Genomic DNA, 143,745 nt, shown 5'->3' with positions numbered 1-143,745 from the left:
AACAAAAAAATATTCCAATATGAAATATGGCAGGTTGGTAAACAAAGGGATAGAACAAATCGCTATCGTCAATGCCATTCCACAAGAGGCCGGTGTAAAGAAATTGAAGTATTCCTTCTTTTCCATCAAGATATTCTTATAACCTGCCAGGCTTCAAATCAAAAGCTATCCCAGTAGCCAATCACAAACTGTATTCTCATAACAGGTCTGCGTGAAGGATACGGATTTACCTGCCAGTTTGTTCAATACTTTTAATCTTTTAATGCTTTCCGTTTCTCAACAAACTGATAGTTTTCGTTGTAGCCAGGACAACAAGAACTTATAGATAGGTTAAATGGTGTTCTTTTGAGTAAATGAAAAATTCCATGTTTATCTCAAATTTTATCAAGAAATGATTGAAATGGTTATATAAAAAATAGGCCTACTAAACAGTTTTGTTTAGTATCACATACTTATCTTTGCAAATATACGAAATATTCAAACACTGGACCACATGAGGACTTGTTTTTGAACTAATGGAGAAATGATTCTTACAGAGCTGTTTTTAAATAGAAAATTCAATATTTTACTACAAATGTTCACAAATAATTTCAGAGTGTGTGCTGTGTGTGTTTATTTATTTATTTATTTTTTATTATTTTTGTTTGTTTGTTTTTGTTTTTGTTTTGTTTTGTTTTTTTTGTTTTGTTTTGTTTTTTGTTTTTTATATTTACTCTCTAGTATTTACATCTTGATACCTCAAAAGTCAAGGTCAGCCTTTCATTTCGGTCTTCTAAAATTTGAAAGTTTTTAACATGTTTACTAGAGACTGCTGCGTACAGCACTATTTGCTAGTTTTATTAAACATAGCTATTGATTATTGTATTGGATAGAATTTGAATTGATCTGATATTAAAAGCTTTGAATTTTTCGCACTAGCAAAAGGAAGCCATACAAAAATGATTTTTTTCTTAAAAATCATGATTGATCTTTGATAGAGACGTGACCACAATCGATGTGTACGACATCGCTATTTCGATAGAGCTTGATATACACTTCTCATCGATATTTAATTTAGCCATATTATATTCGGGTGTATTATATTCTCAAAAATCAATAGCCTGCTATTCTACTATTTTTACTCAACGAACTGGATTTGATATAGGTGCTAAACCACAGATTCAATAATTTGCAGCACGATATGCTACTGTATGCCTTTTTCGTATGTGTTGGTTTTTGTATACAATTTAATTTTGAATCAAAATCCTCCTTTGTATTTGGCTATAAAGCTGCTGAGTAGAAGTTACGCCTCGAATAACAAGTGTACACGTACTACGATTTACATAACTATACGGTATATTATTGGTGTCTCTGTAAACCGATTAAAAATCAAATGTTCAGTCACCATTCCTTTTCGCCCCGTGCAGGTCCGTGTGTTAAAAGAAGGGGCCTGCAGCAGCACTGAGCTTGTCGTAGAAGGCAACTAAATAGTGCTCAGAACCCTGGGATGTGTGCCCCAGGTGGTTGAATGGGGTACCCCTGGCGTGTTACATGCTGGGGTTGTCAGGCTATAATACGGAAAACCTGACCGCAAACCAAAGTGGTGCACCGTGTTGGAAAAGATGCCACGTTCCTCGCACGTTAAAGAATCCTACTGCGGTATTCTCCCAGAGTAGGAACCATAGGGCTTCGCCACAGGAGGCTAAATTGCCCGACCCTTCCCACCTCTCCCTATTTCCAGTGGCAATCAAAATTTGTCGACCCCATTGTCCTTGTGTCCCATCCCTTTTTCATTTCATCCTCATTTCATGTTCATTTTATCATCAATTTCATGTCTATCGTCTGAATATAGCTGAAATATTGCTGCTCGGACGTTAAACTCTACCAAACAAAAACCATTCCTTTTCTCTGGGATTGGAGGAATTCATTTTAGACAAAAACAAAAGCAAAAACAAAAAACAAAAACAAAAACAAAAACAAAAACAAACAAAAAACAAAGCCAAAAACAAAAATGAAAATAAAAGTCAAAAAAAAAAAAACATACACCAACGAAACAAAACCAGCAAACAAAATTTTTTCCAAATAAAACAAAACATATGAATTTAAAATCACCTACATGAATCAAAATTATTCATTCCTAAATGTAAGTTTTTTGTACATTGGCTTCATCTAGAAAAGATAAAATGTCGATAAAGTATTTTTCTGAAAAAAATTTATATGAAATGGTGAGTAATGAAATTAAGTGTACTTTACACTATTTTCATTGAAAATGTCACTTTATGGCAAGAAAGCTTATAATGTTATATTTGTTTTATATTTTTATTTTATTTTATTTTTTTTATTTTATATTAAAAAAAGACGTTCAAAATTACTTCGAAACCCCAGGTTTACAGCAATCTTTAATAGTTATGGGTGTGGGATAATATACATGCAAAAGAGTAATTAAGGGAACCAAGGTTTAAGCGGTAATCAAAAGAATGTAATCCAGGGATAAAGTCAAGATATGGAAAACAGACATACACAACAAAAAACATAAAGTAACTAAAATCATACAAACAAAGTAACAAAAGCATATAAGCAACTCGAACTCCACTAAAAACTGGGAATAAAAAACAGCCTTTATTAAGGTTCATCTATGTCGAAATAAAGTTCGCTGACCTAGACAAAATAAAAAAAACATAAATTAACAAAAGGTATCAGCGGCCTAAATAGTACGTGTGCTGAGATAACCTCCCGTGCACCACCCCCTCCCCCGCCTCATCAACCAAAATATGAGAGTATTTAAGAGTATTTTGACGCCAAAAAATTCATTGAAGGATTTTTGTATTTTACGACTACTTTTCTATACCTCATTTAGGAAAAAAAAACATTTTTCGAGTATATTGATTCTACTGAATTTTTTTTTGCAATAACGGGTGATATCGAAGAAAACTCTAAAATTCTGAAATATCACATTTTTTCGATTTTTTAGTAATTGTCACCCTAAAAGGAAAAACTAAGCGCCTGAATTGATCAGATATGTATTGTACATCTTTATCTCAATCATGAATGATTAAAATATGAGTTCTACATTGTTGGTATGATGTGAATGAGAATTCTGCTTGATACTGTGACCAGTTTTCTAGGGGTAAGGGTAATATTTTTACCATTTCTTTTATTTCTTTCTTGAAAACTAGTTTTTCGTGGTTTATGTATGTCCAAAATATAATTATCTATCGAATGGTGCCAAATTTGATACGTTTCAGTTGAGGAATAACTTGAAGAGTAGAATTTATCTGACTTTTTCGGAAAATTCCAAAATCCGATGTTTTGCAATTTTGGATAAATTCTGACTACGAAAATCGGCAAAATTCATCAAAAGAACCCCAGAAGTATAAATTGTGATAAAACTAAACAGAAAATACCAAATAAGCCATTTTTTACCGAAGCAAAAATACTCTAGGGGTTTTGACATTGAAAAAATATGCCAATTTAAGCAATTTTTCGGCCGGGTAGGGGTACATTTTATTCATTTAACCCCTAAACTCTAAGTGTTACCGCTACTGTTTTGGTACCATTGGGCTATATGATAATGCCTAAATATGTTGAGTTGTTTACACATGCTTTCCCAGGAAGGCTTAGACAGTCAAACAATTTGGTCACAAAGATCTTGGCTTTTTGACCCAGTGAGGTATAGGCTTATACTGAAAAAAGAATCCAAGAATATTCTTTGGCGACAATTGATTCGGTAATGGGAGGTATCAACTTAACCAATAATCACCATGAAGTTGATGAGTGGTGCGGGTGTGCACGATGGACCCTCCCAGCCCATGGACTGTAATGATAATTCTTATTATTACTCTTTTTATTCATTGTTTGTAAAAAATGTATGGATTGTTGCCTTTAACCAGTCATTAACAGACAACAAATATTTAGCTTTTTGTTGCACAAAGCCTAACATGCTGTGGTTTTGATGGTGTGTTTCTACAAGACATCGAAATGTCTCAACAACTTAAGGAGGTAGACCTAGGGTAAGGGACACAACTCTAACAAATCATTGTAACGTTTGTAATAAGCATTTTACATCAATCTCATGTAAGCATCAAATTAACTTGGACTCATTTCATTCTGTTTCAAATGAAAGCTTGATAAACTTTGTTGAAATTGAATATTATACAAACATATAGCTGACGTCAAGAGTTATTTCCCTTACTATAGGTCTACCCCCTTAAGTATCCATATATAGAAATTTGTTTAAAATGAACGGTCAATTCAATTATTGCCTCGGTCGTTCATTTCTAGAATATTTTGTTTTGACTTATGAGAAGTTAAAATTCAAATCAACTTGCTTTGGTTCCATGTTATTGGGTCTTTTAACTATAATCATACAAAGACTAATATTCCTGATGATGTTATCCGTAATATTGTTTCTTGTATAACTACATATTTATCTGATTATAGAATTGGGAAAATAGCAATGAAGAAATTTTAATTTTAACTATCTAATACTTAATGTAATTACAGGTCTGCGCATGTGGTAGTACGAACCCACGTGCAATACTGTTAAACAAGCATTAGGGCAAATGTCAAAAAATATATTCAAAGAAACGACTAACAAAATTTACATATGTCAAAATCACTTGAATGTACAAAAAGGTTTGCAATTCATAAACGACTAAAAGTATATTTTTAAAGGCTTACTTGTTGTGTAGTCCTTAAGACTGGTTAGTCATTAGATAGCATGTCTTGTTTATATACCAGTGGCAGAAGCAAAGGCTATAATATTGTGTAAATATGTAGACCCATTGACTTTTGAATTCAAGGATATAGACTTTTTCACGTAACCTCTCTAATAGAAAATTGCGAACCCAATCGTTTCTTGTAGGCACAATTGTGTTGTCGAAGAGATTCATCAGATTGAGTCGAATGCATTTTGTACCAGACATATTACCATATTTCATTTTTTTTTCTATTCGGTAATGCAGATCATAATGTGCATATTAATTATTATTCTCTATATCTACTGAATTCTTGGTTATTTATGGGTTTTTCATCTTTTATTAAATACGAACTAGAATGTTGATGTTCATTTTGATGGTTTTTGTTATCATTGGAATATCTGTGTACGCGCATGCGTCTCTCAAGTCTACCTAAGGTCTCCTACTGAGTCACACATAAAACCGCCCTCTGACATTTACAGGATTTATGCATGTTTCGAAAGGTCATTTTATGAAATAACGTGTAAAATATTTAACTATGATAAACTACAGAGTTTTACAATTGGTTACCTTGCATTTAGATGTCGTGCTGGACAATACTTTGATTTTTGTTTTTGATTGAAAAGTTAGGCGCCGAACAGAGGAGGCATAGATTTAATGTCGGAAAAACAATTTTTGTTTCGTATATTCATATTTCAATTACAACCGAACCATTTTTTTTAATCTGAAATCTGCTATGTTAAGTCAAGGTGAAAATATAGATTAGTTTTATTTAATATTTAATGTATGAGTAAAAATAATGTTTTTTTTTCCAGATTTTGGAACGTTCATTTATTTTTATTTTATTTTTTTTGACAGATTCCATTTGAGCACCCTAACACTCGTTACAAAAATGGTTTGGTGCCTTAGAAAGTTTCTGTTTTTATCGACCAATTTATTTAACTTAACATCTAATATTAAACTATACAGATATAGAATTACGAAACAAAACTGGATACTTTATATTTAGGTACACTACAATATACCTGTTGTGTAAATTTTACAAAACTTAATATGATCATTTAATCAAAACATTTGTGCGATGCAATATTAGACAAAATAACGACATTTTTACTATTTTAATGAATTTTAATGAAAACAATGTGAGAGAGAAAGAGAAAGAACATTTTTTTTTAATTGAGGAAAACCACACTTTAATAAAATTTATTGTAAGTGTAAAAAAAAAGTACCATACCTGATAAATTAATATTAAAAGGATACTCAGTGCAATGTCAATGCAAGGAGAAATAGAGATTCATTATATACAATAAAGGCATCTTATTACATTATACGATATCATTTTATTGAACATTTAAAAGAGATATTGAGGCCGAGGTCGATATTTTGTTCAGTGTTCAATAAAACATGTTATTGCATGCAGTGAACTGTGATAATTGTTTTATTTACATTCCTCTGTAGAAATTTCAAGAAATTCCCTCTAATTAACTTACTCTGCATCTTGATTTTTAAAACAAATATATTCATTTATTGGTATACACTTGAGGTAGTCGTGAAAAGCACGTATAATCAGTGTTTTGTATACGTTTATTTTTTTTTTTTTTTTTTATGTCTTCTGAAAAGTAAACAAATTTATTCATATATCATCTGAAACATTGATGTTTTTCAAATTCACACGAATTGCACTACTTTTTAACCGCAAATCTAAAGATGTTTTTTCATCTTAAAGTAAATTATAAGTACAAATTGATAAAACAAAACAAAATATATAATAGCATATATTCAGTAATCCAAAGTCTTCACAAGGCTGATGATGTTGACATCTCAGAAATTAGATCAAGAGTTTGAAGACCTAAAGACTTATGTTTGTAAATTTGTATGCATATTATTGTATATTTGAATGTTTTAATTAAGTCACAAAACATTAATATCGAAGGCTTGCTTTTTGACATTTGTGATGTGGCAAGTTTTGGCAGTGGACAGATAAGCACCCAAAAAGTATACCTGCAAAAAATGTGTTTAACACAGTGGAACAAACACCACAAATATGTTAGCGGCAAGTATGTCCATTTGGCAGTTTGATTTTCATTATTATTCATTTTACTGCATATTTGTGTTGTGGTAATTAGGCATTCTATTTTAGTGTGAAATAAGTATTCTGTTTATGTAAACAATGGGTCTATATTTCCAATCTTGTTCATTTTTTTCATAGAAAATAATTTTATTTTAAAGTGTTATTTCGATTAAATTATTTTTTTATGACTTATATTTGAAATATTGTGAAATTTGCAATATAAATATAACGAGAATGGTAATGGTGAACTTTTTGGTATATAAATCTTTAAAAAAAAATGGCTTCCTGTAATCAACATAGACAGAAATAATGTTGTTATTGTAAACAGGAATACTTGATGTTATTAAGAATGGATTGTTTGATACACTTGAATAAGTCAGTGTATGGTTTCACAAAGTAGAAACATGAGATTAACAATAAAAGTAATACTCGTAAATGTATAATTGTTTTGATATCAAATTAAGTAAAACATGTACTCGCTAACTTTTTTTTTTTTTAAATATTTCTAAACTATTTTTCATATGTCGGTCAGTTTTTGCTTTGAATGCCTGTGATTTCTTTCACTTAATTTAGTCGAATTATATTCGTTGATTGATGTGTTTGTATTATTTCAATTATGTAAATTTAAAATAAATTTTCCCTGGTATATAACATTGATGAACAACTTTTAAACAACCTATTTGTCCCAAACGTATATCTGATTTCAGTAACCTATTTAGCTTTTCGTTTCAGAGAAAACTTATGTTTTGATCTGTAAAATATGTATGGTAAATACAACATCATTAATTTTAATACTTTTCTTGAAATGTGAAAAAAAGATCACAAAATATTTTCAGATCATTTGAAGCGGGATCATGAAATATTGATATAAAGCATGATTGATAGGACTCTTTTCCAATTGATAAGAGCCGCTACTTACTAATACCTTTTGACATATTTGTAAGGTAAAGAATAAATCAATTGTCAGATTTGAAATAAAAAGAATATTAATATCACAATACATTGCACGTTTATAGACATAAACATATATTAATAATGTATATTATATTATATTTGTCAATCGGCAATATATTTACTTGAAGCAGTGCAAATAGTTGAGTATGTTAAATATACATTTATTTTGATTCGAACTCGTACTGCTGTGATATATATATGGCAACATAACTCGCATAGTCCAGCGCCCTATATTTCTCGGCCAGCTAGAGTACATAAGTAAAGCTATCGCTAGCCAGCTGATTTCAAATCCTATGTTAAATCTAGGGTTGTAACATACTCCTCAACTATTCCTTTATTCTTGTGAAGCTGACTTAAATTCAAAGGAAGGAATATAGTTTATCCAGATCCTTTGATCTCAGGTTGATGACGTATTATCGTAAAACAATCCTACTACTTTTATGAATCGCATCTACCCCCAACGAACTTGAGATTAAGGATACTTCATGAACTGTGAAGTCAGCCTTATAGCTTGACATATACTTAGAGATCGATGGTAAAGGGAATCTACTGACCAAACTACACGATAAACGCTATGACTTTCATTTCCGTATTGTCGACTTTCCGTAAATCTATGCCAACATTCCCTCAGCATCTGCGTATTGATTTTTCATATCACAACCGAAAGGCTATGGCAGTGTTTCCGTAACTACGCAGACTTGTTGTACCGTGTTAGACTTATTATTATTAAGCTTCCGGAACAGCATTATGTCGTTAAAAGATTGACATCCTAACTACAAAAGTTGTATGGCCGTCATCACCTTTAGAAACTTAATATATGGATTAGAATGCAATTATGTGGTTTAATATATGTCGGAGAAACGCAAGAACGATTAAATAAAACAATGTGCGGTCATCGTTCGGGAATTAACACCACCAAATTCCCGACAGTTTATCAACACTTTAATCAAAAAGATCATCCAATCCTCTCCATGAAAGTTTGTATTATAGAAAAAAAATTACCATCCTACGAACAGTCCCGTTCTAAGTAAAAACTATCGTAGGGAAAGAGAAGAGTACTGGATACGCAGACCAGGTACTGCAATACCTTACGGATGCGATGGCAACATCAAAAGTATAGGAAACCTTTCAAGCGAACATAACAATAGCATGAATGGGATGAATTCATTTGACAAAAAATCCAAGACAGGAAAGGAGTCATGGCCATCGCCACTATACATCACCTAAGTTACATGATGTCTCCATATATGGTCTCCTTCCTTTCATACAAAAACCTCTTGGACTTCATCACATTAGAACCAAACTTTATTCTATACCTCTCACTCTACTACACTCCCTTTACAAAACAAGTCTTGACACTCCTGTTTCTGACCCCACCTCATCATTATACAGATTTGTTGCCATCATTTTGGATATTGGTTTCCACAGACTCTTTAAACCAGTTTGTGTGAAAAGTCAAGATGATGAAAAACGATCATTTCTTCCACTACCCTTTGTCAACAAAGGTATAGATGCAATTAATTTGGCTAACATTCTCCATCACAAAAACGTTTACCAACAAAATTCCCCCATATTTCAAAGACAAATCCATATCAATTATTTCATATTCCTATATTTCACCCATTGCATCCAAACTTTTCAATTATAAAAGGCTATTGCAGGACCTCGCGATTGAGGACTTCAAGGCTAAACCACCTGACTGTTCTTGCAAACCTCTCCATTCAAATATGGTCCTTCTGGTCACGTTGTTACGGAAGATTTAACCATTATCGAAAACGAATCTCTACGTAATATCCTTTCTAAAGGTCCCAAGTACCGTGGACCACGCTCTATAAATTGGAATTATAACTTTAAAGTTCTTATGGATGCCGTCGAGGACTATGCAAGAAAATGGATAAAACGAGAACAAGAAGACATTGATTCTATGTCAGAGTGGTTAAAGGCCGTCAGGTCTTTAATTTTGAAACGAATGAAAGTTTTAAGTAGGTCAATGAGTACCATGGCTACATCAGTTTTCAAAGACCCCGATGCAGCAAAACATTGTCTACTATACATGACAAATATGTTGTCGTACCTGCAGATAAAGCCCAAAACAACATTGTTTTTGTCTGGAAAACATTTTATATCCAATATTTATTGTCAGAGGTAGACGTAGACAATAATACCAGTGATAAGACCTATACTGCTACCACTGTCTCCAAAGAGGAGATTGTGGAAAACCATAAATCTGTGCTATCCTCTTTTGGTCTTTCTACCAAGGACGATGATTGTGATTTACTGTCTATGTACTGGATTCCTAAACTTCACAAGAATCCATACAAACAACGTTTCATAGCTAGATCTGCAAAGTGTACCACCAAACCTCTTTCAAAACTTTCAACTTCTAAACTCACAACTGACAATGAGGGTCTGCAGTCCTACCACAACACTTGTTACTCCCGTACTTGTATTACTTCAATGTGGATCCTAAACAATTCAAAAGATCTTTTGGACACAATCAGTTCAAGACTATTATCTGAATATAATAGCATTTAAAACCTATGATTTTTCAACACTGTGTACTTCTATACCCATACTCAGTTAAAATCCCGACTTAAAAACATTATACATCGTTGTTTTCCCCAAAAAAGATGGTACACCTAGATACAAATATATAGTTCTTGGTAGAAATTCCTCATACTTTGTAAGAAATAATTCCAAATCATTTTCCAAATATACAGAGGAAGATGTTTACAAAATGCTGGAATTTTTAATCGACAACATATTTGTTCAGTGTGGTGGCGTGTTTTTCAACAAACGGTCGACATTCCAATGGGAACAAATTGTGCTACGTTACTTGCTGACCTATTTCTTCACTCTTATGAGGCTGACTTTATAGCTGATTTGATCAGAAAGAAAGAATATCGTTTGGCTAGATCCTTCAATCTCAGTTTCCGCTATATAGATGACGTATTATCTTTAAACAATCCTAATTTCCGGGATTTGATACATCGCATCTACCCAAAAGAACCTGAGATAAAGAATACTACAGACACTGTGAAGTCAGCCTCATATCTTGACCTACACTTAGAAATCGATGGTAAAGGAAAACTATTGACTCAACTTTACGACAAACGTGATGACTTTTCATTCAGAATTGTCAACTTTCCTTTCATCTGTGGCAACATCTCTTCAGCTCCTGTGCATGAAGTGTTCATATCACAACTCATACGTTATGCCAGAGCTTGTCGAAACTACGCAGACTTTTTGTATCGCGCTAGAACTCTATCAAATAGGCTTCTGGAACAGGGTTATGTTGCTACAAGATTGAAATCATCATGAACTTGTGGATCGTTATGATTTATCCATCAGCGCCATGAAAACTGATTTATTCAACGGGTCATAGATTACCTTTCTTGTTTGTCTACCCCGGACTTGACTTTTTATGAGCAACTCGGCGGGTGTTTCTAGAAAAGTAGAGGACGCTTACCCTACCGGTGCACCTGGTCCATGCTCCCAGTTTTTAGTGGAGTCCGAGTTGCTCATTTACTTTTGTTACCTTGTATGTATGATTTTAGTTACTTTATGTTCTTTGTTGTGAGTTTCTGTTTTCCATGTCTGGTCTTTGTCCCTGGATTACATTCTTTTGATTACCGCTATAACCTTGGTTCCCTTGATTACTCATTAACTCCTCGATCATTACGGTGTATCCATCTGCACCATGAGAACCGATTGTTCAACGTGTCTTAGTTTTCTTTTCCTCTTTTGTCTACATAGACTTGTTTTTTATTAGCAGCTCGGTGAGAGCTTTTAGAAAAGCAAAGGATACTTACCCTACCGGTTCACCTGGTCCATGTGCCAAGTATTTCGTTGATTCCGAGTTGTTCATTTTACTTTTGTTGCTTTATGCGTATTTCATTGGTTATTGTATGCTCTTTGTTGTGTGTGTCTGTTTTCTATGTCTGGTCTTTGTCCGTAGATTACATTTTTTTTATTTCCGCTAGAATGTTTGTTACCTTGATTATTCTTAGTAAACCAAGTGTTTTATTTGGAAAAGGAAAGGTCTAGACAAAATTTAAAATGAAGTACACAAAATTAGCGAATGCTAAATGCCTTCTCGATATATTGCGAGTAAATTTACTGTAAATAGGTGATTTTTCATTCCGTAAAATTTAAAAAAAAAACAAGTACTATATTAAAAAAAAATCTCTTTTTTACTTCTAAGTATCTACATTCCTTTCAAGAAAATAACACATGACACACATGTAAAGTTACAAATTTTCGATACATTTGTTTTTCGAAGGCCACTAATTTATCAGTATCTGGCCAATCGGGAAACATAATTGCGACCAGGTGACTTGCGTTTCCATAGAGGAGAGTCCTTAAGGTCAAAGGGTAAAAAGAGAAACTATGCCGACTGCGTTGGAAAAATGGTAGGATAAATTTGAATATAAATATCATATAAAACAAACCCTCCTCAATGTATTGTTACAAGTAAAAAAACACTCAAAAAACTTGCTATTGTGTACGTACCTATGACATTTATGACTACATCAATCTGAAATAAATTAGTAAGATTGATGGTTATTGATAAATAAAGTGGCTGATGCATTGACAAAAGTACAGCAATGCTAATGAATGGAATAATTTGTCATTGGACAGAATATATGCAATTATGCAATGCTTTATTGTGCCAAGTGGAACCAAAAAAACGTTTTGTACGGTTTTATGATTAATTTCTACGATTTAGAATATATGCAATACACCAGCTTTATTGTGCCAAGTCGAAGCAAAGCAAGATCGTTTTAAAATCCCTTGTACGGTTTAAACGTTCATTTGTACGATTTTATAATTCATTTCTACGATTTATAGTTCATTCGTTCGATTATACAATTCTTTTGTGCGATTGAATCATTCGTATGTACGATTTTAATCTTTGTTTGTATGGGTTTAAATTTGTTTTAAAATCATCACCTAAGCCATTAAGAAATATATTAACCCAAATGAAAGTGTTTTCTACTCTTTATATTTGTTACAAAAATGTTGACAGATTAATATTTTAATCGCTGTTATTGCGACTCCCAGTTTGCCCCAAGTCCTTGTGTATGTATGTTATTTAATTCATTCGTCTATTCGTTAAGTCTATTTTTTTGTAATTTATATGTTTTGGCATTTTTTTCTTCACCTTCGGACATTAAGAGAACGTATTCGAACTGCTATCAAAAGACACAATAATCGTGAACATCAGGATTCGAACATTTATCAAAACAAACATAATCAAGAGAACAAGAAATGTAACTGTTATCAAAATATGATTTCATTTGTTGTAACAAGTTATCTGATTGGTTGCTTATCTTAGAGCAAAAAAATTTGTCGATTGTCGCATAATAAAAAAAATCAATTATGTTTTGATTCCGAATCAATTCTTAAAATTTGGTCTGTCATACATTGAAAATTAAATTATTAGGAATGTTTTAATTTTTGAACAGGTGATATTTAATAACTCGGCTTCGAGGTTTATCGATTTAAACTGCCCAAAACCATGTTATTTGTATTCTAATGCAATAATTAAGTAACAAGGTTTTATATTGACTCGACTAAGGCGTAATATATCAGTATATCTGTCATAGCCGATGCAGATATTGCGCATATAAATAATAGGGTCTAAATTATTCGCACAATAATTAAATGTGTTGACATACTAATTATTAACAAATATTGTGACGATTTTGAAGAGTATTTATCGTTATTAAATGAATTGTTAACTTCCAAATTTGAACCCTTGCGATTGATTGTTTTCTTGTTGTGAAAGTTGTATCATTTTACATTAATATTTAAATTGGATAATGTCAATGAAGCATCTAAAAGACACAGTTACTTACACGTACTTAATTGCTAATTTCACGTAGAGTTGTGAAGCAGATTCAAGAGTTAAACAGTATCAAAAATGAAATGAAATGTCTTACTAGTTTAAATACGAGTCATATTATGTATGACACAATTAATGTATGTAAACAGTACATGCAATAGGTGAATGACAAATTATCTTTCAGGTAGATATCCATAGATTAAAGTTATCGGTGTCTGAGTTCTGTATAAAAAAAATGGTTGATATGTGAATAAGTTTTTTCTCATTTCTTGACCAGGTACAGAGTTCAATAAGACCAAAATATTGCTGTCCTGCGAATAACCAGTAAAAATAATATCGACCTAATACTTTTTCGAATTATTAAAAGGACAAAATTATCTATATATACTGATTTGACAATATTTTTTTTCTAAGAGTAATCAAGGGAACCAAGGTTATAGCGGTAATGAAAAGAATGTAATCCAGGGACAAAGACACGACACGGAAAACACACACACACAACGAAGAACATAAAGTAACTAAAATCATACATACAAAGTAACACAAGTAATTGAGCAACTCGGACTCTGTAATGATGGAGATACTGAATTATTATTTTTTTTTTATGAAATTCAATAACTAAGAAATTTATAAATTTATTTTAATTGCACCTTAAGAAGGACCTTTCAAGACAAAAACTTTAAACTATGCCAAAGTTGATCAAATTTTTCTACACATTTATTTTTAAAATCAATCTCTCTAAATCATACATAAACGTCAGTTTCTTTTTAAAACCTGATAAAACTATTTGTGATCAGATTCAAAATATTTTGTACAAAATGTAATTTTGATCCATAGTAAAACATTGTTCTGTGAGTCAGCTTTGCAAATGTGATTTCGGGTTTTCGGTATGAAATTGCATGGCGTTAGTAAAAGAGATGCTGACACCGTTTTCTAGAAATTAAACATCACTTTCCTTTATAAAATTCTGTACATTTTCACATTCCCATGCAAAAATGTTAAATTGTTTCATTTTCATTTTTTTACACAAAAAGGGTTGGTGAACTTATTAATCTTATATGAAAAATTGTTTGTAGCCAAATTCTGTGATTAATTCAGTATATTGTAACCACTGAAACTTAGAATTCTATCGACCTTTTTTTTCCAATTAATATGGCTGTTTACATCTAATATAATTTCTCACTTGACATTTCGAGTAGGAATATAATTATTTTCAACAAAGACCGAATACATATCATGTACCCTTAATGACTTTCTATTACCGTCTATATAATAAGCGGTAAAAATGATAACGTGAAGTTAAAATCCTGAAATAACAGCTGTTTTATTTTATTATTTTACATAACATGAATATAATATTATCGTACTCCATAACATATATATTATATGTATCACACAATTGTATCATAATTTAAAAAAAAAAAACAAAACAAAAAAAAAAAAAAAAAAAAAAAAAAAAACATCATTATCAAAAAGAATACCACTCTTAAGCCATTCCTTAAGAATACTGATGTTTGATTAATTTGAAAGTAACTATTCTTCCACAACAGACTGACTTGAAGAGTTCCCAGCTTTCTATGTTTTCATTTTTTGATCGAAAAGAGCCAACGATATAACACCAAAACTTATTCGTACATTTATCTCTTATCTTTCTAATATAATCATCGTCATAGCAGTTAAAAGTAGTCGTGTCAACATTTGACAAAAATATTTTTTTTCCATGCATTGTTTTATACAAGCCTCTAACCATAGTACATTTTATAGATAACATGAATGCATTAAAACTGATCATTTTACGGCATCTTTCTCCACAATTCTTTTGTATTACATCTTCTTTTTTTAACTTTTTGGATGAATCCAAAATATATGTATAAAACATACCATTTATTTTCTTAACAAATTCATTACTGGGATTTGGTAATGACATTATAAGACGATTAAGAATTGGAAGTAACAAGTTTGTTTTAAACAGTTCTTCTACCTATCATAGTAAGGTTACGTCTAGACCACTGCCCAATAACACCCTTAATCTTTTGAATGCTTTCATTGTAGTTACTTTTAACCATTTTGTCTAAATTAACATCAAAATTTATAGCCAATAGTTTAAATGTTGTGGCACCCAATGAAAGATTTTGCTCAGAACATGGAATGTTGGTACTGTATTTTTGACTACCAATCTAGATAACTTGTGTATTAGAGTAGTTAAATGTTAGGTGAAATAAGTTACCAAACCTCTATATTTCTCATAGATTCCCCAAGTGACTCATTTGATCCATCCAAAGGAAGTGTTGTGTCGCCAGCAAATTGTTTGACAAAAATCTAATGATTACAACCAAAGCAATTCTTCATATCAATGAATAAGAATGATTTGATTTTTTATTTCATTTCAGTTAAAATGCGTCATAGCAATAAATAGGGGTGAATAGATTTTCTAAGTCATTTCATTTGATAAATCATAAAATGAGACGCACTGTGTTTCATTCAAGACAAACTTAATCAATTTAACATTGTTTATTTTTCACGAAGTTAAAAGCATATGTTAAAACTATGGAACCAATAAAACAAACATCAAAGAAAAAAACTGTCTTTCACCTAAAAATGCAATGACCTTGTTTAAGTCCTTCAATCAATCCTATTTCTTGTTTCCCTTTCTCTGTCAAAACAAAACTTTATCTAAGTTAAGTTTATTGAACCGACCAGTTTGTTCTGTTATATATAATATAATATAATATAATATAATATCTGTCAGATCACACGCTTGCTTACAAGTATCTAATCATATTAAGAACTTTTGAAATCATAGCAATAAAGAGGAGTGAATTAATTTCTAAGTCATTTCATTTGATAATTCATAAAATGAGAAGTACTGAAGATGTTAACGATCATCATTAAGCAAAAACTTAAGTACATCTCCGTCTACGAATCAGGCACAATGTGTACAAGATGTGGCACATGGAGAAAAAAGCGCAGATACTTTTTTTGCATTATCCTAGTAGTTACGTTACATTCTATTGATTTTCGCTAGAATATTCGTTCCCTTGATTATTCTCTCTTATACCTCTTAAAAGCATTTATGTATTCTAAAACAGTTTACGATGACTTAAGCATTATTAATTTACAGCTTGCCTTACCTTGAATATTTTAGATTTCCCCTTCCAGTCGTGTGATGGGTTAAACCAATCATATCATGGTATTATCATTTTCGATCAAAAGAGTACAAATTTAAACAAGACGTTTATTGGAATGTTTCAGCTAATATAATTCTTACTTTTCCACGTCCTCCCCATCAACCCACCTTAATAGTTTATAGACTGTTGAAATGTTATTTATCCTCATTCATACCTACATGTATTGGATGTAAATCATTTAAAAATATTGTGTTATGTTCTGCGAAAAAACAGCTATACATGAACTTTATGATGTATGTTGCCTTTGTCAACGCCTTTGCTTTTCACAGTTATTTTTTTAATACACAAAAATTCTTATTCATGCAAACATAGTTCAAATCATCTTATGACTGAGACGGAGGTTTTCCACCTTTATTTCATTGTAACCTACAGAAATATCCGTCATTGTGTTTGTAAAGTTGGCTTTTTTTTCGAAAATTGATCAAATTTAGATCAAATTCAGTAGAAATACTTAAAAGTGTTTTTATGGCATTTTGACGGTTTACTAATATTCGCTTTTTTTTGCGTATGATTAAAAAGCTCGAAAACAGTATCAGCAGAATTGATTTTTTACACTTTATAACACGAACAGTTTTAAACCGCGAAAGTTAATAACTGCGAGTATATTTACTTTAAAGAATCCAAGAAAATTACATGTATTTCGTTTAAAGTACGTTAAATGTATTAAAATAAATCAAACATATATCTTTAAACATCTGAATAAAATGAACGGTACGTAGATGTTCTTATTTTCAAAGATAAAACTTTTACAGAAAAATCAGCCATATTTTGCAATATTATTTACAATATATGCAAATATATATTTACAATATTTACAAAATATATTTTGCAATATATGCAATATTTTAATCATAGGAAATAAGGGATTAGAGAGGAGACAACTTGACCCTGCTGAACTTGTTGGTTATTTAGTTGCAAAGTAGCTTATAATTAACGAGAAACCTTACCGGAAATATATTCTTAAAATTTTAGAATCCTTTTTTTTTCAATTGTCAATTATTAAAATCTATAACCACAAAAAAAGATAGACAAACATTTTGTTTTACGTTTTTTGGTGAAGAATCGATCAATAAATTATTTATACGCATATCTTAATCCAATCCAAAAATATACATAACATGAACTGTCTATTAAAAAAAGTTTAGCCTATCAAAAAAGTAGACAGAACGTCTTGAATCAGGTAACTCAAGTAATTGGCATTTTAGCATTCATTGATTCATTTTCATTTTTCAGTTGACTACTAGATGAAGAGTATGAATATTTTAAACTTCAAAAAAAGAAAAGTAATGTTCTCACATTTGTTGATCTTAAAATATAATAATTACCGTTTTTCTTCTGTTAAAGCAACTCCTCGCTGCTAATATTTCTTTTCAAAACTATTCCATCTTTTCCGAATAGGATTAGCTAATAGTTGTATTGGTAGCTATACAAATCTGCCTGCTTTAGCGTATTTACTACTGTAAACATGTTGACTTTACTTTAGAAATGGTCTGTGTAAACTTTAACATTGTTTTCCAAAAAGATCAAAGTAATTCATGATATAGATATATTATGTACCTTTATCAACATTTATTGATATGATAGCATGATGGATGCTAATTGGAATGGATTTGATTTTGAAGGTCTGTCATTACACTTGTGTTCATGACCTTTCTAAAGTAATTGAGCATCTTTAAAGTACAATAGTAAGAATCATAGTTCAATGATAGAATACTTTGATAAAGAGATATAAACGTTATTTATTGTAAGATGGAACACGGTGATTGAAAGTAGAACACATGCGGAAAATTGATTACTACGATCTCATATACATCATTGTTTTTAAATTACTAGTCCAAACGCTTATGGCATTGACTTGAAAAAACTCAGTTAAGTATAAAAGCTAGAGTCTTCTCATTCCAGTCGCACTTGCCGTCTACACCAAAACGTAAGTAAAATCTCATTACTTTGAATAAGTTCTTCCACAAAATCAGATAAAAAAGTAAAAAGGAAGAAAAAGTTTGAAAAAAGTATTGCCATGTTTTCTTCTAAGTTTTGAAAATAAAACAAAACATTCCCTTAATGTTCATTTTGAGAATATTGCATTTTGTTTGAGATTTAAGGTTTCTAAACAAATTAATGATCTCATTTTGAATATTCTATTTAACTGACGTTGAATCAGAATTTGGTGAATGCCTTCTGTTCATGTTCAGAGAGGCGGAACATTAGCTTGTTATTGGTGAAATTTCTTGTTTTGGTCATACTGCAAAATTTGATCTTTGTAAATTATACTTGTATTCTGTCCCTTTCGTTTTAGTTTGAAATATGTCCATATACTGTTAAAAGTTAAACATAGCATTTTAAGTGATCATTAGCCAATTTTTGGTGATGAACTCTTATATAAACCTCGGAACTGTGGATTTGATAAAAAAAAAAAAAGAAATAAACATATATATTGCTATATATATGTATATATACATATCAAAGGATTTTTCAAATTGTTATATTTGTTTATTTATTTATTTTTTTTAATAGTCCATATACTGTTAAAAGTTTAACATAGCATTTTAAATGATCATGTATTATTGGTGATGAACTCTTATATAAAACTCAGAACTGTGGATTTGATTAAAAAGAAATAAACACACACACACACACACACATATATATATATATATATATATATATATATATATATATATATATATATATATATATATTTATATATATATATCATAGGATTTTTCAAATTGTTATTTTTTTTTTTGGGGGGGGAATGCAAATGAGTGTAGATTTTTGTAGCATTACAGATTTTTTTTATTATGAGTTTTCTTTATTACTTTATAACTTTAAAAGAAATGTGAATAAAGGCTTATATAAATCAATCTTTAAATAGATTAAAATATGTGAATATGTGGTTAATGTATAATTGTCACAGCAATGATAATGACGAATACGTAAAAAATCTTTTAGTTAAAGGCACCATGCATATCCTAAGCAGCTGTGTTGTTCTGTTACTGGTTTCATCCAGCATGGCTACCTACAAAGGAGCGTCAAGTTTTGGAGGAGGCGGTGGCGGTAGTGGCGGCCGTGTCTTACTTTTGGGTGGCGGCAGCGGTGTTGGTGGCGGTGGCGGTGGGGGCTACGGAGGTATCTATTATCATTTTCTTTTGTTTTTTTCTTTAAGTGATGAGCAGGATTTTCACTGCGTTTGTCAGAAGGGTCTAGACGCTCTAGATCACTCGGCCAACTAGGATATATACAAATATAGCTTCCGTTTACCAAGTAATACTTCTTCGTAAGTGAATATAGAGCGCAAACATAAGTACATAATGTAAATATATATACATAAATGTAGTCTTATTTTTGGCTTATTTAATGTTAAAAGGATATGGGTACACTGGATACGGATATGGAGGTAGCTCTGGAGGCGGTGGCAGTAGCAGCGGTGGATCTGGAGGAGTCATAATTGTTGGAGGCGGAAGCGGTGGTGGTGGAGGTGGATTTGGCGGTAGGTTACATTTGTTATAATCCTTTCTCAGCTTATCAATAATATACTTTTTTCGTGGAATTTATTTTCTCTGCATAAAGGTAAAACAAAAGTATTGCATTTACAAGAAAATATCATCATGCATTTTAAAAGCGTCATTTGCGGGTCCGGTTTGAGAGAACATCTTCGTGATATGTGATAAAGGAGGAAGTACTCGCAACATTGGCAATGATCCTAGCGCAATCGGAGGCATCGTGGTTTGCATTATCCACTCTAAATTTCTGCGCAATAAGCTTTGCATTACAATTAGTACCTATTTGATCTAATTCAAAAACGAACTATTATCTAAGGCCCATTCAATCTCTTAAAATTCTCAAAAACCAAAATTTCTGCTATACATTAAAATTGTTTACCAACCATGATAATTAATTTTTGAGTAAATATACAAAGTTGATATATGTTTTAAACAACTAGTGTATAACATTTTGATTTTAGTAGCAGTCTTTCTAAAAATCAGGCAGGAGGTGATTCATGCATTTCAGAAACCTACCAAATTCAGTTTTATTTCTTGTTCAGAAACAGTTACTGATCACATAACCAGTCTTAGTTTTTCATTTGGTTGTTGCGTTTTTGAAAAAAAACAAAAAATTAAATAGATTTTACATGAAATTGGTACTTTGCAAGAGTTATCGTTCTTGATTTGGCTCCATTTGCTTGATTTTAGCAGGAGGTGAATGTATGATATTCTCAAAGGTGCAAATCTTGAAACTGAAATGATTATGTAAAAATATAGCAAATGTACACAGAAAAAAAATCGGTGAGTTTTTCTACATCCCAAATCACTTTCCCATTGGCAGTGTCTGAATGTTATATACATTTGTACTTTATTTTTGTTCTGACAGGAAAAGGATACGGACCTGTTTCATACGGAGGAGGAAGCAGTGGTGGATCCGGAGGTGTAATTCTCGTTGGAGGCGGAAGCAGTGGTGGCGGTGGTGGAGGTAAGTTGCACTTCCCTTGATTACTCTAAAATTGTTTTCATATCATTTGTTTTTTTCAACAGCATTCCATATCACACGATTTATTTTGCGTCATAAAGGTTTTTTGTTAAATTTGTTATTGAAGAATCGTATAGCAATTTTTCAACATAGGTACGGAGTTGTTTGCCAACTTAAACTGCAGGAATGTACACACTCGACCAAACTTATTTTTTATTAAGGTGGTGGATACGGTTATGGACCAGCTTACAGCGCCGCTGTCGCAGCACCAATGGTAGTCAGTGCACCAGTTGTATCTTCTGGTGCAGTAATTAGTGGTGGCGGTGGATATGGTTATTCATCTGGCTACGGATATGGTGGAAGCAGCGGAGGCGGAAGTCAAGTAATCTACGTCGGTGGTGCTGGCTTAGGCGGAGTTGGTGGCGGAGCAAGCTCGTCTGGATATGGCTACGGTACTGGTAGGAATGTTTTTGTTTTATCAAGTATTTCTTCTCATTTGATTTCATAACTAAATGTTTCGATCGAATGTAACGATTTTTTGTCTTGATTGTAATGTTTTAAAATATCGTGAATTAAGTCCAAAACAATGTAGCAAAAATAATTATTACTGCAAACCGAAACACTTTTGTTTTTGTTTTTTTTTCTTTGTTTTGTTTTGTTTTGTTTTTTGTTTTGTTTTTGTTTTAAGTTTTTGTTTTAAGTTTTTGTTTGTTTCTTTGTTCAACATATTTATTGTAGACTGTTCACTTTATAGAGTTAAATAGACGTTATCCTACAAAACCATCACATGTTAGTGCAAAAAAACGTCTCAGGCATTAACCTTTTGTATGCAAAATATAAACCTGAACGTTAGTTTGTTATTTATTTGAGTGTTCATTGAATAATTACATGTTAAAGTTTATGTTATTGTTTCAGGAGCCAAGTACTAAACTTGCACCTGACCAAACTATTGGAAATATATTAATCCATAAGACGTCCCACATCAATCAGACAGCCCGAAGATGTTCAGTATTGCTTTGTAAACGCTTAATAAAGTAGCATTATTAAAATTGAATACTTATTTTTATTCACCTTTAAACCGACATGTCCAGTCTTTTAATTGTGAGCAATATCAGTAATGTAAAGTGAATTATTGCATCGAAAACCTCAGAATGAAATACTCAAAACTCTGATCAAAGAATACTCAGTGCTCTATGTGTGTATATCACTACTCAAATAATGCACCAAAAGTGTAGGAAAAAGTCCATTACGCAAGATAATTTATACAAAAATATAAACAACAGACAAATAAAAACAAAATAAAACGACGACAACTAAGAAACATATTTCAAATATTAATATACAGAAATGATATTTACTGATAGATATTCTCGAAAAGTATTCGCATCAAGAAAGAATACAAATAGAAGAGAGATTTGGAATAGAAAACCAGTAAAAATATTTTGTGACGGATACAAATTTGGATAACCAAACCAAACACACTAAACATCACAAAAACTAGAAATTTCATAGAATCAGTTAGTTTTCCCGTGCATTTTCGATTTTGTTCCCCTATGTTCTTATACACTAAAACAGTCGTATTGCAAAATTTCGTTAATTTTGAATCTCTAACCGAGTCCGGGTGTTAAAAGAATAGGCCTGCAGCAGCGCTAAGCTTGTCGTAAAAGGCGACTAAATAGTGCTCAGAACCCTAGGCGGGGGCTAGGGCGCTCTGCCCACAGAGCAACTGGGATGTGTGCCCCAGGTGGTGGAATGGGGTACACCTGGCGTGTGACATGCTGGGGTTGTCAGGCTATAATACGGAAAATCTGACCGCAAACCATAGTGGTGCACCGTGTTGGGAAAGATGCCACGTTCCTCGCACGTTAAAAAACCCTACTGTGGTATTCTCCCGGAGTAGGAACCATAGGGCTCCGCCAAAGAAGGCTAAATTGCCCGACCGTACCCACCCCTCCCTATTTCCAGTGGCAATCAAAATTTTCGACCCAATTGTCCTTGTGTCCCATCCCTTTTTCATTTCATCATTTCATATTCATTTTATCATCAATTTCATGTCCATCGTCTGAATATAGCTGAAATATTGCTGCTCGGACGTTAAACCCCAACAAACAAACAAACAAACAAACAAACCATTCTAATATGCATTTCATCGATCTGACAAAAAGGCATACTTCATTTGACAAAATCCATAGTACATACTTCGAAGAAGAACAATACATGTTCACGACAAAATCTGTATCGCATGCCGTACCACCACGATCAATATCCACCCCTAGGGGCCTGATATTGGTATCCCGTGCTCAATACGGCATGCCTTTTGGATTTAGCAATGTATTATTCTCTATGTATAAATGTATAAATTTGTATATCAACACATTTTTATATAAGATGCATTATATTTTACTTTATATTTAACGCCTGTCGATTCCAGCATGTAGAGAATACGCTGATTAGCCGATGTCTTCCTCGCACATGTAGATTTGAATATCGCGCTCCGTGTATTGAATAAAGGGAGTATACTCCTTTAGGGCTTGCTACTGGTATTTGATTCTGAGAGGTCTGAGGGTTTTGTTTTTTAAATGCTGTACGGCTAGCTTATTTATTTTCATTATACTGTATAGAAGAATCCGGAGGCAAAAGATATTTAATTTTTAAAATTGTTTGAATAGTGGAAGTCTGAATATATTTATTTTCAAATTTTCCAGGCCAAGATATCTTTTTTCAAAAACTGCCATCCCTCAGAACGAATTGGCAGCCTCCTTAGCTAAGTAATTGGAAGAATATCGACCTACAGTGCCAGGGTCCCTAGGATGCATCATGCTCTACTGTTACACACATACCACCCTCCGTATATTGCCACATGACCCCAGTTGCTATCTTCAAATGCATTTTATTTTCCAGTCCATTTAACATTATCTGTATTTGAAAAAAAAAGACTTTACTTTTAATTTAAAAAAGATACAGTCCATATTACATTTTATCAACCTATTCACAGCCTGATTTGTGACGGAAACAAGCAAAATAAAATTAAAATCGGAAAGTATAATACAGATACAGATGATATACATGTATATCGAAAAATGGAGTTTATAAATTCGCTGGATATAAGTTTAACATAGTATATTCACCTGGACACAAGATTATACGACAGTCGGGACACTGCATTAATGAAACGTATCGATGCATAGACTTTTTAAAAATTACTTAATGATTTATTAATTTCGACCATTTCTGACATTCTTTTTTCCAGAACCATTCTAAACACTAAATATATTATTGAATTATTTCTGCGATACAGATTTTTAATTTTGTAGTTTGATTAGAAAAAAAATGACGTCACTTAAAAGATTCTAAACAATCATGTTACGCCTTTCGTCGGCGAAATCCGGGAGTCAATGTCTTTTTGCTGTATTCAACATGTTTTTTTTAAATTTCTTTCACAAAAATTCAAATCGTTTCCCTTAAGTTTCTTTGTAGTTTTCTATGTTTATGCCTATAACTATTTCGTTAATTTTCTTTTGGATTCCTTTTTCCTAATTCACGTATTTCGTTTTCTTTTCGTTTGTCAGTTTAGCAGTTCTTGGATTTACTTCGCAAGTAAACCACGCCCACCCCTTTTCTGTCAATTAAAAGCGGCGAGAGAGTAATCAAGAGAACCAAGACGAAAGAGGAAAGGAAAACTATGACACATTGAACAAATCAGTTTTCATGGCGCAGATGGATACACCGTTACGATCTACGAGTTCATGATGACGGCCATAAAACGTTTGTATTGATGACTTCAATTTTGCAGCAACATAGCACTGCTCCGGAAGCAGGGTTATGTTGCTACGAAATCGCTATAACCTTGGTTCCCTTGATTACTCTTTCACTTAAAGTGAACGTTGTGCACTGCACTGATCTTTACCTTTAAAATAATACCTAGTTTATGTAGTTTATGTTGTCATGAGACCGTTGAATCTAGGCCTATAAACATCCGGTGAAAATTTTATTCCGAGATTTTTACAGTGGGTATTCAAATGGCTTTTGAAAGCATTCAGTTTGGGATTCAACCACTTTGTTTGTAGGTGTTTCCACACATCCACAATTCTTTGAGATAAGTTGTATTTCCTAATATTTAGGGAACAGATTGTCTTGAAAATGTTGTTTTTCTGGCCTCTTATATTCGTTCTTTTAATGGGGAAGATTTTTCATGTTTGATATGGACGATGTTGTTCATAATCTTGTAAGTTTCCACCATATCTGCTTTTAATCTCCTGTATTGAAGTGAGGGAAGTCCTAGGTATCTTCGGCGATCTGAGTAGCTTAAATGCCTATGTTCTTGACCACTTTTGTGGCTCGTCTTTGGAAATTTTCTATTTGAATTGCTTTTTTTTATAGATTATTGACCAAATGCATTTTCCATATTCCAGGTGTGTTAAGAACATATCTTTATCCATATAACTGGATCTGCATTTCGTTTTATTATCCCAAACCGTTGATTTGCCGTCTTTATTTGCATGTTGATGTGTCGCTGAAACTATAGCAATCTTCAAGTCTTTTTCTTCGGTTGCTTGTTGATTGGTAGCGTCTTCCATTTTGTACTGGTAATTTGTATGCTGACCAAGTGAAAATGTTTACATTTTGATTTATTGAATTTCAAGAGCCACTTGTCAGACCAATTTACCAAGTTGTCAACATCGTTTTAAAGGCTGAGTCGGTCTTCCTCGTTGTTGACTGCAGCATAGACCTTAGTATAATCAGCAAAAAGTTTCGCTTTATTTTGTATCATGTCAGGTAGGTCATTCTTGTAACTGCGTATTGGTTCTAAAATACTGCCTTTGGGGATTCCACTGCTAACTGGGGTCTTTTCAGAGCCTGCATCATTTATATCTACTTTTGGCAGCGTAATCGTAAGGAAGTTTTTATTTCTTCAATGAAGGTTTCCTCAAATACCATAGCTATGTAGTTTATTAAATAATCTTTGATCTGGCCTTCTGAAAATCCAGGTATATATCATCTATTGAATTTTCGTTGTCTAGTTGCTCATTCCAATCATCTAGTACTTCGATAAGTTGTGTTACAAAAGATTTATCCTTTCTAAAACCATGTTGATGTATTGTAATCTGTTTTTTTTCTTTTCTGTGTGGTCCAAAAGACAGTCCCTTATGGATTTTTCCATACTTTTGCAGATTATACTAGTTGATGTTAGACTAATTGGTCGATAGTTCTCTACTGAGTTTTTGGGACCTTTTTCATGCAGAGGTGTTGCGTTTGCATTTTTTCGACATACCGCTATTTTCTGCTTTTCCATACATTTTGTGAATATCTTTGTTAATTGTATTGAAATTTCTTTTGCTGTTTCTTGTAACAGTTTCGGATACATTTGGTTAGATCCTGGATATTTTGTGACTTTCAAGTTTTGTTCGTTCTTGGATTTCATTCTGTTTGAAATGTACTGTAGATACAGTTTTGTATGTTTTCAAATCAAGGTGAGGTGGATTGTCTCGGATCATTTTCTATAACAACTACTCTCTGAAAAAAAAAACTATTCATTTTTTCAGCTTTTATCTTTTCATCTGAGTAAAGTCTTCCGTCTTTGTCTACTATACTAGGTATATTGTAACGGTTTAGACGCCTTTCAGTCCGAGTGGCTTATTTGTATTGATTAAAAAAAAAGGCCAAACCGAAACATTCATTTGCATGAATCCCTTTGATTTGGTATTTGGTTGATTTAACACAAAGTCAGGATAGGTTCACAACTTTATAGGAATAAATAATCTTCTTTTCAATACAACAATAACATTACAAAATCAGTAGCCTATTCCTCTAAAACCCAATTTGGTCCTAGTATCCTATCAGTACCTGATGTTGGTTTTGAAAATAATTTAAGCCTACAGAAGGTTTTATACAACTCATAGAAGATTATCTGGTGAGTATTCATCTACTAGGAGTTTATTTGGAACTTTGAATCAAATTCTGCCTACGGTATATAATTTCAACCAAGTTGACGGCTAACATGGAAAACCCCAAAGGAGGATGACTCATCCAAGCATATGGCTAATTTGCATATGTGAGTAGGTATCATACCGTGCCTATCTCAGATTTTCTCTGGTGGTTATCACTCATAGTGATACTAAGTCAAGATTGGTATGGTTCTGTTTTTGGCTTCGGAAGTGACTGCTCAAGCAGCTATTGAGATTCAGAATCTGCTTGAAGCCGAAAGTAGGCCTCTTTTTATATGCTGATGACATCACCACTGACCAATCAGAATACTTCTTACAAACACGTGCAATGTCCCGGTAAAATGTAAACAGGAATGGCGATCGCAAGTTGTGTTGTCTCCAGAAAGGAAAATGCAATATTTGCTGATAAAAATAATACAAATCATACATATAATGATCTCAACATCTAGTAATGATACTTTCCTAAGGAACCATAATCATAAATAGCGTCAACTAACCGTATCATTTCAACAGGACGTAAAATTAAGCGTTATAACTTGTAAATCTCAATGTAAACAGACCGAAATAGATCGATACATATTACTAATCAAGTCAAAATTAAGGTAATATCACTTTCCATGACTAATATGACAATCGTAATCGAAATAAATGCATGAGGGAGTTACCAATTTGTAACAACATTTTCCTTGGTTTTAGTTTTGGGTTGAATGTCCTCCCTCCTGTTGATTGCAATTGACCATTCATTTTCGTACTTGACTTTTCTCACTAAGTAGTTAGCTTCTCTCTTTGCCATTCCAAATTGCACTTTAATTTGTAGATTTCTGCTATATTTAATGTTTTTTTTCATACTTTCCTGTTCTTCCTTAGGGCAGTTCATCATTTTGTCAAGGTATGTCATACTTTCTCGGTACAGCTCTGCTCACTAGTATATTTTTCATAAGCTACTGATAACTGTTCCAAAGATCATTGATATCATCTTGGGCCAACTTAGAATCGCAATCTACATTTCCAAGTTCTTGGTCGATGTTTGTATAATATTCAGAATGCTGTTTGTCCTTGCTTCCAAAGTTAAAATTAAAATTTAAATAGTTCATGATCAATGTTCCTTTAAGTAGCTTTGTGATTGATACTGTCTATCATGCCCCCTCGTTTGTAAGAATGATATCTAATAGGCTTGGTTGATCATCTCCCCTAAATATTGTCTCTTGTTTGTGTTAGGAATATTTCAATTATCATTTTCAGAAATCTAGTTGATATATGGTTTGCTCTTACACTGGTATAATTATTTTCTCAACATATTTCGGGGAAATTGAAGTCTCCTATGAATAGTCATCATAGTTGATTTTGCCAATCTTTGTGGTGGATAGAATTCCTTGTAGTTCTTTCATACAGATTTGATCTATTACACTTGGACTTCTATAAACACATGATATTAACAGTCTGTTTCTGTTTTAAAAGTTTATTCCCAGTTGAACATACTCTACATTTGAAAGTTGAGTGGTCTCCGCTTTATAAGTGTCTATGTCCTCTCTTTCATGTATCAAGCATCCTCTTTTTTGTAGCAATGCCCTTTGGTGAGACAAAAACTTTGTAACCTTCCATTTTCTATTCAAAATCGAAAATATCACTCTTATTATCTGAAATTTAGGTATATCGCGGTGAGAGCAATGATATCGTATCTAAAAATATAATGTTAAGCTAATCAACTCATCTTTCTTGTTTATAAAACTTTATGCATTTAAGTATAAAACTTTGACTTGCTCAGTTTTTAAAGTGTGGGTTAAAATATTAAAAGTATTTACCTATGCATTTCCATTGTTGTGGCCGGTGTAAACATGAAGACTACCAACTATAGTCTCCTCTCCAATGATAGATCTGTTACATATAATTGATCATCCATTGCATCAACTTAGGCCTGCACCAGCGCTAAGCTTGTCGTATAAGGCGATTAAATAGTGCTCAGAACCCTATCCAGCGCTAGAGCGCTCTGTCCACAGATCAACTGAGTCGTGTGCCCCAGATGGTGGAATGGGGTACCCCTGGCGTGTTACATGCTAGGGTTGTCAGGCTATAATATGGAAAACCTGACCGCAAACCATAGTGGTGCACCGTGTTGGGAAAGATGTCACGCTCCTCGCACGTTAAATAATCCTTCTGTGGTTTTCTCCCGGAGTAGGATCCACAGGGCTCCGCCACAGGAATAAATTGCCCGACCCTACCCACCTCTCCCTATTTCCAGTGATAATCAAAATTTGTCGACCCCTTTATCCTTGTGTTCCATCCCATTTTTCATTTCATCATCATTTCATGTTCATTTTATCATCCATTTCATGTTCATCGCTGAAAATAGCTGAAATATTGCTTTAAACCCCAACAATCAGTCAATCAATCAATCAATGTATTCAATTGAGGTGATATCCTACTTAGACGCTAAACGTTTATGTTACAGATGTTACATGTCCACCTTAAATTTCCAGTTGTATCTTTAACTAGTGAAAAAGCCATTGAATGTGGTACTTTGCTACACTTTAAACAATAATTCAGTTCACAAAGTCTACAGTTGATTACGTGTTTTTCTTTAGTAAGTAGCACTTCACACTTAGGACATGCATTGCTAACCATTATGTGTCTCTTGTTATTTCTGATTGGACTTGAACTGAACAGATTTGCTGCCATTTTTGTGGTGGTCGTTTTTGTTTGTTTCATTCATAATACTTTTAGTTCAATCGGCAAACCTCGGGTGACTCCGCTACTCTACCTCAAACTCTCGGATGTGATACGGGATTTGATTTGTGTCTCCATTTATTCGCCGGAAGTTGACCGTGTCACCTATGACCATTAGAAATATGGCTCGCTTGACCTAGCCATAGGGTGTACGATACGCTCTATCAATAAGACGTAGTTATCCGTAAAAAATGGAAATAAAAAAGTTAAGTTAATTATCATAGAAAATGACCTGTTTTTATTGATAAGCACACATTTTCCAATTTAAAATCCATATTATGGGCATATCCATCTTTAAATTAACATTAAATACCTCTACATAGAAGATTTCCGAAAGTAGTTCCAATGGCAGCTGACGTAATAGAGACGAGATATGAGGAGGGTACGGACTCGGCCGAAGTTGCGACGAGTGACTTTTAGTTTACACACAGTAATATACCGAATGATTTTACTTGCAATGCTATGTGTAATTTGCCACACAGCGATATGCCGTATGTAAACAACAACACATTTTAGTTTTCTAACTTTCACAGTTCACACAGTGATATACTGTATGGTAAATATGCATTTGAATTACCTCTATACACACATTGAATTACTGTATGATAATTTGTTTTCAGTTTCAATCAGTAGTATACCGTATAAAAATTAAAATTTTGATCGGTCAGCATTTTTTGATTTCTCCCAGTATTCAACATGGCAAGATATACAAAATGCTCTGAAATTAAGTTTTTTTTCTATTCTAATTCTGTGACGAAATAATATCGTTGGCAAATTTTGGCGTGTCGACCTGGTTTAGCAGTCGAAGATGGTCATTGAAAAAGTCTTCGACACTGTGTAGTCTACTGTCCTGTGCAGTGATACTGGATTTGGTGTTGTAGAAAAGTTTAACCTTTCTACTACCTGTTTTGCTCAATGTTTTAAGAAGCTCTACCATTTTTATTGTTATTGTCAACGGATTCCTTGGTTTTGTATTTTAAACTGTGAAGGTGTGTATCTGAACTCTACTAACTAGTATTGGATATTGATAACTGTACTAATTACATTTTTGATCTCCTCTCGACCCAGTTTTGTGTGTGGTGCCACGTACAGTTTTAACCTTTGTTTTGTTATTATATTTACTGATACAGTAGTATGGGCACTCTAGGAATAATACTTAGCATTTGCATTAGCCCTCATAATAAAGAGGTCCCTGTATTTCATGAGGACTGCATTGGCGTTTGGATAAGGGGATTTTCTTAACTCCAAATACTTCCCTTTCTTGGAATTTACACGTCCCCAGGAACACTGTCACCGAAGGATTTTTTTTCCGACAGCTGTAGCACTTTTTAGTGCTATTATGCGAAAATGTCATATAGTCCTGCGAATATTTTTTTAGACACAGGCCCTTACTGTCATTGACAACAATGACATCGTTTCTAAAGTCGCCGATGGAAGCGTCACTAATTTTGTGATATAACTTAATTTGAGTCACTGATATGTTTTACGATTTAAATATTTTGCTCTATTTTTCAACACGGGTACAAATTCCTCGATAGTTCAATCAAAAATACACAACAAAAATCCAATAAAACAGTTAATACATATCAATTAATGATTCATTTTTGTCCAATTTAAAACAATTTACAAAGACAAACTATTTTACAAACGGATAGCAATGGATTTTTGAAAAACAAATCTCGGCACTTCAAATGTTTCAATCCTTCATAACCGAAAGTAAAGTGTGTTCTTTTTTTTTTATCTTTTTATCATTCTAATCTAATACCATTGATTGACTGATTGTTGGGGTTTAACGCCCGAGCAGCAATAAATCTAATACGATAGTGAAGCTATTACCTTATTGTGCTTGCTCTTTGGGTTTTTTGTTCTTTGGATAACAAGTAAGGGCAAGTAACTCCTACCCTTTCTAATTTTTCCTTTTAACTTAAATGATCAATACATTATTATATTGAAATATGCTGTGTCAGCATCAATTTAATTTTAATTGCGTCATATTTTTGACCTTCAATAAAACAAACATTAACCATCAGGATTTGAAACCTTCCGGTAATTTTGTCACAAATAAAATTGTCACTGCATCATCGTTGTATGTTATTCCAAACCATGTATCGTCAAGGATTATATTTGCTGAATCTGATAAGCGGTTTATCGATAGTTCTCGGTATACCGTTGTCGGATTTCTATCCGTACGGGCAGGGGAATGGAGACAGGAAAGTTCCAACTAATGATGATGGAAGTTCGCCTAAAGTTGAGATCAGCACTTCGTTCCCTTATTTCAACCAGCTGTTTCATTCTTTATATGTAAGTTTAACTCAAATACAGAGGCAATCAAAAAAGTGGTTTTAATATTTCTAACTTTTTGATAGAATTTTTAATATGGAAGGAACGAACACCTGGTAAATACCGAGTTACATTTCATTCTAAATCATATAAGTGCATATATTTATTATAATCAATCTTCGCTGAAATGTAAAGTGGCAGGTAACTTTTGGTGTCCATGTCCCTTTAGGTAAAGATACAGTCAAACATAACGAATGAAATGAACGAAATGAGTAATTATAGTTTGATGAAAATATAGTCACTTCTTTTTTTTATTTTTTAAACATTTTATTTTACTTGTAGGTGAATACTAACGGTGACATTTCCTTCAGTTCATCCCTCAGTACATACACTCCACATCCATTTCCACTGAGCGGCAACAGTAAAATAGTAGCCCCATACTGGTGTGACATAGATACTCGGAGGGGAGGAGTCGTCTGGTACTATGAAACGAATAACCAAATGATTTTACGCAATGCTTCGCAAAATATTCGAGAAATTTTCCCAGATCAATCGAACTTCGACGCAGCTTGGGTTTTTGTTGCAACATGGGACAATGTTGCTTTTTACGGCGCTAACGCCATTGGCAAAACAAAGGTATCGTTGACTATGTTAATTGTAATACTGCCATTGAAAATGTCAATATACTATACATATAGCTATCGATCTTTACCATAAATTGATCTTTCAGTAAACTTAAAGAGTATAAGAATATATGCATATTTTCATTCATACAATTTTTTTAATATACCTGTGTGTACTCTTTTACCGATGTTCATGTTTATTGCAAGAATCATTTCTAATCTACTAAAGTCTGAGCATAATATATACCAATCTGGTACATTCACTTTTAAATAATGTTGTGTAGAATACCTGGAGGTTCTTGATTCTCGTATTAAAAAAGGCCAACATCTATTGATCCCTATTAAAGTGTTTTGTAAAGTAACAAAAATGGCTACTGAAACTGTGTATTGAATCTTTAAACTCTTAAATAATCGCTTTTGTGAAAAATCTTGTACATGGTATACTAAGCAAATTGTTTCAAGTATCACTCGTTATCTAAACAAGAAGGACTAAAATAGTTGCAAATTAGACATCCATATCTAATAAATGAATTTCCCAGTTATGACATTTTTAAACATAACATTGAATAAAAACCGTTGTCAGAACGTAATTCATCATAGAGTATCTCAATGTCACTTTCGTTACACAGAGAGCCAGTAACAGCTTATTCGTAGTTCGTAGTTTACAGCATTATTTTACCTCCTGTTCATTGTCTAAATATCCAATTGATACACGACCACATTCGCATCAATTTGAAATGCTGTATTCTATGATATAATTGTATCAAAAGATTATTAATGACGTATTTAAGTTTGTGTTTATGAATGACGTTATAAATGAAAATAAATTGAAAAGCAATTTTTATCTTTTTAAGATAAGAAATATCATTATAAGATCTGTGATAGGACGGGTTATTTATGACATTTTTGACAATTTAGATTTTGCTGTGTTTTATGTCATTTACTTAATTATTACAATTTTTTTATCACAAATCGGTACTATAACAAAATATTTTTACAGAATAAAAACTTTAATCCTCGAATCCAACACATACAATCTGTAGTCATAGACTTGTTTGCACCTATCTGCACTTTTTTCTTTCAAAAATAAATGTGTAACTGCTAACATAAAAAATACTTGAAGCATTTTTTTAAGATTAAATAAGCATTTATATACTTCTTGGACGGTTAAATATCTTGCTGTGTCTCATAAAGGTGCGATGTAATTCGAACATTTCTTAGGTTGATCTTCCGTAATATTTGTCGATATGGCAAGCCGTTATTGGCAGACGATCGATATGATTCTTGCCATTATAGATGCCAAATGTTGTAAAGGAATCATAGAGGAAGTGGTTTAATAACTTGTCGAATTTGATTATAGCAAGATATCTTCTCGGTTTATGTAATTTTAACATCATAATAAACTAGATGTGGTTCTTTTGTTATGATGTTCAAATTAGATAATTTAGGTTATTCAATTTTCTCCCGTTATGAATCATATGAGGAAGCAGACAATTGTTCAATAAATTATATATGATAGAAATTTATATCATATTTTGCAATTTTATGCACATTCTAAATATTAAATTCTAAACCCGTTATTACATGTGTGCAAAGGTTGTTTTCGTTATCGCATATGAGCTGTTTTTCCAAAATGTATATTACTTCTTCAGTCCTTGCTTGGAAAGTGTTTGGTATCCACAGAAACACATTCAGGTCATAATGACGAATAACATACACGACTTTTTTGGATCATGTGTAGTTTTACCTGATATCATATAAATAGACAAAAAATGCATTGATCTTAGTGTAAAAAAGTTAAATAAAATAACTGAAGATTGAAGGTTTAAAACATAACCTTGGATAAAATTAAATTCAATACGTAGTTAATAAAAAAAAGATGTCCATGTCACTATCTTTAAACAGGAAACTAGTAACTGCTTGCTTATTTGATCTTCAATCTAATCGCAATAGCTAGGGAAAAAAAGAGAAAATTTAACAAGAATAAAGCAGAATTTGTTATTTGTTTGAAATTTAACCAACACTGTTTTATTTTAATTGACATGCATTTAACAGCTGATCCTGACGTTTCAGGCCAGTGATATATCACGACCAGGTGTAAAATTTAGGTCACATAAAAGCAGTGCAAACAAACTGCAAAAATATTCAGTCATCGGTCCGTATATTCGCGAGAAAATTTGTAGTTTAAAAGAATTTTCAGACACATATTCGATATTGGTAATACATATATATTCTTTCATTAGCCCTTTGTTAAATTATGCCATCTTTTACTGGAATTGCCACGTGTTCTGTATCAACTCGTTGGTGCAATAAGAAAATCTTGCGCAGTTAAAAATAAAAATTGTCTTGTATCTTTAGTTAGAAAAATAATAAAATTAACATTAATTGCAAAAAGCAGGTCATCATACTCAAATTTCTGATTTCAGAGAAACACATTCCAGTGTTTGTTAATAACTAATGGCAGACACTCGTTTGCTATTTTCCTTTACAACAGGATTGAATGGACTACGGGAACAGCAAGCAACGGTAATGCCAATACCGGCCTTGGTGGTACACCTGCGCAGGTAAACATATTAAGGGTGCTTAACTAAACGATGTTAAAAAAATATTTCCTTCCGTTTCACTTTATATGCAACCATTGAACAAAACACAAACTCATGACGAGTTTGAACAGTCTAAACACTAAACAAGACTTAGTAAACTCATGAAAGCTTGTGTCAGTCCGATTAGAACAATCTAATCTAATACTATACCAACCATGAACTGAGCAAGATCACAAATTTAGTCTGATGCAAAATTGTAACAGTACAAACAGTCTTCTGCATAGTATTATTTAGTGATTTAAGGCAATCGTGGGCTCACATAAGACAAATAACAGTACTACAGTACTTGAACCGATCCGTGCAATAAAAATTGCGATCACGTGACCACAGAGCGGTCAATGTATTTTACGGGATTTTTGGTTTTCTTTGTCAATTTTACATATTTGCATGTTATATATTTAAACATCAATTTATACTTCAATTTTTCATTTCTATTATTTACTGCGATCAGATCGGTCACCTATCATCGGTCATCGATGCGTCAGCGCTCAATCAGTCAACGGTCATCGATCCGTCAAATCGTTGTGTGGATCGTTTCAAGGACTGTAGTAGTAGGTACTTTGTGCAGTAAGTTTTAATATAAGTCATGTCACAAGATCACTATTTTGTAGTTTTATTCAAAAATACTTTATAATTTAAAAAAAAATTAGTACAATAAATATTCCTCAAGGTTGGTTTTGACGCTGGCGATGGACACAACTTTCTAGCTATAAACGAATCAAGGACTGACAGAGTTATCAACGTCACAAAACTGAGTAATGTGGACATTCCTGGAAAATTCGTCTTCAGACTAGATACTGAGATAGTCACCGGAAGTGAGTGTACACAAGAAACTGGAGGTTAGTCTTTTTATGATTTATTTGCAAGCCTAACTCTTAATTATTAAAAACTAAAACTTGCTTTAAATGATGTATAATTCATGTCCAAAACGCCATTTTTCCTTGACCATTCCCTGTTTTTTTCAAATTTTCAAGATTGTACTTTGACGTTTTTCTACTCAGGTATTTTGTTTTAAATAGAACACAAAACTTAACTTAAAAATCGCTGGATCTATTATTGCTAGCCATATTGTTCACTTTCCACAATACATGCATTTTAACTTGATTATAATGCTTTATAATAGGAGCCCTGACTATATTTCCTCGCTTCATTACAATGTTCGGAGGGACTGAACTTTCCATTGGCGGTCCTTGCATAGAGAAAGGAGACAAAATTGAAATTGAATTCCAGCACGTATCCGTACGACGTCCTTGTAGTCGGGTTTCAAAGACGATTGCAAAATGCATTGCACCGATGGCCAACATAACTGGTGATGTTAAGGTCACATTGTATATACAGAGAGCAAGTCACGATGTTCCAGCTTCTCCGAACGGTATCCAAAGTATCAAATATACTGGACTTTCCAGTTTTGGTATGTTCTCCTATACAAACTGTAACAGGAGTTATCTTTTTCATTACTGTTTAATGTGTTGTATTAGTCATTTTTTTTCTTTTTTCTTTTTTTTTCTTGTGTGTGTGTGTGTGTGTCCAATTAAAAAAAAACGAATTTCAATCACGTTGGAATGGTTATACGAAAAAAAGTATCATCCATTTACAAGTATTTAAGAGAAAATCAATTGTCGAATAAATTTATTTATTGATTTTTTTGTTTTTTTTGTTTTGTTTCTTTATTATTTAGCTTACTTTGTATCACTACCAACTTTCATATTCATAATTTAAAAACACTTACATTACCGTTGCAATGCTCGTTGAGTGTACTGATACTGACTGTATATTTCATGACAATCTAATTAAAATTTGACCTATGAAATATTCCATTCAGTATCTGTATGTATGATCTAATAACTCTTTTTTTACATTCAATTCAGAAGACATGTTCAGAATGCATATAGGTTTTTCCTTTTGAATCAGTAATCAAGGGAACCAAGGTTATAGCGGTAATCAAAAGAATATAATCCAGGGACAATGACCAGACATGGAAAACAGACATACACAACAAAGAACATAAAGTAACTGAAATCATACATACAAAGTAACAAAAGTTAATGAGCAACTCGGACTCCACTAAAAACTGGGAGCATGGACAAGGTGCACCGGTAGGGTAAGCGTCCTCTATAATGCTTTCAAAATTCTGAACGATGAAATTAGATTGGCTATCAGAAAGGTTATCTGAACAGAAAGTACAATCGAGCTTTGTTAGATTCTAAATGCAATGACTGAATGGAACAATTGGCATGTTTGATTTTAGTTACATTGGTTTGGTAATTAAGGGTAGTAAAGTAAGTCAATCTGAATTTTCAGTGAATCCTGTAGATACTAAAAAATCCAGTATCCATCAAATACAACCAGAAACATGGGCATTAGGACGAACAGTTACGATTGGATGGAATATATTACCATTCGAGGCTGATTTGATATCTATAGAACAGTTTTCTGTGGGAGTATGTTTTTATGTTTTTCTTATCTATTATCATGTTTGATTTGAAGTTTACGTTAAAATAAATCAAATTATAATTTCAAATCTGATTGTAAAATATAGTACAAAATATTGTTTTTTTGTTTCTTCTAATGATTCATATTCATTTATACTTTATATGACAAGCAAAATATCGGTAAATATATACTATCAATGTTCACCTATAAACAAAATGATTTTTCGTATTATTTCAAGGACAAATTATTCGCGCATGGTTGTTTGACATATCCCCGTTCCACATTTGTTTCATTATCTACTATTAATTCGGTGTTTATACCAGAAATGCAGAATTTCATTTTATTTGCATTTTTCCGTGAAGGTAAATTTATTTTGCATGTGGGAGATTCGGCTTTATACTGTTTTTATATGAACAGACACCTTTTGGTGGTCTGTAACATACCTCTTAACATGGCTTAACATGACATAACACGTGACTTTCGCCTTTGTCCTTATTCTAAAATTGATATACGTGTGTGTTTGTGTGTTTATGTGTGTGTGTATGTGTGAGGGGGGTCTTTTTTATTACTTTGTTCACATTGATGTGACCTTAACCTGTAAATGCCTAGTTATTTTTATTAGTATACATTGTTTACTGATATGTACTTACACGTCCCTCTATGGTTTCTTACAGAACTTGAATGGAACTGAAGTTAAACTTATATCCGATGGTTATATTACAAGAAACTTAAGTTTGAACGATCAAACATATACATTCCTGCTCCAAACACCTCGTTCGGCCGTGGCATTCAGGATTCATAGAGAACCCAGCTCAACAGATTACATAGATAAGTAAGACATTAGGTTAATATACATGTACAAACAAATAAAGCAAATAAAAAACTAGAAACATAACTAGTTATGCACATATGACATATACGGACATGAATTAAAAAAAAACCAACTGACTACAACATTATCAAGTCGGTAAAGGTGTTGAATGTAGTGTTGATTGATTGATTGATTAATTGTGGTTCTGTTTTCTATGGTAATAAGAAGCAAAAGTGTTTGATAATGAAGTATTAAAATGAACAGTTGCATTTCGTCACACTGTCAAGAATGTGCCTTGTCTCTTGGACACAAAGTGAAAGCAACACTTTCTTACCTTATTTTGAGAAATGCTGTTTAAAAATGGTGATGATGGTACAAACACTTGTTTATACAGCTTACTATCTTTTCGTATAGAATTATACATATCATAACGATAAATGTACTTGAATTTTCCTTCATGTACATCGACAGTGTTTGTATAGTTGAATTGAATTAGGCCCTCCAAGCAATGACATACTAGAATATGCAATTTAACTTATAAGACTTTTTTAATATCCAGTGTCCTCCTTGTTCCTAGCGTATGGTCGGATATATATATTCCTAGACCATTGAATAGCGCAGTTGCTGTGGATACTTGCATTCATTGGGCAGGACGGGACGATCAATTACGTTTATCTATCAGCCGAGACAATATCGAGGTTTGTCCGTGTAATATAAATCAGGCACAACTAGACATAGCAAGGTTCGTCGCCGACCCTTTGTGCCAGAAAGGTAACAACGGAAGAAGTAAATGTACTTTCAGTCCAGATGCCGAACAATGTTTCAGAATGGTGTTTCCGGGGTAAGTTACGTATAGGTATATACATTTGTAATATTTATAATGGCTTAAATTTTGTCAAAATTTCTAAACAAATGGCCCATGCCATTTTCCTGGGTTATTTACTAACAAGGGTCAGACTTGTTAAAATGAGATTACTCTAGATCTGCAAGCAGGGAATAAAAAAAGCTAACCGAATTATCTTTTCCACATCTTCTCAAGGCTCACAAATGCCACACTACGGCCCAAATAGAAATTATTGTTTCAATTGATTAATATTATAATATCATCTTACAGAAGGAACGGCAACGATAACCAGTGTTGCTATGACAACAATGGAAACCTTATCGAAACAAATGGCTATGTATTTGGAGGATTTGGTCACAGATATCATTATAAGGGCGGTCCGAACGGAAATGTCCCACATCTTTCTAACGTGCATGGCGACATAGTCCCATTTATGTACTGTTGTCAATTTCTAAATCAGGACCTCAGCGGTTTCAAACTTTGTGAAGAATTTCTGACTAGACGTCCGGCATCGCGATGTAAAGGATATAAACCTCCATGGATAGGTTAGTACATGTACTATAACCATGTTGGGTATAGGAAACCAGGTAAGCTTTACGTGTTTTTTTTATTACGCAGTAGCAGGATGCAAGAAATATATTAACCTTCTAGATCAAGGGAAACTAGTAGCCTACGACAATAATCGAGATAATTAAACTTACAAACCACGTATAACAATGAATTACAATGTATTATAAGGAGTAATCAAGGGAACCAAGGTTATAGCGGCAATCAAAAGAATGCAATTCAGGGACAAAGACCAGAAATGGAAAACAGACATACACAACAAAGAACATAAAGTAACTAAAATCATACATACAAAGTAACAAAAGTAAATCAGCAACTCGGACTCCACTAAAAAATGGGAGCATGGACCAGGTACACCGGTAGGTATAAATCATGTCATCAAACTCTCTAACTGTTAACATTTGATAAAAAAATTCAGTACATGCACATCATGTTCAGTACAGTTACATGTACCACATGCAATTTACTTATATTACAATCAACAAAATAACATGTTCTATAATTTCACTAAAGTTCGGATCATGAGCTTTTACATTATCCATTATAGCTTCTATCATTGGTGATCCTCATATGGTAACACTTGATGGATTACATTACACGTTCAATGGTGTCGGAGAATTTGTATTAGTGACAGATCAAATACATGAACTCAGTATTCAAGCAAGGATGGAACAATTCAAAGACGAACAGGGTTTGTACTTTTGAAAGGATTGCACTTCCATTTATTACATAGAACAATGTAGAAACAAATACTTTAGTCATTATGTTAAGCTGTTAACACTATAGCACCATTTTATTAAATATATTTCCAGTATTTCCAAAACATAGTTTTGCATTCAAGGTTCTTTTGGACTAGTCTCCCCATGGTTGAATGGTTAATGAAACCACTTATCCGTTTTTTTCTTTGAAGATCTAACAACACTTTATTAGAGGTCACACATGAGGTAAAAACGTAAATTTCGGGCTTATTCGGACATTTGTTCCCAATCAAATCGATTGACCATAATTAATGTGAAGACATATTTTAGTATATGTTGATCTAAGAAAACTTATTTTAAAGGAAAAAAAAACACCGACATTGCTTGAATTAGACTATATCATATATTTGTATTAAAGAGTAATTTAGGGAACCAAGGTTATAGCCGTAATCAAAGAGTAATCAAGGAAACCAAGGTTATAGCGGTGATCAAAAGAATGTAATCCAGGGACAAACACCAGACATGTAAAACAGACATACACAACAAAGAACATAAAGTAACTAAAATCATACATACAAAGTAACAAAAGTAAATGAGCAACTCGGACTCCACTGTTACGGTAGGGTAAGCGTCCTCTGCTTGTCTAGAAACACCCGCCGAGTTGCTCATAAAAAGTCTAGTCCGGGGTAGACAAACGAGGAAAGGTGAACTATGACCCGTTGAATAAATAAGTTTTCGTGGTCCCAATGGATACATCATAACGATCCACGAGTTCATGATGACGACCATAAAACTTCTGTAGTGATGACTTCAATCTTTTCGCAACATAACCCTGTTCCAGAAGCCTATTTGTTAGGGTTCTAGCGCGATACAAAAAGTCTGCGTTGTTTCGGCAAGCTAAGAATGTAATCCAGGGACAAAGACCTGATATGGAAAACAGACATACACACCGAAGACCATAAAGTAACTTAAATCATACATACAGAGTAAGAAAAGCAAATGTGCAACTCGGACTCCACTTAAAACTGAGAGCTTGGATTAAGGTAACCGGTAGGAAAATATACTTTCCTTGTATATACGGTACAAGTGAATGGTTAAGCCTTTATCGTTTTCCCTACATTATTCCCCTACACCAATATCGCAAATCCTATATCTCATCTCTACTCGGAACACACTTGAAGTATAGTTTAAATATTTGATATAATAAACATCACATGTCTACAATTGTATAAGGCCGGATGCTCTTTGTCTTATATAGCTGAGTCTCGGGTTGATATGTCATGTGATACAGATTGTGACATGTATTAACTATTTATTAAGCAATATATAATGAATATACTAGTGGACTTATCAACAAAAGGAAACGATACAAAGTCAATAGTTTATTTTTTTCTAGCACCTGTAATGTTTAAATACTGTAAATGCGGTAATAAAGCATCTTTAAATGTTTTTTTGTAAATATACTGTTTTCAGTCATTGAGTCCATCGTGATTTAATTAAGAATCTGATTTTTTATATGAATGAATAGGATATCGCATCAGAAAAAAAAAATGTTATCTTAAAATATGGAAGAGTAATCAAGGGAACCAAGGTTATAGCGGTAATCAAAAGAATGTAATCCAGGGACAAAGACTAGACATGGAAACAACATACACAACAAAGAACATAAAGTAACTAGAATCATACATACAAAGCAAATGAGCAACTCGGACTCCACTAAAAACTAAGAATCTGATGCCACGGTAACCCGTAATTGGTGTTAACAGATAGTAAGGGGTTCGAGGTGTGATGACGCATGCTGGCATTTCTAAAGATTTCATTTGGCAAGAATAACAGTCTCAAGACAGACTAGTGACTCCTCAGTGGCAAACTAGCATAGCAAACAATTGAATAGAATTCATAACGTCAAAGACCGCGCAAACGCCTTTTACCCTTGTGTAACTGTGCATTGCATACGGAAAATTCAGTCTGAGGAATACTGTGTTGTCATTACAAAAGAAATTTTCTGATAAGCTGCATGTGGGGGTAATCTCACATTCCACAAATCAAAAATCCGGGTATTTGTTTCGGACCCTTTTTACGTTATTTTTGTAAACTGTGTCCGAAACCCGTTTCAAACAAAATGTCTTTGTTTATTATATAGCTTCCTATAAAAATATAAAACCTCGTTTTTTGATACAAATGTTGCATCGTTTCTTACGTTGACTAGCATATTTATGAAACCTACCAATTCCCGGATAGCTTTCAAAGTATATTTGACAGGCAATGCAATGCAGGCAAGTGTTATTACGTCTATTGCAATGCAGTGTAATAGCTCTGAACCCGTAGTAGAAATCAGACTAAATGAAATACGATTGGTTGACGTTCTTGTGAATGGCCAGCTGGTGGATTTTACCGATACCGATAGTATTGGGATGAAAGGTACTTGTGTCAATTTCACAAAAACTCATTAAACCTAATCGTAGATATTGACGTTATTTTAGAAAATTACATTGTGTATGACACGTTTCTACTATTTCGATATTAAGTAATGCTAAAATTAACACGATAAATTTATAATATTTGATTCGTAAATTAAGTTTGAATGTTGAACAAGGTGCTCAAGTGGCGTTTTATTTGTTTGACTAATTTGTCTGATATTTCGTAAGAACGGTTTTAGATGTTTTCTGATACATATGTATTAACTTAAGTACCAATTTGACTGCTTGGTTAGTACCGGTAAGAATTAGGCACTGAATGAACCATGGTATTACAAAACCCACTATTTTGTTTGCCTAATTGGACTATTTGCACCATCAGAATCAAGATTATTTCTATTTTTCCCATTTGCCTGATTCTTACAAAACATACACTTAATGTCAAAGGTGGTGATATGAATGTTTTATTTAATTTCTTCATAATATGTCAATTATTTTATAGCAAAACATGAAATGATTCGGCATCAACATATAGACTTTCGCGTTTTCGTGCTAGATTTACCCCACTTATTCAGTAAGTTGCTTTCAAATATTTACCATTTGCTTACACCTTAAATCTCATCTATATAGAGGAACAGGCAAAATGTGAATTCAAACCATACTTGTGGAGCCGAATAATTGCCAGACAGACACACACACAATTCCATTATGACTCCCACGCGTTGAGTGGGATATAATTTGTTCCCTTACATCGTAAGAAATGTCCTGTTTATACCCTTTTTTACAACTATGTTTTAGGAACGACAATAGTCAGTTCAAGAAGAAACAATGTAACTGATTTGATATGGATATCTGTGACATGTGGGTTTCCTAATGTAGCGCTTAATGTAACAGCTGTAAGGAAAATGATCAACTTTAAGTTTATCATAAGCGGTCAAGTACTACGAGGTAATTAAAGCGCTACAATTAGTATATTTATAGTGTTGATAGAAATAAAAAAGAACAACTTTCTTATGCATGATGTGTCGTCGATAAGCATTCTAGCATAAAAGTTAGAGCTATATATTAGATTGAACATTGTTGAATTCGGGCTCACGCAAGACGTCAATTATTATCGGCAAATATCAAAAAAATATCAGAATTCAAGGCCATCGTCAAAATAAGTACAACTGCTTTGAGAAGGTTACTTTAATTATATCGTATGCTGAAATATATTTCACTTTGTATGCAGTTTAAATGTACATTCTTTTGAATTGTAAATATCAAATTGGCAGATATCGTAACATAGAAGTATTTGATTCAAAGGAAATTTTGGTACACTTGGCGGTGACTAAAGGAATATCTATAAAACTAAACTTTGTGCAAAAATGTCTGTGTTTAATATCTTTAAGATGGTAAGACTACGAAATTATCCTCTATAACAAATGTTCGAGCTAACAAACCGAACAAATGACACCGCGCTAAGTTTACATCCATTGACATAGGTGTTTAAAACAAAACAAATCATGGAATGTCAAGATATGATCACGTACAAACATTGAAAATGCTTCAAATTTCATTATAATAATGCTGATTGTATATTCAGTATTATATATTGTTTACAGGAAAACTTGGCGGTTTATTAGGGAACTTTAATGGTAGAACTTATGATGATCTCTTAAGTAAAGACGGCGTTTTTGTTCCAATCAACGCTTCTTTGAATGAAATTCATTATAACTTTGGACTATCTTGTAAGTGTTACACTGTAATAATCTACTTGGTCAATAACTCTTTAAACTGAAATTATATCCCCTTAAAATATGTTTTGTTATGATAAGAATTACCTCATATATCAATTATATGGACTAGTTCATCAAATACGTTTAGGGGAGCCAGGATTCGAAGGGTAATAAACAAGAAAAAAATCTAAGTATGACGACAAGACAAGGAATAAAGACGAACGCATGAAATAACGTGAAAAAAACTTAAGTGTAAGTGTTTGTAAGAATCAGGCAAAATGCGAAAAATCCCACCATCTGATAATGTATTATCACTCAAGGATACTTTCTTTATTTGAAAAGACCATTAATTGATCTGTGCATCACAGGCTTTGCGCGGAAATTTTTCAATAGAATCAATAGAAAAATGAGAGTTATCTGCCCTTGAAATGTTCATTTTTAGTGCATTTCAATTAAACTGTAACTCAATGGTCCTGCATGAATTAGAAAATCTTGTCTGTTTTCCTTGATCCTCATGGTGCGAATAGTCAAATTATACTATCAAAATATTGGTTTTTTTCATACCATGTTTCACCAACTGCCTGATTCTTACAGGAACTGACACTTAAGTAATACGTACATAGAAAGAAAAGAAAATGACCAACCCGTTTCCACTCAAAACTAGGAGCATGTACTAACTGCATTGGGTGAATATGAATATTATAATATTTTTGTTTATGATATTTGTATTTCTGTTTAAATTGTAATCAAAAGAACCTGGAAATCAATAGAATGCAGTCTATGGACAAAGACCAGACACTGAAAACAGATACACACAAAAAAGAACACAAAAAAGTAAAATAAACCATACAAGGTTACAACATTTAATGAGCAACTCGGACTCCACCAAAAAAACTGAAAAAATGTAGACAGAACATGAGAACCTTAAGATGTACTAGTTTGATTGTCCTGTTGCGCATCTAATTCGTTCTCCATTTTTAGGGGAAGAGAATTGATTTTGTTTTAGTATCTTGTTTCGGTATCATTTTACACCTTTTCATTTTCACATTAATGTTTGTGCTGTTGCTACATAGTATAAATGCTGTATGGTAAAAATCTTATTAAAGGGATGACGAATGCATCGGAATCTCTGTTCACTTACCCCATTGGAAAAACGCACGATTCCTATCAGAGAAAAGATTTTGATCCTGTGTTCAACCCAATTGACCGTTGTTCCATAAATAACGTGACAGGTGTTTGTGGTAATGACCCGGCTTGTCAGTTTGACCTTTGTACCACTAATGATGCTGGCTTTGCAAGCATAACAAAACAAGCATCTGATGAAATGAATGTTTTGCTTCAGTTTGCCCTACCAGGTATGCAAGTAAAAATGTTTATTCTTCCACAGATTTAAAACCTCTTCCTGATTTACCATACATCACACCACAAAAATTTTGTTATTGACAAAAAACATCACAAGGAAACAATAAAGGATCACTACTCATTAAATACCTGCGAAGCTGTTATGTTTTAATTTGCATATAGCTCTAGGGTTAACAAAATTAGTATAACAGATGTGTAAAATTTTGATCTTCTTGGTTTTGTTTTGTTTTGTTTTTGTTTTGTTATGTTTTTGTTTATGTGTTTGTTTTCTTTAGTTTTGTTTGTTTTGTTGTTTGTTTTCTTTCTTTTGTTTGTGTTTCGTTTTGGTTTTGTCATGTCTTGTTCATGTTTTTTTTTTTATTTTCAATGTATTTGCTGGATTTACTTATTTAATATGATCATGTTCAGATCTTTTCAGTAATGGAGATTATATTTGTGTTTTAGACAACCTTTGAAAGACTGTCGTTATTGACATAATGGTTTGATGAATTATTATGCTACTCTTTTCATGACGGTGAAATTTAAAAAATACATGAGAGCAATCATTTTAGGAAAATGCATTGTCGTAACATGTTTTACATGGAATTATTACGAAATGTCTTGACATAAATAAAGTTTCGGTCTCATAGATAATGTTTTATAGTGAATTGTTCCGTGAACTATAAAAAGATCCTAAAGTGACAGGAGGTTCTTAAAACACTCACACGGATGAGTAAGAGTGTCCAGGCATAGGTAACATAAAGTTAAGCAAACGTGATAATAATACAATACTTGCATTATTCAAAAAAGTCCCATATTTCAATGTTGTCCGATTGTCCTTTGAATTTAGATGACTGGTGTTACAAAGTAATGAGTATAATGGCATACATTTTTTTCGGTCCCATTTGTTCAAACTTCATCTAGTTTGCGAATATTACTCCTATGATCATAATAATTTTTTGACACTTCTGTTTTTTAGCCTGTGGCCTCCTACCACGCATATCTCATGGTAACTGGAACTATTCAGGACAATCAGCTTCCCTCGAATGTGACCCTGGTTATAACTCGAACAGTACCTCTTCTATTATTTGTGGGGAAGATGGTGAATGGGGAATCATTAATATTGAATGTGAAAAGAGTACGTATCTGTAAAAAGAAATTCAATTTAGGGTATAACCTAATAAAGTAGCTTCCTAAATTTTCTGTACCCTGAAAGATTACCCCGATGTCATATTGGTTATACAATCTTGTCATATCTACAGTCAGTTGATTTTATATATTTAAATTGGAATGAACAAGTCAGAAATTCAACTTCCATAAACAACATAGCATCGTCGAAGGGTTCTAATAAAATACGTTTTGTCAAATGAGGAACGTTATGAACAAAAGAAATCCCAGAATGTTATACAATTGTTGAACTCAATTATACCGTAACAAGTGTTTGCAATACATGTGCATGGGTATGAACGTAATAGGTGCATTGAAAATGACAATAAAATTTATATAAACGAAGGGATATGAACCTGTTCAATATGTCTACGCCAAACAAATACATAAACTTGACTTGATCGTATATTAATCAGATGGAGCCAGCTAATGATTAAGTCTATCTTCCGATTTGCTTCTGTAGGACAACCAAGTAAGATGCTAACATTTAGCTTTAATGTAGTAAAACACATACTGGTGATTTGTTTTCAAATTATGCACTTGCTGATAATTTCAGCTATTACTGATTTTCAATTTGGAGTACAAAATCGACCTCAGATAGGCACAGTATAAATTGACCGAATATTTGGTACATGTTATTGAAAGTTTGGGATCTTTGGAATAAAGTTTATCAACATGAGTTTTAAAGATCATTTTCAGTCGTACTTTTTGTTCCATTTATTTACACGGTGTTTTATTGCTTATGTTTAAGATTTAAACCGAGTTTTATAAATTGTAGGTTGCGACATCCTAACGAATGTATCAAACGGATATTGGAACTACTCAGGCAATTCAGCTTCCCTCGTGTGTTATTCTGGTTTCAGCCCGAATGGTTCTACTACAGTTATGTGTGGTGATGATGGTAAATGGAATTCAATTAATACTGCTTGTATAAAGAGTAAGTATCAGATTAAGTGTCAGTATCTGTAAGAATCAGGCGGTGGTTCAAAACCACCATTTTGAAACTGTTATTTGCACAATCAGAATCAAGAAGAAATACAACATTTCCCCTATCGTGTTGGTACATTGAGTTATAATTTCATTGAAATACACTTAACATGAACATTTCAAGGGCAGATAACTCTTTTAAAAACCGTATTTTTCTAACATTCTGTTGAAAAAACAAATCTAACGATGCAGAGAACAAATAGTGGTCTTTTCAAATAGAGAAATGATCCTTGAGTGACATGACACTGTCACATCGGTTGGCATTTTTCCATTTTACCTGATTCTTACAAAAACCCACGTAAATATATTTACTGTCACATCAACAATTAACATATATAAGAACAGTTGAAAACAATCACCAGATCAAAGTAAACTTATTCAGATATTGCATGTATCTTTCAAATTGACCGGATGAGCCATTAATGAATATGTTCTTGTTAACATTCCTACTAAGTGAGGAAAATATTATTTTGTCGCGTAAAAATAAAATAATGGAGACAGATAAATAACTGATAAACAGAATCAAAAAGTGAATAAGAGAATAAATAATACTCTTTTCGCAACTGTGAGTGTATTTACTGTTTATATTTTGTTCACAATGTAGCGTTGTTAATTTATAATAAAACAATATTTTATCTAGGTTGTGGGGCCCTTGGAAACGTACCAAATGGTCATTGGAACTATTCAGGTGATTCAGCTTATCTCGTTTGCAAACCTGGTTATAGCCCTGGCGGTACAACTACTGTTCAGTGTGGAGAGAATGGGGAATGGGGCATCATAGTTGCTATTTGTGCAAACGATGGTACGTTGTTTATTATGTTATCCCCGAAATATTGCAAATCGCAAAAATTAACTCTTTCCTTTAACATTCCGTATACTGGGTTATTTTGGTGGGGTATTAATTTTGGCGTATTTTTTGCGGTCAGTTTATAACCGCCAAAATTCCGCAAAATGTTACTCTGGGCTGCTTATGTTGTATGTGTATCACTTAGCATCTGCCAAGACAAGAAACGCCAAACTTTTTGTGTACGTTTTTGCTTCAAATCTTAAAATTTAACACCCAAAAAATAATAATAATAACCCGCCATGCGGGACTATGATGCTCGAATACACCTTTTGCGTTTAAATACTGATTAAACGAGTGTAGATTTTTAATTTACACACATATTTTTCAAACGAGCTTCAGAATTATATAACATGTAATTTGCAAACATGTTGATACAGTTATACACAGCCATCAGTATCAAAAAATGATATCAGGTACAAAAGTCATTGAAAAACTTCCAAAATCATATCTAGTTGTAAAGACAGACGAAAGCAACCTACATTTACAGTAAACAAACGGGTGGCTAAAATAAAAATTGCAACTAGTATCTTTGAACATATAACTGGTTTCGGTTGCGGTTAGCACCATATAGTTTCAAGTTTTACAATCGACTTGATTCAAAAGAATAACCCGTTGACAAGCTGTGGGTCATAAGTGAGACAAAAGGAAAGAAGGCATAAGACAATTACTTACCGTACAAAAATATCTGAAATGAACAAACCGAGCAACTCAAAGTATTTGGAACAGTTGTCTTTATCAATTTGTAAGCATGCATCAGTTTCTCGTTAATACAAAATGCTTGTCAACATCTATTTTTGCAAGTTACAATAACCAACATCAAATAGCAAATAAATAAAGATTGAAGCTAAAACATAATTCAAATTTACCTTATTTCTGTTTGTTTCAACTGTCTTATTCGATTTTGTTGTTTTATAGATGGTAGTCAGGTAGTGCACTATCTCCCAATTATCATCCCATCAACGGGTGCTGCTGTTGTTGCAGTCGTTGTCGTTATAAGTAAACTAAAATAGTTACAACAATGAAGATCAAAAACTGAAAACATAGGTGGATATTTATCAGTGTTTATCATGTTTATTCAGAGAACAACTACGGGTAATTGTGTATTCATATGATTTAACTGTATGTTAAACATGGTAATGTAAAAACACTCTCAATATCTCCTTTTTTATCAATAAAAATATGCAACAAACGGATATCCTCACCATGTTGTGCTACGTACAATTATTGTCAATACGTAAGTTCTTGCTAAGTGTAGTGAAATATTTGTATGAAATATGATAAAATAGTTAAAGTAAAATATCTTTAAAAAATATACAACAACTGTTCAAGGTAAATAGAACGCTTTGCGCTTTTGAACTCATTTTTGTACAGTTGGCACTTAATTGTAGAAATACATTTCTGAAACACTTTTGATAGAAAAGATTTCCTTATTATGCGCCCTCTGTTTTATATCCTCTACCGTTTATATCATAAACCAACATTTTTTTCTCTCCCGACGTTAGATAGGACTTTATTCTACGAATTTATAAATAAAAGTTACATTTATGAAACAAGTATTCTGGGATTCAGTTTTCTTTTTTTTCAGTTCCTTTGATCGTTTTTATTACATTTTATTGTATCCTTGATACGTTTTCCATATTTTGAGAGTCCGTGTTGCTATATAATATTTGGTTAGTTTTGTTTTTTATTTGTTTTTCGTTTTTTTTTTGTTTTTTGGGTTTTTTTTTCGTGCCTACAGTTTTTTTCAGGCCGTACTGGCCAGTTAACTTGTTACGAGTTAATACGAAATTTTACTTGCCTTTTCGATCTGTTTTGATTTGAGACAATTGTTACTTTTGGTGTAAAATCCAATGAAAGTACTGAATATATTAGATAAAAAAGATAATCAATGGTAACAAATTTGGAACATTGCTTGTCCGATTTTGTTTCGTTTGTATTATCTTTAGGTTTTTCGATTGATATTTGTCGCTAATTTTTCTATTCTTTTTATTTGTACTATAACCTTGGATTTTCTGGCATTACAACTTTAGTTTTAACTTCGACAACAAATCATTTAGTCCGAGTTGCTCATTTACTTTTATAACTTTGTATGTCTTATTTTAGTTACTTTATATTCTTATGTATGTATTGAGAAGTGCTAATTTATTCTAAAGGCTGAGGGAAAGACACATATAACCGCATAAAATACTGTTTATGGTACACAGCAATCAAATGATAGTTTCTTTAATTAAAATTGAAAATAGAATTTAGACTGTAATCACAATTGAAAAAAATCAGGAATAAATCTTATTCCATCCAACGATAAAATCATACGTACATTAAATTACATCATCAACCAATAAAGCGGCGCTAAATCAAATCATATGCAGTAGCATGTCCAAATAATTCCTGGTTTGGAACCCCCTCTTGTTTGGAAACTTTTATTTGTTAATTTGATGTACGAGTTGAGCAAAATGGAGAAAAGGAGGATAGGACCCACTTTATTTTAATTGCCATGAATACACCCTGAGCATACGTCCCCTTTAATTGGAAAAAGATAAAATCTTGATATTTATCAGACCATCTTGTCTTGCTTCATTCAAACTTTATTTCCATTCACACTAATTAAACTGAAATCATGGATCTGCCTTTTCCGTGGTATGCCACAATACGTAAATGCATTGAATTTATGTAATGACAAATATCTACAATACATTATAAAATACTGGATTGCAAGTTTCGTATAAAAAAAATTAATTTACTATTTACAAGAACCATATTTTTTAGCACTGCATGCTCAATACAAGAATAAATATACAACAAATATTTACAGATTAGGGCTGTCCACAGTGATCTATTTTAACTTGTTAATGTTTCGAGGATGTCCTAGATTATCCATAGTAAAACCTATACGTGTCAGAAGTACATTGTTACAATAAAAACTATTAAAACAGATCCGAAATGTAATGAAACAAAACATCGCAAGTATTGAAATAAGTGATTGGTCTTTTCGTCAAAACTTCAGCAATACCTGAGTGTTTGTTATCTGAGACCATGTAGTTTTCTGTACCAGCCTTCAAAAAATTTGCAAAATTATCCATGAGAGTCACTCTAGGTATGGTAACCAAGAAAAAAAAACATCATTTATTCAAGAAGTGTTTTTACTTCGATGGATTAAATTGTTTTATTTTATACACATGTAAATAAATAAACACTAAACGTTATGATGCATATTTCGATCTTTCGCAGGCAACAGTCACCCACAATTTTCGCCACTTCAATCTGTTCGTTTTCATTTCCTCTTGTTTTCAATGCTTTAAAGTAACATGGAGTACAATTTGTGTACTACAACCAACAATATTGGAAGTCGATAGGATAATTGTAAGATAGTACTGCAGCTTACTACATTATCTGAAAAATACAAAACTACTTGTTGTAACGTTGTTATATGTTTTGTATGGACATTCTTCTTGAATATACCCTTTAACTGTTCCTCATGGTTGGTAACTTTATTATCATCTTAAAAACAGATGATCATCAATTAATTTTCAGGGTTTGTATATAAATAAATTCTTCACAATTCGCTTCCAGTGCTATTGGTAAATGTATTACTATTAGCTTCGTAGTGTATATTCGAATTATGCGTGCTTGCATTCAGTCGCTGCCAAATTCCAGGATTTTTAATTTGATACGCAAATGCTTTTTGAATTTGTTTACATCCTGTATCAAAGTATAAACTGGCTAAGTAAAAAGTAGTAGAAAAGTGTAGGCCATCAGAGGAGATTGTGTCCCTTCTACATTCAATAGCTCTACCTTTGTAAGAGTGTTTCCAGAAATACGTGTTCGTGACCAAAATAAAATACTACTTAACACTACGAGGAAATGCTCCTAGCTGCCCATTTTGAGACAATTTCATTGTTATCTGGAGTTTCTTGATGTTTAACTTTCACTTCTGAACAATATACCTACTCTTCATTTCACAAACAGTATTAAAAGGACTCCATTTCCCTTCTGTGCACTGAACAGTAGTAGGACCATTTGGCCTGAATCCAGGGTAGCATTGTAGGAAAGCGGAGTGGTCATCTGAATAGTTCCAAGTACCGAATGGTACATTGTCTAGTACTCCGCAGCCTAAAATATGTTCGGGTATGTAATTTCGCTGATAAGAAGTGAGTTATGTTTCACATTATAATGGGAGGTATTTTACAAATGCATGTGTTTTTCAGCCTTATTTTTGTACCTAAATTATCATAATAATTTAAAGCCTAGAAACACGTATACAACTCACCGTATTGGTATTGTCAATATTTATATAATTGGTATTCCTGAATACAGATTGAAACTGAATATTGAACAGTCATGTTGTATTTTGCTAGTTAAAGACCATATCAATATATCTTATTGTGTCAACTGAGCTACACGTTGATCATGAACATGTACATACTATTGCATGTCAAGGATATATCGTTTATATTTATATTATTCATTGTTGTCACGACAACGCAAACCACAGAATGTACTGATACATGTATATAAGGAATGGAGTTCACTTGGAACACATTTTATGTGATTTTCATAGAAACATGAAAGTGATATCACAATTTTTTAATCTTAAGTAATATAGAATTTTCGTTGATAAGTTGGTAACCTAAACTCTCAAAACTAACTAAACTTTCGCAACCACGAAAACTGTTACCTAAGTACAAAGAAATTTATAACAAACGTCCGGTATCGGAATTGTAATATCTATACGAACCACTCTCTTCACAAAAAACATTTGTAATACTGCTCCAATTTCCGTCATTTCCACACTGTACAGTGGTAGTTCCGTTAGGACTATAACCAGGGTTACACTCAAGAGAAGCTGAGTGACCTGAATAGTTCCAATATCCGTTGGGAACATTCGATAGAACGCCACATGCTACAGGATGAATATGCAAAGATAAATATGACGATATATTGTATTAACACAGACACACAACATTTGTGAGGGGTGTTAACATTCAAAGTAGAGTCAGGCAGGGCCCGGTTTTTTGGTGGGTTTAGGTAGTAAAGCAACTTTGAGGAACGAGGGTTAGAAAAAGAAAACCCAGTATATACCTATGTATCGTATATTTTGTAAAGAATGTAAAGGCAATAACCTGCTACGGTCGAGAAAATTATACACAATGGTGAAAATAACAATTGCTGCTAATTATGATCTTAAAATATCTATTTAATACTTTGATCATTCTACTGGTTATATTGGGCACCTTTTCTTTTATTTCATACCGTCGAAACATTTGGTTTTATTACTATATTCGTTTTGAGAAAAAAAAACATTAAGAAATTTAAGAACAATACTTTGAATTTCATGCGTTCATTTTGGTTATCTTCCTTTTAATTTCGATTCAGACGTATGATGATATATGTGTCACAAATATCAAACAACTTTCAGTTTGGTTTTAACATATTACATTTGCAAAAGATCATTTCGTGGTTTCTAAATGGATGAATTTGATAGTCTTAAACAAGTGAAAGATAACTAGTACGAAAGTAGTAACCCTACGTAAGAAGCGCGAACGTGTACACCAAAAAAGATTTGTTTTATACTCAAGAAATAAATCACAGACACTCTTTTGTATTATTGTTTAACCAAGAGCTGACCATTTATTTCGCATTGTGTTACCCCGAGCGATAGCGAAAGGATAAATACCGACATAAATGGGCAGCCCGTGGTAGAACAACGATAAAATGGAGTTTCCGTGATTTATTTTAATTCTAATATGACTAGTTTCTTCCTATTTTTAATAGACTCAGCCAATGTGCTGCACGACATACTGGTCATGTGTTTATCACTTTTTACCATGACTGTGGTCTAAAGAAAGCTTTGAAGCACGTCATATTATAATTTATATTAGATTGATATTTTCGTACTTTTAAAGTGTTTGTTTTTTATTGATAAAGTGCTACCTATATAATTTTATACCTCTGTTCATCCGCCGACTGTCCACGTGACCTAATGTAACTCAATTATTTCGTCATATTATAATTTATATTAGATTGATATTTTCGTACTTTTAAAGTGTTTGCTTTTTATTGATAAAGTGCTACCTATATAATTTTATACCTCTGTTCATCCGCCGACTGTCCACATGACCTAATGTAACTCAATTATTTTTTTTTTTACATTTAAAGCGAAGAAAGAAGGACGACGTGACGGACATATCATTTGCATTATTAGTTTTACTGTAAACACAATATTTGTACTTTATATTGCCCAGCACATTTTAAGTACGAAATGCATCATAGTAATTTATCATGTAAGTTTGTTACAAAAAGTGTTCATTTCCACAGACCTGGCAGAGTAAGTTCAGAAAGAATGTTCATTTCTTCCGACGCATGCTTCGTCACGGCTGCAACGCTTGCGTCATTAGTAGTACAAAGATCAAATTGACATGCACTGTCATCGCCGCAAACACCTGTCACATTGTTCTCACTGCAGTGGTCCATTGGGTTAAATGTGGGTCTAAAGTCCTTTCTCTGGAAAGATTGGTGGTTTTTCCCAATAGCATAAGTGAACAGAGATTCCGATGCATTTGTCATCCCTGTTAAAATATTGCATTACATAAACAACCACTTATATGCATCGTCTAGATTTTGCAATATCGGTGAATATCTCGCATTTATAATGTAGAAATTTCCACATTTTACATGTATTATTTTGATGATTAGATTAATAATAATTAATTAATAATTATCGCAATTTAAAGTTTTTGGTCATTTTGCAATAAATCATTTCTTATTTTCAGATGATCAACTGCTGAAGACATTAAAGAGATAAGTTAACCCCAAAATATATACCTTGAATGTATTAGGTATAAAAAAAATGACATTGTTTATGATAGGAAGGGTGGTAAACAACGATTTATAATCCTGAGCATATTTACTTACAGGGCAGTCCAAAGTACTGATGGATCGTTTCCAATGAAGCGTTGATTGGTATTTCCACTCCAGCTCTACTTATAAAGTCATCATCAGTTCTGCCATTAAAATTCCCTAATAAACCACGTAGTGTTCCTGCAACAAATGCATCCTTTAATTAATTTTATTTACATATTTTCTAATGATTATATATATATATATGTATATACAACATCTCAGAATGTGACGACTCTATTCGCTACACTGCTCCATCGGATCAAATTGATACAGGGAAGATAACGTAAACTTATAGAAGGGTCTGAAAAATTCCCAACGATGTTAGAACTGTCAAATTTGCGATTCAAATTTTTGGTCGTTCCCTCCGCGGGACTCGAACTCGTACCGCTGTGACATCTATGGCAATACCGCCTGCACTAAATCCAGCGCCCTAGACAACTCGGCCAGCTAGGCTACATAAAAATATAGCTTTCGCTGGCCGGGTCATTTCTCCTCGTAGGATTAATCTAGGGCTGTAACTTAGTACATGATGTATCGTAGTACGGGACAGTTCATCTAGATCCTGCATAATAACACCTAGATGAACTGTCCCGTACTACCATAAATCGTGTACTAAGTTACAGCCCTAGATTAATCCTACGCGGAGGAATGACCCGGCCAGCGAAAGCTATATTTTTATATAGCCTAGCTGGCCGAGTTGTCTAGGGCGCTGGATTTAGTGCAGGCGGTGTTGCCATAGATGTCACAGAGCTACGAGTTCGAGTCCCGCGGAGGGAACGACCAAAAATTTGAATCGCAAATTTGACAGTTCTAACATCGTTGGGAATTTTGCAGGTATATATATGGCAGACACAAAACAATTAGCATACTTATATGATCTATCTATGGGAGGAAACAAAACACTCTGAAGGACTGAATAAACGTGCAACAATTTCTGTGTCATTGATAGGTCAGATAATTACACAGTTAACGAACCAAATGCATACATCCAAGTTATCGTGATATTTGGTTTTTTTTCTCACCAATGAGCCAAGTAGCGTAATGGATTCATAAACATACCTCGTAATTCTTGCCCAGCTACCATGAGATTAAAGTTGATCATTTTCTTCATAGCTGTTACATTTAAAGCGATATTTGGAAACCTGCAGTTCACTGTAGTCCATATAATATCAGTCACATTGTTTCCTCTGGAACTCATAATCGTTGTTCCTGAAACAATGGCAGATGTTATAATATGTGCACAATCGTCGTTTCTAAAACAATAGCAGATGTTATAAGGGGTACACAATCGTTGTTCCTAAAATAATAGCAGATGTTCTAAGGTGTGCACAATCGTCGTTAATAAAACAAAACCAGATGTTATAAGATGTGCACAACTGCCGTTCCTGAAACATAAACAGATGTTATAAGGTGTACACAGTAATCGTTTCTGAAACATCAGCAGATGTTACAAGGTAAGCAAAATAGTTGTTCCTAAAACAATAGCAGTTGTTATAAGGGGTACACAATAGTCGTTCCTAAAAAAATAGCACATGTTATCAGGGGCACACAATCGTCGTTCCTAAAACAATTGCAGATGTTATAAGTTGTACACAATCGTTCCTAAAACAATAGCAGATGTTATAAAGTGTACACAACAGTCGTTCCTGAAACATTAGCAGATGTAATAAGGTGTGCAAAATAGTTGTTCCTAAAACAACAGCAGTTGTTATACGGTGTACACAATCGTCGTCCTAAAACCATGACAGATGTTATATGGTATGCACAATCGTCGTTCCTGAAACAATACAAGATGTTATAGGGCGTACATTATCGTTGTTCCTGAAACAATGACAGATGTTAAAATGTGTACACTATCGTCATTCCTGAAAAAAATATCAGATGTTATAAGATGTGAACAATCGTTGTGCCTGAAAATGACAGATGTTTTAGGTGTGCACAATAGTTGTCCTTAAAACAATATCAGATGTTATTAGGTGTGCACAATCGTCGTTCTTGAAACAATGACAGATGTTATAAGGTGTGCACAATCGTCGTTCCTGAAACAATAGCATATGTTATTAGGTGTGCACAATAGTCGTTCCTAAAACAATAGCAGATGTTATAAGGTGTACACAACCGTTCCTAAAAAAATAGCAGATATTATAAGGCTTACACAATCGTCGTTCCCTAAACAATGACAGATGTTATAAGGTGTACACACTCGTCGTCTCTGAAACAACAGGAGATGTTACATGTATAAGATTTGCACAATCGTCGTTTTTAAAACAATAGCAGATGTTATAAGGTAAACACAATCGTCGTTCCTGAAGCAATAGCAAATGTTATTAGGTGTGCACAATCGTCGTTCCTGATATAATAGCAGATGTTATTAGGTGTGCACAATCGTCGTTCCTGAAACAATAGCAGATGTTATTAGGTGTGCACAATCGTCGTTCCTGAAACAATAACAAATGTTATAAGGTGTGCCCAAACTTCGTTGCTGAAACAATAGCAGATGTTATAATGTGTTAGGTATACACACTTATTCCTGGACCATAACAAATGTATAAAGGTGTGCAAAAAGGGTTTTATTTCGGGCATTGAACAATTGTTTCCTATTGCAAAAGACTAGAGAAAAATCAGATTTTCTTTGATGCTCCTTCAAAGAGACAGGCCCTTTTTGGTAGTGAAAGTTCATGGTCATACACATAGACATTTGTTGCTGTCTTAAGAAATAGATTTTCTCTTATTTTATAACTATCTGTCCGTTGTCATAACATAAGAGACATTTGAGCTTCCTATCACAGATTTAAAACATCATACCTTCTTTACTAACACTTTCCGTATCAGTGAAATCCACCAACTCTCCATTCACCAAGACATCTACCAATCGTATTTCATTGAGTCTGATTTCTACAACGTCTAAAGAACTATTACACTGCACTGCCAATGACGTAATTACACTTGCCTGTTTAGTATATCCTGTAAATATTTACTGAGATATTAATTTGTTTTTAGGGGGTCTACAAATGTATATATTTTTCAATGTTGATTAGCCACAACTGTAATGCAGTATTATGATATGATTTCATTTTTAGAATAAGTTGGTACTTTTCTAGGCAATTTTACCCTAGACAGTAAATCTAAATATTGTTGTACTGGGGACACATTCTTATGTTGGATTCAAGAATCCATCAAAATTAATTAAGAAGGGTTATTTCATTTTTTGACAAATTTATATCCTTGGAAGACAACATGTGATACAATTCGCAATAGCTCATGATTTTTCCCAAATTTATACATAGGTCAAATATTTATGCTATTCTTCTGTCATTACACCAAGAGTTTGCTTAATTTCTAAGCAGTTTGTAGGTGTCACAACCTTAAACCGGAAATATTGGTTTTAGAGGTTAAATCGGTATAAAAAAATATTCTGATATTGCTTAATACTACGTTTTCTTCTGATCAATTTCTTCAATCCCGAGTCAACATATAATATGAGAAAGTAATCAAGGAAACCAAGATTCTACAGAAAATTAAAAGAATGTAATCCAGGGACAAAAACTAGACCGGAAAAATAGACACATACAAGAACATAAAACGTACAAAGCAACATAGGTAAATGAGCCATTCAGACTCCATTAAAAATGGGAGCGTCACATCCTCTGCCTTCCTATAAATACCAGGCGAGTTGCAAAATAAAAAAATGTCAGGACCGGGGTAGACGAAAGAGGAATGGAAATATGACATGTTGAACAACATAACAAATGATAGCCAATATTCAAAAGATAAAATCCGGCCCGTGTGGGAGTCTTTTTAACGGCATATGACGTTGCGAATTACCGGCCCGTGTGGGAGTCTTTTTAACGGCATATGACGTTGCGAATTATTGTGTTTTTATTTGAAGAAAAGAAAGCGTTCGGATAAGATTGTCGTTTATTTGGTAAAATAATATAAATGTAAAGGCAAAAACCAGTTCCGTTATATTTCAAGAAATGATTTAAATAGCCACAGGTTATTAAAAAGATGAATTTGACATTCTCGATTTAATATATTGACGACTTTTTGTGACCGAGACGACAAAGAGTGCATGGCGGATTCGATTCTTCCATCTTAATGCGGACATGACTTAAATAGATTAGAATTGCAAATAGCTTGAAAGATATCTATGGCATCATTTTAAGTTTTTGCATTCACTTCAAATAATGTATTGCGTTAACAAACATAAAGAAATCGATTACATTTAACAAAAATAGTTCAACGAAATTTCATCATAAAAAACATTTTTATTACAAATTTAATATCTTGCATTAGTCTCTTGTTTTCAAAAGAGAGAAATCAAAGGAGCTAGACTAAGTATTCAAATGGTTATCAAAATAATATAGCCCAAGGGCTAGACAAGACAAAGAAATGGACACATATACTGCTGTACCCTCTTTCCGATGTATACCTAGTTCTGAAGTATTATTAATATCCCTTTTTGTACGGAACTGATTGCACGTGCTTGGGTCAGAGTTCAGAGGTTGCCGATACTGAACCAGGCCTGTTTCATGAAGACAACAAGAATGAACAGATTGTCGGTATTCCAGGTAAGTTTTAAGCTCAACATAGAGTGCGTCCAACTTTTCCAAAACCTTTGTATGTCATATTATTTATTCCCTTTTAGAAATGTAGAAAATACGCATGAATCCAATCAATCGATATTAATTTATCGTCTGCCATTTTCAAAGCTTCCCAAACAACAATCACGTGACCAAAATACGTCATATGTCATATGAATTAACTATGGAATGCCAGATAAACAAAAAAAAAATAACATTTTCTGAGGATTTGACAAATTACATATGTTCCCTTATCTTAAAAACATTCTGTTTAGAAAAATTCAATGGAAATTAATAGTTAAGCAGTATTTGACACTAGGAAATTTTCACAAATAGCAAATTTAAGCTAATTTGAGATATTTTTTTACTTAAAGATATATATATAAAAATTGAAGAAAAAAAAACAGTATCACTCTGATGCTGAGAAATCTGCCTTCAATGCAGTACAGAATAAATTATTTTTTGTTTTTACAATTTTTTTTTTTAATTTATTTTTTATTTTTTTTTGCTGCTGTTGATTTTATTAAAGTTGTTCAAATGTATAAATGATTTAATTTCCTGAGTTAGAATTACATCAAATGAAAAAAAAGGTGAACAAAAATGGTACATGAAATACTTATTTAAGAGTATTTAAATATTTATCAATTAAAAGTTAGCAAGTTACAATAATCTAATGATTGAGATCACCTAGTATATCAATTTTAATTAATCTCAAATATTCTAAATGATTTCAATTCTTAATCAAATTCAATCAAATGATTATTTGAATATGAATTGAAATAAGATAAACATCATTTTGAAATATTTTGCCTTAAATAATGAAGTGTTTAAATTCTCACATATAAATATTTCTCTTTAAATAGACAAAAAAATATATTCTATAAAGTTATCTTTGTCCAGTACTATATATTTTTAATAAATCCAATACTAGCATATTTCTATTTGTTTAGTTGAAATGTATTGTAACCATATGGCTTCCCATACTAGTTTAATCTCTGAACCGGAAATGCACGGATTTGGGGTACAACAGCAATAATGGCGGATGATTGACATTCTTAAAAGAAAATATGTTTAGCAAAATACCCAATGGTATAGTAGCTTTGACTATAATGAAAAAGCAATGTAGAAATAAACAACGACAGAAAATGGTCGATGAACGAAAAGCTCCTATGACATCTACACCCTTATCATTGTTATTTCTTTTTTTAAATCTATTCTTATTTTCTTTTGTTTGTTTGTTGGGTTATTTTTGTTTTTGCTATAATGATTTGTTTGTTTCTTTTTGCTTTCTTGTTGAATGTTTTTTAACAAGTCTGACGGTTTTGCGTTAATATTAAGTAACAAACCTTCGTCATCTTTAAATTGTTCCATTCTTGCCTGGATGTTCAACTCATCATTCTGATCTGTCACTAATATAAATTCTCCGACACCATTGAACGTGTAATGTAATCCATCCAGTGTTACCATATGAGGATCGCCACTTGTAGAAGCTAAAATCAAAGTTACCCCCGTTTGTAAGAAATATTTTTTTGATATTCTTTTACTGCTTATATACGGAAAAAGTGCGGGAAAATTTTCCCGTCATTTTTCCATAGTGCATTTCAACTAAATTTGACCTATCAATAACTTAAAATGGCAAATTTTGCAAACACTTTGATGGTTATTTCTGGAAGTTATCGGGTATAAATACTTGGTTAATGCAATAAAATCTCTGTGTTTTTTCCTTCATGTACCACACCTTATATACATTTTGCCTGATTGTTAGACGGAGAAGTTCTTAAGTATTTAGGTCGTACAGTTCACAAAAAATGTCAAAACAATTTGGCTTTTAAAAAATCAGCTTTCCGGCAGACTATACACACTCAGGTTGATAATATTCACCATCAGTATGATAATAATAATAATAATAATAATGATAAATTATATTAAAATTTCTATTAAAGTGTCAAGCAATGATCCTACAGAACAGTCAGTCGAAAATAACCACATGAAATAAAAGACCAATAACCAGCCTATATAGACTTATGAAAAACTATCATATACATTTAAAAAACAAATTCATCCATATCAACAATACAAAACTATATTAAGCGTTAATACTCTAAACTATTCTATTCTCTGTCGTTGCATGTGTGCGTGCATAACTGGACATCATATATTTCAAATTTGATTCAGTTTTTTTACTTTTTTTTCGACTTTGGAATTTCATTCGCCGGTATATATTGTTTCTATTTCCAGTGTTCGTGTTTTGTCAGCATGTCTACCTTATTTGCATAATACATCTGTTCAAATCTATTGTAAATCTAAATCACCTATCCTTGGGGGTACATATCCTTTACATCGAGAAGCAGGGCGCATTTGTAGAAATTCCGCACAAAATCCATTATTTCCGGTTAGATATTGTTTGTAGAACTGGCAACAATACACGAATGGTACTATGTCATCATAAATATTGGACAGATGTGGGATATTGCCGTTAGGACCACCCTTATAATGATATCTGTGGGCAAATCCTCCAAATTCATGACTGTTTGTTTCGATTAAGTTTCCCCTTTTGTCATAGCAACACTGATTGTCATTTCCGATTTGTCTGCAAATAATCAAAGGTATGGATAAAATAACCAATGCTATAGATAAAATTACCAAAGCTATAGATAAAATAACCAAAGGTATGGATAAAATAACCAAAGGTATGAATACATTAATAAAAGGTATGGATGAAAAGCGGATATAGCAGACGTTATTCTGACTTAATCAAAGATTTGAATGTATGTTTTTAAGCTTACATATTAATCTTTATTTAATGTAGTACATATGCCATTCTAGGTCATACTTTTCTTCACATTTTTTTTTTCTGTGCTATTTCCGTTTGTTATTAGTATCAGTCCCTATAAGAATCAGGCAGTTGATGAAATATGGTATGAAAAAAACACAATTTTAAAGTTTAATTTGACTCTTTGCACCATCAGTATACAGAAAAAAAATCATCTTGGTGAATTGGGTTATATTTTACTGAAATGCACTGGAAATGAGCATTTCAATGGCAGATAACTTTGTCAAAAACTTGTTTTGTCTAACATTCTATTACAATAAAAAAAAAAGAAATCATCCTTGAGTGAAAAATTATATTGTCAGATTGGTGGTTCTGATTTTCACCATTTTGCCTGATTCTTACATAAGTTTACACTTCATATATTTTTATAGGGCTGCAAGAATTTTTGTGGAAAAGGAAGGCAATGTTTAAGACAATTGGATAAATCTTTTCAAGAAACTTTTGTATACATTTCTCCAGCTTTTTACTGTTCACAGAAATTCATTATATTAATATTACAAATCAGTTAACACAATGGATTAAAAAAAACCTCCAATTTCTTTTTATCTAAATGTATCATAATACCAACAATTTCTAATCTTAAGTATTATTACATGTACGTGTATATCATCTGAGATATTATTAAATGTAAGTGTATATTTCTTTGCACTACGGAATGATTTCTTAATATTCCAAGTTATTTCGCTGAATTTTAAAATAAAGAAACTTTACCCAAGAGAAACCATCCTAACGCATTGTTCTGCATCTGGACTGAAGGTACAGTCATTTCTACCGTTGCCATTGTTTACAATCTTACACAAAGGATCGGCACTAAATCTAGTGATGTCGAGACGTGCTTGATTTATATTACAGGGACATATCTCCACGCTATCGCGACTGACGGCTTGGTACATCTGGTCACGTATCATCCAATTATTGCAATAGTTTCTAATACCTTCTCTTCCAGTGGTTGGTCGTGGAATGTACACATCAGACCACACACTAGGAACTAGCGCAAAACTAAATGTCAAAGAGAAATCACTCTTCTACATGAAAATTTGATGCATGATTCATGAACTTATTCGGCTGTAACACTAGGCAAGTTAACATGGAACAAAGCAATTGTTAAGACTAAGAACATTTTCTTTTCTGAACAAGACAAACGACATTTCGAATGACACCAATTTGCTTGGAATGTCAAAACATTTATTACCTTAAAAGAACTAAATACCAAAACAAATTGAATGTAATGTAGTTTCCTAATTAAAAAGAATGTGCTCTCATGTGATGAAAAGATAATTGTATAGAAAATTGAGTAAAAATAACAGTCAGATTTGTTGGTTTGTTTAACGATATATTACTATTTTAACTTATAATTATATTAAAGCAAGCATCCGGAATCAAAATGAGAAAACCCGAGTAGCAGTAAAATTCTACAATAAACCATAACAAGAGAACGATCGTATAAGTTCATTGTAAAATACATCGAGGATCGCAGCAACCAGCTATTTACTCGTCGATATCTTCTCAAGCCCTCACTAAACTTTATTAAAAAAAAACTTACTTTCCGATATAATCTGTTTGCTTCGGTTCTGGATGTATCCTGAATACGACTGCCTGATTAGAAGATTTTAGCATGAAAGTGTGCGTGTGGCGGGAAGCGTTTAGGTTTCTCGCGATGTAACCTTCAGATTGAAGTTTAACCGCAGTTCCATTCTTAGTCTATTAAGAGAAATAAAACGTCTATTTTAAGTGAAGTAAGGGGATTTGAACCTTTCTTTAATTTATTGTACTGCTTCAAAAGATGTCATCTTGTTACATTTCTTAGAAGAGTAGGCTTATTTCTAGATAAAGAAAATAGAAAAATATATCAGAATAAATAAAAAAAAATCTTATTTTCATTTGAGAAAAGTCAGTTTTTAATACAAATATTTTGATATATTGTTTACTAGAGGAAGAATATTTCCATTGTCCGCAGCATAAAAAGTGAATCAATAGCGGTATCGGTGGATCCAAAAGGAGGGCTGGGATTGCTCGAAAAGTTGGTTGATATTATAGAAAGCAGAACTTCACTGGGGCCCCCAACCCTTAGATTCGCGCTGTTTATACGTGGCATTTACACCTGTAAGATTTTCATAACTGGCTGTTATAAATAAGACAGTCTATAAGTTTAGTTTAACAGTCAAATCATACAATATTAAAAAATAACGTGAAAATACGTGTCTAAACAAAACCCTAATGATTCTGGTTAGACAGGTTTCACTGTATACATTTATATTTGTTATAAACATACCCCTACATAAAACTGTTCTATGGCTAGTGAATCTGCACTGAAAGGTAAAGTATCCCATTCAATGGTAACTATCTGTCCTATTGCCCATGACTCTGGGTTTAACTGGGAGATGTGGGACTTCCTAGTATCAACCGGATTTACTGTAAAACATATTGAAAGAGGTTTACATTTGAAAGGTTTTTTTTTCCTAATTTAGCTTTAAGTAGGATATTTAATTACTACAGTATATACTATACCTCCATTTTTCAAGTGAGAGGAGGCAGGGTCGAGATCAGGTGAGTGCGTAATGGGCGTACGCCTCCCTCTTTTTCAAAGAAAAAAAAAACAAAAAATTGTCGTTATCTGCTACATATTGCATTGAATGTGGCAATTTATCATATTCATTAATTAAACATGTCATAATCTGATTTCTTTTTTTTTAAGGTTAGCAAACGAGTGTTGATCAGGAACAACACTAACAACAGATCGAATTCCTGACAGAGTATAAACACGAATTATTCATATTTGTAGGGTTCCAGTTATTCGTTTTTGTTTGCTCACATTTGTAGGGTTCCAGTTATTCGTTTTTGTTCGCTCACATTTGTAGGGTTCCAGTTATTTGTTTCTGAGCGTACTTTATTTAAAAAAAAAATGTTTTTGCTCGTTTCTGCTTGTCATAAGTTTGCTATTCCAGCCGCATTTGTGACCGATTGATTTTTTGTCGCTTGATATATTTTTGGTGGTGTTAATTTATTGTAGATTTGAACATCAATCAAGCTATAATATATATGTTTAAGGCATGACTCATAGCAGGCATACTCAGGCATAGTGTGCTTTTGTATACATACCGAAAGATGAAATACCAGTGTATTTAATACTCTGTTGATCGTTTTGTTGTAAATTCGATGGAGCCATAAAATTAACTGGGGCATTTTTCGGGAAGCGTTCTATATACAAATTGACTTTGACATCACCAGTTACATTTGCCATTGGCGAGATACATTTGACGATGGTCTTTGAAGCTCGCCTGCAAGGCTGACGTCTGGACACACGTTCAAATTCAATTTCAATTCTGTCTCCTTCCTGAACGCAAGGTCCACCAATGGAAAGTTCGGTTCCTCCAAACATTGTAATATAACGAGGAAAAATAGTCAGTGTCCCTATTAATGAAATTAGTAGTTTACAAAAAACACTTGTATATGTAAGATAGTTCTTAGCCCTTAAGTAAATATTTCTACATAAATAATTGATGAACTGATAAGGTTTGTTTCATAATATTTCTATATTTGGAATCCCATGTTTTCGTCATTACGTCAAAGATGTTTTATTAACAATCCGTGATTATCTTATTGTTTTGTATAATGATTTAGATATAAGGTGACTTGTAGGTCCAAAAGAGCCGGGTATTTAAACATACTTATTTAATGTAGTATAGACCCTTTTGTGGTAACTTGATGAGCATGCTCAAAATACACTTCCGCGAGGTAGGGCTTGGGTAGAACAAAAGAATTCGCGGAAGTGTATATTGAGCATGCTCTACGCATGCTCATCGACCATCCCACACTTAGCACAAAAGGGTCTATTAATTATCATATATGTTAACACAGGTCAGTCACTATAATGAAATGATTACTTACATTACTCACTAAGTTTTAGTGCAAATAGTTCATTTATATACCTAATCAGGGACAAAAACAGTTACAACGGAATGAACAATTAATTGATGGAAAAAGAAAAAGGAGAGTAAAGCAAAGAAAAACAACAACCAATCCGATGTAGATAAAAATCTACCAAAAGAAAGAAAAAAGAAAACTACACTGAAACATTTAAAATATGTAAGAATTGTGATATTGATACAGCTAATTACAGCGGTCACGGCTTTCTTACGATCATTTAATTTATTGAATTCCAAATTCTTTAAAGTCAGAGACGTAGCACCGGGTACGACAGGCAACAATATTTGTTGGTACTGCATTCCATACACCACAGTCTTGTCGAAAATTGAAAAATAAATCAAGTTCAAACATAGGAATTAAGGCTTCCTTCCCGTCGTACGAATTGGATTTGGTGACTATGACTTTTTGTCGGAATCACGTACATGTACTGTATATGTAATTCAGTCAGAGAAGTATTTTCTAGAAGTGACTGTCAGAATCTGTCAAGATATGTCAGGATTCTTCTAATTCACGTCTGAGTTCTACCTAGAATAGTTCCTGATAGGAGAGTGTCACGACTTATGATAGATTATGACAGTGCTTGTGCAAAATCCTGACAGATCCTGACAAGGAGTGTCGTGGGTCAGAATATTTTCTGACAGTTTAGAACTGTTCAATGAGAGCGAATCCTGACAGGATCGAGGAGAGGTTAGAAGTGATCGCAACTGTATGTCAATAATAAACTCGTAATGAATAAATGAGGTTTTTTTACTCAAGTTTGATCGTCTAAAACTAGGTTATTGCATAATCTAATAGAGTAGACAATCAAGAGTTGACTAACACAAATATTTTATAAATATAAAACGTACCGCCTGTTTCCTCCGTACATCCACCTCCTGTTACTTTTTCTTTATCTAATCTGAACACGAATTTTCCAGGAACGTCTACGTTACTCAGTTTTGTGACATTGATTACCTCGTCAGTCCTTGATTCATTGATAGCCAGAAAGTTGTGTCCATCGCCCGCGTCAAAACCAACCTAGAAGTAATTCAGATACACAATGTATATATATTAATCAAAGATCAACTATTCTGGAGTGCATGAGTTGAACCTTAATCTTTGACAAGTTGAAGATGCTACACTTTTCTTCTGCAGTGTTAGGGTTTTCTTTGTTTGTTTGTTTGTTTGTTTGTTTGATTTTTTTTTTTGTTTTTTTTTTGTAGGTGACTAATTCTTTCGATGGTCATCAAGTTCCTGACATTGTTTTGTTTTAGTTTGACACATTTTGCATTTATACTTTTTCTTAAAGACGTATAAAAAACTTAAAAGAGATGTGTAGTATTGATTCAAAATTTAACTATAATTTCAGTAATACTGTGTATTATTTCACTGGATACGTGCCTTCCTCTTTTTTACAAATTACATGTACCTGCGCAGGCGTACCACCGAGACCAGTGTCGTCATTACCGTTGCTTGCTGTCCCTGTTGTCCATTCTATCTTGTTGTAGAGATATATAGCAAACGAGTGCCTGCCATTTGTTATTAAGACAGATTGAAACGTGTTTCTCTAAAAGAAGAAATAATACATGATTGCTTATATCATCAAACATAAATTGAGGGTCTGGTGATCAAAAAGATAAACAAGAAATCGCTTATAATAATGATATTATTCAAAATTTGAACGTAAAATTCCTAAGGATAAATGTTGATTATATCATTATCATTTTGTTATAAGAAGTGACTATTAAACAACTGTCTATATTCGGATTCACTTACATATTAAGGTAAATCTCAATTTTGAATTAAAAACTGGCCTTGGTCTACACTTTTATGGACACCCTCCGTTGTTTAAATTATGTTAAATGACTCGCACATTCGTATATGTACATGTATAACAAAATAAGTCTCTCTACAATTTCGTTGACATTTAAATCTAGCATCACAATGATTACATTGACAAATTGGCCGTGATTCTGTTACTAAAACGTACTTCGGTTGTTGGTTATTTGACCAATATTATAGGACTTAGACTACGTCCTATATACCAGTCGACCTCAATATATCAGAAAACTTCATAACCAAGAAACGCATAAATAAATATAAAGAAGGGATAATCTGTCTCGAAAATAGAGTAGCTGAATAAAAATATGATTAAAACAATAATGCTTGTGTCAGTTTTTTTTTTTTTTTTTTTTTTTTTTTTTTTTTTTTTTTTTTATAATCCGGATGCAGAAACACGGACATGGTGAAAATCAAGTAGTAGTGTTCAATATAACTATTTATATTAAATTACGATTCATAGGACAAAAACAACATGTTGTTTCCTGCTACTCGACCTACCGCATTTTTGTCCCTATCCTTAACATTGTATGGCTGTTTTGCCTAAAGTACATTAAAAGTCTTAGACAAGATTGATTCCCCATGTACTCAATGTAAAATATCTTTTAAAAAAAATACTACCTGCCTACCCTATTTTTCCTTTTTGGTAGCAGGAAACAAGATTTTATTTTATTTTATTTTATTTTATTTTTGCCTAAATGGGACGTGTGATTGTTGAAAAAGTAGATTTGTACTGTTTCCGATAAATAGCAATTGACATGGGCATATACATGTACGATGTAGTATATTCGTTCGTGTAGGTCAATTTACAGTACGGGCATGACACGCAGAAGTATTGCGCGAGAAATGACTGCACCGGAAATTCGAAACGGGTTTTCAAGAAAAAGATAATGTGCTTGTTTCACATTATATCTTAAAAAATTATGGTAGCTAGGTAGGAATTTTTTTTCTCGATTTTTTACTATTTTTATATTGAGTCTACTTCAGTAGTACTTTAAGATCGAAAAACAAATGAAAAAAGTAAACATCAGGATACACTTTTTGGGTACATGTAATATAATGAAACACACATTTTTCATTTGGCCTAACAAATCTACCTTCTTTTGTCCCTCACTACTTGAACCATAAAATGCTACGTTATCCCATGTTGTTACAAACACCCAAGCTGCTTCAAAGTTTGTTTGTCCTGGAAATATTTCTTTAATATTTTCCGATGCATTTCGAAGCAAGTCTTGATTATTTGTTTCATAGTACCAGACGTCTCCCCCTTTTCTAGTATCTATATCACACCAGTACGGGGCAACTATCTTTCTGTTTCCACCCAGTGGAAAAGGACTCGGGGTATAAGTACTCAATGTCTGACTAAAGGAGATAGCTCCGTTTGTATTCACCTACAGGAAAGATAGTAAAAAAAAGCATAAAATTGTTACGGTAATAGTAACTGATAATTAAGAGCATGCAGTTGGTAAATATTTTAAAATGGTAAAAGTAAAATGTAGTAATAATTATCTAAAAGAACAAGGTTACAACGAAAAAGAGGGGTTGCAATGACCTGAGGAGTAGGTGGCGATTGAAACCGATCTACCATAACCAAAAAACTCGTAGGTGTCTTATACATGTATCTATCATCTAGATACTCTGTAAAATCTAGTACAGTACATGTGCACACATGTGTATTTTATGCAAACGGAGTACGTTATGACGAACGTACGGTGTTGGTGACATTTTTGCTGACGTCGAAATCGGCAACATTTGGCGTCTTTTTTGTATTGCGACGTACATCGTTCTATAATTGTTACATGTAAAAAGAAGTGTGCTTATTTATTATTTTACATAAAATAACACACGACATGTTTTATTATTTAATTACCGATTCGATATTGATTTTTCGTATGTTTTGGTCAATTGAAATGATCAGATTACATCTTGATATGGTAAATAATTCGGCATCAACCATTTAAAAATTATTTGAAGGAAATTTGATCCCATAAGAAAAATGTCAGGAATTATGAAAACAAATTTCGTTATGCGCTAAAAAAACGTAAAACACTCTCACTAAAACAGAAATCTTACAAACCTACAAGCACAAAAGTCAGTAGCAACCCCCTCCCCCGGAAATCATATTGTGAAACCGTACAAAGTGAATCTTTCCTATTTGGTTTTATATCTCTAATGTAGATGTATGTTGATATTTCCGAATACATGCATTCGTAACTAAACAATTCGAGAAAACAAAAACCTTCTTTTAGAAAATATGAGTACGAAATATCCCGTTTTTATTATACTTGCGATCGTATAATGTTATGGCGCAGTCGTCGTCCGAGTCGTCGTTGTGGTTGACGAATTGTTCTGAAATGTTGATATGATTTTGGACTTTGCTGCCCCTGCCACTTTAGAAAAAGGGGCCAAAAAGGGTAAAAATACGTATTTTATTAAAACTCATCCAGATTATTATTTTTTTTTCGATTTTAAATATTCTATTTTTAATGTGTTCTTTATTTAATTCGGCTAAACAAATGTACAACAGATTTTATGTGTTTTGGACCTTTCAAGTTATAGGGGGTAAAAGTTGGACAACGCCTAAAATATTATCATAACTTTTTTTTCGGTCCAATTTTGACTTTTTTTATTTCATTGCATTCTTCATTGGATTCCTTATTGATAAACCTGCCTGCATTTTTCAATCAGATTCCGGATATCTCTTATGGTTTTCGAGTTATAAGGGGTCAAAAAAGGCCACACCAGAATAAATCATTTTTTGTTTTGTTTTTTCGTCCGATTAAAAAAAAAAAATCAAAAAAAAATTTTTTCGCAATATTTGTACAGCTTGTTATATCTTATAGCTAAAATAATTGTCAAGAGGTAATTAGACGATCATAAATACGTTGATTTTACAATATTTCACTAGCGAATGTGAAATCGCGAGTCTACATATTTCAAAATACTTTGATGCAGGTACGCTGATCCCGATTTCACCAGGACATCATTGCATATGAACAGACAGGAGTGCGCGCGAAGGGTGGGGGGGGGGGGGGCTTTGTTTTTCCTGTTTTCTTTTCAAGATTTCTTTCATTACGATTGTGGACGTAATGAATAAAAAAAATACGATTTTAGCGAATCTGATTAATGATTCATTATCAGATTCGCTGAAATCGTAATTTTTTTTATTCATTACGTCCACAGTCATAATAATTCAATGTAACTTTTCAATACTTTTTATTGTTTTTAAAATTGACATTAAAAGAGTTTTTACGTCGCAAAACAGAACGTTACTTTGGAAACGTCAAAAATGCATGGTGTACGCGTGAATAAATAAAATATACAAATTTTAGATGTTGTGACATTTTGGTTAGACACAGACAAAATGCTGCGCTTAGATACTTGTTCAACCAAGTACCATTATTTTTAAAATATACTATATGCAGCATATATATACATGTAAAATTCAAAATTTCACAGTTATTAGTTCACTCAAAGCTAACGAAAAAAGCTTTTGATTAAGACTGGGTAGCACGCAACGTGTAGAAAACGTCGGAAAAAGGACAACGCGACATTACAACATACGTGCGTATTTATCAACTATTAGACAATAAAACGCATTTTTTTTAGAATAAACACGATATTCTGAATATTTATACAATCCTTTAAACCCGAATAAACTTTGGTAAAAATAATATTCGTTGTTATATTTTACAACGGTAAGCAAGAAAGTAGCCAATGGCCAACGTCGAAAAAAAATGAGATTTGTGACATAATTGAAATGCGGACAAAAAGACTCTTAACAAAAAGACTGATTGAACATTTTATATATATTTTCATTGGGGTTATGTAATAAATTGTTAATATAGTTAATAAAAGTCCCGATTTAAAAAAAGCTGTCCGTATAACTTAAAAAAAAATGTCTAAAATTTGTCTTCAAGTCGGTTTCTTTCCATTTTTACAATGTCCACATCAAAGGGGAGACATTGTGATATTGTAATACGCTTTGAATTTATCATTGCGTCCTGAAAAATATGACATCGTCTGCAGCACAACCTGCTCCAAAAAAGTTGGTTTTATCACAATACGCCAAGAAACAATTTAGATATATTGGTGAAATGTGAAGCAAGCATTTCTTAATGTTACCCGTCCACATATGAAAATGGACTTTCTTGTGATCGAATAATGCTTTCCCTCCAAAATTAACGGGATCTTTCAAAGATTTATGATTGTAATTCTAAAACAGCTAACATTTTCGCACATTTTAATATCTATATTGCCTTTGATAACTCCACATTGTAATAGTAATATGTCGGTTTTCGTAACCAGCCCCGGTTCAATTGAATGTGACAAAAACAACGTACGCAACGTTTATATGAATATTTTATTCATTTTACTGATTAGTCCTGACGTAAAACATTCAATTCAAAGGCTATAAAACGACGACATCGTTGTGCATCAAGGTTGGTTTTTAGGAGCTTAATATAAATAATATTGATACATGTATAATTATTATATTGAACAGTTGTAGCTCATTCGATGTAAACCATGCAGATCTCTGTAAGTTTCTACTATTAAATCGTTATAATTACGATTTATCTATGCACGAGACTATCCCTACATATCATTGTAACGGGCGTATCCAGAAGTTCATAAATGGGGAATCTGAAATTTATAAACGGAAATTCTGATATAGAAATGTATAAAAGAGTAGGGATTCAAGGCTATAGCTACATGTATTGTTGATTTCTCATTAGTCTCCAAATGTTAATGCAAAATTAATACAATTCTCAACTGAAGAAAGTTATTCTGTTCATCTAGACCTTTGGAATCGCCACTTGTATTAGTTTTAAAATGTACAATCGTAAATATTACTGAATAAACCTGTCATAAATCATCCTCCCAAGTCCGGGTTTTGAGTCCACCTGGAGCGAAGGTGGACTCAAAATCCTGACTTGGGATGATGGCCATACATATACAATGCATATCTTTATTCACTTTATTATATTAATATTACTTACAAATAAAGAGTGAAACAGCTGGTTGAAATATGGAAATGAAGTACTAATCTCAACTTTTGGCGAGCTCCCATCATCATTCGTTGGAACCCTTCTGTCTCCATTTCCTTGTCCGTATGGGTAAAATTCAGACAACGGTATACAACAAACAGCCGACAAACAGCTTATAAGACACACAGCCTTTAATCCTTGCAGATGCATTTTCTAAGTGACATGTATGTATATACATGTAACTGTGCCAATTTTTGTGATGTACATGTATTAATACAGGAAGGTGTTCAGATTCCGGCAATACTTGTTATCTTTAAAGGACAAATAATTACGCCATTATAATTAAACTTTGACATGTAGCTAAGATAAGACAGAGCATTATCTTTATTTTCACCCACAACTTTTATCATAGTCGGAGCTACATGAGAGATACAGTATTTATCAATGAATACAAAACTATTAATATAGATAAAATATAGATGTTGCAAATTTCAGTATCATGTACTCGTGGTTCTAGGAGAAACATTTAATCGGCATCATTAGAACAAAATACGTAAGAAATTCAATATTCAAAAATAAATGATACATAAGAAATGATCAAATCCAAACAGATGTCAAAAAAGGAAGCGAAGTACCGATGAATTTTACCAGGGTATGTCAAAGGAGCTACAACATTTAGTCCCACTTTTCATACAATGAATGAAGGAGCCTCAGTGCACTATATATGTTGTGGATAATTTCGGTAAATAATATATGACACATAAGCTCGGTTCAGACAAGTCTGACTACTGGGTTGGTGAATACTCTCGGAGACAGCAATTTATAAGGCTTTGACAGAGTTTAAGAGTTTATTCTGTTATAATCATAAATGGGTAACATGAACCAGTGTACTCTCTGATCTAAAGGAAAAGGGTTGCAGGTTATTTTCTTGATAATTTTTGCCCAACTTTGCACAAAATTAGCAAACTTTTTTCAAGTTGAAGCTAGACTTCAATATTGTTGAAAAGTTTTGAAAAGTTTATACAATTCCGAGATTGAAGGATAGTAAGAACATTTTCACCTTGCTTAGAACTGGCTTTATTGTGACCTATCAAGGTGTTTACTGTTTTGGATTTGGTTATACAGTGGTGCATTTGTTGCGTTCTTTTGTCACCTCAGTATATTCTAATCCAAGTAAAGCTGCATATACATCATCCTTGGTTTATCAATGGGCAAAAATAGTTGGAACTCTAATTAGAATATGTCTAACATGTTTTTTAATTTTTTATTTATTATATTTTATTTGTTTGTAATTTTGTTTGCTTTATGTGTTCAATACAGAAAACCAGACAGTGACGGACCAGAATTTCAGGTTGTAAAGGTGGGGAAGGGGTAAACATAATCAAATGCCCTGTGAAATTGACTCCGTGCCTGCCAGGTTCAATAGTCTCACCTTTAATCTTTTTTAACAAATTTCTCTAAATGATAGACTTTTAAAACTGACAATATGCTCAACATAAAAAGGTGCACAGTTAATACCGGGATGCGGTTTCTTTTTATACGAATAAAATATACTATATATATATATATATATATATATATATATATAACGTCACATTCTCAGACTTTATATATATATATATATATATATATATATATATATATATACATTTGTGTTAATTCAAAACAAATCTAGTGTAAGTATGTGTGTATAAAACCGATGTAAAAATCTGCATTGTATACTTGAGAGATTTTTTAGATCAACATACATGTATTAGCGTTTTTCTATTATGGTTTACAGATATCCCCTCAATTCCGATTTTGTTAAAACAAATTCACTCATTGAGGCAAGTGAACTAATCCCCACGGCTTTTTTACGCTAAAGTACTAATTGTGCTGGGACATTAGAAATTACATCGTGAAGCTCATAAACATAATCAAAGGACTTTTGTACTGAATCAACACATATCGATCTTTTGAATTTTTACGCCTCAAATTAACATTAAATTGCAAACATAGGAATAAACCTCAAAAGCTTGTTTTTTTTTTTTTTTGGTATTGTTAACATTTCACTCTTTGATCTAAATTTACCATTCTGATTACAAATGACAAATTTCCTTTAAAATAACACACAAAAATTCACGTGGCATCGTAGCAGCTAGTGCGCCGGTTTCCGTAATATTCAGGTTGTGCTGTGCAAAATGCATTCCCACTACCATAAGCCACTGAGATGGGTAGATGCACAACGAGAGACGTACTCTTTGGACAGATGAAGTATACAGTGATATCTTTCTGTGTAACAAAAGTTACAAGTCCAAGTTTTTGATCCGATTTAATGATGAACTCAATGACCTCATGATCATCATCATGCAAGGATAAATCTGGGTCGCGCAATCGCGGAATTACAGTTGCGATAACTTCTAACCTCTCTTCGATCCAGTCAGGATTCTCTGTCATAGAAAAGCTGTTCTCGAGCTAATGACTGTCAGAATCTGTCAGGAACTTTTCTAATCCAGGTATCTGTTAGAACAGTTCCTGACGGGAGAGTGTCAGTACCCATGACAAATTATAACAGAGCTTGTCCGAAGTCCTGACAGACCCTGACAAGGTGTGTCGCGGGTCAGAACAGTTTCTTACAGTTTAGAACTCTTCTATGACAGCGAATCCTGACAGGATCGAAGAGAGGTTAGAAGTGATTGCAACTGTATGGCACGCAGTACCAACAAAAATTATTGAATGCCGTACTTGCTACGCCCCTTACTTTTAAGAATTTGGACTGAAATCTTTTTGGTTGCAGATCTAGTTACCGTTGTGATACAGATTACCCGTATATATTGACATTTTTAAACAGTTTATACAGAAATTTTAGACCTTTACGGAACTTTAAAGTGTTTACACTCATACAAGTTGAAAGAATGGGACATTTTGAAGAATTTTGACCGAAATATATTAGTTGCAGTCACCCACATTGTAGTTATATTACAAAACAAATAGCATTTTAGTCAATAATTTTGGGCTGTCACGGAAATCAAAAGTGCTCGCACTCATACATTTGGCAAGAATATGACGTTTTTGAAGAATTTTGATTCAAATAATGTATCGCAGCTACCACATGATATTTATATTAAAAAATTTACCATTTCAGTCATTAATTTTAGACCCTCATGGAAATAAAAAGTGCTTGCATTCATACATTTTGCAAGAATATGACATTTTAAAGTATTTTGACTCAAAATAATATGTCGCAGCCCCTATATGATAGTTATATTGAAATAATAAACATTTTAGTCAATAATTTTAGACCCTCAAGCAAATTAACAGGATGCGCACTCATATATTTTGCAAGAATATGACATTTTGTAGAATTTTGACAGAAATATATGAAGCAAAGTTACCCACATGATAGTTGTATTAAAAAAAATAAGCATTTTAGTCAATAGTTTTAGACCCTCATGAAAAATAAAACTGCACTCATACAGTTTGCAGAACTTTTACTGAAATAATGGTGTCACAGTCACTAATATGAAACTAACATTTTTTTTTAGTTTCTACATATAAGACTATGTAGGGAAATTGGAAGTATTATCACTCATATTCGTTGCTAAGAGTGGCATTTTTGAAGAATTTTGACCGAAATATTTAGGTATCAGTTACCCATTTAATGCAAAATTGTCAATTTTAACATTTGTTTTAGAATGAGTTTTGACTCTTATGTTATTAAAAGCAGCTTTCACTCAAAAAGTACTTTGTCAATCTTGAACTTCATGAGAATTACCAAACATCTGAAAGTTATTTGTTACGACCTTTACACTTGGAACAGAAACATAGACCTTTGATTTTGTTATTTAATAATTTGATTTAATTAATATCACAGGTGTATGACAGAATGTAAAAATATATACATGTAAACAATGATCATTTTTGAACGATGAGTGACTGGACCGTGATCGACGAAAATTGGAACATGAACAACGATCGAGTGATTGTAGGATGATGATCACGACGAGCTCTCTCTCTCTCTCTCTCTCTCTCTCTCTCTCTCTCTCTCTCTCTCTCTCTATATATATATATATATATATATATATATATATAATTGGAAGTTCAATGTAAAATCGGTTAGCTAATTTACATTAGTCACACAATTTCATTTATTAATCGCGGACTTCCTGTTCTAAATTACGTCACACAGAATAGAAAGATTAAGTGTCAGGAACTGTCCAGGGGTATGACAGTTTAGAACAGCTTTGCGTACTTTCTTTGTCATGACCCAGGACAGTTTCTACCAGGATCTGTCAATGAATAGGTCAAATGTGTCCTGACCCAGGACAGCCTCTGTCAGACCATGTCAGGATCTGTCAGGATTTCCGTTCTATCTGCTGTCGTAGAGCAGAACTCTTGACAGATTCTGACAGAATTTAAGAGAGGTTAGAAGTGATCGCAACTGTAACGCATTTATTCTCCAGATGCAACTATTCTCCAGATGAACATATTTGTCCAGTGTGGTGGACGCGTTTTTCAACAAATGGTCCGCGTTCCAATGGGAACAAATTATGCTCCTCATCATGAACTCGTCGATCGGTACGGTGTATCCATCTGCGGCATGAAAACTGATTTGTTCAACGTGTCATAGTTTTCCTTACCTCTTTCGTCTACCCTGGACTTGACTTTTTATGAGCAGCTCGGTGGATGTTTCTAGAAAAGCAGAAGACGCTTACCCTACCGGTGTACCCGGTCCATGTTCCCAGTTTTTAGTGGAGTCCGAGTTGCTCATTTGCTTTTCTTACTTTGTATGTATGATTTTAGTTACTCTATGTTCTTTGTTGTGTTTGTCTGTTTTCCATATCTGGTCTTTGTCCCTGGATTACATTCTTTTGATTACCGCTATAACCTCGGTTCCCTTGATTACTCTTTGATTTCGAGTACGGTTCCGATTTTCAAATTTAACGCATGATTTCATATAGTTTTGAGTATATTAAATCATAAATAATAACATCCGGACTCGTTTTGCACATTGTCTTTAGTAAACACTTAAGCTATCTTAAGACATAGTTACGTGTATAAAAATCCGTACAATGCTACAATTTAAGGTCGATAAAAGCAAGCGAAATGATTAAAGGCAGATGAGTTTGAATTCTTTTGTTTTGCATGATCATGACAAAGTGTTCAAATTTTTCATAACAATACAATAAGAAAATGCACCAAAACGGTTGCAGCAAATACAAGGAGATGGATTCCAAACTTCAGTGTTTTTTTTAAATCGTTTTCGACAGGGGGCTGTTGCACCTTGACCCCAATAGGGCTCACTGGGGGCCATAGGCCGGATTTAAAGGGTCCATTGAATTTCATCTGAAATTCCAGGAAGCAACCCCTATGATAGCAGAAAGAACATGGATGGCTTATTTCTGTATCAGTACTGGAAGATTGAGAATACATGGTACAAAGTCCCGGGAAAACATCTCAAATTATGAACAGACCAAAGAGTATTTCCTTTATTTAAAGTTTTTAGTGCTTTCTATGATTTTTTCTTCCTTTCCATTTCAGTGAATAACAAACAAGTATACATACGGTAGTAATCGTTAGTTCGTGAACTCGAGATGCTCATTTGCTTTTGTTACTTTGTATGTATGATTTCAGTTACGTTAAGAATATATTGGGATAATTTAATGAAAAATATATACATTTATATACAAGCGAATGGATAAAATATACACTTTAGATACGTGCAGTTGTAAGTAATGAAAAATAATTTAAAATATTTTTAAATATAACAAAACAATTAAACTACAAATACAATACTGTTTTTTCATCTAATATATATACATTGGAGATAGAACCGTTGTGTTTGTGGAATCGCTTGTTTTTTTACATACGAAGATAAATTACAAAAAAAGCATATTATCATTTACACAACACTCTGTCTGATTGTTTTTTTTTAAACTAAACGAGAACAACATACATATGCATTAGCTTTGATGTCATAAATTCAATATTTGCATTGATATAAAGATATTGTGTTCCCTGTGCCACAGGCACGAAAATATAAGTTTACTCCTATCATCATTTACGGTCAATACTGTCCTAATACTGTCACAAGAACAGTTCTATGACAGTTCTAGGGTAATTTCTTCTGACTGTTGTAGTAGAGGCGGCTCCTTTGACAGTTCTAGCAGTGCCGGCTCTTCTGACTTTTTGGCTGAGAGGTTAGAACTGATCTCGTCTGTATTTTGATATTGATTTGGTTTATTTGCCTTATCATACGCAGGATTTGAGAAATTCTGAATCGGTGACTGATATACCATATTGATGTTCTGAAAAAAAAATTATCTGAATTATTTGGCAACAAAATAAAAATGAAAAATAGTTGAAAACTTAAAAATATAGGTTCGATCTCCCTTACTAGAAAAATAAAACATTTGATGCCATTTTAAGACATGTTATAACTTCCGAATATAATCTCAAATGCGTAAATTGATGGGAAGACTAATCAACTGTCTGTGTTTGTTTGTCTGTTTGTCATCTTTTCTTCGTGTAACACAACTTCTCAAAACCAGCATAGGATTTTACTGAAGTTAAGTGACGAAATGTTGTTATAAATGAACGAGTATATTAATAGTGCACATATAATACACAAAACCACAATATAAGTTTTTTTATTACATTTTGTGTAAGGATGTCACAGAAAATAATTCAAGTAGTTGTCCCAACATTAAATTGCATGGCAGCATTAACTTTCCAACTTTAAAATGTGGAAAATAAGTAGTAAAAACTAAGGTTATGTCCAGTATAAACCCTTCGGTTGTCAAATAGAATTATTTCAGGTTTTGTGAGTCAAAGCTTTTCCAGTTCTTCGCATGATATTGCCGTTTGTTATTTAAACTTTTAGACTTTTCCTTTTTGGCTACTGTGTAAAATTTATCAGTTCGGTAAATGCGTTACTCAGAAAGTATCATTATTCGTGGGATTCCAATTTTCATGGTTTCCATCGAAACCACGAAATTAAATTACCAACAAAATGGAATTTTCCCATTCTTTATATTGTCAATTCCATGAATTCTTGAATCCACGAACTGATAGGATTTCCCTTAACCAAGAAAATTGGTACCCACATACATTGTAGTAGGTTTTGTTTGTTTGTTGTTTGTTGGGGTTTAACGTCCGAGCAGCAATATTTCAGCTATATTCAGACAATGAACATGAAATGGATGATAAAATGAACATGAAATGAAAAAAAGAAAGGATGGGTCACAAGGATAATAGGGTCGACAAATTTTGATTACCACTGGAAAAAGGGGGAGATGGGTAAGGTCGGGCAATTTAACCTCCTGTGGCAGAGAGCAAAGGTTCCTACTCCTATCGAATACCACAGCAGGGTTCTTTAACGTGCGAGGAACGTGGCTTCTTTCCCAACACGGTGCACCACTATGGTTTGCGGGCAGGTTTACCGTATTATAGCCTGACAACCCCAGCATGTAACACGCCAGGGGTACCCAATTCCACCACCTGGGGCACACATCCCAGTTGCTCTGTGCTTTTTTTTTTTTTTTTTTTTCTTCTTCTTTTTTTTTTTTTTTGCCAAATAGCTTGGTATTTGGGATTTATGATAAGTCAAAGTTTTTAAACAATTCTTGTGAATTTGATATAATGTATACGTATCAATTTTTCCGGTTGCTAATTATCGCGAATTTTGTCAAGTGAACATATTTGCGGGTATCAATTTTCGCGATTTAAAACAAAATTATTAGGATTATATAATGTCGCGGTACTATTGTTGACGATTTTCTGTTCATCGCAAAAAAATAACAAAAAACAGTACACCGCGAAAATAAGTACGTTTTCAATACTTGTTATTTAGAAACCATTTTCGGTTGTCAGACATCTTTTTGTTTTTTTCATGTTTTCCAGAAGACATTTTTTGATATTATTTTGTTACAATGTACAAAAGGTAATTTCTACGACTGACACCTTGATTTCAAAATGACAAGGATTATAACGTTTTTTTTTCCTTTTGGCGGAACTTTTTTTAATGAGAGCACAACTATCGTCCCAGTGACATTTTTTCATGCTATGTAAGCTACAACAATAATCAGTATAAATCAAGGCAGTGAATGTTTACATCACGAGGTTTGGTAAATCAAGGCAGTGAATGTTTGCATCACGAGGTTTGCTAAATCAAGGCAGTGAATATTTGCATCACGAGGTTTGCATATAGCATTAATTGAAGATTCACGAACAAGGAATCAAGATTCTACCAGAAAACAAAATAATGAAATCCAGGGACAAAGACCAGGTATCAAAAACAGACACACACCACAAAGAACATAACAAAACCCAAAAATAATACACACAAAGTGACAAAGCTAAAAGAACAACTCGAAACTGAACTGAAAACTTGGAGCATGGACCAGGTGCACTCTTAGGGTAAGCGTCCTCTGCTTTTCTAGAAACACCCGCCGAGTTCCTCATATAAACTCAAATCCAGGGTAAACAAAAGAGCAAAGGAAAACTATGACACGTTAAACAAATCAATTCTCGTGGTGTAAATAGATGCACCGTAACGATCCATGAGTTCATGATTACGACCATAAAACTTCTGTAGTGATGACTTGAATCTTGTAGCAACATATCCCTGTTCTTCAAGAAGCCTAATTGTAGGACGTTTAGCGCGATAGTTACATGTACAGGAAGCTCTGGCATATCGTATGAGATGTGATATGAACACTCCATACGCAGATGTTGAAAGGATGTTGCCACAGATGAAAGGAAAGTTGACAATACGGAATGAAAAGTCAAATCGCGTTTGTCATATAGTTTGGTCAGTAGTCTTCCTTTACCATCGATTTCTAAGAGAAAGAAAAGATATGAAGATTACTTCACAGTATTTGCAGTATCATTAATCTCAAGTTCTGTGGGATAGATGCCATGTATAAAATCCTCGAAACTTGGATTGTTTAACTATGATACATCATCTATATAGCGAAACTGAGATTAAAAATCTAGTTATACGATGTTCCACCTTCTAAATCAGATAAGCTTTAAACCTCATAAGTGTGAAGAAATAGGTCAGCAGGTAGAGGAGCACACTTTGTTTCCAATGGATTGCCGACCGTCTGTTGAAAATCGCCTCCAGCACACTAGACAAATATGTCGTCGATCAAAAATTCCAGCATTTTGAAAATATCTTTATATGTGTATATTGGGAAGATGATTTGGAATTGTTTTAAACAAAGTAAGAGGCTTTACCAAGAAATACATATTTCTATCCAGGTGTACCGCCAATAATCAGCTACATGTAATAAAACTTACGTCATCGGCAAATTTAATTCTTGACTTTTCGGCTTCAAACTTGTTGTATTCTTCCCTGTCCATCAACGTGGTTATCAACTTCCAAATAATTAGTAAAACCACGCCAACTGCCACTATCGATCCGCTTACACCTGCAGCTAATATGGAGGCACTCGGTTCACCAGCAGGACAATCTGTTATTACAAAGAATACGATATTCAATATTATTTTACGACTAAGAGTCATGTAGTTCATATTAATTAACCATCACGTTTGTTCACATATACAATGTACAATTTAGTTCAAAAATCGATATTGATTACTTGTTTTCTTCGTTTTTGATTTAACCGTTCGTGAAAATAGTTCACTTTTTATTCAAAGGAAACAGAATACTTGGCGCTCGAACTGGTTCAGCATGTAAGCATATTAGTTATCATTTATAACTCTATAACCTTTTTATTGTTGCGCTTTTATGAATATAATGTTAGTGCAATATGTATGAAGATAGTTTCAATATTACACTAAAACATATATTTAATGGTTCAAATTTCAAAGACTAAATTAGTGAAGATGATCGTAATGAAGTAATTGTTTTATATTATTACTAATGTTTCAATGACTCAATGTGATCATCGTTTGACATACTTACTCCTTGTACTTTTTACTTCTACTCTTAATTTAAATCCTCCTTCATCAACATAAGTAAACTCTACTGTGCATCCATCACTGTCCTTAAACTGACACTGAGTCACATTTGTATTTACTGAGCGAAAACAAAATACAGGTACATATTTTTAATTTATATGTTAATACACATTCAGTATGGTGCAAAATGCAAGCTTTTCAGTATACTTTACATGGAATTGGACGTAGTACTAGTGACACCATACATTTCCATTGTGGATATTTCCTGTTTATCCTATATTCACCTAAATATTTGTATAAAAACTGATGACGATAATTTCACCCATGAAGTTTCCACGTGAAACAGATATATTTATAACATGTTAACATCATTGGTTTTCTTGTATATTTAAATGACTCCGTCTACATACCACCGACTGTGGGCTATAACCCTCTAGGGTTTTCATTAACCCTGTAGTCTGACCTCTCTGCCTTAAATCAAAACCCTAAAATAAAACCGGGCCGTGGTCTTTAAAAGTTGTTTTGCTTTCATTTTACTTGGTCAAGCATTTATTCGAACCTTAGGACTGATATATTAAAATACCTTGAATTTCGTCTACTTTCTTCACATGTGAACACTGCTTACTACACTCAATTGAACCCAATGGACCTTTCTCAAACCCAACACATGATACACAATCGTTATTGTCCTCACAACCCTTGCATGTCTACAATGACAAATGATGCAATTACACATGTATCGTCATATAACCTCAGTTTAATTGCATGTTTTACTAAATCATATGTATTTGTAAAGCGAGAGATTACCTCGGAAAATTTTCTCAAAAGATCCGAGTTTTTGTTTCGCGACATACTGTGATAAGAATTGATGTAGCTTGTTAAGATTTTAAGCTATAAATTCAAGTAAGATGATAAGAAATTTCTGCAAACGTGGCTAAATCTCTAGCATTGAAAAAGGCACGTAAACATGATATTGTTGAATTTCTCATGATATATCGGAAGACTCCCGCGAAAACTGGGAGCCTTAACGAATAAATCGATTTTGGTGTAACATCTCGTCAATTTAGTTGATATTTATATTGAATATCATCCCAGTGACTTTAATTTACACAGTGATAATAACGTTTTGGTTCTTTACTCGAAAAATTGTGAACCAAAACAAGTTAAAAAGAATGATAGCGCGGTGTGCAAACTTTCTTAAAAATGTTTACTGCAGTTACTTGTACAATTTATGAGTAAGACATGAATAAGTTTCGAGTGGTAGGACAGACCGAACACTACAATTCGTCTGCAATTAATTGCAGTGGACCTAGCAATAAGACAGGTGCACACAAATACCAAAATGAAAATCAACCAGAAGAACCAAAACATGTCTGAACCTGCGCCGTTATCATATTTTTGTTATCACATATTTTCAATATATGCAAAAAAAAAACATGAAAAGTTAAATAAAGCATGAACTTGTGGTAGCGTGTATTACTGAAAAAAATACCAAGTTCAACAGGTTAAAATTGTACTAAATATGTTCACGAAGTCGTCAGTTATTAGAAGTATAGTCTTCAATATGAACATTAAGACTGTGCAAAATTTACATAATTGAAAACATAAATTGGCAAACATGACTAAGTTCAACATGCTAAAAATGTAGTTTTCGATAATAAAAGGGGCACAATTTCAATATGTGTTAATAAAATATGTTAGGTTTAAATATTATTTACTAATACTTTTTGTGTGAGTTACAGATTAAAAAAAAGTCCCATTGTCGTCTCGGATGGACAGACGGACGCCTGGATTTGAGCGAATGCTAGACCTTCCCTCGCCGTTGATGACGCAGGTAAAACATGAGAACACGAAATTGGTTGATAAATTCATACAATAAGTGCCAGCAAGTTATGATGTAATTTGTAATGAGCATTCATCCAATAATTAACACCATAATACTAACTGGACATTCCTGACAATAATCTCCTCTGTAATTGGTATCACAAACACACTTTCCACAAATACACTGACCGTGTTCTGAGCATAAACTTGTGTTCTGCAATATAAAACATTCCTCTTTGTTTTTAGTACCAGTCCATATAAAATTCAGACACTGGCTATGATAATGTGATTCATGCTTCGAAAAACCCATGGACCAGATAAGCTTTTTTTGGTCTACAAGTGCTACATGTATATTTTTATCTGGCAATAGTCCTCTCTGCATTTAGATCTGTACTTTTGAGAAAATTACACTTTAACTTCCCACTAAAATCAGCCAAATCAAACTAAATCAAGAACAATTACTCTTGCAAAGTGCCAGTTTCATGTACAATATATATAAATTTAATCTCAAAAGGGCAGCCCCCAAAGAAAAACTAAGACTAGTTAAGTGATCTTTAACAATTTCTAAAAAAGAAATGAAACTGAATTCGGTGGGTTTTTAACATGCATGAGTCATTTCCAGTCTGATATACATAAAGACTGCTACATAAATATCCACAATCTTTATTATATTTTGACCTATTCAAATTTATAAATTTCAAATTTATTGTACATTTGTTGTCTGTGGGTATCGATTTATCGAATATTGACTTATTCAAATGTTTAGTTGTATAGAAGCATATGTCATTGACTTTATTTCGGCCCGTTTTTTTTTTTATTTTGATTTATATGTGTTTGATATAAAAGTTCTTTTTTTTATCTCCAAAATGTTTCAATTAAAGTTTCAGCATGTAGTCAATACTTCTTCAAGGCATATATAATTTTAAAAAATTAATTACTGGACTTACGGTTTTTGAATTGGTGCATGTATCAATAGAGGTAGTGCAATCGCATGTAGTTCCGTTATAACCCGATTCACATCGGCACATACCACATTCACACTGACCATTTCCTGTTCATATGAGATAAACATGATTTAAAATAAAATTCAAAGCTGGTTGGCGCACGATAGGGATTGATTATGTTTATTTTCAACATTTTGTTCAGGTATTTGAAGTTTTTTGATTTTTGCAACTTTCATTTTGTCATATGTTCTTTTTATAAGAATGCACTTTGAGTAGAGTAGCTCATGCAATCACGTGTGCATAGTATTTGCAAAAACATTTTGGATAGAGAGAAAGCCATTTAAGAAGTATACATTATTGTTTATCTTGATATACTAGATAATATATCTTCATACTTATGTTTATCTGCACTATTAAGATATTGTTTAAAAAATAAGTCACTGATAACACAATATTAAAGGGAGCTAACTAATACATATTTAACAAAGAAGGTACTACATATTTAATGGTTATAAAGTGTCTGATTGATGTTCGCTGTTATTTTCATCTTATATGAGAGCATATGAAGCAAGCAAATGTACTTTGATTATGAAACCTCCAAGTGCTACCTACCCTTACAGATCGGTTTGATTTTTGTAAAGAACCGTGCTTAACTGGTTGATCACAATTTTCCAATGTCATGATAGTAAAGCTTCACATGTATGTTCTCTAGTCACTTAATAGAATAAAGTTCAATTTGACCTTCCTTACATTGAAAAATAATATTTTCTTATACTTTTATCGATGCATTTTGGTCTAAACTGATTGGTTGTCGGATTGTCGTTTCATGTTTTTAGCAGATGTTTTATACATTTTAGTTTTTTCAGAAGGGAAAACTTTGATCAATCAAATAGGCCCCTGTTTGATACAAGTCTGGCATGTTTAGCAGGGTGTTTTAAACTAGTTCATAGCAACAACAACCTGGATGTAGGCACGACATCCCAATAGGACGTATCCTTCTGTATCCGACCCAACCAGCAGTCACTCTATTTTTTATGTCGCGTGCTAAGTGGAGAAGCAGGGACCACAAATTGTAGTCTTTCGTTTAACATGGATTGGGATCCAACCAATGACCCCCTACATTGGAGAGAAGAACCCTATCCCATTACCTCAACAGCCGATCGTGTTTTTTTTCACTTACACTAAAGATACTGATTTCATAACATTCTGCTGTAAAAGAGTTGCAAGAACCCTAAACAGAAGACCCGGGGGTAATTTTTATACTTTTGCAGAGCTACCGCTTCAATGAGAAGAATTGTAATGATATAAATAGTACAACCTACAACCTACCACTGCAGAGCTGTCCTGTACTGATGTAACCCCCACACGCACCATTATCACATTCACAATAGGAGCCGCTATACTGACGTGGGCACTCACATTTGCCACACTTACACTGGCCAACATTACTACAAATAATAGTTTTTCCATCTTTCCTGAAAAAAAAAGAATATTTTTGAGAAATGTAAAGTAGTAATGATATAATCAGCGAATGGGACTTACCTGCAAAGATTTGATAGAGGTATTTTAAATATGATTTTTTTTTCATTTAAATATGGCGTTAAAGTAAACTACATAGTAAATAAAAATATCACAATGTTATTTTCCATTATTCTCGAAAGATTCTACGCGATCTTTCATTGTTAAATCGACCACTGTATATGTATAAGTTGTAATCGTAGATCGTTTTAATTGGTTGTTTTTGTTATTAGTATTAGTGCTGTTCTCCAGCAGCGCATTTTAACAAAATGAACGTTTCATTATGCATCTCAGTTTGAAGGAAGTACATGGGTATATCACAGGGTCGGATCCAGGACTTCGGGTAGCGGATGTCTTTTATAGAACTAAAGTCAGATAAAAGAAAGTGAAGAACAATTTTGGGTGTAAGAAAATTAAGACTTCATGTAATTTTATTTTTGCAAGTACTAGAGGGATTTCACGCCCAATAAGCTTTTTTTAGATCTTCGCTTGTATCTAACATCCAAATCGACTTTAAACCGTCAGAAATAGATTTTTCGCATTTCTTTATTTTCAAAGTAGGCTGGTTTTACTGTATTACGGCTAATATTCCTAGCATCGTTCTAATTTTTAGATGTATATAATAAAGTTTTTGTGTCTACAACTTACATTTGTCCACATGTCTCTTCAACTGTTTTACTAACGTCACAATCGCAGGTAGAACCGACGAATCCGTCGTAACAATGGCATACACCACATTCAAAACGACCATTAGTGCTACATTGAGTAGCATTTTCAACCTACAATTATATATGTTGAATTTTACTCTTCTGGGATATTTAAAACGTTCGAAACAATCTTGTGAAAACATTAACCCAGCCGTAAATTATCTTTTTTTCCTGTCCTAAAAGTATACCCGTTCATTTACATTTAACATGCGTTGAAGGCTTTATATTTTTAATAATCGGTTACACATATAAAGAATTCTACCATAATTTATATGCATAGTCCATTCCTTAAAGAACAATGAGGATATAATCCTCGCATCAAAAACCCTGTTATGAGTTTTGTACTCTATACATTGCACAACGAATATACTGCAAAGACAAATGGACAGTTTCTTAATTATTCTATATGTTTCATATATTTTCTTTCAAAATATAACTTTGATAAAAAATATACAAAAAATACAGTACAAAATAAAAGAAAAACAACGCCAAGATAAAATTATTTTGATGTTTTATTGAAAATGTACTGCTCAATGAATAATTGTGATAATTTAGTTAAAATTCAAGATGTTGGTTGAATATGGGAAGAATATACACTATCAACTGATGCTTATTTTAGAAAAATAAGTTACCGCTTCTCCTTCCTGCTGACATACACAGTCACATTCATACTCAACGTTGATGAGCATCTGATCCTGTAGTCCTTCTGGGTGTATTACTGTTGATACCTGCCTATCTTTTGGATCTTTTGGGCATTTATTTATTTTTAAATTCATCCAAAATTCAAACTCAATCTGCAATCAAATAACCAAGTAAACTAATAAAATACAATTAAGACAATTAACTTGTACAAACTAATCGTGCTAATATTTAAAGTACTATAATTTTTGAATTCGTGCTTTATGTATTTCTTAATGAAAAATTATTATATTGTCCTAACTTGATCTATCAATTTATGACGTTGATGTTCATTATTGTAATATTAAAAAGCACGAACGTATTAAGGCATACTTTAAAACATCGATAACCTGAAGAATGTATTACAACGTTCCATATAACTCGCAAAAATATTTCGGACCCAATAAATATTTGTTGTCAACCTTCAAAGAAACATTCCAAACACTTAGGTATCTAACTAATACTTCTGGAAAAATAACTAAAGGACTGTTTGAGAGTCGGAATTGTTTTTTTTTTTTTTATATAAATACTATATATACTATATACTAGTAAAGGCTTTAAAATCCCTACTTATCTTAATTTTAGGAAAATTTTGAATGTTGGTATACTGGTCATTTATGGTAAAAAGACAGACATTGCTATTCACTAATAATTACTACAGACATTATGAACATTGTGGAATGATTCAAAGATTCATTATGATTACATGGACAAAAAATGAGTATGTCAATGTAAAGTGAACATTGCCACATTGTAAACGGAATAAATCCGAGTCAGACGGAACCTTGTTGGAACCTTATTTCTAGAAAAGCAGGGAACGCTTACCCTACCAGTGCACCTGGTCCATGCTCCAAGTTTTAGTGGAGTCCGAGTTGCTCATTTACTTTTGTTACTTTGTATGCATCATTTTGGTTACTTTGTGTTTTTTGTTGTCATTGTCTATTTTCCATATCTGGTTTTTGTCCTTGGAGTACGTTCTTTTCATTTCCGCTAGAACCTTGGTTCCCTTGATTACTCCATAACACACACAAGCAAATACAAACCAAGTGTTGCATTATTATTTTCACCATTTAAATGTGAGGTCATTATTTACGGTAAAACATGTACACAAACTTTTTTAGTATAACTTACTTTTTCACCTACTGATATATTTCTACACATAGCTCTGGGATCAAGAGAGGCGTGGCGGCTTAAAATAGAAGGAAGAGAACCCATAATTTACATGGTCTTATGACAGAACACTGAATGTTATTATATAATTACAAGATCAAAATTTATTATGAGTATGAGAAGTTACCACAGCGTGTAATTACCTTGAATAAAGATGAGCCCTAGAAAAAAAACCAGCGTCAGCAACCTTTGTCAACTTTTTAAGTCACATTTGTTGGCAAAACAAATTTGTGTTTCCTATTAAACATAGGAAGGAAAAAGGGGAGGTAAGTTGGGATTTTTTCATCTTAAGATTTTTTTTATTGAGTTTATGAGAGACACATTCTGACTTAAACAGTGTTTACTGAAAAACGACAAAAAAGCTTTAGAGTACACAATTTAGCTATAAACTTGGGCTGGTAGAGTAATTGGGAACCTTTTAATAAGGCCTTACAAATTTTATATAGAAATCCGTGTCATTTACTTGTATGTACATAGGGCGTAAAATTATGTTTTTCCTTCAATATTACAAACTCATAAAAAGGAACACATTATACTTAACTTCTCAGTACTATGTTTTACCAGAATTTGGCATCAAACTAATTTGCGGTATTGCAAAAAAAAAATGGTTTGCAAATACTGCATTGTAATGTGAAAGAAAACAATAAGCGAATAGTTTTTTTTTCATCAATAACTACATGATACAGTCGTCAGGCATTTCTACTAAGATAATGCAAGTTTTTAATTATCATTATCATTGTATAGAAATCTGAAGATAGGAAAAACAAAAACAAAACAGCACACAAAAACCTTAAACACTTACATATAAAATGTCACACAAAAACAAAAATAAAGTGACACCAGGTGCTCAAAAAGTATAAGCATGCCCACACCGTCAGCGGCAACCGTCACCTTAAGTATAAGCATCCCCCACACCACCAGCGGAAACCGTCACCTTAAGTATAAGCATGCCCACACCGTCAGCGGCAACCGTCACCTTAAGTATAAGCATCCCCCACACCACCAGCGGAAACCGTCACCTTAAGTATAAGCATCCCCCACACCGTCAGCGGCAACCGTCACCTTAAGTATAAGCATGCCCACACCGTCAGCGGCAATCGTCACCTTAAGTATAAGCATGCCCACACCGTCAGCGGCAACCGTCACCTTAAGTATAAGCATCCCCCACACCGTCAGCGGCAACCGTCACCTTAAGTATAAGCATGCCCACACTGCCAGCGGCAACTGTCACCTTTCAAGTGAGTAAAATTCTATAAGTGTCAGGTGTGGTCATTTGTGAATCATGTAATACGTTTAATCTCAGTGAATAATGTCGCCTCGTGATTTTGATAGAGATTTTGATTTAGAAGAACAGGTAAATACATATATATATATTTATAAAATAACTGTAAATGATATTTGTAATATTTACCCATTGCACGTGGTTCTAAACTCCATGTCAATATTTTCAAGGGGAGTGTTCTCAAATTTTACTGTTCCTCGTAATCTCTGAAACAAAAATATGGATTTACTAGTTTAAACAAGTAAATAACCACAGATGTTACACATGTAAGTTTGTTCTGCACATATCCACAATGGCGGGCAGTTTACCATACTGGTGCAACTTGTCTATTAATCATTTTTCGTGAAGTTCAGTTACTATTACTTCTATGTCCGTGGCTTTTTTCCTGTTTTATTCTTCGTTTAATTTTGTCCCTTGATTAATGTCTTTTTTTTTTGTTTATTGTTTGAATCTTGGTCCCTTATTTTATTTCCATTCATCACACATTTTTACCATTTTATAAATATAAATGCAATTTTTGTTATGAATGGTGTGATTTTATCATCTTTTTTTTTAATTTTGTTTAATTCATCTGTTTCCTTTTGTGGCGGGTTATATTTATGTAACTTACCTCATACGTATCTCTGATGATATTAAGAATATTTCCTCCGTCGTCGCTCAGTTCTTCGGTGTATGATCCTGGAAGGTTCAATGTTTGATAGTACTTCTTAGCTCCACTGACGTCACTGATGACGAATATAGCGTTTATATTCTTATCTACCAGAGCTTGTTTGATCTGTCCCACTGAAGGGTAGTCATGATATATATAAACAATCATTTTAAAGCACATCCATACAAATTATTCACCGATCAATTGTAAATTATCTTCTCCAATAGTGATATCTATTTTGTATTCTTTACATTTTAGAGACATATTTGATATCAACATCTACCTCATATGGCCAATAGCAACATGTATAGGGCACGTGTTAACAGTAAAACCCTTTTTTCCTTCCAGTCATTGTTATATTGTACCCATAATTATGGTTATTTGCAATACAAACTAACAATATATAAGTCAATTTTGAACAACATAATTGGGGATAAACCTCATTAAAATCAATGCTTTCTAAAAATATTTTGATATTATATTACTATTAGAGGATATTATCGTGATGAATTGACTGTCCAATAGACAGTGATATAGCCTGGAACATTGACAATGTTACAAGTTATATCACTATTGAAGACTATCACAAATTTAAGGGGCAGTCAATTTATTGATAATGACATCTACTCCAGCAACTATTGCGTAAACTTCATTAATGAATCTTATCATGGGAACTGTGTGGTAATAGCCTCCTGACATTGTGTATATTTTAATCAATAAGAATAAATCTTCTCTTCTATGAAATGAAAGTAAGTTGGTCATACTGTGGTTGATTGTACATGAGGAATTTGACTTTATGAACTTACCAGAAGTGTATCATGGGTGTATTTTAGATAACTTCCTTGTGGTTTGAGATGACATTCAAAATCATTAGGCTTCACTATTCCTGCCAGCTGTAAAAATCATTTATTTTTACACATTTTCTCATCCGTCATTACTTTTACAAATATTACATTTAAGTTGTATAATACGTTTAGGATATAATTTTCGTTAACCACAAAATTTCACTGAATTCATTGTTTTAACACGTGTAAAAAAAAACAGCAATGCAACATACCAATTAGGAGGAGAGAGGGTTTGGCGTGGGAAAATATTTTACTTTTCATTTTTCATTTTTATGCTTTTTTTAACATGTGTTTGCTTTTGCTATTTAAAAATTTATACCATATTGTTATTTTAGTGCTGACAGTTAATGCATTCAACTGTACCTTTCCGTCTCCTGCAAAGTGGAAGTCTGAATCTGAAGCGTATAAAAGAATTCGTCTTGCATTGCTTCTCCATCCCATTGCATCCTAAGTATTCAATAATAACATTATTAGTGCATTACGATGCATTAATCTTTTAATCCATATACAATGCAGACACAACTAATTGTAGAGGTGAAACACGGAGCTGAAAATCGGAACGGATAATGATGTCCTGGTTTAGATATTCCATATTTTACAGTTCTTTCTGTCTGTATCTTTATTAAATGAAAACTACATTCATCTCTTATTACAAACAGCCAAGAAACGAACAATTATTTTTGCAAAGTGCCAATTTATATAATGTTTATCTTAAAGATGCACACCCAGATGACTATGACTGGTTATGTGGTCTATAAATGTTTTTGAGCGGGAAATAAGATTGACTTTTGTAAACTCTTGACATGCTTATATCCACATGATCTTTATAGACTACTACTTAAAACGACTTCATTTTGTTTTTCAACCTCCCATAGGTACTACCAAACACCGACATATCACGTGAGCATATATCTGTGTCTTCTTAACAGTGATACTCAAATACGTTCATGTAAGTACCGTCAAAAATGATCATGTAAATCAAAATATGACATCGTATCAATTTGGAAACTGCAGCTATAGTTCTTTTTATCATGCGATTGAAAGAACTCATTGTTATGACATAACAACATTGTATTAAGCGATCTTTTCATAATACTATCTAGCTTTTTTTCTAGTTTAGAACGCCAAGAAATTTCCATTTACGTTAACCTTGATCTGGTAGCTTTACTTGAGTGAACATTAACAGTATAGTTCGTTAGTAGGGCAAATATTACATGTAGCAATACGTGACTTTTTCAATAATCATAAATAACTATAAATAACCATAATCAATACAATTCACATATAGACTGGTCCAAATCATTTCAATCTATAGTGTATGCGTTTGCATTCGAAATTAACATACCGTACAAAGAAGAACTTGCATCATTCCATCAAACATTCCTTCTGTTTTATCCCTATTAGCCGTAGTCAGTGATAAGGAAACCGCCTCCTTTAACAAATGAAAACGCAATATGTTTGAGCAACCTGTAGTTCTTTCAGTATTTATTTTAATATTGGTATATTGACAGGTGCAGGTAAATGTTTTTGACGCAAATATATATAATAGAGTCTCGTTAAAGTGTGTGTCCACTACAAATTCGTTCCAGCAGTGTTTTTTTAATTTGTTAGCTTAAAGTCGTTTCATTTCAAACCACTTCGTTAATTGTTTTCCAAATTTGGTCATCAGCATAATAATTTTGTTTATATAAAAAATATTATGAAAACTACTTGTCAACGAAATAAACGATACAACATTTTCAGCTAAAATAACATTTAAACGTCTTGTAGAAAAAATACAAATGGTGGGGGTGTTTAGGTTACAGACCACCAATTCAACCAATGAGCATTTGGAACGTACGCAAAAATAGTCCTACGCAGAAATTACCCCTGTTCCTCATAGTGCTGTGAAAAAAGTTCTCATCTTATTAAAAATATTTAAACAGTTTCTGAAAGGAAAAACATTTCTGTACATTTTATAGGTGCATTTTGCTTCTTGTGATGTGAAACCTAATCTCCATAATGATTTTTAAATATACCGCTATCTTGTGAAAACACTGGGATTTCCCATGCTATTTATAGACCCTTCACTTCCGGTGACCAGTACTGCACTGCAAGTCTGCTAACCCCACATGCCATTCTGAGGATTGTGAGCTGACATATGTATAATCATGCTGATATATAGTCCTCTGCAGGTTAAAGTTAAGGTAAAGTCCAGAGAAGCCATTGAATATTGTGAAATTAGCATAGAAGCCTATGGGAAGTGGAATTAGTGGTTTTTAGCCTTAAGCTGAAGCCATGGCAAAATGAAAAGTTTCTTGAAATAGCTTTAAACTACTTGAAGATCTTGTTAACTTTGCCATGAGAGGAATACACTACAAAAATCCTTCAAAATATGCATTTTTTTAAGTTATAGGTCCAAATTATGGAAAATTGGTCTTTTTGGCTGATTTTTATGTCCTATCTTGTAAAAAGTGTAGAAAATTTAATAAAAATATCAAATATTAAACTTTGAGGGCTATATTTACCTAAATATGGTGGTAATAAGCACTTGAAATCAAGTTTTGTGTAGATCTGAGCAAAAATTAGGTTAGAAATGAGGAAAAACTCACTTTCATTACTGCGGTTAAGGTCATATAAGCATTCCCCTATGGCAACATAGAAAATCCATTATTGAGTACTTTTTTTGCTTTAGGTGCCCTTTACTGGTCATGTTTTAATGTGAAAACACTGTATTTACAAATTTAAAGCCAAATATATCACCTTTTGTGAAAATTTAAAGATTTAGGAGTTTTGACATGTGATCAAGAAAAAGGGGGAGGCATGTCAGAAATAAATTTTTAAAAATAGACCAATTTCTCAGAAAATGATTACTTTTAAATCTATCTCTTTATTAATATTGTTAAAAAACAAGTTGTGATTGATTTTTTTTATTTGAAAAGTCAGAAAAAGTTCTTTGCAAATATTTAATGCATTTAAGTATGGTAGAATATTGTCACTTTTTTGCTCGCGCAACTTGGTTACCCTATATTTAAAAATCAAATATTTAAAAAAGTGCTTGTCACATTTCACTGAAACTTTGCAAATGCATTCAGTATGTGTGTAGGAAGATACCTGTATAGTTATTTATTTTTTCTAAGACAAAAAGTGACCCTTTAGGTTACAGACCACCAATTCAACCAATGAGCATTTGGAACGTACGCAAAAATAGTCCTACGCAGAAATTACCCCTGTTCCTCATAGTGCTGTGAAAAAAGTTCTCATCTTATTAAAAATATTTAAACAGTTTCTGAAAGGAAAAACATTTCTGTACATTTTATAGGTGCATTTTGCTTCTTGTGATGTGAAACCTAATCTCCATAATGATTTTTAAATATACCGCTATCTTGTGAAAACACTGGGATTTCCCATGCTATTTATAGACCCTTCACTTCCGGTGACCAGTACTGCACTGCAAGTCTGCTAACCCCACATGCCATTCTGAGGATTGTGAGCTGACATATGTAGAATCATGCTGATATATAGTCCTCTGCAGGTTAAAGTTAAGGTAAAGTCCAGAGAAGCCATTGAATATTGTGAAATTAGCATAGAAGCCTATGGGAAGTGGAATTAGTGGTTTTTAGCCTTTATCGACATAACGCTTAAATACTCTCTTGACCTAATAGGGTTGGATCAAAATTAATACATGTTTCCGGATTTTCAGATTGCGATCTCAATAAAAGATCGTCGCAATTTTCATCCCACCCGAAATTCTGTTGTCAGGTACAATGTATTTCTCGAGTCGCATTTACTTAGAAGTCGATGACCGAATAGAAAAGTACCATTGCGGAGTTTCGTCGTATTCATTCCCAAATTTGGTTTGAAAACAAAAGGCTCCCAGGAACCTGAATCGTTCACCTGGTTAAATTTTGCCTTTCACAGGCAATACATTTATGACAAGAAGTTGTCAAACAATTTTGACTCCAGAGTTTCTTTTAATCTGTCATAGTTTTCAAGATATTGACTGAAAACTTTAATAGACAAAGTCATTTTTCCCCTTTCAGGGGCAATAATCTTTACAAGTCTGACAACATTATCCCTGAAGACTTCTGCAGTCCTAATAATGAGGATCATTTCAGCTATTGAAAGAATTTGGCTAAATCTAACGGTTTTGGAGATATATGCAAAAAAACTACTGCCTGACCCCTATTTTTAGTAACAGCAACCATGTTTTTCGAGTAATCAAACATTCCGACATCAGTTATATGCAGGATACAACAATGAACATTCAATCAAGTTTGATTTCAATTGATCAAAAAATGTCAGAGGATTAGATTTTTGAAAGAAATAACATTAAAAACAGCAAAAAAAAAAAAACGTCAAAAAGGGCAATAACTCCAACATTGCTTAACAAATTAAAACAAATATTTGACCACATCATGCTGAACACTTTTAACCCATGTCAGCATTTAGCTTAACGTAACGACTTTGGAGATATATGCGAAAAACTACTGTCGGACTCTATATTCTATTTTTAGAAACAGTCAATTCATTCTTGATAATTGGGGGTTACAACCCACACTGCAGTTGAGGATAATATAACAATAAACACTATTCAATTCATATCCAGATTTGAAAACGGTATTTGATTAAAAATATTTATACAAAAAACAGGTACAGTTCCACACGTGCAAATTTGCCCACGTATATAAATTTGCGTCATGAAAATGTGCCTTTACATGTCCATCCTTGACAACTTGGAACGACTTGCCAGGGGGTCAAGTTGTCCAATATATATATATATATATATATATATATATATATAATCAAGTCTAAACTACATCCCAACTCTAGAATCGATGCGAGTTAGCAAATTTGCGATGCAAATTTGGTCGCTCCCTCAGCGGGATTCGAACCCTTTCTCTTCTCTTACATCTATGGCAACACCGCCTGCACTAAGTTCAATGCTTTAGAACAACCGACCAAATTGGCTACATAAAATTATAGCTTTCGTTAACCGAGTGATACTTCCTCGTAAGTAAATCTAGAGCGCCAACATTAGCACATGATATAACTAACAGGACAACCTCTGATGATATCGAGTAAGATAATAGAGGATCTGAAACAGTATACAAATACAGCCACACCAAGTATATAATACATATAAGAGGTCTAATGGGGTGAGGCAACTCTACCATCTTACATGCTATTACATTACTATGTAGATATATAGCATGCACGGCGATATATATATATATATAATATAAACTTATATATGCATTAGCATGTGCACATGAGACCACTTTTTTCGGGCCTGATACCAGACCCTCGGGCAATGTTATGTCGTTTTAAGGACTCCGTCCTCAAATGTTTTACCTTAAAGGCTGTAACATTCGCTGTGAGATTCAGTCTATGTAGAAACGAATGAGGTGGATCACAGTTTTCTGTTGAACTTCCAGAACAAGGATTTTCTAGGCTAAAATATTTGAAAGGAGACATCTAATCAACATGCAAGTAATAAATTATTATTTTATATATATTTATTTTCTTTTACTCATTACTTGATCTAGAAGTACAAGTAACATGTGATTTATAAATATAGAATTTACTCACTTTATATTTACAAAATATTTAAAAGATTTTCCCCCGGTGTAAGATGGGTTTGAGCGGTTCGTTATTCTGTTTGTAAACACCTTTATTTCCTTTTACGACTTGTTTTAAGTCTCTTTTGGTGTTTCTGGGATCGCTTGGGTAACGCGTTTCTCCAAATTTGTACATAGGGTAAATGTTTCTATTGATTGATTGACTTGTTATGGTTTAACGTCCTATTGCAGATATTTCATGCATTTTAAGATGAATACGATTTGCCATATATTGTACTAGTACCACTCGCGTAGCAGGATTTTTATTGTGCATGATCATAGAAGCAACAGCAAACAGGTATGCATGGCATCTTACTCGGAAAAATTATTATGACTCAGAATAAAAAAATCAAGGGAATCAAGATTCCTGTGAAAATAAAAGAATGTAATACAGAGACAAAGACCAGACAATAGAACAGTCATCGCTCTATACCCTTAGAATACTGTGTGCTTGAAGGAGAAGCAGTGACTGCCAATTTTAAAGTATTTTTGTCACTCGGTCAGAGATTGAATTGGAAATCATGTTATGATTAAAGTAGGATGGAAAAACTGGCAGACATTAATGTTTTCCATTTTAAATTGTGCCCAAAATAGATAGGTTTTACGGACAGTTTGTTATTCCACCAGTATGCACCTTTAAAATTAACATAATTTTATATTACAATTATTATACGCGATTCAGAGATTTATACGTACTACAAATGCGTTGTATGCGTATATGGAAGAATGACTTTGTCCATAGATGTACCATATCCAAATCTGTAGTCATTCGTTAATTGGCCTATTGAGTCGGCTGGAAAATATCAAAATGATACACATAACGCTATAAGTTTTTTTTTTTTAAGTACAGTATTTTTAAAGTATATCAAAAGACAAATATTTTGGTCGAAATGTAGGAACATGAAATATTTTTCTGCTTTAATTATAAAAAATAGGAAAAGGTCAAGAAATTCAAATTTAACTTTTAATTTTTAGATACATTTATGCTGCAACTATTTAGTTTAAGTATCTATATGATAGGTATGTACTAGTGATATAGTGTCAGTGAATAGATATATATTTGAAGCTAGTAGGATGCGGCGTTACCGGCCTCTTGAAATCAAATACGCTTTCGCTTGCTTTTTTTTACCTTTTTTACAAAATAACAGTAACTCCTTTTTTAAGTTGCAATTATGTCCCCCGCTCCTTACTTTTTTCTGGCTTTAAACGATATTTTTCTTTTAAATTTGAGTACAGTATAACATTATTACAGTAAATGGAATTTCAAAAATAAATGTAACAATCAGTTTTACACCGCTTTATATCGTTTTTGCAAAATGCGCATCCTTAGTTGGAAAAATACTTATATGAAATTTAGCATTAATATTTTAACATACCTATGTCATTTGCTAAATTAGCTAATTTGTCTCTTAATGTTCTCATGGTATAGGATGGGTCCACCAGAAAATAGATGTCAACTGGAAAATTTTTGGCTACCCGGTATTCAAACTTCAACTTGTAGGCCTGGTCTGAAGCACAAGAAACAGGGCAAAGTTCCAACTTACACCATACTTAAAAGCACATATTTTGGTACGTTTTCTAATGTTGTTTATTTTCTTTGTTTTGTTTTGTTTTTTGTTTTGTTTTTTCATCTGTTGTATAATATTTTCTATCGTGGTGTTGCTGTTAATCAGCATTTCATTGCCCTATGAATACCTTAATATACTACTAAAGGTTTACAAACTTACTAGGTACAAGTTTAACGTTTATTTCTTGGGGACGTAACTGTACAGGAACAGTTCCTTGTAGTGTTCCATCTTGCAACTCTTCATTCTACATTGGTGAAGGAAGGAAATACATAAATGCATGCATTTAAATTATATTTAAAAATGAAACTTTTATTATCGTCTTTTCACAAAGGCTTGTAGTCGAATGTTGTTATGTTGTAATAAGTGTACATGTGTAATTAGCCCTGTATGCTTTACGCCACAGCCAATTGACATGTCTATTTATCAGGGGGTCCCAATGCTACATCAATACAATTACATCGGATAACGCAAGCGCAATCATGTAATTGACATTGTTTATTTAGAAAAAAACATTTTCCTGAAATAATGTTTACATGTACCAATAGTTAGTGAGTACGTTAACGACAGGTGACTCAAATATGTCTACAAATATACATTTCAGCATAAAATCTATAAAGCCATTTTACGTTTTTGGCTTTCACGATAAAACAATTGAAAGAGTATTGTCAAAGAAACAACATTCGGTGGACCACCGGTAGTAGGAACGACCCAGTCGCTTCAAGCTGTGACAATATCCATCTAACAAAGAATATTGCAATGTTTTTGTACATGTATGCTGCACATGTGTTTCATAGGTTTGAGACAGCAACCTCTAACCAACAGCGTTTGAAAAAAGCGTATCGTTTAGGCAACATATTGTAGATATCAAATTTCAAATTATCAATTATGAATGTGGAACTGCATTTAGTTTTACAATTTGTAGATTTTTTCCTAATATATTGTAAGTTTTAAAGCGCGGCTTGGTGAATATATTAAAATCACAATTAAAATGTCTCTATGATCTCTTTTCTTTTTATTTTATCTTATCTCATTTAATTTCATTTATTATTTTTTATCCTTATTTTTAATTTGTCCATAGTTGCTTTACATGTACCTTATGAAATGATGTGCTTGAATTAGGTTGCTGAACTATAAATTCCACTGGACACCCGTATGCTAACAAAACATTCTCTTCACCACATCTTGTGCCATTAAATGTCTGGAGTTAAAAAAAATAAAATTAAGAAATATCAGAATAACAAATGCAGAAAAAAAAACAGAATAAAAAATATGTTTTATGTTGCATACGATAAGCTAAAATTTCTAAATACGTCATTTTTCAAGTTGTCCCGGGTAATATTTTTCATTTTTTGTTATATGTACAACTTAATTGCGATATTCTTCTTATACTTATAAGATACATTTATAAAACGGATTTCTGGTCATAAGAGATGTTCTCGTATGACGTCGTTATGACGTTATAGAAACAACGCGTTCCAGTCGCGCCTTGGAAAAATTAAACCAATTTTAACATTAACCCCGAACCGAAGATCCACTGTTGTGGCTTCCTAATGCGCCACACTTTTTAAATACAGTTAAGGGTATTATTGTAGGAGGCAAATATTTCGATATATGGACACAGTAAATTGCGATCAAGTCTTAACCAATAAATCAATCCAGGGCATAAAAACTGTACATCAAGCACTTAAGTACAGCTCTGCATAAAAACCAGCCAGAGGCTTACAATAGGTAATTCATGCATTTCTTAATCTCAAATATTTTTTTTCTTGCTAATCCTTCTGTAGGCCCATAGAAGTTGTATTATTTAACGACTTAAGATCTCGCTATAATGATTCTTTATCTTGATATAACGAATCAGCTTACTAGATAGATAATGAGTTAGGTTACTGATAGAACGACGTACTATCTCGTTAGAACGGGTAGGCTTAATCGTTATAACGAGAAACTAAGTTGTTTTAATGCAATACTAAGTCTTATTACGAGTGAGCTGTCGATATAACTAGAAACTAATTTGAAACTTAAGAACAACTGGCACAAATGAGCTTCCGTAAATAGCTTTTATAATTAATTTTAAAATATAATGTTTTTTCTTACATTTTGTTTGCACCAACGACATGATGAACCACTCACAATACATTCACCACATCTAGAACCTGTACACTGACTGTAAACAGAGACACCTAAAATGAAATATCGGCAAATATAGGCTGGTTCAACTGTAAAATAGTTTGGGCTGACATTTTAATCCCAGTTCGAGGTCGTTCTCTCTTTGACATATACACTATATACTGTACCTGTTCTCGTTATATTGCTACATTTGATGAATTGTTGATATCACTACGTATATGCTAAATTAAATATAGATGAATAAAAAGGTATTGGCAAACCTTTCGCTGTACCTGTGTATAATGATGTTTGGGACCAGAGTTTCCACATCATTCATTAAAGACCAATGAGTGGCCTTTGGCTGATATTTTTTTTTTTATCTTGGTGTGGTTGTTGTTTCTTAGACATATACACCATACATATCCTTGTTATATAACGTGACATAACATGTTTTTGTATTTTTTACGTGGATTCACACGTTTTGCTACATATGACTCCGGATTTGCCTCCGAATGACCTTTTGATGTCAGTTAAAGTAAAGTTTTTTATTGTGACGTCATTATATTTTTTAGTTGACGGAGAGTTCAGTTTCAAAATTATAAAAAAAAACATATGTTCGGAACAGTTATATTGCTGACAAGTAATACACACTGAAGTTATGTTGGTTAATCATGCATAAAGAAACAGCACGTTTGGTAATCCAGCTTCAGCCTTGAAAGCAAGTAATATTTTTTTTTATTTTAACGAGCAAACAAACAGTTGATCCCGTAAAATAGTATAACGTTAAGTTTACAGTATTCTCAATACTTTGGATTAAACTTATTATCGAACATACCTTTTAGAATAAAAACAATCAACAATAAACACACGCATTTCAAACAGTATTCCTGCATTTTAATTAAAATAGTAAACCTGTTTTTAATAAGACGGTTCAAACTTCCGCATTCAGTGGACTTCCTTCTGCATAAACATTGTTAATTTGTGTTTATTATATTCTAGTTTTATATTCGATGTGTATTTGGACATTTAAACACGCCAGGTATATAAAGAATGACAAATTACACAGTTTAAGGAAGCTTGACTTCCTACAATTTTGTCGTATTTGGTTTAACGAAAAATGACATTTTATTTTAATATGAACGGTCATACATAGTCTTTACATTACAAACTTTGATCACGCTTATTTTGGTTTGTATTCAGGGTTTGGTAAATGAATTTATAGAATATACTACTCAAGTTTTACAACACTTGGTTGCATTTGTCTGTATCATCACTACAGAAGTTTTACATTACAATCTGATCGACCAGAAGTTCCAATCTCCAAGATGACGCAGGATATCTTCAATTAGATCTTACCAGATTGACTACACACCGAAATTGGCCGAACTTTCTAGCCGCAATTTTGTTGTCCCTTTGACGCAAGTCAAAGTGACTAGGTCATAGGATTCACCATGATTCTCTAGTACAATAATTAACCACACCGTTATCCTGAGAGTGCGTGGAAGTTTCGTGCAAAGTCATGTCCATGTCTAAAGAGACAAGATTTATTTTATACTCTACCGGAAGTAGATGTATCCATACCACACTTCAATACAGTATGTTAATGATTTACTTCCGTAAGAATGCCATTGCTTTGCATTTCAAAACGTCTTTTTTCGACGCAGTCGGTATAGTTTCGCTTTTTACCCTTTGACACTAAAGACCCCAATTCTGTTTCCTGATTTGCCAAATACTGAGGACATATATAGTGGCGTTCGGAAAAACTGTATCGAACATTGCGTGACAGGTGTCATATTTCCTGAATGAAATGTAGAAAATTGTAAGTAAAAGAAAGAAAAAAATACTGCGTCGGCTATCTTTTTTCAAACGATAGAACTTGTTTTATTTAGTTTTAGTCTTTGAAATTTCATAAAATGTGTCCTTTATTCGTGGAAAACCAATATCCATACGCAGGTCCAGTTAAAAAAATGTTTATATTTTTGTACAATCATCTTATTCAATAGGGAGTAGGCATTGTCTGTAAGATAGCACGGCAATTCTTCTTGACCAGTAAAAAGTTTCATTGTAAATGACGAAAAGTTGTAGGCACATACATGAACAGTACATAGTCAGCAGATAACATTGAATATTTCTATTAATTTGAAATAAAATTCTCATTAAAATCTATAAATTATTATGAAACAATTTATGTGTATTGAAAGTGTAATCAAGGGAACCGAGATTCTAGCGGAAATCAAAAGAATGTTATCCAGAGACAAAGATCCGACATAGAAAACAGACATACACAACAAAGAACATAAAATAACCTAAACAATTTAATCGCATACACTTGATTCATTTACCTTAAGTATTGTTTGTCTTCCGAACTGAGTTTGGAACGAAAGTAAAACTGACCACAGTAATTGCAATTTGACATTCTCATACAATCTCCGAAACATCGGCGACGTCTTCTACGCGTTAGCTAAGTCGACGCTGTTTCGGTGTTTTGTTCTCATTAGGTAAACATTATACGTATTTCCATTCTTCTTTTGCTATTTAATTTGGACTTCAATGACTATATGCGTAGTGACCAGATCAACAATTCTTTAGCCCTACATGATATTGTATATAATTCTGGTATCCCCAATTATCTTGGTTTACAGATACCAGTTGACTCTACATTGAACATACCTTTATGGAGAGCCTTTTTAACTGATTATTATGATTATGAAGTTTTGGATTTTTTTAGAATTGGGTTGGCCAGTTGGCTATTGTAAACATGATTTAACAGAAACAGTTGTTAGAAATCACAAATCTGCAATTTTTTTCATAAACATATAGACGAATACATCCAGAAAGAGTTAGAATATAAAGCATTAGCTGGTCCGTTCAAGATTAACCCCTTTCAGGTCCCTTTAGCTACATCCCCCTGGTCATCTGTAACAAAAAAAAAATGACAAAACTGAGCGTAGGACTATCATGGATTTGTCCTTCCCGAGTGGGTCTTCAGTCAATGATGGCATACCTAAAACGCCTACACGGGGGACCCATTCACATTACAGTACCCCACAACTTATTTAGTGCAACTCATAAATGAAAAAGGTCCCAGGTGCCTATTGTACAAAGTCGATATTAAGAGATGCTATCGATGGAACCAGTTGACTTCCATGATTATCATTTATTGGGTTTAATGTGAAAAGACAATTTGAACTTGACAAAAAAATCCCATTTGGTTTGCGAACTGGGGCTATGGCCGCACAAAGGACGACAAATGCTATAATGCACATACACAAAAACATGGGTTTCAATGGTGTGAATAACATTGATGATACTGGTTCAGCTGAAACAGACAAACATGCTGAGAGTGGCTTTCAAAACCTCAAAACTCTGATTAATTATCTTGCTTTCAAAGTAGCCGAATATAAATGTTCTGCCCCTGCCACAAGTATGATATTTCTGGGAAAACACTTCAATACGGTGAACATGACAATTTTCATTCCAACTAAAAAGCTGACTGAAATAAAAGGGATTATTAAAAATTTATAAACTCAGGAAACAATCACAAGAACAAAATTAGAATCCATCATTGGCAAGTTATCCAACATAGCCGACAGTGTCCGATCAGATAGAGTGTTCGTTGCACGCTTGCTTGCCCTACTTTGGACTGTTTCTCGTAAAGATCATAAATAAATGTAAAAAGGGAATAAAAAAAAAGATTTGAAATGTTTTTAACATTCATGGAAAGGTTTAATGGGAAAACAACCATTGGACAGAACCTGACCGTTTAATACAAACTGTTCCAACTTTTTCAGGAATAGGTAGTGTATTTTATGGTGATTGCAACGTAAAATACATTCATTGTAATATTTTAACATGCTGGTCTGATCACCACATATGTGTATTTAAACTACTTGCGATTTTAGTTAGTTTAAAAGCATAGGGAAAAGTTCACAAGATAAACATATAGTGTTCCAGTGTGACAATCGTCGTCGTCAGTTATTCTTCTTAACACGGGTAAATGTTGTGACCCTGTTATGTTAAGAATAGCAAGAAACATTTGGTTAATCTGGCACAATTTAACATTCAGATAGAAAGTGTCTATATCCAAGGAGTAAACAATAGGGCAGCAGATATATTATCACGTTGAGAATCACTTCAAAATCCGAATTACAAACTTCATGAAGTTCTAGATGACAATTATATTTTAGACATTGATCGTGAAGTTACTTTTTTTAATTTAGACGTTTCAATCTAATTTCAGGTCATCACTTCGTCAGAAGTCCAGGATTGTTTTGAAAGCTGCTTTCAGTCCAGGAACTTATAAGAACTTGAGAACTCAACTAAATGTATACCATTTATTCTGTGAATAGTTTTGCCGAACAGCATTATGTGAAGACCAAAAGACACTCTGTGGATATGTGTGTTTTTTATCCGATAATTTTAAAAAATATTGGATCGGGTAGAAACTACCTTTCAGGGGTTAAAACCTGTTCGATACTGTTGAATTTCGATTTCGAAGAATTTAATTCACCTTCAATAAGGTTTACCTTATCAGGAATTGACAAGCTTAATACCAATGTTCCAAACATCAAAATTCCATTTCAGCCACATTATTTATATCAGATGTATAAAGCTATAGACTTGTTTAATATGCAGGATTCTGTGTTATGGGCTGTAACAACTTTAACTTGTTATGCCATGTTGCGAAGGTCTTTGTTTGCAAATGAGTCAAGGAAAGCGTTTAGCCCTAAATAGCAGTTAACTCGAGGCGACATTCAAATTACAGAGGAAGGATAAGTCATTAATATTTAGTGGTCAAAAAGAAATCAAAAGCATAACAATATCAATCAGATTCCTTTAAAAAGAATTGAAGATTGCGTGTTGTGTCCGGTGTTAGCATACTCTGAAATGTTAAAATTGTTACCAGCACTTCCAGCAGAATTTGCCTTCGGTCTCAGTAATAGTGATGGAACTATTTGTGCCTCCTCAAAATCAGATCTTAATAACAGGCTTCATAATCTGTTAGTGCGTTGTAGTATAGACTGATCAATATCCATTTGATAGTTTGCATCGAGGCGGTGCCACGTGTGCAGCAGTGGCTGGATTTAAGGACTCAGAGATATGTACAATAGGCAATTGGGCATCTTCTTGCTACAGGGGTTACATCAAACATTCTACCGACAAACTCTATCACATCTCACACAAAATGGAACAACTTTGTATGAATTTCAGACCTTAAACTTTATACATGTAGCCATTTTTTCCTTTTTCTTTTCTGTCTTGCATTGCTTCGCCTTGGTGCTTGTGATGTTAATATATATAGTATGAAATTGTTTAAAATTTATTTCCGTCTTTGCTCATTACATTTTGTATGCGTATTTGCCTTAGTATATTGTGCATGCTTTATAACATGTATCTTATTGAACACCACCTTTCAATGTCAACACAGACTTCAATCTTCTTAGCCACCCTAGAATACAGAATAAATTATACGCACTTCCAATCTTCTTTTGCTATTTAATTTAGACATTAAACGTTGAAGAAACCGTTCATGATCTTGAAATGAGTATTTGGGAGTAGTAACTGTTATTTTGCATTCTCTCTGCGACATATCACTACCTGACAATGAAATTCTGCTTCCACTTATTTGCACGTGCATGTTGCCGTAGAACTCTCCGTTCGCACTTTGGCTTTGCTGCAGCATGAACTGTGCTCGCTTTTGTTTTGAAACGCTGTGCTATCATGTAATTGCGTTCAGAGCGAATAACTTTTTTATTTCTTTCGAAGTAAAATTTTGGCCCTATGTGAATTTTTGTCATATGATTTATTGCATTGTGATGTCAATTTCAATATCAAATTCTCAAACTAAAACAATATTTAAGATATCGTATTCTCTATGGTGATTTTGTGTTACCTTAATCTAATTAAGTCAATTTCTGGATCTTGTACACCATTTCCACGCTTACAACATGATACTTAGTTTAAAAAGGAATGATTACGCCTTAATGCCAACTAGTGCTTGACACGTGTCGCGGAGTTGGATTATTGCTGTTAAATTATTACCGGATTATTCTCACTTGATATATGATATGATATGCTATGATAAGGTCAAGATCGGGCAAATTAGCAGGCAAAAAAATCCATTCTTGTTTTGTTGTTAACCCTGACAAAATCATTCCAAATGCGGCCTTATTGTGGTTTTGCATTATCGCCTTGGAAGATTGCATGAGGCCTAATCTGGTGCAAACATGGCACGGCTAAATGTCTCGATATCTCTAATATCTCCATAAAAAAAACAAATGCTTACAATTGATACACTGAGTACTTATCTGAATGAGCTGTGTCACCAGACATTCAATTGGGTAAAAATGTTAAGATAATATGTAAATTAAGCTAGTTGTCAGATAATATTTTAACTGCATTATTCTTCAAAGAAATCCTATATCTCAGTGATGCAAAATTTATTTTGCGTAGTACGTATACAATTGAATTGTTTGGTAGAAAAACACTTTTTTGTGATGACTGTATACATTTTCAGGAGTTGCCTTACTAAAGCACTGTTCATAAAAATGAATTATTTTTATTTTTTTATGAAACTGTATATTGAATAGGATACAAACCAGTTTATTGTACAATGCCGAAAATATCGTACTTGTAATAAAAACCCGTATAATGTCTGAAGCAAAACATATAAAATGTCTGTTTCCTTTTTGTGCCTTCCCTACACATTTTATGACCATATTGACTGAAGCACTGTTAAAGTCATGACAGTTTCCCTATTAACTCAATGCAAAATGTTTTGGAAAAATAAAATAATTTCCCAACCTAACTTATTTTATTTTGCTGGTAGCAGAAAACAATTTTACTATTTTGTATGTCCTAATCACAACTCGTTTTGGATACAAATTAATTCAATCAGGTTCAACAAGATTCAAATCAATTGGTAGGTGAATAAATATTTCACATTTAAGCCCCACTTAAGTGTTGGTCTTTAAATTATATGTGAAGACATCATTGTTTGACATAATCAGAACTTTATTTGTAGTTAAAATGTGTTATAATTGCTAAAAACCGACATATAACTCTGAATTTTGAATATCCTAGATGTGTATTTCTCACAGAATATTGATAAAATATGGCTACTAAAACCTCATGTGCATACAGTATCTTCGACCATTTAAGTTATCTTTCATAACTCCCATTTATCCGTTCGTACAATGGTCATGTATTATTGGTCATTGCATTATCAATAAAGAACCTATGATTGTTTCAATACATGTATCAAGCTATCGCAATTGTCTTTATATCTCTGCAGTTAAGTTTAACAGTCGTAAGCAGATGGATGTCTCGCTGATAACCAACATGTCATAAACGGGGGGGGGGGTGCTTGAACGAGTTAACCTGTAATCGGTTGGTGGTGCAAACACATTTTGTCTATGAATAATAGCATCTCGTTTGTACAATTTCTTCCAATATGATGGCATATATGTGTTACTTTTCAGCAGGTTTATAAAAACTATCAAGATTGCTTTCCAAGTAAAAAAAGTATCTGTACTTTAATTTTTCCAATCCATTTGAATACAGTTATGTTTTTTTTAAATACGTCGACAAATGATCTCATTGAACTCCATACTGATCTAGTTGATCGTTATGGTGTATCCATCTGCATCATGAGAATCGATTTGTTCATCGTTTTAAGTTTTCCCTTTGTTTGCTTACCCAGTACATGACATTTTACAGTCATCTCGGTGGGTGTTTTTGTGAAGACAGAGGACACTTCCCTTGCCGGTGCATTTGGTCCATTCTCTTAGTTGTTAGTGGAGGCCGGGTTTCTCTTTCTCTGCCATGTCTTTGTACGTGTTATTTTGGTTATTTCATGTTCTTTGTTTTGCCTGTTGTTCCTGTCTAGTCTTTATCCTTTGAATACATTTTATTTATTTCCACTGGAATAATGGCTCTCATAAATACTCTCTTCCAAAGTATCATACACACTCAGTTTATTTAAGGCACTGAAGAAGGTCATTTGTTGACTAAAAATTTTGCCCATTATATACTTTATTATAGTGTGTTACCATCTTTATCGGTATCGTTGTACAATCCTTTAGACTTATATAATTATTTTTGTTTGTGCTGCATCGTCATGACTGGACGATCCGATACCATCTATAGATGTGATTGTTTAGCTTTTTGTCCCTAAACTGTATGTATATTCATCCTGATATATGCAAACGTAATCTAGATATGATGACATTAACAATGAAAGTGGACACCAAAATCAAATTTGTCAAGCTTTAAAGACGACATTTAAGGAATAACTCTTAAAACCTATATTTCCTTTTCCAGTAGGATTCTATCTCGACTTACAGCTTAATATTAGTATTCTTATAGTAAAATCGATCTGTCTGTTCGACTGTCCGTTCATCTCGTTAGTAAAATTATTTGATTCATTTTATTGAAACCTACAATGATGTTGGTACACGATATGTTAGAGTTCATATATCAAGGTTATGACCGAGAGGAATTTTGTTTTTTTTTAAGAGCATTAATTATGCAATAAACTACTCTTGTAAATGCATCTCCTCTTCCAATGAATCTTAGTACGATGTTAGCATATGATATTTGTATGTATATGTAGATCAGCGGGAAGCAAAGTAATTACCACTAGACAACAGAAGGGGGATTATCGAACTTGGTTTTTAGATTTTTGTACCTTCAGAATTAAAATGCATTGTGTCGCCAGTTCATGAGAGAAAAAAACTACCCTACCATGTCTTCAACACTACACCAAATATAGTCTGTATGGGTGCTATGTAGAGAATAGAAATCCGCTGAGCGTAAATTGCGGTCAAGATTCTTGACAAATCGGAAAATAAGTAATTGTAACACCTCTGCACTGGACAGACTTCTTACTACCGTTTGCCATCTTTAATTTGAGATAATAGGCTTCGGACCACTTCGTCATAATTCTATCATATTGAATATTATTGGAAGTTATGTTTGCCTTCTTTGTATCAGAAAAAAAGAAAAAAACACATATTTTTTTTTATTTAACATTCAGAAGACTAATATGAATCTGTATGAAATTAACGTTTTCTTTGTCATTATTTTGATATTGTTACAAATTTGAGAAAGTCAATTTTGTTTTAGTCAGGTGTAAGGATATGCCTTTGGAAAAATGCTATAGGAACAGAAATAAAAATCGGTTGTAAGAAATAGTTCTTAAATGTCTTCTTTTAAGCTTGACAATATTGATTTTAGTGTCAAAGACAGACAAACACTCAAGAATATTACTGGTCGTTATTACTCCAAGAAAGACCTCGATATAAATATTTTGCTCTTGGCAGGGGTTCCTCATACTTTGTAAACTTAATTCTAGATCATCTTCCAAATGGCCCCGTGCAGGTCCGGGTGTTAAAAGAATAGGCCTGCAGCAGCGCTAAGCTTGCCGTATAAGGCGACTAAATAGTGTTCAGAAACCTAGCCGGGGGCTAGGCGCTTTGCCTACAGAGCAACTGGGATGTGTGCCCCAGGTGGTGGAATGGGGTACCCCTGGCGTGTTACATGCTGGGGTTGTCAGGCTATAATACGGAAAACCTGACCGCAAACCATAGTGGTGCACCGTGTTGGGAAAGAAGCCACGTTCCTCGCACGTTAAAGAACCCTGCTGTGGTATTCGATAGGAGTAGGAACCTTTGCGCTCCGCCACAGGAGGCTAAATTGCCCGACCTTACCCATATCCCCCTTTTTCCAGTGGTAATCAAAATTTGTCGACCCTATTATCCTTGTGACCCATCCTTTCTTTTTTTCATTTCATGTTCATTTTATCGTCCATTTCATGTTCATTGTCTGAATATAGCTGAAATATTGCTGCTCGGACGTTAAACCCCAACAAACAAACAAACAAAATCTTCCAAATGTACCGAAGATGTTTTCAAAATGCTGGAATTTTTTTATTGACAACATATTTGTCCAGTGTGGTGGACGCGTTTTTCAACAAACGGTCGGCATTCCATTGGGAACAAATTGTGCTCTACTAGCTGACCTGTTCTTTCACTCTTATGGGGCTGACTTTATTGCTGCCTGCTCGAATTCAAAAGGAACATCGTTTAGCTAGATCCTTTAATTTCAGTTTCCGTTATATAGATGACGTATCATAGATAAACAATGCTAGTTTCGGAGAATTGATACATCGCATCTACCCCCAAAGGACTTGAGATAAAGGATACTCCAGACACTGTGAAGTCAGCCTTATATCTTAACCTGCTCTTAGAAACCGATGATAAAGGAAAAACACTGGCCAAACTATGCGTTCACGCGATAACTTTTCATTCTGTATTAGCAGTTTTCGTTCATTGCTTCCGCACCTGCGTATGGAGTTTTCATATCACAACTCATACGTTATGCCAGAGCTTGACGTAACTACCCAGACTTATGCATCGTGCTAGACTTCTTACAATTAGGCTTCTGGAACAGGGTTATGTTACTACAAAATTATAGTCGTCATTACAGACGTTTTATTGGCGTCATCATGCACTCGTTGATCGTTACGGTGTGTTCGTCTGCACCATGATAACTGATTTGTTCAACGTGTCATAGTTTTCCTATCCTCTTTCGTCTGCCCCGGACTTGACTTTTTTAGCAACTCCACCTGGCCGCCAGACTATATGTTAATCCTTTTATGTCAATCAATATCTCTTTCCAAATCATAAATATGTTCCGTTAATTATTCGGCTGAATAATATTCTCTCATTGCTGAACATGTAACTGTTAATAAGATCTAGTCTTCAAATCTAGATTTGAGGACCTTCTTGTTTGGCCTCGAAATAAGTTGAGTAATAAATTTTCATTTAGGAAATTTGTCTTCTGCAGAATGTGTCAAGAAACATAAGATGTGTGACGCATTTTTCATTTAATACGCTTATTATTAAAATTCTTCTCTGTTTTGTTAATATTTTTTATGTTTAATAACCAGACGGTGAAAAGCAATTATTTTGAAAGTGACGGGAAAAAATATAAAGTGATCAAAAAGGTATATTTTGAAAAAATCGTTTGTACATCTTTGAAATTATTTAAGTTGAAAATGGTTTTCCAGTGTAGGAATAAATACTTTGTTTTTTTATTAAATTCAATTGCAAGTTAATTATTAGGCTGGTTTAAAAGTTTGTGAATAAGGTGACATGAAACAAAATTTGTAAATGTTTGTGAAGTTGGATACTGTTTAACTATTAATCGACATATTATATCTCCGAAAAAAGTACAAAATTATATATATAAATATATATATTTGATAAAACAATTCTAAAATAGAATTGCCACTCGTTGAACTTATAACGTTACCTCTGTACTACATTTGGAGTTTTTACCAACATAGGTTTTCCAATTTGATATAAAAGATTAATATCAATCCAATGAAATCATTTTAGTATTACAATGAATGCTTGTAAAACCCAATAAATTACTCTTCTTTTATTAATGGCAACAATTGAAGTTTACTCCTGTGTCCATTTAAATGTTGGTTAGTGTTGTAAAATAACAGTAAAGAAATTTATTTGTGATATACTCTGTTTCTACAAGTACTAACATAGCAGAGCACCTTATATGTGAAAGCTATATCTTTTAGGTCTTTAACAGCTTTTTAAAATAAAGTCGTAAATATTTTAAAGATCGCACCATGTAGAAACCAGGTCGATCTTCTGATATGGTTGACACGGCACGTAGTTTAGTTTTATCCCAAGTATCTGTTCCAATGTAATGTAATTCTTTATGATGTCAGAAAGAACGGTTTCTTTTCTGTATCAAAGGTGGACAATATATATGGCTCAAAGTTCTCTGACAAATCATCTAAATTATGACTAGATCAAGATTTTAGTGCCTTCTGTGTATTTAATTATCTTTTCTACAATTTCAGTAAATTACAATACAAACATCCATTTCGTATGAAAAATGAGATCGAAAATTTTAATGGTTAAAATATTTTTTTTAAATGAAATTTGCTTGTGCCCCCACTGCCTGGGTTTCCATGATTCCACTCTTAAGGGGACGAACAAAGCCCATCACTAAGTAAACAATACAGTAAGTCTATATTAGGGTAGTTTAATGAAAAAAATATATGTACAAATCAATGAATTAAGTACAAAATATAAATAGATATGGCTAATTATTAATTTATTTTATTTTATTGTCTTTAATTCAATGTTTTACCGGGTTCTGATTCGTGTCGTTCAAACATTCTTGATCTCATCGTAATGTGAAACGAGCACAATATTCGGAACCTTCAGCGAACTATTTAAGAGTAGCAAAAGATTTGTGGAAATGTTATAAACACACTAAGAAATGTAACTTTAAAAAATAATTGTTCGAATGAGTTTCATTAGAACATGAGAGTATGGACTTTTGTTAAGCCATAAGAAATCGTGTAAACGTACCAATTTTCGCGGATTCTGTCAAGTGACCGTATTTGCGGGTATCAATTTTCGCGATTTAATACAAAATTATTATTTAATGTTTAAAATCAATTTCGCGGTACTATTTTTCATGATTTTCTGTCCACCGCGAAAATAGCAACAAACAAAAATTTAGTACACTGCGAAAATTAGTATGTTTACAGTACGTAGTCCTTAAGGGTGACTTTAAAGGTTATAAGAATTTAAATGACAAAAGATGAACATAACTCTCGAGATAAACATAAGTATAAGGTAAGTCATGTCGAGGTAAATTTGTTCATATAAAGTGTACATGATCTTTTCAAGCGCGCTTCGGCAGTTCAGAATAAATAAAATAATGTAATACTAAACCTGTAGTTAAATATTGGCTTAGTTATAGGTCCTAAGCTGGTCATATTGGTCTGAAGCAACGCCTAAGGCCAATTTGATCAGTCTTTGACCTATAACCGAGACAGTAGGAAAATCAATACGTAATGATACAATAATATAAGTAATAAATAATACGAAACATCTTTTTAAATATACATATATATACATGTTTGTAAAACAATTCAATTATACATCCAATTCCGTATTTTATCTCAAAATAGCACTATTGTGATTGTGGTGTCATGTAATTGATGGTAAAAGCCCTTAATATACGACGATTAATTGCAAAGAAAGAAAAGTAACTCTGACAAAGCATCTGATTTGTTTGATGTTACTACTACAAAACGAAAACAAAATACATTAGCTTTGATGCCATTGATTCCATATTAACATAAATATAAATATTGTGCCTTTTTCACGAAAATAAAAATACAATCTTATGATTTTTCATATACATGTGGTTCTTTATCTTGATTATTATACATAGGATTTGGGAAGTCCTGAATCGGTGATACATATTCCTCGTTATAGTGCTGAAAAAATATATTTCGGTGCTATTTAATAAATTAATAGAAAGAAGAAAACGAACAAAAAAACGTTCTCATTTTCGACAGAAATGTTTGCAACCCTTGACTAGCTGTGATCACGACCAATTTACAATACTTGACAAATCTTCCACATTTCTCTTCTCTACTAACCTTGCATATGCATAGGCATGATGTTTTATGAGCTTAGAACCAGAATGCGGAAATATAGTTAAGAATTTATACATTCTTCCTACCTTGCATACATGTTCAACGATATAATTTGAGCCAATGCTTGTACAAACATGTTATGCCTCTTTTTGTTGTCATTAAGTATGCATGTGTATTAACATTGTGAATTAAATATGTGAACAATTTTGATTGGTAAACAAGAGACAATGAAATTTGTAGGTATCAGCAGTATATAATATGTTGAATAATTTAGTAATTAATAAAAATGTAAGTCTCTGACATAGCAGTTCTTTTTATGAAATAGTGACATGTAATACAATGTATACATGTTCTACAATGATTTGTACCCAACTTTTAAGGTGCCATAAAGGAGGTAGACCTAGGGTAAGGGACATAACTTTTAAAAATAATTGGAACGTTTGTATTCAGCATTTTACATCAATCTTATGTAAGCATCTTGTTAACTTGGAATCATTTTATTCTGCTTCAAACGAAAGCTTGAGAGGCTTTCGTGAAATTGAATATGATACAAACATATCACTGATTTCATGAGTTATGTCCCTTACCCTAGGTCTATTTCCTTAAATTCCATATTTTTAGTCAATGCTTGTTTATACATGTTAAATGTCCCTTCTTTTTTATTGTTATTAAGTATACATGTGTAATAATATAATGAAATATTTTTTTTAAATGCAAATGGAAAACAAGAGACAGTGAAATTTGTAGGTCTAAGCAGTATATAATATGTTGAATAATTTAGTAAATTGTGAAAATGTAAGCCTATGACATAGACGGTCTTTTATTTAATAACGACACGTAATGCCATACATACATGCCAAACGATGAGTTTGCTCATTTACTTTTGTTACTTTGTATGTATGATTTTAGTTACTGTGTATGTCTGTTTTCCATGTCTGGTCTTTGTCCCTGGATTATATTCTTTTGATTACCCTATAACCTTGGTTCCCTTGATTACTCTTTTACCTTTAAAGTGCGTTAAATTCAATAATTTGAGTCAATGCTTGTATGAATATGTTATTGCTCTTTTTATAATTATTATTATTTTAGATATACATGTGTATAACTATTATGAATAAATATGGGAAAAGTGCCATTGGAAAACAAGAAATTGTGAAACTTGTAGGTGTCAGCAATATACAATAAGTCACGGACATATGAGTTTATATATCAAATAGCGACAAGTATTGACTAGTAGTTACAAGAGCAATGCAGAAAAGTCTAAATTATTTATAAAACAAAAAAAACCTTATCCTTTTAGTGCTAATTTGTCTGGAAATATAATTTTGTCATTCCAGTAAAAATTTTCCATTTTTGCAAACCTTAGTATATATGCAATGCATACATGCATATCCAAAGAAATGATGTTCTCCTGGGGGTAATAATACATAACGAAATAGTTTGGTAGCACTCCAGGTAACAATCTTGTAAAATTGATACATGACTAGAAAGCCTACATACTTTTATTTTTGATGTTTTTTAGTATGTTTACCTTATCAGAAAATAACATGTGGATTGTTATAGAACCTTGTTCTTCAGAGATATGAATTATACAAAAAAAAATACTGTGGAATTCAAATTAAGGGAGATAACTATGTAAATGAGACTAAAATACATTGGATTTTCAATATTAATTATCTTCTGAGATTAGATAGATTGGAATGAACGATTATACATTCCATCATGTAAACATATAAAGCAAGTAAAAATTCAAAAATAAAAATGTGAAGCCTTTATTCCTGTATATATCACATATTACAGAATTTGCATGATTCTTACAAAGACTGATACTAAACATTTTAGAAGAATATTTGATAAAAAGTGTTCATAAGAGTTCAGCTGATGTTAACAAACTTTAGACATTCCTTGTCAGTTTACTTGGTATGTGTTCTGTGAATTTTATTTCATTATAAATACAGTGCAACATGTGTCTCGATGTATGTATCTCAATTTAATGTTATTATAACAGAGGATGAATATGTTTTAATTTCATTTTCTTGTGGTTTTATGGTTTTCCTTAAAATAGATATACCAGTATAGGACGAAATACCAGCAATACATTCCACGTCCAGTAAAAGGCAAAAAAATGAGTGACGCTATTCATTAACCTAATCTATAAAAAAAAAGAACGTAAAACGAATAACAATGAACATAATAAACAACGACAGCCACTGGACTACAGGTTCCTGGCTTGGGACAGACATGTATGTGGTGGGGTTAAACATGTTTGTTGGCAATCGACCCTCTACCAAACCTGGGACAGTGGTGGGAAAATACAACTAAAATCTATTAAAAGAAAATCCGTTGAAATCAGATTAAATTCTTGAGATCGATACAGAATACAAACACTTAAAAAATTAGACCAAAGAAAACAAGCTGTATATTTCTGTAGTTCAAAATCCAAAGGCAACTGATAAGCACATCTTAGTTAATGAAACAAACATACTAATAAAAACAAGTCCATCGCCATTCGGTAAAGCAAGCCAAAATGGGCAAAACACATATTTTTATATACTTATTTTTGATACAGGCTACGAAACTGATTTTTAATATTACAAATTCAATTTTAAAAATTATAAACAAGAAATTTTATTCATAGAAAATTTCATTTTCATATGAGAAATATGTTTGTTGATGTTAAAAAATGAATTCGTAATATTATAAGCAACCATTTTTTTTTATAATTTAAAAAAAAAAATTCACTCCTTGTACAAAAGGTTAATTTCTAATACTATACACCTGTTTCAAATTAGTGGTCAATGCCATTACTTAGTAATCGTTTTCTAAAATTATAAAAATTAATAATAAAAAACACGAATTATCAATGATTCAAATCAAGGTGGGTGCAAACAGTACTTATCTTCGAAATGTTAAAAAAAATTCATAATCATTTTTTGTCTAATATATATTTTGACAACTTCCAAATATTTCGATATTGAGTTACTTCCCTTCATCATGAATTTCTGCTTTATAAGCAATTATATGTATCCCCATTAATAATCCATTGTTTACGGTTTAAAGTCCTAAAGTAACATGAGTCACGTTTTTGAACAGACCCTGATTTGTGCTAGTAAGACAGGCTATCCTAGATCTATATTGTGTTAGCTCACATAGGCATGTAAGCATTTCAAACCACACGGGCACATTATTCCGACTCAAAGCCGACCAGTTGACACTCTTTCTCCCTAATACAGCGTGCTTGAAGCAGAAGCAGAGAATTCCAATTTTAAATTTATTGATGAGACTCAGTTAGCTTCACGAACCCACTACTTTCCACATTTGAGGCGAGCACATTACTCCCGAACCACCTTGACGACTCCTAATGGTAATTGAACTTACTTCATCGTCAAACTGAATTCTTTTCTTTTCGGCTTCAAACTGATTGTATTCTTCTCTATCCATCCACATGGTTATCAGCTTCCAAATAATTAGTGAAACCACACCAACTAACACAATTGATCCGCTTACACCTGCAGCTAATACGGTGGCACTCGGTTTACCGGCAGGACACTCTTTTATTACAAAAAATGCATTGATAATAGCCTGCTGCATTTACAAAAATATAATACACAAAGAATTCGGCTACACAGACTTTTTGTATGGCGATAGACTTCTAAAAATATGCTTCTGGAACAGGCTTATATTGCTACAATATTGAAGCCACTACTTCATCATGAACTCGTGGATCATTACGGTGTATCCATCTGTGCCTTGGAAACTGATTTGTTCAACATGTCACAGTTTTCGTTTCCTCTTTCGTCTTCCCCGGACTTGGCTTTTTATGAGCAACTCGGCGGGTATTTCTAGAAATGCAAAGGACGCTTACCCTACCGGTGCACCTGGTCCATGTTCCCAGTTTTAAGTGGAGTCTAAGTCTTTTATTTGCTTTTGTCACTTTGTATGTATTATTTTAGTTACTTCATGTTCTTTGTTGTGTATGTTTGCATTCCATGTCTGGTGTTTGTACCTGGATTACATTCTTTGGATTACCACTAGAACTTTTTTTTTTATTATTTGTATTAATTTTTTTTTTATTATTTTTTTTTATTATTATTTTTATTATTTTTATTTTATTATTTTATTTATTTTTTTTTTAGCTACCATCCATTTAGCTATTCATCTACCACTAGAACTTTGGTGCCCTTTGGAGACCATATGATCGTGTTGATTAAAATTTTGATAAACTCGGGATTTTGGTGGTATTGATTCCCGAACGATGATCGCACATTCGTTTGTGTTTCATCGACATATACTAGACCACATAAGTTGCATTCTAATCCATATATTAAGTTTGTTGATTTGATTTGCAACTTAAGTCATTGTTACTTCTTGTATGAATGGTTTTGCTTGTAAGGGAACTAGAGAAGTTATAAGAATATTCCATGTTTTGCAACATTTTGATATATTACAACGTGGTTCGTCATCGTTTTAGTCAAATATATAAATGATGGAACAAGGTTTGATCATTTTGAAATAGAATTTTTGTGTACTGGAATAGATGGTCAACAGACTGAACGTCCGATTGACTAAAGCATACAGATTCACTATGGTGTAGACTGTACATTACTTATTACCCATTACCTGACGTCTCATTTGTTATGTCCCATTATTAATTATTATTCACTTTATTTTATATAGTGAAAAAACGGAATATGTATGACCCGAAATAAATTATATATTACAATAATTGTGCATATTAAGTACCGATTCTTTCATTAAATCGCATGCCAAATAACCCTTTCCCCTTTTCCTCATTCTTCTATACCCTATTTCCCATAGCTGCATACGTCGTTACATGAGAAATGTATTTCATTCAGTTACAGTACCAAACTACTTACTCCTTGTACTTTTTACTTCTACTCTTAATTTCAATCCTCCTTCATCAACATAAGTAAACTCTACCGTGCATCCATCACTGTCCTTAAACTGACACTGAGTCACATTTGTATTCACTGTGCAAAGAAAATGGAGAAACAAATGTTATACTACATGTAGTAATATATCAATAGACATACGGTATTACTACATAAAGGATGGCAGAAACACATGCTCTTAAAAGTAACATTTACATGGTAATTCACTAATAGATACTAACTTCTTCCTATTTATTTATTTATTTATTTTTTATTTTAATTTTTGGTAATTTGTATTTCCAGTTTAATATGTTTTGGATCTCAATCTTTATCTGTATTTGTACAAACTCCTGCTGATGAGAAGCTCCCCCCCACTAGAGACATGCATATAGCATATCATTTTCTTTTAAATCCTTATACTTTAGACAAATGGTCAGACTAGTCTGTCTTAAATCATATAACAGAATGTTTACCAGAATTTATAGCTACAAACTCCCTAGGATAAACACGGGTTTTGGTAATTGAAAATTGAAATGCAGATAATACCTATTACACAGAGCATTTTTGTCTCTGTCATATTAAAAAAATCGGACATATATATATTTTTAATGAACTACTAGTATTATAATGTAAAAATAATTTGTTCAATATATTTTAAAATAATTTTAACAAATATTTCGTTGGTAAAATTACAAATATGAACTTTTAAAAGGCAGATAATTGGCGGGAAAATAGTTTTCAAAGGGAAGATAAATTTACAGGAAAATGTTCAAAAGAATTTTAATGAGTTCTAGTTATTTTTAGTATTACAAGATATCGGTGTCCTCTTTTAAAAATATGAAAGAATGTCAGTAAACGTTCTTCAGATAAATATATCAGAAATCTTCTTATCTATCAGTTTTTTATAGAATTTATAAAAAAAAAAGTTGTAAAAATTGCCTTTATTAAAGCTTAATAATATCGAAATCAAGTATACTGATCTATGTTTATTTTACATCACAATTCTAAAGTATGTTCATTCAGGTTTATCATCGAGTAAAACTAGGAAAATCCATCTACCAGAAATATAAGGTACATTTATATATCGACCTTAAATAAAATGTAGAACTCGTATGTTTAACTACCTTGAATTTCCTCTACTTTTGCCACATGTGAACACTGCTCACTACAATCGAAGGAATTCAAAGGGCCCCTTTCGAACCCAACACATGACGCACAATCTCTGTTGTCTTCACATCCCTTGCATGTCTGCCATAACAAATGACATCATTATATTAGTTTATTGTCATATTATTTTAAATTCATTGCATATGTACGAAATGAATTAATTTCGGATATCGATGTAACGTCTAAAAAATCAGTAAATTGTTACACTTTATACGTAATGTATCCAATTACTGCATAAAACACTCGTGATTACAAGTTGCTTGTTCATGCTAGGAGTAAGAAATAAATTAGATTTGAATTGTCGGTGAAACCGATCACCACAGAGCGTCCGTTCGCAGTTAAATATAGCGGACGTAACCATAAGAAAAATTGCAGACGCATACCAAAGAAAATCAGCTGTTTTAAACAACAAACACTAAGGACATGAAATTGATTGATAAATTCATACAATGATTTGTAATACTGACCGGGCAATCCTGACAATAATCTCCTCTGTAATTGGTATTACAAACACACTTTCCACATATACACTGTCCGTGATCTGAACATAAACTGGTGTTCTGTAATATCAAAATATCTTTGCTTAATTAGATATGCACAAAACTACGTAAATTTTGATCATTTGAAGGTGATTGTACATGGGTTCATAATTCATCGATGATGTATGTTTAAAACTGAGACGGAAATGGCCATTCACTTATTTAAATGTATATCCATTTTACTAAACTTACAGATTTTGAATCTGTACATGTATCAACAGAGGTAGGGCAATCACATGTAGTTCCGTTAAAACCCGGAACACATCCGCACATACCACATTTACACACTCCGTTTCCTGTAAATAACATGTAAAAAAACAAATTTAATAAATCTTTGATTGGTAAATAAAACGAACATTACAATGAGAAAGTAGACACGAAAGCATTACATTCTTTCTTCAAAACAGTTATGCAAATAGTTGACATCAGAATTATAGAGTTTTGAGAAACACTTTCAAGCAACATCACAAGTAGTCATTTAATCAATCGGGATGTAAATATATATTAGTTCGAATTCATGAAATCATGAAAATACATCTGATGTGGCGACCATATCACCGAGAAAATTTGTAACAATATATTACGACTTACCACTGCACAAATGCCCTGAACTGATGTAACCTCCACATGCGCCATTGTCACATTCACAAAAAGAGCCAGTGTACTGACTTGGGCACTCACATTTGCCACACTTACATTGACCAACATTACTACAGATGATGGTTTGTCCATCTTTCCTAAATAATATATAATTTAAGAAAACTAAAAACTGTAATTTTATGACCAACGAGTAGTTTTACAGAATGATTAAGTTTTAATCGACAAACATAAATAAATTATGTATATACTCAGTGGACGAGAAAACTACTTTTCCGTGGGGAAAAGATACAAGTGAAATTGCTTTTAAAAGCATATGGCTCCAATTATAACTGTACTTTTTTTTATTATTGATGTTTTTGTTAATTAGGCGGCTCAAGTAGTTCCAACTTGTCTTGGATTTAAAAACCTTTTCTTTAGTTAAGAGAGGTTATTAACAGAAACAGATTTACCATTCATCTTTACCCGGCGTACAAACGTCAAATATAATATTTCACCGTTTATGTGACAAAAACATGCATTGCCCGTATTGCAACTTTATAAGTGATAAAAAAATTAATATAATACCAAAGCACTTTAACCTTAAAAATTGATTCTTAACCTTGAGTTAAACAATACTTTTTCCTCGAAAACATATTTTCATTTCTGTTTGCTCCATTTTTAAGGCTTGTTTTAAATAATCATTTACACAAATAGCAAGGTTGTACACGTTCTTTTCTATATAAATAATAATTATAAGAAATCTTACCCTATTATCTTAATCTGATGAAAACACCCTTTCAGTACCTGCCTGTGGAGTTTTTATATCACAACTCATACGTTATGTCAGGGCTTGCCATAACTACGCAGACTTTTTGTATCCCGCTAAATTAAATTTCTGACAACCTGACTTCTAGAACAGGGTGTTTCTGCCATAATACTACGATATTGAAGTCATCATTACAGAAATTTCATGGATCGTTACGGTGTATCCATCTGCGCCATGAAAACTGATTTGTCTGATGTGTCTTGGTTTTTCCTTCCTCTTTCGCCTACCCTGGTACTGGCTTTTTATGAGCAACTCGGCGGGTGTTGTTAGAAAACCAGAGGATGCTTACCCTTCCAGTCCACCTGGTCCATGCTCCCTGTTTTTAGTGGAGTGTGTCTGTTTTTTGTGTCTGATCTTTGTCCCTGGATTACATTCTTTTGATTTCCGATAGAATCTTGGTTCCCTTGATTACTCTTTCCAACTAATGACACAAATAAATTTGTTTATGTCCTTTGTCTCCTGTGGTTTATCTATTTTAGAGAGAGTCGGCCTGTTGCAAACGTAAGTAAATCCACTTCGTGATCATGATGTGGTATAGTTTGGGGTTCATAGTAAAAATGTTTCCATTAAAAAGTAAATGTTTCGGTTTAAAAGATTTTCCCGGCTAAGGGTATGAAACAAAGTCTGCACACATTTAAGTAGACTCACATGTCGATGTTTATGCCAATGAATCTTTGACAATAGATATATTCACGCAGTTAGGAAGCAGGCATTCGTCAAACTTTATCAAATTGATACTAATCTAAAATTTCGACATAATTCTATCCAACCAACAAGTCATATTTTAACATTTTTATTTTGCAATAGTTTTGCGTAAATAATAAACTATTATAGTTATACATATTCACATGAATTAAAATCACAAAATAAATTGAACTCACACTTGACCACATGTTTCTTCAATCGATTTACTGACGTCACAATTACAGGTAGAACCAATGAATCCATCGTAACAATGACATACACCGCATTCAAAACGACCATTAGTGCTACATTGCGTAGCATTTTCAACCTAAAAATGTTCAAAAGACAATTTATCTAATTCTATGCCCATGTGAATATCTAATAATACATTGAGAAACAAACATTACAAAAGGCTTTGAACTTTCTCCCGTCTAAAACATTAATTACGAGTTTGCCGATTTTAGAAAACTGTTGTTACACAATAAATGTTGTGATATCTTCTTCATTTATTTAACTCATACAAACAAAATGTCACTGAAGCATTTGGAAGAAACCTTTTCAATAACCATAGATTTTTGCTATCGACAAATACGGCATCAATTAGAATATTCTATAAATATCACAAATAAAATCCAAGGACAACCAAACTCTACCACTTATATTGAGGTCAATTGTTTTGAATAGACACCAAACCACTGTTCTTATTATAATATGGCGTTTTTGACGTCTCATATAACAAATTTCACTTTCACTACGCCATACCTTATATGTAGACCTAGAAATTTCAAACTTGTCTATCGGAACCTTTGGTATTTTTATTATGGAAACACTATTCATTGGTACACACATTATCACGAGATATATGTTATTCTGTAATAAAACGGATCATGGCTATTCATGACTAAGTTCTCATACATATATATTTTTGTGGCAACACAGCCAGCACTAAGTACAGCCCTTGATTAATCCTGCGAGGAGAAATGACCCGGCCATCGAAAGCTACATTTTTATAGCCTAGCTGACTTTGTGGTCTAGGTTGCTGGACTTAGTGCTGACGATGTTGCCATAGATGTCACAGTAGTACGAGTTCGAAATTTGACAGAATTGGGAAATTTTTAGACCCTTCTCTAAGTTTACATTTTCCCTGAATCAATTTGATCCGATGGAGCAGTGTAGCGAATAGAGTCATATCAATAAAGTTTATAGGAATCTGCCAACCAGCAAAGTTAATGGGTATTAGATCGTCGAGTCATGACGATGAGCACAAACAAAAAAATATATAAGTATAAATGATTGCACAACGATACCGATAAAGATGTTAATACACTATGATATATATATATATACTGCGATATTCACGTTAAATATCAAGACTTATTAAAGAAAAATTATATTTCGCCGATAGCTGTTTAAAAATCCAACGAATTGAGATATAATACAGAAGTTACAACTAAAGTATCAAGAAAGTATCTATACTTTAAAGTTTTTGACAAATAAGACTTTTAGTCCTCCATATTTAACGTCAGACTGAGCTCCCTAGTTACAAGTCTTTGATCATGCTTTTACGATTTGATAGTTTTTGAAAAGTTTAATGCCTAAATATCCGTTACACTTAAGGCTTGCAATTAACTTACAACAAGACAAAGGCTTATTTGTAAAATAAAAATGTAAATTCAATATATTGCAAACTATTCACCATCATATATAATTTTACTATTATTATTATGAATTAAGTGCTTATGTCTGTGTTCATCGAAATCGGTCAATGTTGATTTTTCATCTTGTAAGCGGCAGTTTTGAAAACATTTTTCATGATTTGTTTTGATTTGGTAATTATTTTCTTCATTTAAAAAGATTGAAAAGTGCAAGGTATCGGGATTTTATAACGAGCAGCCCGAAGCGGTTTGAGCTGTACGGTTACTACATGTATCTTAAATGTCCTTAACGTTTCCCAACATACCGACGAAAAAGGTCATGTCACGGAAGAAAAATAAGTAAATTATTTTTTACAAAGTATGAGAGAACTCTACCCAGAATTACATATTTGTGTCTAAGTGTACTGTCTTTTTTTTTTTTTAATAACTACGATATATGATGTTTTTGAGTCAGGATTTTAACTGATTATGTGGAATAGAAGTATAAAGAGTTGCCAAATCATAGGTTGCATCATATAATAATCCGCTTATATAGGCAACGACGCCTCCATATTAAAAGAGTAGGACTTACCGCTATTCCTTCCTCCTGGCAGCCACAGTCACAAACATAATCTATGTTGACGACAATATTATCTTCTATTCCTTCAGGATGTATTAATGTCCGTACGAAACGATTTTTGGGATCTTCAGGACATTTTGTAATTGTTAAATTCATCAAAAAATCAAACTCTATCTGAAACCATATACACATTTGTATGAATGTATTTTATTAATAATCATATATAAAGAATGCATTTATGTCGCCTAATTAGTACATGTATAAAAGTATTTTTTAACTTACTTATATGTTACGGCTCGTGACGTGTTCAAGCCAATCATATCAAAGGATTTTATTCTCGATCGAAACAGTAAAAAAAGTGTAAACAAGGAATTTGTAGGAATGTTTCAGCTTATTCGACTCTTTATTTCTTTCCACGTCTTTCACGTCTTTCATATCAACCCGTCTTAAATTTCACAGCTTCTTTTAAATGTTATTCATGTTAACTCTAACAAACATGTAAGTTAATTAAAATATCTTTCGGTTTTAATTTGATACAACATCAATGTGTATTGTGTGTGGGGGGGGGGGGAGGGGGGCGCTTTTGTCCCTTACCTTAGTTTTATTAATTACAATAATTAATATACGGAATTATTGTCGCCTTTAATATATTTATCGTTAATTTCTAGTCTTAGTTTGCTATCATGCTTTATGGCATTCGTTTAATAAATGGTCTTTTTCGTCAAACGATAGTTCTATATCAAGCAAACAGCGTTCAAGGCACCTATTGGCTGAGTCAAAAATGTTTCATTTTTTAGTAGTAGTCTATGTGAGAATCATGCAAATTCTGTAATTTGTGATAAACCACAAAATTGTTTTTTGTTATTCAGTTTCTTTATAGGTCTACATAAGGAAATGAATAATCATTTATTCCAATCTGTCTGCTCTTAGGAGATAACCAATATTGAAAATTCTACTATTTCTCACTTGTAATAAAAATCATTTAATAGTTATAACGGTAAAAATAAAATATAAAAAAAATACTTCCCTTACAAAATTTAAGAAATAGTACTTGATTTTCTCGTTGATAGTGTTCTGTTTCACCTTTTAAATAGTTTTAAAATGCTATCTGCTAATTAAAAATACATATCTGATTTTTCTAGATTGCAGAAAGCTCCGTGTAAAAGGATTGATCTATCTTAATTAAATGTTGGAAAACTGTCAATTATCTATCTTAAATAGTTAACATTTTTATTGTTAAAATATTAATGGAATAATTAATTGGAAAGATTGAATAACCAAAATATTATCAAGAGTGCCGAAGAACGCCTAGATTTAAATCCTCAAGCGTTCTTGGCACGACTGTTCATATTTTGGTTATTCACGATCAGCAGTTGATCGTTCTATTTATTAAATAGGTTGTCGTCATAATTTATCGCTATGTTCAACATGAATTTTTAAATTCTGTGATTGAAAAATCTGAAAAAATTCTGACTCATATCAAAGTTATAACATTTTGTCGGGAGGAAGTCCGAAAGTGAAATTACCGAATTTATTTCACAATGTGAATTATCGAAATTTATTGCACTGGATAATTCGGTAAATCACTACTATCTATATAATAATGTAAAATAATCCTTCACTGACAAACTTCCGTCATTAGAAGAAAAATAACACTTCAATGACTTTTCGAAAACCATGTTTACTTTTGTGAACTGTGAACATAAGAATATTTATGACTTTACAACTGTTTTACATGACAAAATATGTATTGAACAGGTTTATTTTTTAAGGAAGTGCAATCAATAATTACGTCGTTAGAATTACGCCAACATACCAGTTAATTTGTATAAGCAATGCAAACATATTGCAATTACAAAAGTGGACGTAGCCTTAGTATGAAAAAAAAAACCTGATATATTCATTTTTTCTTCTTTTCCTATTCAGTGCCTGTTGGTTTTATGACGTTTCGTCCGAAAACGACAGTAGAAATTAACAATTACTGTCTCAAAAAGAAGCTTCCATAGGGTGTAATGAAATTCACGACCTCTTTTATCAGTTTTATTTTGTACATTTTTCTTTTCAATGGTTGTAAATAACATAAAATATTTTTATCGGTGAGAAGTTAAATATCAACAAATAAAATTCAATAGCCCCTTTTTTCAGCAATCAAAGGAATTAGTGTTCAGTCGTAGACAATATAAACAAACGGTGACTCACGTCGTCCGAAACTTACGACATTTGTTTGTATTAGCCTAATCATTCATGTAATTATTTTTTAATACATCGTCTTTCTTCATGAATACAAAAAATAAATTACTTATATCTATATACTGATATGAAATTATTATTTCAAATAGATTACCTTCTGCTTAGCTTCATTGCCTTAAAAAGTTCTGTTGTAGTTTAACCTGAGAGCTTAAAATATTTTAAATGCAACACTCTTTGGCAAAAGTATGTATCTCCTTCTTCGCTGCATGTGGCATTAGTTATATTGCTTTGACAACGTCAAAGAATAGCTAGCATTAAACCTTCTATTTTATCGAATTCAAAAGAGAAGTGACAGAGCAGCTCCGCTTACAAGAGACATGATACACAAATAGCCAGGAAGACAAACGTACAAACAGACATACTGACTCCTATATCCTAAAACCTTCTTCTTTGAAGGAAGGGGGGTGAAACTAATAAAGAAATAAATTATCAGGAAAAAAAACCACGACGATAAAGTAGTCATGTGTTTTATTATTAAAGCCACTGAAGAAATCAAATGCTTAATCTCTATATTCTGATCAAAGCAATAACAAAACACAAATATTCAAAGTTCCTTTATGTAATTCAATATGCTTCAATGAGAAAAATGTCATGAAACAATTTCAATAACAACAAAAATCAGATATGTTCCGTTAAGTAATGACCCTGTTGAACATCACTTATGGTATAAGCTAAATATATACCATTTGAGTCAGAACTTTTTTCCTATATCTTACAACAAGTCAAAAGCAAATGCAACCAATGACACGTACAACACTAAAGAATCCTATAATATGATTATAAATGTGTGTTACCAAATTTCAAAACTCACCTCTTCGCCAACTGTTATGTTTTCGCACATATTTCTGGGACCAAAATTATGACGGCTGCAAATTCATAAACATACTATTTTTGTGTGAGATAACATTTTTAAAAAAACCTTTAGTTACGTTTTTGGATGAACATATTCTATACACCGATTATAAAAAGACAATCTATTTCAGATTTTTGTACGTTGCCTATTTTAAGTGTTGTAACATATAACAAATATATCATTTTCATTCTTCTATATCTACCTAAAGAAAGATAAATTATATTTCATATAAAAACACTGTGGTAATACATTAAACATAAGAATGGATAAATTCCAATTATTTGCACAATTACAGAGAATCTTAAGCTAATTGAAACTTACCCATTACACGAAGTTTTGAACTCCATATCAATGTTTTCAAGTGGATTGCTCACAAATTTAACTGTGCGTCGTAGTCTCTGATATCAATAAAAGGGAGAAAAAATACACTTAGTAATGAATGAGTAAAATTTCACTTATATTACTGCTAAAGACAAAGCTTATAAATACAAAACTTTTTTCTCAATTATGCAATTATGACAGAAAATTCAGGTTATGCTTTTCATGTAAAAAAGGGCCTAACGATAAATGGATATAGATTCGATTTCAGAACATACGAGTGTTCCCAATGACTTTGGGGACAATTAACATTTTAGCCTCAACCCATTTATCACATATTTTATTAAATATATTGTTGTCTCCCCGTAGTGATGAAGACAGGCGGGTGTGTCTTAACTAATTGAGTGGTTTTTGTTTATCTTCAATTGTCTGTAAAACGTACTTCATATGTATCTCTGATGATATTTAAAATATTTCCAGCATCACTCCCAAGTTCTTGTGTGTAAGATCCGGGAAGATTTAATGTCTCGTAATATTTCTTAAGTTGAACACCACCGGCGCTACTGATGACGAATATAGCATTAATATTTTTTTCAACAAGTTTCTGTCTTATCTGGCCTGCAGACGGATAGTCCTAAACACAAATAGTAATAAATAAAAACGGTTAAAGGGTTATTTGCATTTATGTTTGTACATCTAACATCTGAAACAGGTTATACATTGAATAATAATAGGATAAAAAATTGATAAGAGTAAATAACAACAATATGTAGTGCTATTTTTATATTACATAGATTTCCTCCATTATGCATTGCTATTTTTCAATATCAATTTTTAATTTTGTGAACGGCGGTTTATATTTGCGTTGTGTCGTTTAGTGAAGTGTTGGCTGGAGAAAGTCTGAATATGAAATTACTGAATATATTTCACAGTGGGATTCATCAAACATTTCAACACATGGTACGTTTGGTGAATAACTAAATAACTACTAATAATTAGTGCTTAAAATGTACTAAAAATCTGAAAATAAGTCATACTATATTCCTTTATCAATATCCCACTAAAGAAGATCAATATGCCTAAACACTAAGAATGTGTTCCCTCCGATATCTATGGACGAACAGTAGGCATATCCAGTTCACTACAAAGCTTTAAAAAATAATACATGTATATATATCATACCAGAAGTGTATCATGTGTGTATTTTAGGTAATTTCCCATTCTTTCAAGGTGACATCCAAAATCATGTGGCTTAACAATTCCTGCAAACTGAAACAAACAGAACTAAAAAAATTAAGATATATCATTAAAAAACAAATATACACATCTTAGCCCCAATACATATTAATTGTCTTTGTTATTTGATTTTCAGCAAATAACTTTTAAACTAGTAGACTACGAATGTAAACCACATACAACAAGTGTTTTATATTTCTATCTAAAAGTAAGGAAAACATGCAAATCATAATTAAGCTTTTTAAGTAGCTGTCTATGTAAGAATCATGCAAAATATGAAAAATGTGATACACCCTAAAAAAGGCTACATGTTTTTATTTTTGTAATTAAGTTGTTTTATGGGTCTGTACCATGAAATGTGTAATTATTCATTCAAATCTGCCTGCTCTTTGGAGATAATCAACATTGAAAATCTAGTAGATTCTATTGTATTTGAGCGTCATTTACAGAGTTATCTCCCTTAATTTTGAAATCTACAGTGCATTCTATACAATTTTTATCTCCTAAGAGCATGAATCACATTTTGCATGATCCTTAGCTGGAGTACTACTTAAGTAGTCTATTTTCTGCTTTCTTACTAATTTCGTGTCCATTGTTAGTTGTATAATAAATATATAAATATTATCTTTTGTTTTTTTTAGTAATGAATCTTTTCTCGAGGCATGTGTCAGGTACATGTGCACACATAAGAGTGCAACGCTTTTTTCTAATATTTCTGAGTTAATTCGAATTGACTAGAATTGCAGAATGCATGGAAAATAAATGTATTTTAACATTAATGTAAGTAAAAAATGTGTTATCATTTCAGTATACATACTGAAATAATGAATGATACTTAACACTCAATTCATATGTTAATAGAATGTAGATCTGTGAATACTGATATGCGAAATTTTCTTCTGAGAGTTACGCCTGTGTTGTGTTATGTGATTTAAAAGCGAATTAGATCAACAGTCTTACTGATAATTAAATATCATCTTTTTTATCATTTTATGTATTTAATTCAGTTGGACCTTCTAACAGATAAACAAGGCACTACACCTTTCCATCCCCAGCAAAATGGAAGTCTGAATCTGAGGTATACAAAAGAATTTTCCTGGCTTGGCTTCTCCATCCTATTATATCCTTTTTAAACAATCATTACTGTATTAGAACTACATGTTACTACATAACAAATAACATAATAGAGTTAAGATACCAAAGCGGTTTGAATGTATTTTGTATTAACGTTTAAATAAATCAGCCATTTACCATAAAAATTATCTACAATCATGTATGTTTATCTTTATTATTTCTAGTGACTTCGTCTAATTTTTTTAAAGAGTGCCTATATACAGATTGACAATCTACAATGATTTTCAATCATTTCATTTTGAAAGAGTTTGTGTGTTTGACACACAAAGTACACATACGATTTCCAAGTTGTCTGTTGCGCTTGCAGTATGATACTTGGTAATGTATGATAGGTTTTCGTACTAAGGTCAATGTATCGTTATTAATGTGTATCCGTGTCGTTATTTGACTTTTTAATTTGTTTTGAAGGAGTGCCATCGTTTTGTTACCATAGATGTATTACTTTTGGTGTCTGGGCCATTCAGAGATTACTTAAAGGTGTGTTTTCTCTTCTTGCACACCTTTTGGTGATCTCTTTAATATTTATTACTTTATGTTATACGATGGTGCATTTGTTGCGTTTCACCAGATAAGTTCTTTTTTTACATACCGTACAAACAAGGACTTGCATCATTCCATCAAACATTCCTTCTGTTTTATCCCTATTAGCCGTTTTTGAATTTACCGAAACAGCTTCCTGTTACAAGTGAATCAATATTCTTTACATTTTTCATAATTCTTAATTCAAACTGTTCAGTTGTGACATATGTTTACATATGTGTACAAACTAATGCTTAGGGCTAATATAGAAATATATGTTTTGTGCCTTAAAATAACACGAATAAGAATAAGAAATAATACTTTCCAACAACAAATTATGAAACTATTCTTTTTGTTACAGGAAGTCCTATTGGAAGCAAATTTTGAAAGACATCCAATATCCAAATAAATTAAAAAAAAAACATGTAAAGTTATGTTAACACACTGCAGTACTCGAAGGCTAGATTGAGTGAAATTTGCACTGCTTCAAGTTATGATGAAAAAATCTTTTTCGATTGCCATATGTGAAGGAAAGTGAAAATATAAATTTTGTACGTATCATAACTTGGTTTTCCTTTTAAATTCAAAACATAAGTATCGGCTTTTAAATGAATTTGATAGAGTTTACCTTAAATGCAGTAACGTTTGCAGTGAGGTTCAATCTATGTAGAAATGAATGAGAAGGAGCACATTTTTCTGCATCATTAGGACAAGGATTGTTGAGGCTAAAAATACAAAGCATAAGAACACAGTGGTGTAAAGTTCATCTAGGCAATTTTCCGTTGTATCTCACATGGTTCCTTTCTTCTTACCTATTCTAGTTTTTAACATTTCCCCGTTGATATTGTAATATTTAACCATATTGGAAGAAAACAAATCTTTCTTTTTTTTTACTTTAGATTATGACTGACCTACAAATGCATATTTACAAGCGCACGCAGTTTCGACAAGCTATGTCATAACTTATGAATTGGGATATAAAAACTCAATACACAGGTACTGAACGGACCATGCCACAGAAGAAATTGGAGGTGACGAAACCAAAAGAGAAGATATGGATTTTGTCGTAAAGTGTAGTCGAGAGTATATTAGTTTATAATATAATTATACATCGAAATCATCACAATATACAAATATACTATATTACGGAGTGTGACAGAAAGATAAGAATACAAATATGATTCACCCTTTCCGACATTTTTCTGCTATGAATAATTAAATTCCAAAAAAAGTGTACCCATTATATTTCTGACTGATTTCTCCAATTATAACGTTTAATATTTTATTTAATTTAATTGTGTTTTGTTCACTACATCATTAAATGATACCCATTCTCTATAGCTACTGTGTTACAATAAGCAATAAATCAAACCATTCTGAGCATTGAAGAAAAATGACAATTTGCGAATTGTGTAATTTGTATATTTTTGAAAACATGGAAATTAAGTACATACTTGTGTGGAAAATACAAAACAAAAAAAGAAACATATATGGTGTACATATACTGCAAATGCTCGAACTTATATCGCGTTTTGTCTGCAATAAACCATACTTGAAATGTATGATTATTAAGAACAAAGTTATTTTATTTTGATATTCCCTTTTAGAAAACTACTTAAAAATATGTTTAAATTCTCGTGGAAATCTTTAAATTCTCGTGGAAATCTTTACATAGATAGCTAAAAGTAAGACAGAACCAAGTACTCTAGATCTACACGTATGGGAAATGATTTTCATATTTATTCTCTTTCCCGAATTACCTAAATTGTTTTGCTGTTACTTAACTAATTGTGCTACCGGTATATGTTTTTTTTTAAGTTGAAGAAAAATCAGAAACAAAAGAAATACACCTCGGAATTAGATATGTTTGCCTTTTTTTCTGTATTAGATGATAAACATTCCATTGAACAAGATTTGAGAGAACCTAACTTCTTACCGCTTACCCTACCGGTGCACCTGGTCCATGCTCACAGTTTTTAGTGGAGTCCGAGTTGCTCATTTGCTTTTGTTACTTTGTATGATTTTAGTTACTTTATGTTCTTCATTTTGTATGTCTGTTTTCCATGTCGGGTCTTTGTCCTTGGATTACATTCTTTTGATTACCGCTATAACCTTGGTTCCCTTAATTAGTCTTTCTTATGTTTTATAACATGTAAGTTGAATACATACTAAGTTTTGGTTGTATGTGTGAACGGAAGAATAACTTTATCCATTGCTGTGCCGTATCCAAATCTGTAGTCATTGGTTAGTTTGCTGATCGAGTTTGCTAGAATGAAAAGAGAACAAAGTAGCAATATAAATACATGTAAATATTCATTTATCATCTTGCCCTATTTTTTTCTGATAATGTATGTTTTTAGTTATGAAAAATGAAACTATTTGTGTTAAAAAATGATTTTGTAGATGATAGCCCGGCAAATGGGAATCTTCCTTGAACATCCGGTCTGTGTCTGCGTTAAAAATTCAAATAATCACTTTCAAATAACGCACGACACTTCTGAACAGTTTTGGCTTACATTTCATATCCCTCACAAATAAATGATTACAGCCCCATGTAGTTATCAGGCAAGTTCTGTTATAGATCGGAAATCTAATTTGGAGGTTTCCCTCTGCTTTTGCCCGTTGGTTAAAACATTCTTTACAAAATTCCTAAAATTCTTCATTCAAATCATCATGGATGTTGATTTTAACTTTTAATGATTCGCAAATTGTTTTAAAGTTACTACAAAACTTGCCCAACATTTTTATCTCATTGGCAATTATGAATGAATTGTTGCCATCATTTTGGATATTGGTTTCCACAGACTCTTTAAACCAGTTTGTGTGAAAAGTCAAGATGAAGAAAAACGATCATTTCTTCCACTACCGTATGTCAACAAAGGTATAGATGCAATTAATTTGGCTAACATCCTTCATCACAAAAACGTTACCAACAAAATTCACCCATATTTCAAAGACAAATCCATACCAATTATTTCATATTCCTATACTTCACTCATCGCATCCAAAATTTTCAATTATAAAAGGCTATTGCAGAACCCCGAGATTGAGGACTTCAAGGCTAAACCACCCGACTGTTCTTGCAAAACCTCTCCATTCATATATGGTCCTTCTGGTCACGTCGTTACGGGAGATTTAACCATTATCGAAAACGAATCTCTGCGTAGTATCCTTTCTAAAGGTCCCAAGTACCGTGAATTACTCTCCATAAATTGGAATTATAACTTTAAAGTTCTTATGGATGCCGTCGAGGACTATGCAAAAAAATGGATAAAACGAGAACAAGAAGACATTGAGTCTCTGTCAGAGTGGTTAAAGGCCGTGAGGTCTTTAATTTTGAAACGAATGAAAGTTTTAAGTAGGTCAATGAGTGCCAAGGCTACATCAGTTTTCAAAGACCCCGATGCAGCAAAAACATTGTCTACTATACATGACAAATATGTTGTCATACCAGCAGACAAAGCCCAAAACAACATTGTTTTTTGTCTGCAAAACGTTTTATGTCCAATGTTTATTATCAGAGGTAGACGTAGAAAGTAATAGTAGTGATAAGACCTACACTGGTACCACTCTCTCCAAAGAAGAGATTGTGGAAAACCATAAATCTGTGCTATCCTCTTTTGGTCTCTCTACCAAGGCCGATGATTGTGATTTACCGTTCATGTACTGGATTCCTAAACTTCACAAGAATCCATACAAACAATGTTTCATAGCTGGATCTGCAAAATGTACCACCAAACCTCTTTCAAAACTTTTAACTTCTATACTCACAACTGTCAAAGAGGGTCTACAGTCCTACCACAACACTTGTTACTCCCGTAGTGGTGTTAATTCAATGTGGATCCTGAAAAATTCGAAAGATCTTTTGGAGACAATCAGTTCAAGACTAATATCTGAATATAATAGCATTAAAACCTATGATTTTTCAACACTGTATACTTCTATTCCCCATACTCAGTTTACTCAGTTAAAAATCCCGACTTAAAAACATTATACATCGTTGTTTATTCCAAAAAAGATGGTACACCTAGATACAAATATATAGTTCTTGGTAGAGATTCCTCATACATTGTAAAAAATAATTCCAAATCATCTTCCAAATATACAGAGGAAAATGTTTACAAAATGCTGTAATTTTTAATTGACAACATATTTGTCCAGTGTGGTGGACGTGTTTTTCAACAAACGGTCGGCATTCCAATGGGAACAAATTGTGCTCCTTAACTTGCTGACCTATTATCTTTAAACAATCCTAATTTCGGGGATTTGATACATCGCATCTATCCAAAAGAACTTGAGATAAAGGATACTACAGGCACTGTGAAGTCAGCCTCATATCTTGACCTACACTTAGAAATCGATGGTAAAGGAAAACTATTGACCAAACTTTACGACAAACGTGATGACTTTTCATTCAGAATTGTCAACTTTCCTTTCATCTGTGGCAACATCCCTTCGGCTCCTGCGTATGGAGTATTCATATCACAACTCATACGTTATGCCAGAGCTTGCCGAAACTACGCAGATTTTTTGTACCGCGCTAGAACTCTGACAAAACGGCTTCTGGAACAGGGTTATGTTGCTACAAGATTGAAGTCATCACTACAGAAGTTTTATGGTCGTCATGATGAACTCGTGGATCGTTATGGTGTATCCATCAGCACCATGAAAACTGATTTATTCAACGGGTCATAGTTTTCCTTTTCTCGTTTGTCTACCCCGGACTTGACTTTTTATGAGCAACTCGGCGGGTGTTTCTAGAAAAGCAGAGGACGCTTACCCTACCGGTGCACCTGGTCCATGCTCCCATTTTTTAGTGGAGTCCGAGTTGCTCATTTACTTTTGTTACTTTTTATGTATGATTTTAGTTAATTTATGTTCTTTGTTGTGTATGTCTGTTTTCCATGTCTGGTCTTTGTCCCTGGATTACATTCTTTTGATTACCGCTATAACCTTTGTTCCCTTGATTACTCTTTCACTTTCTAAGCACGAGCTTTGAACAAAATACTGACAATTAGCTAAAGAAGTTATATAAAATATCGCAACTATCTCGAAATTAACTTCGGTGACATATGTTTTTATGTTAAAATTTTACAGTGCGTTCATTGATGGTCGTCTTACAGAAAAATTAGGAAATTCTATCAAAAATATTTTATATGATCTACCATAACTTGGCCAAAATTTTAGATTTAAACTAAAACATTCAGTGTTTTATAATATTTTTTTATTTTGCATTATTTCAACGGGAAGAACATTATTTTAATTTGATATAAAAATCAGATTTCAATAATGGATTATTTAGTCATAAAATAAAAACAATTTATAGGCAAAACGGTATTTTTTTTTTCAAAAAGGCGACAATACCAAATCTTTTACACAATCACTCTTTAAAAACAATGATGGGGCTTTCCACTGACCCTTTGAAGAAAAATATCGTGTGGATCTATTACATAAGACATATAATGTCAGCACAAATTGTCATATCACAGTGTACTAAATATAGAAGCACTAACATGTCTACCTCGGAAGGGTACACATATTACCAACCTTAAAAAGTTATAAATTATTACATTACATTTTCCAAATCGGCTATTGTATCAACTCGAGGCTTCAATATGAATCTCACGACGGGATAATAACATGTTATCAGCCTGGGAATGGTATCGACCTTCCAACTGCCGGCGTTTAAAAAGGGTCATACTGTGCTTATCACTTTAAATATGTTATAAAGATATATTGTACTGTTCTGTCAATATCGACGAGTATTACGCTGGTCCTACTACAAACCTATATCATTTGCTAGGTCAGCCAGTTTCTCCCTCAATGTCCTCATGGTGTAAGATGGGTCTACCAGAAAATAGATGTCAACTGGAAAATTCTTTGCTACCCTGTACTTAAATTTCAAATTATAGGCTTTGTCTGAAACACGTGAAATATAGTGTTATATTTGAGAAGACTGATAAATCACGCATACCTCTACAGAATTTGAAAGGGGCACACTGTAATTATAATTATGATTTGAATATGATTCAGATATCATTCTATTTTTTATGCCCTTTTTACATTAACTCATGTAGACGTAAGATAAATTTATAAACATGTCATTAAAATAATTAAACAACTTTAGTTGCATAATAACTCTTATTATATTGAGTATACATAACAAAAACATATCATACATGAATAAACTTACTCGGAACAAGTTTAACATTTATTTCTTGTGGTTTTAATTGGACAGGAACAGATCCATTGATTCCATCTTCCAACTCATTATCCTTATGCAAATGAAATATACATACAATATTCTTACATCGGTTTTGTATTTTGGTGGCGAAAAGCTATAAAAACAATTTATTTGGTACACTTAGTTGTAAGGTAGTAAATGAAATGCATCGATAATCCTTTTGTTTTTCATTTGACTCGTGGATCGTTACCATGTATCCATCTGCACTATGAAAACAGATTTGGTCAACGTGTCATAGTCTTCCTGGCCTATTTCGTCTACCCTGTACGTAACATTTTATTAGCAACTCGGTGGGTGTTTCTAGAGAAGCAAAAGAGCCTTACAATGTACCCTACCGGTGCACCTGGTCCATGCTCCCAGTTTTTAGTGGATTCATAGTTGCTCATTTACTTTTGTTACTTTGTATGTATATTTGGTTATTTTATGTACTCTGGTCTCAATCCCTGAATTACATTATTTTAATTTACACTAGAATCTTGGTTTCCTTGATTACTATTTGTATAGATATGAGCGTATTCCAAACGAAATCTTGAGTACTTATCGAACGACAATATTAAGCTAAGTCTACACAAGAGCTACGCTAGAAATTATGATTAACACAATTCGAATTTTAGCACATAAATTATGTTCTGCTGATAATGTAAGCATATGATTTAAGACCATTATAATGTTGTCTTTCGATGACCATATAAATCAAACTTAATGTTTTACCTTATCAAAGATGGCGCTTGAATTTGGTTGCTTAACAACATTTTCCGATAGACAACCATCTGCCACCAAATCTGTCTCTTCACCACATCTCGTCCCATTGAATGTCTGATGTATAAAATCAAAATAAGTTGTGTACAGCATTACAACGGAAACAATTACTTATATTAATAGCTTCTTAAACATTGCAACGCAAGAGAAATAACCACTTTTTGAATAAAACTTCAATTCAATGCTATGAACCTAGCTGACTTATGCTGATACATTGTCAGACAGTACAGCGTAAGGGAGAATTGAACGTTTTAAAATAAGCAATGAAGCTTTTAATGGATCGAATTGACTGTTCCCACACAACTTAACAACAGACTGAAATGACATGGTAAAATCAAATATGACCCTATCGATGATGATAGGTAAACCTGTAATAGGCTCATAGACTCCCATACATTTTCGTTTAAAACATACTAACATCATTTAAAAGCATTTTAAAATGTGTATACATGTACGCGTAACTGAAAATGATAAAATGAAATGATAAAAGTATTTGGTATACGATGAGGCCATCATTCGTCTTTGTCATTAATTTTGAATGCTTTTTATAGTGAATTCAGTAAAAAATTTATATGCTTTTGAATTAATCCTTTGACATTTTTGACGACAAAAACTTGGTTTTTTTTAATAATATGAGTAATACTTTTACATGTTAGTAGCTTGATTTGTAGCTTCACTTGTAGTGATGGATACTATCTATATACGTAAATTGAACTCTTTTCCTAAGTCATACATTTTGTTCGCACCAGCGACAAATTGGACCACTGACGAAACATTCTCCACATCTAGAACCCGAGCATTGAGCTGTAACAGCATTGCCTACTGAAACGATAATTAAATAAACATATAAATACAAACATTTTCGGTATAAGATTATTTGTCGCTTTGATTTTTATTCTTAATTCTTTATGTGGATGTAAAAATATTAAAACCAACATTACATACATGCATGAATAATTGTATTTGTTTTTCAATGTATAATTGCTTCTGGTTATGTTATGAACAAAATTCCAATGGAATAAGCAAAATTCTATATAAAGTATGGAATTTTATAGTAATTACTGCAGTATACACAGATAGTTCTTCCGTTTGAAAAAAAAACAAATTCGTTTATTACGGTTAAAAAAGCATTTTGTCTTTGGGTCGATGTTTTGTGTTGCAAGACAATAAATATAAAGACACCTATTTCATGTATTTTTTGCATTTTATTTGTGGATATCTACTGAAATTATACAGAAAAAGTACAATTTAGTAGAAATAATTCAAAGTTAAGGCACATCTCAACAGAAACAAAAACTTACGAAAACAACAGCTAATGCAGCTTTAAACTTGAATTTGTATAGTGAAAAGAAAGAACCTACCTTTCAGAACAAAAAACAACGACAAAAAACATAGGCATATCAAACAGAATGAAAGTTGTTTATCCTGCATTTTAACCAAATTCGCACACTTGTTTTTGACAAAAATATTCTGACTTCCGCATACATAAACTTTTCCATTAAAAGATGGTTCAATATTGATTATTTTCTTTTATTTGGTCATTTCAAACGTTATTAAAAGATAAAGGGGAAAAAGGGAAATAATCTATGAGGAAGTATTAGCTCTTTTAAAATTACTTGCTTTGTAATCTTGATAACTTTTAAGATTGTTTTCGGTTTTATTTCCTGGTGTAAGGAAGTTAAAAATAGAATTTTCTCTTACATGAACCCGATTTTTCTTATTAGTACGGTAGTGCTAGTGCTTAACCATAAAATTAATATGGAGTCAGTATTATTTGAAACCGAGCACATAGGTTTACAGTATGTTTATATATGTATATATTCAAAGGTTTCACTTTAACATGTAGTGATGGATACATGTAGCTGTAAGAACATGAGGTTGTTCAATATTCATATTTTGTTGAATAGAAAAACATGCACAAATATATTTAATTTGAACAGCAAAAATGCATGTATTTAGTGCTATTTTAATAAAAAATTCTGGCATTTTAAGCTTGCACTTTACAGATGGGATTGAGGTACACTGTTTTGAACAAAAAACTGACCCGGTCTAATTTTGTACAACTTAAAAATAAAAGGTAAAACTTGGTGGAAATATTGTTTTAAGGTAGTAGAATGTTCGTAGACAACTGATACAATATTTTTGAAGGTAAGGAGGTGAAAAATGCATGCTTAAAGCTATCCGGAAATATTCAAGTCCTCACCGGGTTGGGTTCTCCACCTTGCACTAACTGGTTGTTTTTTTTTTTCAATAATGCAATATTTCGCCCGAAACTTTAAAAATTATATTCATGAACAAATAAGCAGAAAAAGATATACTTTTTATTAGTATTTGATAAAATTATGCCCGCTTCCTTTTTATGGGTGCTTTAAAGTGCTTGATATTTCAGAAAACCCGTTTTTTACAATTAATTTTGGGTAGGCAACAAGAATTTGTTATGAAAACTGATGCATGTTTTTATCATGTTATCATGGCTACAGATTTTCATCACAAAATAAAGAGAATATCTTTTTTTATGGATCGCCATATTGTAGGATTCACCAAACATCTTTCAAAAATTTAAAGCTCTATACTTACAGCTGTCAAACAGGGACTCCAGTCTTACCACAACATTTGTTACTGCCGTAGTTGTATTAATTCAATGTGGATCCTGAAAAATTCGAAAGATCTTTTGGAGACCCTCAATTCAAGATTATTATCAGAACATAATAACATTAAAACCTATGATTTTTCAACACTGTATACTTCTATTCCCCATACTTAGTTAAAATCCCGTCTCAAAAACATTATACTTCGTTTTTTCTAAAAAAAAATATTGAACAAATATATATTTTTGGTAGAGAGTCCTCATACTTTGTAAACAATAATTCAAAAACAACTTCCGAATATACAGTAGAAGATGTTTTCAAAATGCTATAATTTTTATTCGACAATATATTTGTCCAGTCTGATGGACGCCTTTTTTTAACTAACAGTCGGCATTCCAATGA

The 143,745-nt window shown here is 32.7% G+C and overlaps 5 protein-coding genes and 1 pseudogene across 9 annotated transcripts; 3 read left to right on the top strand and 3 right to left on the bottom strand.

Moving 5' to 3' along the window:
• Positions 1-18,639: 18,639 nt before the first annotated feature.
• On the top strand, positions 18,640-22,258 carry LOC148601130 (uncharacterized). Its single transcript, XM_088555774.1, has 6 exons — positions 18,640-18,664; positions 19,690-19,866; positions 20,105-20,227; positions 21,109-21,207; positions 21,426-21,662; positions 22,120-22,258. The coding sequence occupies exons 2-6, from the start codon at positions 19,701-19,703 to the stop codon at positions 22,131-22,133; spliced, it is 639 nt and encodes a 212-aa protein (XP_088411900.1). The 5' UTR covers positions 18,640-18,664; positions 19,690-19,700; the 3' UTR covers positions 22,134-22,258.
• A 9,674-nt stretch (positions 22,259-31,932) lies between these two features.
• On the top strand, positions 31,933-51,454 carry LOC148601129 (protein mesh-like). Of its 2 annotated transcripts, none has more exons than XM_088554162.1 (18): positions 31,933-32,174; positions 32,496-32,789; positions 35,203-35,340; positions 36,050-36,218; positions 36,503-36,751; positions 37,681-37,820; positions 38,487-38,644; positions 39,183-39,464; positions 39,738-40,012; positions 40,582-40,725; positions 42,995-43,153; positions 43,948-44,097; positions 44,754-44,879; positions 45,974-46,222; positions 47,188-47,346; positions 48,154-48,312; positions 49,003-49,164; positions 50,125-51,454. In XM_088554162.1, exons 1-18 carry the CDS (start codon positions 31,962-31,964, stop codon positions 50,217-50,219), a joined length of 3,321 nt encoding a protein of 1,106 aa, XP_088410288.1. In that variant the 5' UTR covers positions 31,933-31,961; the 3' UTR covers positions 50,220-51,454. The 2 variants fall into 2 exon arrangements, with proteins under 2 accessions (XP_088410288.1, XP_088410287.1); XM_088554161.1 differs by having other exon boundaries at positions 36,503-36,790.
• Positions 51,455-52,319: 865 nt separating this feature from the next.
• Positions 52,320-74,507, bottom strand: LOC148601128 (protein mesh-like). Its single transcript, XM_088554163.1, has 17 exons — positions 74,271-74,507; positions 70,368-70,661; positions 68,861-68,998; positions 68,301-68,469; positions 66,625-66,936; positions 65,798-65,937; positions 65,069-65,226; positions 64,237-64,524; positions 63,005-63,282; positions 62,039-62,182; positions 58,915-59,073; positions 57,169-57,318; positions 56,122-56,247; positions 55,527-55,775; positions 53,945-54,109; positions 53,158-53,319; positions 52,320-52,599 (listed from the first exon to the last, which is right to left on the bottom strand). The coding sequence occupies exons 1-17, from the start codon at positions 74,466-74,468 to the stop codon at positions 52,505-52,507; spliced, it is 3,225 nt and encodes a 1,074-aa protein (XP_088410289.1). The 5' UTR covers positions 74,469-74,507; the 3' UTR covers positions 52,320-52,504.
• A 5,376-nt stretch (positions 74,508-79,883) lies between these two features.
• LOC148601127 (integrin beta-7-like) lies at positions 79,884-104,054 on the bottom strand. Its single transcript, XM_088554214.1, has 22 exons — positions 103,891-104,054; positions 103,044-103,129; positions 102,043-102,147; positions 101,109-101,193; positions 100,758-100,889; positions 100,078-100,174; positions 99,116-99,215; positions 95,127-95,213; positions 94,145-94,228; positions 93,743-93,829; positions 92,898-93,083; positions 92,417-92,493; positions 90,967-91,024; positions 89,790-89,951; positions 89,099-89,229; positions 88,262-88,407; positions 86,936-87,039; positions 86,110-86,202; positions 84,748-84,871; positions 84,169-84,282; positions 83,541-83,713; positions 79,884-80,545 (listed from the first exon to the last, which is right to left on the bottom strand). Exons 1-22 carry the CDS (start codon positions 103,946-103,948, stop codon positions 80,339-80,341), a joined length of 2,496 nt encoding a protein of 831 aa, XP_088410340.1. The 5' UTR covers positions 103,949-104,054; the 3' UTR covers positions 79,884-80,338.
• A 2,277-nt stretch (positions 104,055-106,331) lies between these two features.
• Positions 106,332-109,755, top strand: LOC148601126 (uncharacterized; annotated as a pseudogene).
• A 5,355-nt stretch (positions 109,756-115,110) lies between these two features.
• On the bottom strand, positions 115,111-142,306 carry LOC148601125 (integrin beta-2-like). 4 transcript variants are annotated; one of them, XM_088554210.1, is made up of 23 exons: positions 142,117-142,306; positions 141,489-141,577; positions 140,708-140,812; positions 139,946-140,027; positions 139,540-139,671; positions 135,922-136,018; positions 134,381-134,477; positions 133,823-133,909; positions 133,141-133,224; positions 132,046-132,132; positions 131,306-131,497; positions 130,867-130,943; positions 130,504-130,558; positions 127,455-127,616; positions 125,426-125,556; positions 123,731-123,876; positions 123,332-123,435; positions 123,068-123,160; positions 122,558-122,681; positions 121,419-121,532; positions 119,920-120,092; positions 118,613-118,693; positions 115,111-116,379 (listed from the first exon to the last, which is right to left on the bottom strand). In XM_088554210.1, the coding sequence occupies exons 1-23, from the start codon at positions 142,184-142,186 to the stop codon at positions 116,284-116,286; spliced, it is 2,478 nt and encodes an 825-aa protein (XP_088410336.1). In that variant the 5' UTR covers positions 142,187-142,306; the 3' UTR covers positions 115,111-116,283. The 4 variants fall into 4 exon arrangements, with proteins under 4 accessions (XP_088410336.1, XP_088410337.1, XP_088410339.1 ...); XM_088554211.1 differs by having other exon boundaries at positions 141,489-141,574; XM_088554213.1 differs by lacking the exon at positions 133,141-133,224.
• Between the last annotated feature and the right edge of the window lie 1,439 nt (positions 142,307-143,745).

This window comes from Perna viridis, chromosome 12 (assembly GCF_037379345.1).
Source record: "Perna viridis isolate PV_CMFRI_1.1 ecotype Kerala chromosome 12, ASM3737934v1, whole genome shotgun sequence".
Lineage (NCBI taxonomy): Eukaryota > Metazoa > Mollusca > Bivalvia > Mytilida > Mytilidae > Perna > Perna viridis.
This window is presented reverse-complemented; position numbering and strand designations above follow the sequence as displayed.

Excerpts from the sequence above, each read along its gene's own strand:
- LOC148601129 (XM_088554161.1), top strand. The coding sequence starts at position 31,962 with ATGTTATTCCAAACCATGTATCGTCAAGGATTATATTTGCTGAATCTG. Across the intron at positions 32,175-32,495 it reads AGCTGTTTCATTCTTTATAT|GTGAATACTAACGGTGACAT; the intron begins GTAAGTTTAACT and ends TTTTACTTGTAG. Across the intron at positions 46,223-47,187 it reads GCTTCAGTTTGCCCTACCAG|CCTGTGGCCTCCTACCACGC; the intron begins GTATGCAAGTAA and ends TCTGTTTTTTAG.
- LOC148601125 (XM_088554210.1), bottom strand. The coding sequence starts at position 142,186 with ATGCAGGATAAACAACTTTCATTCTGTTTGATATGCCTATGTTTTTTG. Across the intron at positions 140,028-140,707 it reads CAAGCGCCATCTTTGATAAG|GATAATGAGTTGGAAGATGG; the intron begins GTAAAACATTAA and ends CATTTGCATAAG. Across the intron at positions 133,910-134,380 it reads CAAACGTTACTGCATTTAAG|GAAGCTGTTTCGGTAAATTC; the intron begins GTAAACTCTATC and ends CACTTGTAACAG.
- LOC148601128 (XM_088554163.1), bottom strand. The coding sequence starts at position 74,468 with ATGCATCTGCAAGGATTAAAGGCTGTGTGTCTTATAAGCTGTTTGTCG. Across the intron at positions 64,525-65,068 it reads CAAACAGATTATATCGGAAA|TTTTGCGCTAGTTCCTAGTG; the intron begins GTAAGTTTTTTT and ends TTTGACATTTAG. Across the intron at positions 62,183-63,004 it reads ATATGTACCCCCAAGGATAG|CTTCTACAAGTGGCGATCCT; the intron begins GTGATTTAGATT and ends CTTTGATTTTAG.
- LOC148601130 (XM_088555774.1), top strand. The coding sequence starts at position 19,701 with ATGCATATCCTAAGCAGCTGTGTTGTTCTGTTACTGGTTTCATCCAGC. Across the intron at positions 19,867-20,104 it reads TGGCGGTGGGGGCTACGGAG|GATATGGGTACACTGGATAC; the intron begins GTATCTATTATC and ends TAATGTTAAAAG. Across the intron at positions 21,208-21,425 it reads CAGTGGTGGCGGTGGTGGAG|GTGGTGGATACGGTTATGGA; the intron begins GTAAGTTGCACT and ends TTTTTTATTAAG.
- LOC148601127 (XM_088554214.1), bottom strand. The coding sequence starts at position 103,948 with ATGCAGGAATACTGTTTGAAATGCGTGTGTTTATTGTTGATTGTTTTT. Across the intron at positions 93,830-94,144 it reads ACTTTGCAGGAGACGGAAAG|CTGGCAGGAATAGTGAAGCC; the intron begins GTACAGTTGAAT and ends TGATTTTTACAG. Across the intron at positions 87,040-88,261 it reads TACAGGACAGCTCTGCAGTG|GAAATGGTCAGTGTGAATGT; the intron begins GTAGGTTGTAGG and ends TCATATGAACAG.